General features: G+C 38.0%; 8 protein-coding genes across 10 annotated transcripts in view; 1 reads left to right on the top strand and 7 right to left on the bottom strand.

Moving 5' to 3' along the window:
• The window catches only part of LOC120111662 (probable peroxygenase 5), an 8,348-nt gene extending 8,139 nt beyond the window's left edge, over positions 1–209 (bottom strand). The window contains exon 1 of one of the 2 annotated variants that reach the window (XM_039129397.1): positions 12–209. In XM_039129397.1, coding sequence (XP_038985325.1) covers positions 12–69 — 58 coding nt within the window. In that variant the 5' untranslated portion in view covers positions 70–209. The other variant, XM_039129396.1, reaches the window with a different exon arrangement.
• Positions 210–8,772: 8,563 nt separating this feature from the next.
• Positions 8,773–16,609, bottom strand: LOC120111796 (probable peroxygenase 4). The gene is made up of 6 exons (XM_039129698.1): positions 16,515–16,609; positions 14,759–14,872; positions 14,543–14,628; positions 13,627–13,721; positions 9,143–9,268; positions 8,773–9,056 (listed from the first exon to the last, which is right to left on the bottom strand). The coding sequence occupies exons 1-6, from the start codon at positions 16,570–16,572 to the stop codon at positions 8,915–8,917; spliced, it is 621 nt and encodes a 206-aa protein (XP_038985626.1). The 5' UTR covers positions 16,573–16,609; the 3' UTR covers positions 8,773–8,914.
• A 1,724-nt stretch (positions 16,610–18,333) lies between these two features.
• Positions 18,334–38,456, bottom strand: LOC120111745. The gene is made up of 3 exons (XM_039129632.1): positions 37,920–38,456; positions 37,591–37,840; positions 18,334–18,747 (listed from the first exon to the last, which is right to left on the bottom strand). Exons 1-3 carry the CDS (start codon positions 38,417–38,419, stop codon positions 18,334–18,336), a joined length of 1,164 nt encoding a protein of 387 aa, XP_038985560.1. The 5' UTR covers positions 38,420–38,456.
• A 3,982-nt stretch (positions 38,457–42,438) lies between these two features.
• LOC103696190 (probable peroxygenase 4) lies at positions 42,439–44,623 on the bottom strand. The gene is made up of 6 exons (XM_008777725.3): positions 44,566–44,623; positions 43,847–43,960; positions 43,656–43,741; positions 43,128–43,222; positions 42,727–42,852; positions 42,439–42,597 (listed from the first exon to the last, which is right to left on the bottom strand). Exons 1-6 carry the CDS (start codon positions 44,621–44,623, stop codon positions 42,456–42,458), a joined length of 621 nt encoding a protein of 206 aa, XP_008775947.2. The 3' UTR covers positions 42,439–42,455.
• Positions 44,624–57,405: 12,782 nt separating this feature from the next.
• Positions 57,406–58,739, bottom strand: LOC103696189 (probable peroxygenase 5). The gene is made up of 4 exons (XM_039129631.1): positions 58,613–58,739; positions 58,421–58,506; positions 57,855–57,949; positions 57,406–57,577 (listed from the first exon to the last, which is right to left on the bottom strand). Exons 1-4 carry the CDS (start codon positions 58,737–58,739, stop codon positions 57,406–57,408), a joined length of 480 nt encoding a protein of 159 aa, XP_038985559.1.
• An 8,134-nt stretch (positions 58,740–66,873) lies between these two features.
• Positions 66,874–80,046, bottom strand: LOC103696186 (probable peroxygenase 5). Its single transcript, XM_008777724.4, is given in 7 exon segments — positions 66,874–67,240; positions 67,362–67,487; positions 75,790–75,884; positions 79,311–79,333; positions 79,336–79,395; positions 79,537–79,653; positions 79,748–80,046. Coding segments are annotated over 7 exon segments (717 nt in total). The 5' UTR covers positions 79,893–80,046; the 3' UTR covers positions 66,874–67,089.
• An 11,028-nt stretch (positions 80,047–91,074) lies between these two features.
• LOC103696185 (chromatin structure-remodeling complex protein SYD-like) lies at positions 91,075–128,681 on the top strand. 2 transcript variants are annotated; one of them, XR_005513111.1, is made up of 31 exons: positions 91,075–91,299; positions 96,347–96,465; positions 96,561–96,622; positions 101,038–102,496; positions 104,105–104,382; positions 104,513–104,577; positions 104,674–105,827; positions 110,293–110,390; positions 110,559–110,744; positions 110,930–111,110; positions 111,197–111,391; positions 111,462–111,505; positions 111,684–111,740; positions 111,882–111,978; positions 112,099–112,271; positions 112,354–112,567; positions 112,881–113,006; positions 113,088–113,177; positions 117,112–117,228; positions 117,330–117,410; positions 117,489–117,596; positions 119,248–119,417; positions 119,574–119,652; positions 119,747–119,821; positions 123,186–123,283; positions 123,368–123,475; positions 123,633–123,690; positions 123,811–124,020; positions 124,105–128,017; positions 128,118–128,203; positions 128,293–128,681. XR_005513111.1 is itself a non-coding variant. In XM_039129395.1 (30 exons), exons 2-29 carry the CDS (start codon positions 96,361–96,363, stop codon positions 128,014–128,016), a joined length of 9,600 nt encoding a protein of 3,199 aa, XP_038985323.1. In that variant the 5' UTR covers positions 91,075–91,299; positions 96,347–96,360; the 3' UTR covers position 128,017; positions 128,118–128,681. The 2 variants fall into 2 exon arrangements, 1 of the variants encoding a protein (XP_038985323.1); XM_039129395.1 differs by having other exon boundaries at positions 128,118–128,681.
• Positions 128,682–131,658: 2,977 nt separating this feature from the next.
• Positions 131,659–133,670, bottom strand: LOC103723355 (nudix hydrolase 17, mitochondrial-like). The gene is made up of 5 exons (XM_008814249.4): positions 133,409–133,670; positions 132,775–132,886; positions 132,463–132,546; positions 132,228–132,356; positions 131,659–132,104 (listed from the first exon to the last, which is right to left on the bottom strand). The coding sequence occupies exons 1-5, from the start codon at positions 133,480–133,482 to the stop codon at positions 131,991–131,993; spliced, it is 513 nt and encodes a 170-aa protein (XP_008812471.1). The 5' UTR covers positions 133,483–133,670; the 3' UTR covers positions 131,659–131,990.
• Between the last annotated feature and the right edge of the window lie 10,509 nt (positions 133,671–144,179).

Here is a 144,179-nt window from a genome sequence, read left to right as displayed (position 1 = left end):
TGGAAGTATACCTGGGAAGACGATAAGGAGGAGCAAGAGAAGGTAGGAGGCGCAGGATAATTTGGTCATCTTCACTAACGACAGCAAATAAGATCACCGCAAGTATCTTCTTTGCCGGATGGTTGAAGTAGCTTCCGCAGCTACATATTTATATATATACACAAAGATATGGGGAGAAAATGACATTTGTGGCTTCCCCTATTTGCAAAGACTTCGCGTCCTTAGTTACATCCCGTAAATGCTTTTCTAGTCAACATTTCCGGCGTCGCATGCAAACGAAACTAGAAATTAGCAACGATTTAGTAGAAACGCTTAGGGCTCATTTGGTTTGCCGAAAAATGAGAGAGAAAAGTGTGGTCAACAGTAAAATAATGAGATAGCCACTTGTTTAGTTAGAGTTTTTAATGGAGAGAGATGAAAAAGTTGTATTCCCATGAGAATACGATTCTCACATTAGGCGACTCTAGGTGCTTTTCCAATGAAATTCGAAGGTTGGGCCTATACCATCACCAAAATCATAAAATTATAGACTAAGTTAGACTTATATTTATAAATACCGACAAAAAAATCTAACAAACTTGTAATCATATAATTTTGTTGGTTCTACTGGCCAATCTATAAATTTGATAAAATTTTGAGCTTCATCGTCCAAATAGTTTTTATTTATTTATTTATTTATTTATTTTAGCATGAATATAAAAAACAAATATTTTTATTGATAATAAAAATAAATTAAAAAAATAAAAATACGATGGATTTTGTGCATGGTAGGAAATGAAAGCACAAAGTAGGATAATTGATGGAAAAAAACATATCATGTCGAAAATCTGTTAATGAATATTATTATTTACTTGGTTGTTTAAGAAATAGCTTTCTGTATGCAAAGTAAATGAAATAAGTTATGGATGTTAGCCGGTGGCGTAGAGATTTATCCGTAGACTTGCACAAAACATAGGCTATAGCTTTTCATCAAGTTATCAGCTGTTAAAATCTTATTTCAAATAGCTTGCCAGCAAAAAATCTTGATCTCTTCGGCAGCACAAGATTTGCAAATCCTTACAATCCTTAGAACAGCAATACCTCCAAAATTAAGAAACCGATAAATTGTTTGATGGTGTAATTGTTAGATTTCCAAACTAACATATCATAATTCTAAGTGAAATACATTGGATCCCCATACCCCTTAGCAAGCTGAATGTCCAGACTCCTTTGAAAATCAATCTTCCAAGAATTGGAGCAAATATTAAAAAAAAAAATCAATCTTCCAAGAACTGGAACTAATATTCCAGACTTGGGATGCAAAAGCTGAACTATCGGAGGCCAAAAGGTAGAGCTGTGGATAGTAATCTCCAAGGGTTAACTCATTAATCCATATATCTTCCCAAAAGCCGATTTGGTTGCAGCAACTCCGAATATAAAAGATATCAAAGTTGAATGCCAGGGAAATCTTCATTAAACCCTTCCAAAAAGAAGATAGCTTAGAGGTCGTGCAATGAGCTTTAGAGGTAACCTTCTTCTGAAATAGAGAAACCAATTGAGTTGTTGTCAATAAGCTTGTTCACTATTAACAATCTCCAAGGCAGTTTGCCCAATAAAGCCCAGTTAAACTGTTGAGAGTTCAATAAACCACTACTTGCTGCTTTGTTTTGCTAACTAGACAGAAGCCGCCACTAATAGAAGCCTGACCTCCACAAGAAAGCGCTTCTAATCCTATCAATTCTCTGAATGACCCATCTTGGAGCTAAGAAGAAGGAAAAGCAGTAAAGAGGGGGCAGTGAGTACAGAATCAAGAAGGGTAAGACATCTCCCAGAAGAGCAATATCTTCTCTTCCAACCAGATAATCTATCCCCCAATTTCTCATTAATAGTCAACCAACCACTCTACCTTTTTTTTTTGGTAGAGGAAGGGTGAAAGAGAGAGAAGCTCCTCACAGGGAGAGAGAAAGACCGTTCACCACAGAGGTCCCAGTTATCTCCCCCACCATTTTCGCCATGAACAACAAGCTCCATCCCCCTATCAATGCCAAAGCAAACCCAGATTGAACGACCCTTACCCACCCCGCCTTCCCATGCCCAAATCTGTACCCCGTTCCCACCCACATCATCAAACCACCGCGACCGACTAAAAAGAAGGTATCGACTGTAGTATCTCTGCATCCTCCACATCAAAAACGTCAGACTTCCAGCAATGGCCTAACGCGAAACCACATTCCAAAGAAGTGTCTTGCTATTACCCGTTTTAGCGCAAAAAAAAAAAAAAAAAGAAAAAGTGTCTCGGTACCGACGACTGAAGTGGAGGTCAATCCGTTCGATTGAAAAAGAGTAGGTATGACAAGCAAATCATACGACGAGATGCTCAGTACGGATGCCCCAGTCCCTCATATCCTGCACAAATAATGGCATAGAGAAAAGACCCTATCACATCTCACCATGCCTGCCCACCCCTTTCCAATCTCTTTAGAAGTGGCTCCTGCTTTCGCTACGGAAGCCTCGATCACCTCAAAACAGCTTGCCGAAGCCCCATCCATTGCGATAGGTGCTACAAAATTTGGCCACTCCCAACGTGGGTGCAAATCCATCCTCTCTAACATTTCGAAACCTTAAGGCAAATCCTAAAAAATGTACAACCACAATGGTTACTACCCATCACAGATCTCAAATCAAGCTCCTACTCCCAAGGTCTTCCTCTCCTTCATGATGCAGAAGCATGAGCCCAAGTCTGAAACGTACGTAGAGATTGAGTCCTCTCCTTGATTGAGCACTAAATTACATTGAGTACACAAAGTTCCAGCACCTAATTTTATTAAGTTTTAGTGTTCCAACGTCTAATTCAATTGAGTCCTTAGGCATTGAAAAAGTCCTAGTTTATTTAGAGTCTATGAGTCCTAATTTATTTGGAGTCTTTGTAATTAGTCCATATGTCATGTGAAAGAGTCCTAGCTGATTTGGACTCTTAGTCATGTGTCAATTATAGAGTCCAAGTTAAGATATGTTGGGCAATTGCCAATCAACTTACTATTATGGCACAAAAGATGGATGCAGTGGAGACAAAACTTCAGCATCGCCCTTAAGTTGGGCGAGGATCTCCGGAATGCAGCAACAAAAGCACTTCTTTTTATCGAGGTAATTCTCCTTTTATGAGATCTAAAACTTCTACAAATAGAAGTCCAAATATGGAGTGAGGAGTAGTAAGGACCAGCAAAAAAGAAAAGGGTCCTATCCCGCAAAGGGGAAGCCAATCTGATTGCAACAAGTACAGTAGCCGAGGGCACTTTGCTGATACTTATCCCACTAAAGATCAGTGATTTACATTGGTTTGTGAGGAAGAGGGGATCACCGCGACATCTAAAATTCTTCCTAAACCCACTGAGGTTGAAGAAGAAAAAAAAGACAACGAAGAAGAAGCTGACGCGGTGGAACTAGCAAGTTCAGATATGCCCGTTTGCATGGTTTGCTGGATTCTTTCGGATTGCAAGCAAGGCGAGAAAGCTGGATCTGAAATTTCAGAGGTGATCCCTTCTTCCCCACCATCACCTTTCCCAAGACCTTCTTCTCTATTGCTACCCCTTCCTTCTTTCGCTCTACCAAAAGTGGTCCATGTCTATGTCGAGCACAACAACAAGGCCATGAACTTCATCATCGACAACGAGAGCAGGATGAGCATTGTCTCCTACAAGTTGCTGAACAAGATGACACTGAAACCGGAGCCTCATCCCGAGCCATACCGACCACTTCAGATTGCTAAGTTCAAGCCCGAAAATTCAGCAATCCGAAGGGTTGTTGACTATGAGTCGAGAAGATCAGCCATGAAGATAAGGACATGTTCGCGTCGATTGCAAAAAAAGATGGTTCTGAAATTTCAGAAGTGTTGCCATCTGATTTCGAGGAGGATAATCTGATTTTTTGGAGAAGCCGAGAAAAGCACAGGCAATGGCTAGCTGATCCGCGTGCGGTGCCACGCCCAATGCCCGCACACAAGTCTGTAACCGAGCGCAGCAGCCGCAGCGGCCGTGCGCAATGCAACCTCCCAACATTTGCCCGAATTCGCATCCCGTGTGCACTGGACCCACATCCCGTGCGCACCAGACTTGTGTCCACCAGGATTAGGACTTCTCCGGCATGCATCAGCTCATGTCAGTGTGCCGCATCAGCAACAGTTCAACCAGTACTTCATCAGCCGAGTCCATCCGAACCAAGACTCTTCCGGCACACACCAGCCCGCACCCGAGTGTGCACTAGATGCCGGATCCCATCCGAGCCAGGATTCATCAAATCAACTCTAACTCGACAGAGTCGAGTTCTTCTCAGCAGTAGAAATTGATGCAAGAGCATGAGCCCAATCCTAGGGCATGCATGAAGATTGAATCTCCTCCTTAGGTGAGCACCAAATTACATTGGGTCCACAAAATTTCAGCACCTAATTACATTGAGTTTTAGTGTTCCAACGCCTAATTCAATTGAGTCCTCAGGCGTTGAAGAAATTCTAGTTTATTTGGAATCCATGAGTCCTAATTTATTTGGAGTCTTTATAATGAGTCCATGTGTCGTGTAAAAGAGTCCTAGCTGATTTGGACTCTTAGTCATATGTCAATTAAAGAGTCCAAGTTGATCAGGAGTCTTGAATTATGGAGTTTGAGTCCATTTGTTGGGGCATGTCAAATTTCATTTGAGTCCAAGTGTCCAACGCCCAAAAGTCACATTGAGTCCTCTTGATTGGGTGTGTAGACTCAATTAGAGTTGTGTCCCAACGCCATGAAACCACATTGAGTCCATGGCATTGAGGAGTTCTTGATTGATTAGGAGTTGTCTATTTAGTCCATGTAGCATTTGAAAAAGAGTCCTAGTTGATTTGAACTCTCTTCCATGTGCCATGAGGAGTCCTAGTTATTTAAGAGTCTTAGTTGGTTTAGTTGATTTCTTTAGTTGTCGTTAGTTTATTTCGTTAAATGATTGATTTAATTTAAAAATGTCCATGTTTAGTTAGAATTCTAAAATTTTGGTTGTAAAAGTTCGTATTTTTCCAACCTCTTACTCTATATAAAGGGGAGGTTGAAGAATAAAATTCAGAGATAGATTGATTTGAGTTTGGAAAAAAAAAATTGAGAGTGATTCTCTTTTTTTTTTTAGAGTGCGACGCTTTATCCTCTTTTCTTGGTGAGACGCCAAACTTTGGAAGAAGTTGGTGAAGGTGAGACTCCTAATTGAACCCAAGTGAACCCCAACTAGCCTTCATCTCATCATCTTCTTGCACCATCCGCAAAGAAAACCCTAGATACCCTAGCCACCATTGAAAAAAAAAGAGAGAAAGAAATCAGCTGCCATCATTCCTAAATTTCAGCAACCATCCCACCCCCATCTGCATCAATTGGTACCAGAGCATCCCTTTCTCATCTTCATCACATTTCAGCATACCTTTTCCTTTCAATTCACAGCCACCATCAAGAGAAAAAAATATTGCCATGCCCACCATCCCCATAGTCATCTTTTTCGTTCCCACACCCGTCCGCATGTGCCATCAAGTGGTATCAAAGCCCGTCCGCTGCGTTCGCTCTGCATCACTTCATGGACGAAATGGTTGGAATCTCTAGCTACTTGATCCAAGCCACTCATGTGAAGTCCTTTGGAAGACCAATTAAAACTAACGATGTTTCAATTATCCTTGCTCACAAAGCCCATAAGATCAGATCTTGCCCATAAGATCGGAGCCAGCTTTCTTCTCATGAATTTGTCGTCTCTTGTTCGAAAAACCAAACTATCCAAGGCATCATGGTGGAGGGTCACGTTAAGGGAGATGGTTTTAGCCTTGTCACCAACCATCGAAATCAGTTTCGGGATAGTGTACCTCATAATCTGAAGTTCAAAACCTTCGCAACACTCAAGAGCTTACCTATGATCCGTGGACGGCTAATACATTGGCTACAATTATCTCCAAATTTGGCTCACCCCATTGAGCCAATCAATCTTGCCTCAGATGGGACAATCTAACTAGGTTCAACATAGTCTTCTTTTGCAAAGAGATGGAGAACATTTCCGAAACTGTCTAGGTAACGATAGGGCCATACTCTTATTCGGTCTCTATCTTGATCAACTATGTTTCCTATCAGAAACCTAGGTTCGACAACATAAGGACAGACTCTAAATAGGCCGTATTGGGCTGAAGTCGGTAGCCCCAACCTTCTTTAGCTCGTGGCCTTTAAGGAGAAGAAAGAACAGAGAATCATGGTCCTCTGCTCCATCTTCCTTGGAGCGATGAGACCGTAGAGTCGTGGCCGACTCTAAAGGCAGTTGAACTCTTCGACTACACGGAAAGTTAGAATGGCCTCCGGTCATCTCGTAGAGCCTTTCCGCCTGCAATCCTCGTGGGTGGTGCAACCACCCTTAGGATTATCCATTCGGAAGTTATAAAGATGATGATGATGGTGATAATGCTATTGACCACTGATAGCCCTGAGCTTGACCTTTTTTTGGAGTTTTAGATATGATGTATACATTTATATTTTTGGAGTTTTTGGAGTTATCATGGACATTTAATTATGTGTGACATTATGTATACATTTTCATATACGATATAAGTTTTGTTATGTGAGTTTTGTTATATATGTTTTATTATTATAGAGGCTATACATAGTTATGTTATCATCGACATTTAATTTTGTATATATACAAGTATTGTACACTTTTTATTAATTTTAATATATATATATATATATACAACTTAGTGATGTTTTAAATCATCACAAAATTTGAGAAGAGTGATGCTTTAAAGCATCGTTACAATGCCATCATTTGCGATGGTAAGAAGTGTCGTCAGTTAGCGATGCCATCGTGGTTCAATGGAACTAAGAAGCATTGTTAGTTAGTGACATTTTTAAAAAGCATCATTAGTTTCAACAAAAAAAATGCGACATGGCCAGCAAGCATGGAAAATTTCTATTTCGATGCTTGTGTAGTTGATGTTTCTTCAACGTTTTCCATAGTGTTAGGGGCCTAGCTAACTACACTTATAAGCATCGACAATGTCCTTTAAAAGTGCCAGCTTTTATATGTTCTCTGGCCTAAACCCTTTTTCTCGACGTTTTGGATCGAACTAATCCATTGACACAAATCGTTCATGGGCGAAAATAGAGTTATTTGGGTCTTGGAGGATTGATGGGGCGAACTACTAGTTTTCGGATACGAGATATCCATCCTAGCCACTATGGACGTATTTGTCCAATTGACACGTCCGAAGGAATCAATGTTGGACTTTTTTGATCCTTAGCTATTCATGTGAAGATTGGTCATTGGGGATCTATAGAGAGTCCGTTTTATGAAATATCTCAGAGATCCAAGGAGGCACAGATGGTTTATTTATCATCAAATAGAGACGAATATTATATGGTAGCAGCAGGAAATTCTTTGGCCTTGAATTAGGATATTATTCAAGAAGAACAGGTTGTTCCAGCTCGATACCGTCAAGAATTCCTTACTATTTATCGCATGGGAACAGATTCATCTTAGAAGCATTTTTTCCTTCCAATATTTTTCTATTAGCAGCTCGACACGAAATCCCTATGCTTAGAAGACACGAAAGATCAATCTTTGGCGCCCAACTGCTCTCTTCGTTATAGAAAATATGATAAAGGAGAGCCGGTAGAACTCGAAAATACTGAAAGGCGAAGGGGGAAAGCGGAGAAGGAGAAGATGGGAGTATCGACATAAGGAGCAGGTGGAGAGGCATCGGTTTTTGGTACCGGCATGCAAAGGTTGGAATCCTTTTACTCCAGATTATGAACACCCGATGGATTTGTCAAGAACGAGCTGACAACTACAGGGGAAGCGGCTCGGGCTAGGAGATAGTTTACTTTTTAGTAAGCATAAAAACTTAAGTATCAAAAAGATTGTTTATGAAATTCTAAAAATCATTGAAATATCAAGTGAATGGAGGGCAATATTCTCATATGTATTTACATAAACAAATAGAGGTGATATAGAATTCTGCTAATTATGAGGAATTTAAATGTATGATCCACTTTATAATATTAAAGGAATGTATAATCAGACAAATATCAAGGAAAATGACAATAATATCAAAGAACCAATTTGGTTGTGTATCAAAAAGGTAAATAATGACTATTATTTTCTTATTTAAGCTATTGATAGAAATCGTCTTGAAATAGCAATACCTTTTATGTACTTGGAGATGGTTCATGACAAAATATTGAAAAAACACTTGGCCAGTTTTTATAAAGGATGGATGTATGCAACAATGTATTTAGGTTCATGATGATATATTCTGGTGCTAAAATTTATGTAAATGAAATAGAATTGAATTTATATGATTTTGTATAACTTAATCCATACCTTATTGTCTCAAACCAAAATTTTATCAAACAATCATAAAACATGATATCTTATGGCCTCAAGTCTGAACAAACATAAATAAAACATTAAAAATGGAATGTATAATATTAAAGTAGGAAAGATATAGTGAAAAATAGAAATTAGGAGAGATAGCGTAAAATGAATTTAAAAAGGAGCTGTAAAAGATACAAAATTAAAGGCCAAATGTCAAAAAATCAATTAAAATATTATGAGGATATAGAATAAAATCAATTACTAATATTTGTGATGAAAAATTTAGGAGAAGAAAGAAAGGACCTAGAAAATATGGATGGAAGATATGAGACAACAAGAAATGACTCTATCGATGCCAAATCTTCAGGCTTAATCCCATCCCAACTCGGTATAAGCCCATAGCAGACAAAGAGATAGATGACAGGTAGAGAGAAAGAGAGAGAGAATTTGAATTATGCAACTGTAAGCATTACAAACAATTTATTTGCATATGTATGCAATGTTCTAGAACAGCATCTCACGCAAGAAGTTCACTGACTTGAATAAAATTCGCTCTTCAACTCTCACATTTACGCTTTCATTTGAGAGCCTTTCGCTCTGCCTCCAATTTATAAAACAGGCTTCCATCATAGACAAGTCTTACAGTGTCCTTTTGAAGCATTCCATCTTTATCCTTAGCGAGAGAGAATAAAATTTCCCACTCTGTCCGACTAGCAACCCTGCAACAAATTTCAAAGTTAAATTAAATAAATTCTTAAGAAACAATTTTCCTATATGCTTAGCTTCCGCTATTGAAGAAACTCACCATCCTTGGGTGTTATTAGGTTGTTGATTCGCCTTAAGCATCTCTTTCAACTCGTCAGATGTCAATGCATTAGGATTAGTGTGTGCATGCTTCTGAAAAATCTCCACAAATTTTTCAGGGACAAACCTTAAAATTGTATACACTATGTCAAGTCAACAATCTAAGATAAAGAAATTAATTATCACTTTTCTAAAAGTTCTGGTAAAAGAGATAAAGAAACCTGACTTTTCTATTTGTGAAGGTGAGTCTTACAACAGAACATCATGCTATTAATTATATACCACAACCAATGTAGTATAAATAAAGAGTTAAAATAATCTAGAATGAAAATGATAAGAGATAATCCAATTAGCATGTTGTGCACTTGCTACTTAAGCTTTTATCAGCCATATGATAGTGATTCATTCCAACATAATATGAAAACAGAAACAGGGATCTTTGTGAGTTAAAATGACACTGGAGAAATTAATTTGATGGTTACTTGATGCTAAATTTTAGTAATGATGTGATGGAGGCTTGGAAGTAATAATCTAAAGAAGGGTGACCAAAGATCTTTTGAAGTAGTATAATCTTTACTAATATGCAAGAAATATCCTATAACTATTGTCCTAATAATTCTATGTTACTAATCTTAACAACACAAGAAAGCTATGAAAAGAACTCTACAAATAAAATGAATTTATATGGTCTACGCTATAGACAACATCATACTCAATTGGAAAAGACATGGGTGTCTACAATTATTTGTCTTCCTTATGCAAAAGAATCGTGTTGGCCATTAATATATATTCTCAGGAAGAGTGAGTAATTAATCAGGTTACATTATTTAAAACAACTAGTCCTAGCTGAATATAAAGAAACCACAAATGAGGCAGTGATGTATAACAAAAATCAACATATATAGAAAAAGTAAAACCAATCTAGCAAAATGCTAATATTATCATAATAGAGTTGACATAATTTGGATGAGATCTACATAGGTTAAACCATTTCACTACAGGAAAATAGTTACTTCCGACACTTAATTGCCGACACTAGGGAGAAGCGTCGGCAATTTGGCTGGCGCACCAAAATTTGCCGCCAGATTTAGACTACGCATTGTCAGCCAATTTTGTAGTCAACAATAATAGGGTGGATGCAAAGCAATGGGCAGAGAACAATATTCCACGCATCCTTCCAGCTAATCAGCCACAACTATACAAGAGCCAGTCACCACATGACTCCTTGTCCGAGACATTTTCTCAAAGATATGATTGAGAGATACTTAGACGATGCCACGATACTACTCGGTCGACTCTGTTAGGAGAACGATATATATGCTTCCAATATAGCTAGGAAGAGAGGGGCACGAAGGGTAAGCAAACAGCAAGTGGCACAAAAGGTAAGAAGACAACTGCCTAGCACACAAAAATAGAAAAATAAAAGGCACCTACAAGCTTAATGGAGACTGTCGAGGAGGAATCAGCTCACTCAGATTCAGAGACGAGAAACAGCAGTTCTGGTGGTCATGGATTTATTGGGCAAGGAGGGAGTGGAGTTTATGAGACCACCATTTATGAGACACAATCATAGGGTAGTCTTCGATTCACTGGAGAGTCTTAGTTTACAAATGTTATATAAGATAGAAACCACGGTACATAATCTGGTGGAGCCCATCAAGATCTGACTGCATATAGGAGACAGGCTCTTCGAGGTCATTTAGAAGGACATAATGTAGCTGCAAATAACCGCACATATGGAGTAGGATTCACAGATGCATCAGATTTTGAGTCGTATACTGGATCCTATTACCTACAGCCACAAACAGCCTATGACCCATACGGATGTAGATATAGATATAGTGCATCTGAGGCATCTCATGGTGGCTACTATTATATACAATTCGGAGCATCTTACGGATTGAATTTTTTGCCGATTTATTCGGATGGGTCTCTTCACAACTATTTTTTCAGCCAGAAGATACCTCTCAGAGCCAGAGTTTCAGTAAGAAACCAAGAGTGTGTCACGCCCCCGCCTACGCGAGGCACGTGAGGCACCCAGTGCCCACGTGGGGGCCACATGAGGAGGGACCGCAGGGCTCCCCTACCAGATATTGTCCGGTTCCGGGGCTTCACGCAAGCGTCCTTCACCCCTCCCCGGTTTTGTTTTCCACCCAAAACGCATCTGCAGGATTAGGAGACACCCGCCTCATATGCTCAGGCTCTGGAACGAGTCTTTCCGATGTGGGACTATTGGGCCTCACACCCTTCCCACCATCGGACAAGAGCCATTCCAGAGCCTGGGCATATGAGGCGGGTGTCTCCTAATCCTGCAGATGCGTTTTGGGTGGAAAACAAAATCGGGGAGGGGTGAAGGATGCTTGCGTGAAGCCCCGGAACCGGACAATATCTGGCAGGGGAGCCCCGCGGTCCCTCCTCATGTGGCCCCCATGTGGGCACTGGGTGCCTCACGTGCCTTGCGTAGGCGGGGGCGTGACAATGGTATCAGAGCGGACCCGGCCCATAACCTATGTGGACTAAGAAACACTGCAGCACGGATCTATTGGGGCTGACTACGGGCCAATCATGGTGTTGTGATTAGATTTGAATATATTTGAACCCTTAGCCTGACGAGGATGTCAGGGCTTGAACGGGGAGAGTATGTGAGGACCCGTGCGGGCGTGTGTTTAGTTCCATATCGGTTATTCGCTGGGTAGATCTTGGGTACTTATACAGGATCAAAGAACCCAAATAATAACTTCCGGCTAGCCATTTTGGGTGAGATCCTGGGTTGTTACAGAGTGCTTATAACCCAGAGCATGTTTTTTTTTGGGAAGAACATACAAGACTATAACGTTGCATGGCTAGAAGGATGGCCTGATGTGCCTCCTGACTATGCTTTTGATATGGATCTTTATGAGAGGCTCACGACTCGACGAAATTTTAGATATCGGTATATATGTTATATTTTAGATATATATAATTGATTGTATTATTTTATATTTTTCACTTCACTACTTGATTTGAGGATATTTCATGTTGCTTCTTATAGAATGCAATATCTCACTAATTATTTTATGATTTGTATCATTTTAAAACAATAAGATCCATTATTTAGGTTAAATTGAGATTATAGAAGCATCAAAAAATATCAAAAAAATATCAAATTAGACTTAAAATCAATGAAAAAGTTTTAAAAAAAACTTAAAAAACTTACAAAAAAAAATGGGCGTGCCAGTATGGAACCGGCATGCCCTACCGTACCATGTGTCGGTAAGATACCGAACCGGTACTATACCGAGCAGTCAGCTGACCGGTACAAATCTTGTTATCGGTTCGATGGACCTTGAATTTGAGTATAAGAATTCTCTATGTAGAAATGCCCTAAGGCCCTGTTTGGGGGAGCTGTTAGTAGTAGAGCTTTTGGAAGTAGAGCTGTTGAAAGTAGAGCGTTTATAAAAAGCTGTTTGCTGTTTGGTAACTACATTTCTAAAGTGCTGTGGCACTTAGACATGTGTTTGGTAAACAAACTGAGAAAGTACTTTTGTGTGACAAAATGACTATAAAGGACATTACCAGTAATAGAGCATAATAAAATATAATATGTATTAATATATAAATATATGATATAGTATAATATTAATGTAATGTAATATAATAATATTATAATATAGTACTATAACATTATGTATTATAGAATAATAATTTAATATAATATTAAATTATTTAACATAGCATATCAATGTATTATGATATAATATAATATAATATTATATTTATAGTATAATACAATAATACATATATAAAATATTATAATTATTAGTGTAAATTAATTTTTCATCATTCTAATGACCATTTATCTCTCTAACAAATAGAGAGAAAGGAAGAAGAAGATTGAGAGGGAAAGGGAGAAAGGAAGAGGCGGGATAAGGGTTTTGGGAAAAAAAAGTATGATTTAAATGGGGGTATTTTGGTCCAAAAAACAACTTTCCGAGAAAGCTGAAAACAGCATTTTCGGAAAGCTCAAAATTGGAGCTTCTCCCCCAAAACTGTTTTCAGCTTTCCGCAAAAGCTGAAACAGCTTTGCGAAAATTTTACCAAACACCATTTTTTATCTAAAAGTACTTTTGGAGGGCCAGAAAGTGCTTTTTGGCCCTCCAATAGCTCCCCCAAATAGGGCCTAAGAGTATTCCCTCTAGATAGCTCAAAATCCTTTTCTACAACAACTTTTCATAAGGTTTCACATAAAGCTATATACGTTTTTCTTTCTTGATTTTCTTTGGAGTTTAGTGAATATACATAGGCATATATCTTCATAGAAAATCACACATACAATATCCTCATTCCATAATCTACATATAATCGATGGCTTTCTTTGAATAGTAAACACCAATATTTTGGTAGATATGAGTATCCAAATTCAACAAAATGTTGTTTTCTTAAAAAAGAATTATACTCTTGTAACTAAAAGTATCGATAAAAATTGAACAATATATATCAACCTACCTTCCCTCAGTGTCGTAGGCACCAGTGTCGCTTCCGTGTTTGCCTTTCTGAATATTAGCTACAAGAATAGGGAGAAGGATTGCTGGAATTGTTCCCTACATATATGACGACGAGAAAAAGAAAAGAAATTTAAGTCATTTCGCCTAAGGGGTTTTGTGGAAGCAACCAACAAAAATGCATTTGGCTTCCTATTGAAAATATAAAATATTGAAATTTTGTGCAAGGCTGTGAAGTACAATTTTCCATAATCATTCATGTTGATCTAGGTCCCCATGTTGGGTACTTTTAATTTTTGAAAGTGAAATACTAGAGGGGCTAATCATGCTCAAAGAAATTCATGGACTGAAAGTTTCAACATTCTAGCTTTTATAATTTCCATTTATTTGTTAAACTTTATAAATTTTCAAAATAATTTCAATTATGAATATTAGTAAGGTCAATAATGGTCATTGTTACGGATAAACGTTGATACAATTAACTTTAATTCCTGGTATGCTTTGAGATCTGCCAATATTAAGAAAGGTAAATTTGCCTCATTATAAGTTATCTTTTAGACGATGAGCAAAAAATTTATACTTTTACTATAGATTAGACTAAGAAGCCTCAATTACTCGGCTATCGTTGTAGTGTAGTCTAGGGATCTTCACTCAGCACAACAATGTCATTCTAGGGACACTTTGAGTCTGTTATGAAATAAAAATTTTAAATGAGTTGATATTTGCTCTACTATGGATTGGTGTAGTTGGTAAAGTTATTGGGAATTGGTACTAGTATTGTAGGCTGAAAAGTCCATCTAAAATTTTGCTGGATTTATTATCTGGTGGAGTTAGTAGTCATAGACTGATCGCATACATCAACTGTCTAATTTTGCGGGAAGTGAAGACAGAGGGGGAGAGTGAGGAGAAAACGAGCATACATTATTGGTTTTGGGACTGAGGAAGCCATGAATTAGGACGGAGGATACGGAAGACAAGGCAACGCCGAACCCAATTGCACGAAATCCTGAAGAACAATAAGCAAATAAATTAATATTGGCAAGCCAAAAGAAAAAGAGGGCGTGAACCAAGAAAAACGGGAAGATGACAAAATATTACGAGGGTGAATGAAATGAAAACAAAGTAGACGAGAAGACCTTCGTAGGTCTCTTTTGGATAGATGACCCCATCTTTGTTCCTATCAAAGAACGATACGTGCTTCTGAAGTGGAGTCATGTCAGTTTCATTGTTCTCACCCTGCGTTTTAATCCCTTAGGGAAGGATTCACGGGATCATTTTGGTCACAAGGAAACGTAAAATAATATTAATAATTAAAAAAAAACTGATGACTGTAAGTTTAGGTAACATGCTTTCAAATATTAATATAAAGTTTTCTCTCAGCCATTTGTGCCAACTGTAAGCAAAAAAATTGCACTAGTTTTGTCGTCCAAAGACCACCATGAAAGAACTTATAAGAAATTGTAGTGGCACTATAAAAAATTTGCACTAGTCACCGTAATTATTCGAAAGACCCCAATAAAAAATTATAGTGGCATGAGCAGACCGTTTTCTTAGGAAAATGGGCAGGATAGAAAGCAACGTATAGAGACAAACAGACAATCAGTAGGCTCATTTGTCATGTGAACCAAACAGAAAGGAAAATCGGGCCCAAGATCACAAAAGAAAACCTAAGATTCCTTTTGTTTTCCATTGGGGGAGGGTTAAACTCCCTTACAAGGCTCTTTGCGCCGGATTTGTCTCCCCATGCGCACATCAACAAACAATGCACAACTTCCCACTTATGAGAGAGAGAGAGAGAGTGCCACCATGGTGGTAGCATAGTTGGAATAGGGCTTTGCTTCCATTGGCGCGGTCAAGGTTCAAAACGCGCGGGCGTCAATTAAATATGGGGGACCGAATGCCCCCGCTTGGTGGAAACGCTATCTGGTCCAGCTAGCACTGAAGTGGCGCTGGGATGACGTACTCATACGTAGGGTAACCATAGGTCGAGGAGGATATAAGCAAAAAATTCTATCTGCATTGAACATTTTCTGGTAGAAGGGGGCCAGTGGAAGCTGCTACGCGGATGAGGTTTCCTCTCCTCACTCCTATTTCTTAGCACCAAAAGAGAGAGAGAGAGAGAGAGAGAGATAGAGAGAGAGAGAGAGAGAGAGAGAGAGTCCATAGCTCAGCTGCCCCCGTCTGGACACGCTTGGTGGAAACGCTATCTGGTCCAGCTAGCACTGAAGTGGCGCTGGGATGACGTACTCATACGTAGGGTAACCATAGGTCGAGGAGGATATAAGCAAAAAATTCTATCTGCATTGAACATTTTCTGGTAGAAGGGGGCCTAGTGGAAGCTGCTACGCGGATGAGGTTTCCTCTCCTCACTCCTATTTCTTAGCACCAAAAGAGAGAGAGAGAGAGAGAGAGAGAGAGAGAGAGAGAGAGTCCATAAGAGAGAGAGAGAGAGTCCATAGCTCAGCTGTTATCACCAGCAAAGGCCATGACCATATCTGGATATCAACATGCTAGAAAAATGGAAACATATGGATCTGTGGCACGGGCTGGTATCACCAACAAGAGTTAGATGATGCACCCGCATCAACACACACCTCGCCGGAAAATGCCGGCACGGAGGGGGGTTTAATAATAAATGGAACAGAATCAAAGAACAATATTGCACCGATCAAACAATCGCTAACCGGATGCCATGGCCACCGTCGTCGAAGAAGAGAGAGAGCAGCAAAAGGACATAGCTGGCCCTTACAATCAACCAGAACAATCCGTTGATCTCTGGCCTTCTGTTAGAGTCTAAATGGATCTCTAAGTCTCAGAGAACCACAAAATTGGCAAGAAAAGGAATCGTAGCTACTGAACCCAGATAATTAATTAACGAGGTTCGAAGTATACCTGAGACGACGACAAGGAGAAGCAAGAGAAGGCAGGAGGCATAGGATAATACGGCCATCTTCAGTCACAACAACAAATAGAATCTTTGACGAGGGACTCCTTTCCTCGATGGATGAAGTAGTTTCCGGAGCCACATATTTATATCTGAAAGATGACGGAGAAAACGAAACGGGATTTATAATTTTCTGTATTTGCAAATATTTAATGTATGTAACGATATCCCGTAAAGGTTTTCTCATTGATCAATTCAGAATATTTCCAGCGCATGCATGCGAACAAAACTGGAAATTAGGCATAAATTTACACAACTGCGTGGAGTACAGATTCCATTTATCTTTATTTTCTTTTTTGCTTTTTTTTTTTGACAAAGGAAGGTAGAAACCAACATTTAACGAAAATAGAATTAAAAAGTGAAAATTGAAACGGTATAGATTCAATGCATCGTAGTAAATGGATTGAAACACATAAAGCAGGATAATTGACAGAAAAAGCACGTCAAAGAAGCACTACAACAATAATAAGCCTTTTTTTTTTTGTTAAAGGACAATAATATACAATAAAAAGTTTTGGCGACGCTTTTTATGCTCTTTATCGACGCTTATAAACGTCAGTAATTTACTTTCTGACACTTTTGAAACCGCCGCGAAAGTAATTGGAAAGCACACATTAATTAAACTTCATCCTTATCCTGAACAGTTGGAAAGCGCACATTAGTTAGCCTTCATCTTTATCCTGAACAGCTAAAGTTATTAGTTAGTTTGTTCTGCGGTTTTGCATTTCATCCTTATCCTGCAACTCATCCTTATCCCACAATTGATATATATATATATATATATATATATATATATATATATATATATATATATATATATATATATATATATATATATATATATATATATATATATAGCCTTGTAATCATATAGTGCAATATAGAAGAAAACATCTTTCTTTTCTTCCTCAAATATTTTGCTTGTTTGATATGGTATCAGAGCGCCACTCCTGTCTCTCCTGTTGCCCTTCTTCACCTTTGGAGGTTCCAGCGTGGAAGGAAGAAGAAAGCTTCCCTTCCCTGAGTGCCTATGTCCTTGCCCTCGGATGCGAGTGAGAGAGAAGATCTGCTGCTAGATCCGGTGGAGAGAAGCGACAACGTCCCTATCCCCGGACGCGAGCAAGAGAGAAGACTCGTCCGTGGCCGAGCGCTCCACTATTGCCGCATACCCGTCCGTGGCCGAGCGCTCCACTATTGCCGCATACCCGTCCGCAGCCGAGTGCTCCACCATCGCCGCGTGCTACTGCCATCATGATGGAAGCTCTCAAATGATGGATGGTGGATGATATGTTGATGGTGTGTTGGGTGGCTAAGATTCACCAAAGTATTGGATGAATGCCCACGGTAGAATGGCTGGTTGGAGCTTGATGGCGTGATGGATGGATGGGACTAATGGACCACCTCGAGGCAACACCAAAAATCAAAGGATGACGATAGAATTTGGAGATAGGACTAGCTCAAGCTAACACCTATTTCTATGGGTCGGTTTAGAGCTAATGCCCAGAATTTTTTTCATTCATTCAAAAGATCCTTTCAAATTATATGAGAGACGTATTTATAGGACCCCTTAAGGATCTCAGCCACCTTTTCAAATGAAAGACAATTCAAACTCACATTTCAAATTCAAAACAGCAACTTTAAAGTCTAAAGATCTTTCTTCTTTCAAGGAATGACCAAGTCAACCTCGAAGCCCATGCGCATGACTTTAAATTCAAATGGCTCATCCGCATGCCTTTTAATTTAAATTCAAATAACTAACTGCTCCTCCTAAGATTTAAGAAGCCATATGCCATGCTCCACGCCATGCTCCACCTCATGTGCCATGCCACCTTGCTGGTCCATCAAGCCTTGCACACCTCCTTTCAATTTAGGCTCATACCCAATTGCAATTGGTCCATGCAAGCCTCCTTCCAAACCATATACACAACCAATCACCACTTGTTTTGCTTTCCTAGCTTCGGCTCGCTTTGCTTTCCTTGCTACATTTCTCATGGCCTTCCTCATGTCTTCATCACGTCGCCACATGCTGCTGTCGTCGCCGCGTGCCACTACCGTCGCCAGCCGCAGAGAAGAGGAGACAAGCACTCCAATCCGAGTGCCCCCCTTGTTGCCAAGGTGATCTGTTCTGTGAAGGTGATCTCTATTTTGCTTCTCAATCATGAATTCTTCTATATCAGAAGCCTTATAGACAAATGTCAACAATCAAAACACCCAAAATGGCAGCACAGATGAATCAAGCAATCCATATTTTCTGCACCATGGAGAAAATCCAGGTCTCACTCTTATTCCCAACTTCTTACTTCTCACAATTATCACTCCTGGAGCAAAGCAATGTACGTTGCACTCTCAGCCAAAAATAAATTGGGTTTTATAGATGACACAATTGCAAAATCTGCAGCATGCACCAAGAACTAAAAATCCCATAAATTGAGATAATACTAGTGCTATAAACTTAACTAAAGAAGGTCCACGCGCCGAAAAACCAACTCGACGGAGCCCATAATCTCGATCTCCCCTTCGTCCTCGGCCGAAAGAGTCGTAACCACAGGTAGGAGAATCGACTTTGAGTTTCTTGAAAGAGAAGGATTTACAATAGGAGAAAAGTTGAAAGCCTTAGGTTGGGATTTCATTTGCTCATTAGATTTACCTATCTATATTGACCTAGTTAGAGAATTTTATAGTTCCTTGAAGACGGATACCAAGATAGGAACATTAATTAGCTCTGTTAGAGGGATTGAAATAATTGTGACCGAACAACTGTTTGCTCGAACTCCGAAGATGCCAAATGAAGGAATCACTGCTTCAATACATGCTGATAAAGGTGCAGCACTTAAGAGCAATTTTCGGTAAGGATGAAATAGGTCCTTTGGAAGCCATTACAGCAACCCATCTACCCGTAGAAATGAGGATCCTTCACAGCATCCTAGGGAGAATCTTGTTCCCCAAGACGGGACATTTTGAAAGGTTGACTGAGAGAGACATTATAGTAATGCACTCTGTGTTGGTAGGTTCTCAGCTAAACTTACCTAAAATGATGATGATTTATATGAGTGAGGCAGCCACAAAGACCAGACTGAGTCTACCCTATGGAATGGCTCTCACTTTATTGTTTCGAGTGTTTGAAATTGTTATCACTGAGAAGAAGCCACAGAAATTACTTCATCACGCTGATATATATTATGAAAAATCCTTGCATAGAATGGGGTTCAGGAAGGTGAATATAAAATGACAATGAAATGGATTTAGACAACTAGAAAAAGGAGAGCCTAGCTGAGCACGACCACAGACTGCACCCAACTCACCTTCATCGTCTGATATTTCCTATACCTCACCTTTAGAATCATCAAGACAGCCGGCGGCATCCTCTGTGAGATTGGACAATGATCAGATGAGGAGGATGATCAGGATGATTACAGATGAAGTGGATATGAGACTGACAGAAAGGATAGAACAGGATATCCAGAGGATTGAGGCCATAGCTCGCCTTCGGGAGGAACGACTCCAGCGCCTTGTGACGAATGTAGAAAGGATTGCCACTAGCCTGGAGCGACAACCAATAGGATCATCTTCCAGAGGTCGTCCTTCTAGAGCGATAGCCAGCAGACGTTCTCAACCCACTCAGCGCACACAGATTGCCTTCCATACTAGATATCTTAGGATTTTTCCCAGAGGTCCTCTTTCTAGGGCTAGTAGTTCTAAAAATATTACCTCAGATGACGAATATGACTACTTGTATGCCTACTGTTTTGATTGCTATCTCATGTATAAATTCGTTAGGATTTTCACTATCCTGTGATGAATATTTTGTACTCACTTATACATCACAGATGTAATCACCCTTTTGCAATGCAATGAAACTCCCTTTTTAGCAATTCAATTTGTGTATCTCTCTTATTCATATTTGACTTGAATGGAAACTACTTTCCTATCAATAATGCTTTTCTTTTTGCTGATGACAAAAAGGAGGAGAAGAATTAAATATAAGAATGCATAGATTGAGGGGGAGAAGTATTATGCAATACCTAAGTCAGAATTAAGCATTGGAATCACATGCATTTATTAAATCAAAGATTAAAATTATATGCTCTAATACAACATTGGATAATTATAACTTCAATGCATTTGATTGAATCTAGCTCTAATACTTTGGATGAATAATGAATTAAAGTATAAATTCAAACTAAAAGGCCTTTGATAGTAAAGAATAAAAAGACAAGACTACAAGTATGTGACTAAAAACAACTCATTAAGTAAAGTACAAGCAAAACAATTGCTTGCATATTATGAATGCTTATACAATTCCAAGTGAAAGGGGGAGCCTTAAATTTGAAGTTTATGAAGGAAACATTTCCCGAGTTGTCCGATAAAATCGAACGCCAGGCATGAAAAATCAGTTTTAAATTTTTTTATTTTATTTATAACAATTATAAAATATTAAGTTTAACTTTTATGTAAAATTACCTCAAGCCCGTAGCGGAAGTTGGTCGAGGTAATTTGAATCTAGATCTGGATCTAGATCCCTGAAGATAGCTCTGCAAGGCCTGGATCTGCAAGCCCTCTACTTCGCACGCACGTCAAGCTTCGCAAGAAGGTTGGATGATGTCTTTACTCGTGCAAAACAATATTTTGCAAAAGGACCCTTGGAAGAAAGGAAAACTAGAAAAAGGACCTTCCTATTTCTTTCTTTCTTCTCTTTCTTTCTTTCTTCGGTTTCTTTCTCCCGTTTGTTCACAGCACGCCTAGGCCGAAGAGACACCCGTCTCTTGATCCTGATCACAGAGGAATGGAAGGGAGGAGAGGACGCCGGACCTGGGCCGAACTCCAAACCACCAGAGAGAGAAGAACTCCTTCCTCACTCTTCTTCTTCTTCACAGAATCAACCTATCTCTCTGTCTCACGTTTTCTTCCCAAGAAAATTTTCTCTCTCTCTCCATTCGAGAGGAAACGGTGGCCTACAAATAGGCCAACGCTGAGAGGAGTTAAGAGGCGTAAATGGTCTAGCGTTATTGAATTCATTCATTATCAAATATGAATGAATTTGATAACGATTGTTTCAAAAACAACCGTGGAATAAAACAGTGATTAATGTCAATTATTGCTGGATTTCAAAAATCAAACTGGACTGAAATGTTGGCGGTTCAAAACCGCACATTCCGGTCCAGTCGGCCGTCTGGCCGGAGGCCGGTTGGCCGCGCAATCGACGGTCGGAAGGGTTGCGGACGCGTGAAACAGAGAAGCTCTGTTTCATGCGTCCCAGGTGAGTCGCGGCTCACAAAAAAGGTGCTAAGGGTCCATGTGAAGGGAGTGGTCCACGGGTCCATGGGATTTATTCACGGTCAGCAACCACTCTAAATGGGAAAAGTCAACTTGTGATACAAATGGGTTAGCCCATTTGATCATAAGTTAGTCAATTTGGTTCTAAACCAAATTTGCAGCCCATTTGAATGAATTTTTGACCCGAAAAAATTCCACATGAGTCTGACTCATAGGAGATTCAATTGGGTCTAGTTTCGGCTCGATCCAAGTCCGACTTAGATCAGAACAAATACGAAATTAAATCCCAATTAAATCATGATCGAGCCCAATTACACTAATTTAGACCCAATCAAATCCAATCTCAACAATTGAGTCCTGATCAAGTTCAATTATATTAATTAAAACTTGATTGACCCGAAATACAGACTTAATTAGTTGTTCATCCATGAAATTTAGCATGTACCTCATGTTCAGTACTAGCTGAACATAGACAGAGCCAAATTCCAAATGACCCATAATTTAATTCTTAATTAAATTGGGTCAAGACCTTCCTACTTAGCTTGACTAATGTGCGTGACTCCGATAGGTTCGAACACTAAGCCGGTAGTACATGGACTACTACATGCACTAATCGAGGTGACCATCTAGCAATGATACCCAACGTCCGGATAGGTCAAATATGCAAAGCAACATTCAAGAACCTAGACGTATGGTTGTTGCATAATTCATCCCTATGACCTTCGATGCTTAAGATGACCTCAGAGTGAACTGTCGAACTCTGGGTCCGGTCATTCATAGTGTATTTCAATTAATCAAATCAAGTGACTTATCACTTGGTTTACCCTGGCCAAGGTTTTACTGAATTGAAATACAGTGAGACATCAACTCCTAAAATCTGAAGCGGTCAATCCCATCTTGACTCATACACAGACTTCGCGAGTACTTGACTGCACCCAGCATCCTTCCGATCCCTGAATTAGAAATTCAGGTCATCCAGTGCCTAAGTACAGTGAGTTGCTTGCAAGTCACCGTGACAGTCTCAGGTCTAAGGGGTACTTATGCCCATACGTTTTACGAGCTAACTCCCGACAGTGGAGTGCTACGCAGGTGAGTCACTATTCAGTGACGATGTACTCCTACATCTCACCTGTATGCCATACAGTATCTCCACACTCCTTGGTTTAAGAGGACAACCAACTAAATGGCACACAATGACCTATACTTGACATAGCTATCGTCCAATTGACAGCTCGTCATTTGGTCGCGAACTGGTTTAAGGACTAAATGATAAAACCTCTTTTATCCACTAAATTAGTCCTAAGGACTTCATCACAATACACAGGAGTTCAATTTGAAGATGCAACACTTATGATGAATAGAAAATTGCCAGAATAAATTTTTATTCATTTTAATAAAACATATACATAATTCAATTTCTTACAACTAATAAATTGGCTTTGGGACACAATTCCCAACAACTCCCACTTGGACTAAAACCAATTTGTACAGTATCTTATACCCATCTTTGATTTGTGATAATCGAACTCCTTTACAGAAAGGGCTTTAGTGAATGGGTCAGCTAGGTTCTCCTTTCCATCGATCTTCTGAAGATTGACGTCACCTCGTTCCACGATCTCTCGTACAAGGTGGTAGCGACGCAGAATGTGCTTGGTCCTGTGGTGAGACTTTGGCTCCTTTGCTTGTGCAATGGCTCCAGTATTGTCACAATACAAAAGAACTGGACCGTTGATTGAGGGAGCAACACCAAGTTGATTTACAAACTTCTTGATTCAAACAGCTTCCTTTGCCGCATCTGATGCAGCAACATACTCTACTTCGCATACAGAATCGGCTACTAAATGTTGCTTGGAACTTTTCCAGCAGACTGCTCCTCCATTCAGGGTAAACACAAATCCAGACATACTCTTACTATCATCATGGTCTGACTGAAAACTAGAGTCTGTAAACCCCACAAGTTTTAAGTCAGATTCTCCATAGATTAACCATTAGTCCTTAGTATTTCTTAAATACTTAAGGATGGTTTTCACCACCTTCCAATGGTTCTCACCCGGATCAGACTGATACCTACTCGCTACTGCTAGTGAGTAAGCAACATCCGGTCTTGTACATGTCATGGCGTACATAATAGAACCTACTGCAGAAGCATATGGGATTCTACTCATACGCTCTCTCTCTTCGGAAGTTGTCGGACAATCTTTCTTAGAGAGAGAAATTCCTTGGCCTATCGGAAGATAGCCCCTCTTGGAATTCTCCATGTTGAACCGCTTCAACATAGTGTCGATGTACGTGGATTGGGACAATCCAAGCAACCTCTTAGATCTATCTCTATAGATCTTCATCCCTAGGATGTAGGATGCTTCTCCCAAATCCTTCATGGAGAACTGTGATGACAACCAGAGTTTCACATTCTGTAATGCAGGAATGTCATTTCCAATTAAGAGAATGTCATCCACATACAAGACAAGGAATGTGATCACTGAACCGTTAGTCCACTTGTAGACACAAGGTTCTTCTTCGTTCTTAACGAAGCCATACGTTTTGATAGTTTTATCGAAACATATGTTCCAACTTCGAGAAGCTTGCTTAAGTCCATAAATAGACTTTTGTAGCTTGCATACTTTGGACTCGTCTGTGGATGTGAAACCCTCAGGTTGTATCATATACACCTCTTCTCCCAACTCTCCATTTAGAAAAGCTGTTTTCACATCCATTTGCCAGATTTCATAATCCATATATGCTGCAATAGCAAGCATGATCCGAATAGATTTTAGCATTGCCACAAGGGAAAAAGTCTCGTCATAGTCGATGCCATAACGTTGACGATACCCCTTGGCAACCAGACGGGTTTTATAGGTCTCCACCTTTCCGTCTGCGCCTCTCTTTCTTTTGAAGATCCATTTGCACCCTATGGGTTTTATCCCTTCGGGTGGATCAACTAGTGTCCATACACTATTGATTTCCATGGATTCCATTTCGGATCTCATGGCGTTAAGCCATAACTCAGAGTCGGACCTCTGCATAGCATCCATATAGGTGATCGGATCCTCATTGTTCTCATCGAGCTCAATGGGATCTGCGTCTTGGACCAAGAAACCATAGTATCTATCCACTTGACGCAGTACTCTACCTGATCGCCTTAATGGTGCTTCTACATTGGGCTCCGGGTTTGATCTAATTGAATCCGGTTCTGTGGGTTCAGTAGATTGTGTTAAATCTTCCACCTGCTGAACTTCACTAAGTTCAACCTTAGAGGCAACAATTCCTTCACTAAGGAATTTCCTTTCCAAAAAGGTTGCCTTAAGTCCTACGAACACCTTTTGTTCATTAGGAAGGTAGAAGTAATAACCCCTAGTTTCCTTGGGGTACCCTACAAAATAACACTTATCGGACCTAGGACCAAGTTTGTCAGTTTGAGAACGTTTAACATAAGCCGGACATCCCCAAACCCTAAGGTATGAAAGTGTCGGCTTACGCCCAGTCCATATCTCATATGGAGCCTTCTCAACAGACTTACTTGGAACCTTATTTAGTATTATACACGCAGACTCTAAAGCATAACCCCAAAAAAATAGAGGCAGACTAGTAAACCCCATCATGGATCGAACCATGTCTAACAGAGTTCGATTCCTCCTTTCGGATACACCATTGTGCTGAGGTGTTCCTGGAGGGGTCCATTGTGAGAGAATTCCATTCTCCTCTAGATAAGTCAAGAAATCACCGAAAAGGTATTCTCCTCCTCGGTCTGACCGAAGGATCTTAATACTCTTTCCAGTCTGTTTTTCTACTTCATTACGAAAACGTTTGAACATTTCAAATGATTCCGACTTATGCTTCATCAGATAGACATACCCATACCTGGATAGGTCATCTGTGAAGGTTATGAAGTAGGCATAACCACCTTTGGCACTTACGTTCATAGGTCCACATACATCAGTATGTATGAGGCCAAGAACATCGTTGGCTCGTTCACCCTTTCCAAAAAAGGTGACTTGGTCATCTTACCCAGAAGACAGGATTCACAAGTTGGCAATGATTCACAATCATTGATTTCTAAAATGCCCTGTTGGGCTAACCTGTTTATCCTGTTTTTATTTATGTGACCTAGCCGGCAATGCCATAAATAGGCTTCATTGACATTATCTAACTTAGGGCGTTTATTAGAGGTGTACATTACATTCACAGGCAGTGATAGAGTATAAATGCCATATTTCAATTGTCCACGAAAAATTTTAATACCATTCAAAATGATATCACAAAAATTTTCTTTTATTGATAAGCAATAACCATTTTTGGCCAAAAGGCCTACAGAGATGACATTCATTAAAAATGTTGGACAATAATGACAATCATCTAATATGACTACTCTAGATTCAAAAACAAGCTCAATGACTCCTAAAGCTAGGACTGGAACTGATCTTCCATCTCCAACGTTCAGGAATCTTTCGCCACTCTTGAATCTTCTACTAACTTGAAGTCCCTGCAATGAATTGCAAATATTAATTGGACTTCCGGTATCCAATACCCAAGCAGTAGAATCATAAATAGAAAAATTACAAGGTGTTATCATATAATTACCTTGTGCAGCAACTGTTTGCTGTTTTTTCTTCTTAGGCCTGTTTGGATCAAGGGACGCTATGTAAGCCGGACAGTTCCGCTTCCAATGACCCATCTTCTTACAGAAGAAGCACTCTGCCTTGCTCTTATCGGCTTTACGCTTCTTAGTCTGGCTGGGCTTAGAGACCCCAGCACGAGCTTTTTGCACCTTCTTCTTCTTTCCTTTCTTAAAGGAAGAAAGTCCTGCAGAAGTCCCACCTACCACATTCACCGACTCCTTTTTGAGTTGGTGATCCTTCTCATAGGTCTGCAGTAAACCTAGCAAACCATGATAGGATACTTCAGGTTTAGTCATTCTATAATGACTAAGGAAGGTCAGATAGGACTTGGGAAGTGAGTTCAAAATAGCGTCCTTGCCCAATTGCTCGTGCAAAGGAAAGCCAAGTTTACTTAGGCGATTGATTTGTTCGACCATATACAATACATGATCGGTGACCGATGCCCCTTCCCTCATGCGGGCATTGAATATAGCGCAGGAGGTCTTATGTCGTTCAACATCATCAGGTGTGCCGAAAGACTCCTTCAACATTTGAAGGATTTCCACTGGCTGCGCTTCCTCGAATTTACGACTAAACTCGTCATTCATCGAGGCCCTCATGATGCAACGCACTGTAGTGCGATCATTGAGCCACTTCTGATAAGCGTCTCTGATTGCACGTGGTGCATTGGCTGCAGGTTCCTCAGGTGCAGAATCCGATATCACATACAGGATCCACTCATGCTCTAATACTATTTTCATCTTTCGATACCAGCTATCGAAGTTAGGTCCATTAAGCTTATCATTGTCTAATAGTGTTCGGAGGGACAATGAGTTAGCCATATCTGAAAAATAAAGGAAAAACCCAACTAATCAGTATATGATTTATTTAATCCTAAAGACTTGGACTTTAGTCAAAAGTTTTCTCCCACTATTTTAATCGAATTAATAGCCTCTACCTTTAATTCGAGGAATTACTTTAATTCCCTAGTGAGTACTAGAATCCGCATAGACTGCATACGAGCCCGAGGAAGGCTCGGCCAACCCATTTGCATCTAAGGGTAGGTCTATTACCAATTGTTTCTCTAACCAATTTCTAGTAATCAATTTTGCCCCAGGTGGTAATCAGTAGGCGGAGGCCTCCACTGAAGATCCTGGTTAGGTCCAACCATTAATGAACTAACTCGATGACACTACCTAATGTATGATCAGGCCCGAGGAAGGCTCGGCTAACGTAATCACAATTAGATAGCTCAAAAAGCTATCATATAACGAAGGATAATTCCAGTATTCAGAGGAACACCAGACGGAAGCGTCCTGCATGTTCAACTGTAATATTGGACCCATTATCATTCACCTTAACGGGAGGCTATGATCTAGTTATCTATATAACTTTATCATTTTAAGGACCTAATAATTTAGAGGATTTTAAATGATATGTAACACTGACCGATAATTCTAAATCCTCCCACTGACTTCACCAAATCATATAGAGGACTAGCTCTTATTGGTCTATTAGACACCTAAATCAGTCACACTGATTTTTCTTAATGGCATGGGTGAGTGCCAAGTCTCAAGGTACCTTAATCAAAACTTGATCGACCAAATTGGCCAGGTAAGAGAAATCATGGGAGGGTTACGCCATTAACCTCTTTCCTAGACACCAACTATGTTGGCCAGGTAAGAGGTAGCCCCAATTAAAAACCATGATCAAATGCCGACTTATCTTAGACACCAATTGGTTTATCAAGTTGATTTAGGTTATCCTTGGGAACTCGGGCTCGACCACTAAGCCACAATCAGATCCAATTGAAATGTTTGGATATGATAAACTACAACTATTGAGTTTGATCATTTTATAAACCTTGATTTAGTCTAGTTCAACTATTGATTAGATTAAATCATGTTTCTTAAGTTAGTCCATTTCAATTTGATTTCATGATTAGGTCTAACCTAGTCAACTAATCTGATTGTGCTAACCCATCCCCAAATCCCATGTTCAAATTTAAATTTTAATTCGAATTTCAAATTTTGAATTTTAAATCTTTATTTGAAATTCAAATTTTAAATTTTAAATTCAACATTTAATTCTTTATTAAATGCATTATGATCATGGATTCAAGGTGTCAATTTATTCCAAATATAAACAATTTATATTTAAATTTTGTGGCCATAATAAATTTAAAACTGAAATTTCATAAACATCAATTATGCATAATTTCACAAAAATAAACTATTTATTTTATGATACAAATTTATCTCAATTTTGTGCTAGGACAACCTTTTCACTATAAGGGGTTAACCTTATAGCAGGACAACCTTATAATTCAGCACAAGATTGATATTTTATCAATAAATCTAGATCTAATCTAAATTTAAAAATTAAATTATGCATAATTCTAGATATTATAGGCCAATTCCATCGGCCAACCAGGCTCTGATACCAGTTGAAGGAAACATTTCCCGAGTTGTCCGATAAAATCGAACGCCAGGCATGAAAAATCAGTTTTAAATTTTTTATTTTATTTATAATAATTATAAAATATTAAATTTAACTTTTATGTAAAATTACCTCAAGTCCGTAGCGGACGTTGGTCGAGGTAATTTGAATCTAGATCTGGATCTAGATCCCTGAAGGTAGCTCTGCAAGGCCTGGATCTGCAAGCCCTCTACTTCGCACGCACGTCAAGCTTCGCAAGAAGGTTGGATGATGTCTTTACTCGTGCAAAACAATATTTTGCAAAAGGACCCTTGGAAGAAAAGAAAACTAGAAAAAGGACCTTCCTATTTCTTTCTTTCTTCTCTTTCTTTCTTTCTTCGGTTTCTTTCTCCCGTTTGTTCACAGCACGCCTAGGCCGAAGAGACACCCGTCTCTTGATCCTGATCACGGAGGAATGGATGGGAGGAGAGGACGCCGGACCTGGGCCGAACTCCAAACCACCAGAGAGAGAGAGGAACTCCTTCCTCACTCTTCTTCTTCTTCACAGAATCAACCTATCTCTCTGTCTCACGTTTTCTTCCCAAAAAAAATTTCTCTCTCTCCATTCGAGAGGAAACGGCGGCCTACAAATAGGCCAACGCTGAGAGGAGTTAAGATGCGTAAATGGTCTAGCGTTATTGAATTCATTCATTATCAAATATGAATGAATTTGATAACGATTGTTTCAAAAACAACCATGGAATAAAACAGTGATTAATGTCAATTATTGCTGAATTTCAAAAATCAAACTGGACTGGAATGTTGGCGGTTCAAAACCGCACATTCCGGTCCAATCGGCCGTCTGGCCGGAGGCCGGTTGGCCGCGCAATCGACGGTCGGAAGGGTTGCGGACGCGTGAAACAGAGAAGCTCTGTTTCATGCGTCCCAGGTGAGTCGCGGCTCACAAAAAAGGTGCTAAGGGTCCATGTGAAGGGAGTGGTCCACGGGTCCATGGGATTTATTCACGGTCAGCAACCACTCTAAATGGGAAAAGTCAACTTGTGATACAAATGGGTTAGCCCATTTGATCATAAGTTAGTCAATTTGGTTCTAAACCAAATTTGCAGCCCATTTAAATGAATTTTTGACCCGAAAAAATTCCACATGAGTCTGACTCATAGGAGATTCAATTGGGTCTAGTTTCGGCTCGATCCAAGTCCGACTTAGATCAGAACAAATACGAAATTAAATTCCAATTAAATCATGATCGAGCCCAATTACACTAATTTAGACCCAATCAAATCCAATCTCAACAATTGAGTCCTGATCAAGTTCAATTATATTAATTAAAACTTGATTGACCCGAAATACAGACTTAATTAGTTGTTCATCCATGAAATTTAGCATGTACCTCATGTTCAGTACTAGCTGAACATAGACAGAGCCAAATTTCAAATGACCCATAATTTAATTCTTAATTAAATTGGATCAAGACCTTCCTACTTAGCTTGACTAATGTGCGTGACTCCGATAGGTTCGAGCACTAAGCCGGTAGTACATGGACTACTCCATGCACTAATCGAGGTGACCATCTAGCAATGATACCCAACGTCCGGATAGGTCAAATATGCAAAGCAACATTCAAGAACCTAGACGTATGGTTGTTGCATAATTCATCCCTATGACCTTCGATGCTCAAGATGACCTCAGAGTGAACTGTCGAACTCTGGGTCCGGTCATTCATAGTGTATTTCAATTAATCAAATCAAGTGACTTATCACTTGGTTTACCCTGGCCAAGATTTTACTGAATTGAAATACAGTGAGACATCAACTCCTAAAATCTGAAGCGGTCAATCCCAACTTGACTCATACACAGACTTCGTGAGTACTTGACTGCACCCAGCATCCTTCCGATCCCTGAATTAGAAATTCAGGTCATCCAGTGCCTAAGTACAGTGAATTGCTTGCAAGTCACCGTGACAGTCTCAGGTCTAAGGGGTACTTATGCCCATACGTTTTACGAGCTAACTCCCGACAGTGGAGTGCTACGCAGGTGAGTCACTATTTAGTGACGATGTACTCCTACATCTCACCTGTATGCCATACAGTGTCTCCACACTCCTTGGTTTAAGAGGACAACCAACTAAATGGCACACAACGACCTATACTTGACATAGCTATCGTCCAATTGACAGCTCGTCATTTGGTCGCGAACTGGTTTAAGGACTAAATGATAAAACCTCTTTTATCCACTAAATTAGTCCTAAGGACTTCATCACAATACACGGAGTTCAATTTGAAGATGCAACACTTGTGATGAATAGAAAATTGCCAGAATAAATTTTTATTTATTTTAATAAAACATATACATAATTCAATTTCTTACAACTAATAAATTGGCTTTGGGACACAATTCCCAATAGTTTATTGTTCATACCTTTCAACTTTTGGATAAACTAAATTATCAGATATTGAATTCATTTTAATTCTTTAGACTTAACTCTTAGTATGTGAAAATTAATTTGCATATACTCAGTGTTTTGTCATCATCAAAAAAGGAAAAGATTGTTGAGTGATTGTTGTTCCCTTATTTGATTTTGATGAGCCCAAAACTGTAACAACACAGGACCTCACCCAAAATGGCTAGCCGGAAGTTATTGTTTGGGTTTCTTGATCCTGTATAAGTACCCAATATCTACCCAGCGAATAACCGATGTGGGACTAAACACACGCCCGCACGGATCCTCACATACTCTCTCGTTCAAGTTCTGAAGTCCTCGTCAGGCTAAGGGTTCAAATCCATTCAAATCTAATCACAAACACCACGATCGGTCCATGGTCAGCCCTAATGGATCTGTGCTGCAATGTCTCCTAGTCCACATAAGTTAAGGGTCGGGTCCGCTCTGATACCATTTGTAACAACCCAGGACCTTACCCAAAATGGCTAGCCGGAAGTTCTTGTTTGGGTTCCTTGATCCTATATAAGTACCCAAGATCTATCCAGCGAATAACCGATGTGGGACTAAACACATACCCGCACGGGTCCTCACAAAAACACTTGAGTATATTTCATATTATACTAATAAATTCAAATGAGTGTTTCAACAAAATATTGTTGAATGTACTAGAATGACTTAAAAATTAGTTCAAGAAGTTTAAATTCAATATTTACTATGTTTAGAACCATTTCAATTTTCACCCTGCACTCGAGTCGACTCCGAAAATTCTCGAGTCGACTCTGGCATAAAGATTGCTAATTGGCACGCCCTCGAGCTAACTTTCAGTTTGGGCGAGTCGACTCCTGATGAATTGGCAGAAAGCAGGATTTCTGAATGCAGAGCGCGCGTCGACTCCGACTGAGACCGAGCCGACTCTAAGAGCAAAGCCAGAGAAGTATTTTCTAAGGTACAGTGCCCGAGTCGACTCCAGCTATGGGCGAGTCGACTCTTACGAAAAGATAAAAGATCAGTTTTTAAACCAACTGATATAGAGTCGTCTCCAACTAATATCGAGTCGACTCCAACTGTGGGCGAGTCGACTCCTGCGAAAAGACAGAAGTCTCATTGTTAAGCCAACTGATATCAAGTCAACTCCAGCTATGAATGAGTCGACTCCGACAAGAATGATAGAAGAATATTTTCTACGGCACTGAGATCGAGTCGACTCGAATGAAGGCCGAGTCAACTCCAAGGACCAAGTCAGAGATCAAGTCTTTAAAGCTTCTGATAACGAGAAATCAAGAAAGCTTTCGCAATTCTCATTAGATTACTTAAAAAGTACCAAAGTTTTATTAATACCAAATTCATCCCCCCCCCCCCCACACACACACACACACACCCACCCACCCTCTTGGGTTGTCTACTGGGCAACAGTTGTAGATAGGTTGTGACAGCTTTTGTGGGAGGACAATTCTTGCAGGTATTCTACCAATTCCATGCACATAATATATGGAAGGGCTTTTGTCATTTTGCTTTGTTGATTCAATGATTCTAATATATAATGTACTTGGTAGCTTCATCAAATAGCTTGATGGTATGTTTTCTAGCCTTTTTATTTATTGCAAGCTTGTCATGCAAATGCCATACTAGTGGAAATATAAATACAACTGGTTTGTTTAGACATATGTTGTCCAATTTGTGTATAAGTACTATGTCTTGTGAGAACTCAAATAACCTATGTGGATAGATCTTGGATATTTATACAGGATCAAGGAACTTAAATAATACCTTCTGGCTAGTTGGGTGAGATCCTGGATTGTTACAAATGGCATCAGAGCGGTCTCAGCCCATAACCTATGTGGACTAGAAGACACTGCAGCACGGATTCATTGGGGCTGACCACGAGCCGATTGTGATGTTTGTGATTAGAGTTGAATGGATTTGAACCCTTAGCCTGACGAAAATGTCAGGACTTAAATAAAAAAATTATGGGAGGACTCGTATGGGCGTATATTAATTCGCTGGATAAATCTTGGGTACTTATACAAGATCAAAAAATCCAAATAATACCTTCCGACTAGCCATTTTGGGTGAGATCCTGGGTTGTTACATGTCTAGTGAGAAAGCTTGTACACAACCACATAGCTGTACCGAGTGTCCATGTTCCCATATTTTGGTTAAATTTGGGAAAACATCAATCATAATAGCTTTAAATTGTTTTCAAAATAGGTTGCTTTTTCTAACTTTTTTTAGAATTGTAATAACAACGAAAAATCCCTCTCTTTCATAAAGTTGTCGAGAAATCAAAGCTAATCCGACTCGTGGTGATGTCAAGTCATAAGTTGGGTGAGATCCCCGCATCCATAATCAAAAAATATCCTTTATTTTGACTGGTTGTACAGTAACTATATCTTCCACCTTAGGAATTCTTTATTTATAAGATTCCAAACTGTCATAGTACAAGTTTGATACTGGTCTGACACTAACTAAACAAATTTGAAGTATCCTGTTAGCATAGATTCTAGGTAAATGATCTATAATGGCAACATATGTCATTCACAAAAATCATATCTCTTTAGATCATTCTGATAAAGAGCATGTCTTCATTATACAACTTCATGGTTTAAAGACCCCAATTTTTTTAGACAAACTCATGGTTTCAATTCTATATTCTTCTATCTCGCAGTTTTTGCATATCATTAGCTAATTTTTCAACTAACTTCATAAAACATTATTAAACTTCATTATGGACAAAAGTTGGATTTATCAACCCGTGTCCAATGTGGGCCTATCGGGCCTATTAGGTCGTGTCCAATGTGGGCCAAGCTTGGGCCCTACTGGGCCGTGTCCATTGCTTGCCAACTTTTGTCCCTATTGGGTTGTGTTCAATGTGGGCCTATTGGCCCATATCCAATGTCACTACAAAAGAAGGAATAACTTCCGGCGGTTTTTTTTGTCTCTACCGACGCTCATAAGCGTCGGCGAATTCCCAGCCCACGCTTCACAAAACGTGGGTCAGACGTCGGGCAGGTGGGCGTGGGTCGGGTTTAACCCGACGCGTCAAAAAAGCGTCGTCGGTCTATGCCGACGCTTTTAAGCGTCGTTCCTTTTATAAGACTCCGACGCTTAAAAGCGTCGGCGTGCCTCAATCGACGCTTCACACCGTAGTTTCCGTTGGGCTATGCCGACGCTTAAAATCGTCGGCCTAATCTGCTTTACCGACGCAATAAAGCGTCGTTAATGGCATTTCACATTCCGTGCCAGTTTGTATTTCCGACGCTAAATAGCGTCGGCAATGGCATTTTTAAAAAAAAAATTTGTAAATGCAATTTTTAATTCTCTGTATACATTAATTTCTAACAAAACACATACACTAAATCACATAGATAACAAAATACACAACACAGACAAGAACTTTTCATTCAAAATCTCAATATTATCACATTTGATTACATTGTACTTCAAAAACATTCTAAAAACATCCATCTCAAATTCCTAAGTACACAATCTACGATGTATCAAGAGTCGACGGCATCATCTCTACGAGTAGATGAAGTATCAGCAACCTACAAAAAAAAAATACTTTAGAAACTAAAAATACGAAAGTCATCACGCTAATACAAGAATACATTATAATTATATAAAATATTCAAATATATTTAGTTATGTACCGGAGGAGCAAATCTCTGCAAAAAAGATGAAATATGGTCAAGCTGATCCTGCAAAGATTGTATCTTCAACTCTTGGCTCTGCTTCAACTCCGCCATATCAGTCATATGACTCTGCCTCATCTCCTCTATCCTTATCTCATATGACTGCTTTATCTGTGCCATCTCTGTCTTCAAACTACAAACCTCTGCAGTGCTAGTACCTTGTCTGGCATCTTGGATATATCGGCTCACTGCAGACAGCTGAGTGGGGGTAACTCCGATACCGTAACCCCTCACGCGACCATAATGTTCTGGGCCCATCAATTCGGCATAGACCTGAGCCTCGACGCGACTGGCCGCGTCGGATGATGATGACTCCCCGACGCGCTCTGAAATAAGATTTGTAGCTCTTTCCTATATCTCTCTCAAAAAAACAAACAGTCACATTAATAATTTAAAAGAAGTAAAATTAATTAAAAAATTATGATAAAATAAAAAATGAATACATATAACTATATCTCTCGACTCGTCCCGGACAAAGCTGCCATCTCGGTGAGTGTGGGTCATCTTATAAAACTCTACCTCACTAGGCTCCCTTCCATGATCTACTATCTACACATACGGAAAGTATATGGGCAAACTATATATCATAATACGTGCTATATGCTAGTAGAGTTTCAAATAGTTTCAAAAGAACTTACGAATTCATTTCTACGTCTCGCATAACTCTTCGAGCCTGAAGTATGAGGAACTGCTTGAGATGCTCGTGCAGCTCTACCAATATTAGAATATGTCTGCCAAAATAAAAGCACACAGTATAATATAATTCAATGTATATATTTGCAATCTATATTAATAATAAAGATAATAGAAGATATTGAAACAATATACGTGACCTGTCCTCTTTCAGAAAATCAGTAATGAACAAGCTCCCTCCACTGCTGAGGGTATACATCAGGAGGAGTCACACGAGCAACCTCCTCCTCTGTCATACCCTCGCGCTTGAAGTCCGTCTTCAATTTTGCTTTATATTCTTTCCATTTGCGATTGAGGGACTTTAGCACCCAATCATGGCTCTCTGGAGGGAGTACAAACTTACCCTACAACAAGATTCAGAATGTTATAATAATATTAAACATCTAAAATAAAATTATGATACTAAGCAAATTAATATACAGGAGGTGTCGAATTAAAAAGAATAAAGTCAATTCATTACCTGTATTAGTCTAAGAAGCTCAACCTTATACGAAGGAAGCATGTCATTCCACTTCGTATAGTTGAGTGGACACAGCTGACCCTTGCGTGCAACCGATCCTAAAAAGCTTGATAGTAGACTTCCAGCTCTATTGATGGGCTGCCCCAATTCGTTGCATCGGATGATGATCTTCTCACCCGGAGAAAGCTTCCACACATCCTTTGCTTGAGTGGGTCCCCGTCTCGTCCTCACTGTCCCTTGTCCATCTATTCAAATTAAATAAAATGTCTTAAAAAGTTGAAGACAAATATGAACATAAAATATGAACTTTAAATCGAATTACCCTGGATCCGGAGCTCATCCTCCGGACAATCAGCAGGAGGCTCACGCTGAGATCCTGACTCCTGCTGCTGGTGATCACATGGCTGCTGGGACTACAGGGACTGCTCAGAAGTAGATCCCACCTGAGAATGCTGGAACTCCACATCTCTAAATCGTCTCCCTCGGGGCATATTGTTACCTGGTATGCACAAAAAAGAATCAATATTTGGTTAAATGATAAATTTATACTAAATAAAGGGCTAATAAAAGAGAAGATCAAATTTTACTCTAGAAGATCGCCAGAGATATCTTTCTTAGGACAATATGACACCAACCAACCATATCAAGCTGATCATCACAATCATTCTGATTTTTAAGGCATTTAGAACATGGATCATCATACAACTATATCATCTTCAAACTTCATATGCATATCAGTCTACATGTTCAAACTTCAAAGTATATGCATATCAGTCTACATGTTCAAACTTCAAAGTATATTCATATCAGTCTACATGTTCAAACTTCAAAGTTTTTCTTGACCTGAAGTCTTTGAAAGATGTAATACTAAATTCAATTTGAAAAAGTGGTGCAAAATTTGAAAAAGATGGAACACCATAATAATTTTTTCCGTCCGCCTCAACTATAACTCCACTATTTTGGGTTTTTCTAAATTTCTCACGCTTTTTAGTATGAAATTTAAAACCATTTATAATGAACCCAACATATCTGTTGACAATATTATTCGAACCTCGAGCAATGACTATTAACTCATCAGAACAATTCTTCTCCATCATCACTGGTACCTATAAAAAATTATGGAAGTAATGATTAATTTCTCTCTATAAAATTTAAAAAAAAAAGCTTAATATATTAGACATCTAACCTGTTTGGAAAGCCATTCTGGAAATAATTCAACCAACCATCGTTGCTCAATCCTTGGTGTAGGACGAATGTTATGGTTGAGACTTCGCTGAGCTATTAAAAATTCTCTGCACGATCAAGGTTATCTTTAATTAAATACCAATATTACATTCTCCTGACATGACAGTAAATTTAGATTTCAATTAACCGTACTAACCAGCGAGACTCGGATATTATATCACTATGAAGTAAGACATAGCGATGTGCCTCTGCCAACGATTTCTGGTCAAGAACAACACTTTCAACTTTTCCCAAAACTTTTCCGCCAGATGAGAATTTGTAAACATCTGCATTCTCTATGATATCACAATTCCTTTGAGGTCGATTGAAAACCGTTTCAACACCTTTAAGATATCTCGAACAAAATGTCAAACACTCCTCAGCAATATATCCTTCAGCAATCGAGCCCTCGGGATAGGCTCGATTGCGTACATAATCTTTTAAGCGCATAAGAAACCTTCAACAATAAATTTTTAAAATAAATATCAAAATCAAACTGATTATTAAATAATTATATTAGAGTTTAGAAAAATCACCTCTCAATAGGATACATCCATCGGTAGTGAACCGGGCCACCAAGTTTAACTTCCGCCGCTAAGTGAATGAGTAGATGAACCATAATAGTAAAAAACCCAGAAGGAAAGATCTTTCCCATATTGCATAGTGTAAGTGCAATATTAGACTCCAATTGATCAAGCTCCTTAGGATCAAGAACTTTGGAACATAATGCCTTAAAGAATGATGACAATTGGGAAACAATTGCAAAAACTTGTTTCGGTGTTGACGATCTTAAAGCCAATGGAAAGATATCTTGCATCAAAATATGACAATCGTGACTTTTAAGATTTGAAAGTTTTCGCTCTTTGAGATTTACGCATCGTGAAATATTCGATGAGTACCCATCAGGAACCTTCAAATTTTTCAGAACTGTTAGAAAAAGATCTTTCTCTTGAGTAGACATTGTATAACATGCAGGAGGTGTATAAAATTTATCATTGGCAAGCTCTGTCGGATGAAGCTCTTGTCTTATGCCCATATCTTTCAAATCAAGACGCGCTTTCAAGTTATCTTTGGTCTTCCCTTCGGACAACTGTGTATCTTCTCATATCCAAGGTCCAACTCTTTTATCAGTTTTTTGGCTTCATATGAAGATGATGGCAGAGTAACACCTTCCGGAAATGCATCCTTTAATAATTGAAGAAGCATGGTAAAAGACTTGCTGGACCACCTATTCAAATATTTCAAATGTAATAAATGCAGAAGAAAAGAAATCTTCGTAAAATTCTTACAACCCGGATATAGTTCTTGATCACAATCTTTCACCAAGTTATCATAATGAGCTGTGTCATCAGCATGTATAGATTCCTCAACATGCATGGATTGATCAATAACTGCACGCTCATCTTCTCCTACAGTTCTGATATTATATCCAAGAGCATCTCTAAGTAGGCCCCTTATATCATCTTCTTCTACAGAATTTTGTTCCGTGTCACTACATCCAAAATTGAAGGTGTCTTCTAGATCGGAGGGTTGGTTACATGAGGTATGAACTCTCCAGGAGTACCCATTCAGTATAACCCTTTAGAAAACCATTCCATACCAAATGTTCTCAACAATTTTTGGATCAAGAGCAGAACCGTTTACACATTTTTGACATGGACATAAAATCTTCCCGTTCATATTAGATTTCTCAAAGACAAACTTAATGAAATTCCGAACTCCATCCAAATATTCAGCACTAGATCTTAACTTATTTATCCAACTTTTGTCCATTCTATTAGAATACCGATTGAACTGCAGTTTTTAAAAAAAAGACAAACAAAATTAAGTAAAATGCAAAGTAATTAATGTAATTAATGTTCATGTGCTGCACCCTACCCATCGTGCGGATTTATTTCCCACAATGGGGTCCACTTGTAATTAAAGGTCCACATGTAATTAAGGCCCGAAACCAAATGCAACAGAAAAAGTATATTATGCAGCTGAATGGAATGAGAATGAGAAAGAGAAAGGTTACCACTCAGCAAGCTTAAAGTTTGCAGATAACAGTGTCGGTGAAAGGGGTGAAAGAGAGGGCTCTTCACCTACAATCCCTGTGGATGTACCAACACAAGCATGAACACATGAAATTTATTTAAGAATGTCAACAACAACCAGTTCGAGAAACATCAACTCACCTATTGTTTGATTTCTAATCCTTGCAAGTTGTTGATATGTTTAAATGTCCGAATATGTTGTCTGGAATGAAGATAATGCTTCTCAGAAGAGCATGTATTTTCGTATTTCATGATGCTCTAAAGTCTCATTATTTGAGATGCCAATGTTGTTGCTCTTAAAAAAAACTCATAGCTGGTATCCTAAACAGGGATAAGTGGGTCTGGTCTGTTTTTGGTTTCGTGACCTTGACAGACTCACTCAGTACATTTAACCTCAGAGACATCAACTGTGAGAAAATATGATGCCTAGTCTCATTTAACCGGAGAGCAGAACGTGTAAGAAATGATCAAAGTCATTTCTACTAAATCAAGAATCTCACCTAACTTTGACAATCCGTAGTTTTAATTGTTTAGAATAGTTTAGCAGGTTTGATGCAATGTATTACAGCCGATGATTACATGAATAACAGAACATTTAATCAAACAAAAATAAATAGAAAGATCCAAGATGTAATCAGAGAGAAGGGACACATGAAGTGCTATAGAACCTTAAATTGCAATAGAAACATGACAGACTAGTTTTAGAAAATACCTCGGGCGGAGGCGGGGCGGAGGTGGGCCTGGATCGATCGGGACTACCTCGAACAAATTAAAGAAGGAGAAAAACCCACGAACACCCGAACAACAGGAGGAGGAGGAGGAGAACAAGCGAGACGAAATGAGAGGAGGGAGGAGGAGAAAACTACCTCGAGCGGAGCGGCTTGGGGTCGGTCAGTCGACACCGGAGAGGAGGGAGGTAGAAGTCGGACGGTCCGCGCCGGAGAGGAGGAAGATGGGGGCTAAGGCAGCGCCGGAGAGGAGGAAGATAGGGGCTAAGGCAGCGCCGGAGACGAGGAAGACGAGGGCTATAGGGCAGCGCCGGAGAGGAGAATGGGGGGCTCGGGAGAAGCTAGGGCAAGTATGCGGGCTCGGGTTCGGCCGCTGGGTTTTAAGGGGGCGTCGGCGACGCTTATAAGCGTCGTATTAGCGTTTCAATTCACCACAGTTATAAACGTCGTCTTAGGTCAAAAGAACGACGCTTTAAAGCGTCGTTTGGTGTTTGGTCTACGACGATGCTTATAAGCGTCGTTCAAAGCTTCTACCTACCAAGACTCATAAAACGCGTCGGGAAAAGTTGGCGCGGGAGCAGATATTGCCGACGCTTTTCCCTAGCGTCGGCAGTTAAGCATCGTTCTTTTCCTCTTTTACTGTAGTGTGTGAGCCAAGTTTGGGCCCTATTGGGCTGTATACATTGCAGGCCGACTCGGGACCTATTGAGTCGTGTCCAATGTAGGCCAATACGAGACTATTGGGTTGTGTCCAATGTGGGCCAAGTTGGGGCCCTATTGGTTCGTGCTCATTATAGGCCGACTTTGGGCCCTGTTGGGCCGTGTCCAATATGTTTTTTATTTTGCCTAGCTCTAAAATTAACAAAGAAAATAATAATTTTAATGATATTTAAATAGGTGAACGAAGTAGGATTTAAGCGAGAAAATGTAAATAACTTAATACTTTAAAAGTGTATTTTCTAAAGTATTTGGTAAAATACTTATTAGTGGATTTAATTTTGATATATATTTTGTATTTAATTATGAAATCTGAAAAATATGACCGGATAAATTATGAAAAATATATTTTGTATACACGTATGTATTCTCAGTATGGCTATGATCTGACCCCGCCAATAGAAATTATTTGTTGGCCCTATCGACTTGTAATTTGTGAGAAATCAATTTCGACACCGTACCACCGATGATTAGAATAGTGGTTTTTGGACACCGTTGCTATCAATGGTTAACAATAGTGATTTTTGGCACTTTGTGTGACCCATGCCACTGGGTGGCATAGCCGTTAGCCTATTGATTTTGGAACTCTGGTATCAAAATTTTTAATAAAAATGCTTAGTAAATTTTTAAAAGAAAATATGTTATTTGTGATTTATTTTTCAGTCATGATTTATTTTCAAATATTAGAAATAGGATTGAAATAGCTATAATTTGTATTCACTTGGGGATAATTTGTGGTAAATATTGAAAAAAGAACACCTGACAAGCTTTAGAAAGAAAGGATGTATCCAAATAATACATCAAATATATTGAGGACATGTCTGCTATAGAGTAGTTGTTACTGTATGACAAATATATTCTCATCATAATAGACGTGAACCAAAGAACATAATGGCATATTTTGGAGTACAAACTTGGCTAAATGAAATAGAATTGTATTTAAAAGATGCTGTATAATCAATACATACTTTACTGACTGAATGGAAAGTTTTATAAAACAACCCTAAGGCATGCAATCCCGAATGGCCTCAGTCTTAAAAATAGAAACAAAATTTAAAATGGATAATAGTATAGCAGGAAGATAGAGTGAAAAATAGAAATTAGGAGAGTCAAAGATGAATTTTCAAAAGAGTCACAAATGCTAAACAAATTAAAGTTAAAATGAGAAAAAAAAATTAAAATGTTATTAACGCGTAGAATAAATCAATTAGCATCATCTATGTTGAAAAAATTAAGAAAGAAAATACTAAAACAATAAGAATGAGAGAATTAAGAAAATATATTAGAAAATCTGGAAATAACATCAAAAGTGCCCTACAGACCCTTGTTTCAATTGGGCTAGGCAAAGTTCAGGCTATATGCAACGACACTATCAACACATCTATAGGCTCAAGCCCATCCCAATCTAGCCTTATGCCGTAAGAGAGAGAGAGAGAGAGAGAGAGAGAGAGAATTTGAATTGCAAAATTGCAGGCATTCCCAATAATTTATTCGCATACATAATCAATGTTGTGAAGCAACATTTCTCACAATAAGTTCACTGCACAAATAAGGTAACACAATCCACTCTTCAACTATCACTATCATGCTTTCATTTGAGAGACTTGTTATCCGCCTCCAGTTTGTAAAACAAGCTTCCATCAAAGACAGATCTTACTGTATCCTTTTGAAGCAATCCATCTTTATCCTTGGCAACAAGGAGTAAAATCTCCCACTCTGTCCGGCTAGCAATCCTGCAATAATTTCAAAGCAAGAATAAGTATTAGAATTGCGAGAATGGCTTACATTTGCTTAAAATATGATAAAAATTTCAATCAACAAGTTTCCTATATGCATTGCTTCCACTAATCGAAGTAACCCACCATCCTTGCCGGTCATTAGGTTGTTGATTCGCCTTAAGCATCTCTTTCAACTCGTCAGATGTCAATGCATCAGGATTAGTGTGTGCATGCTTCTGAAAAATCTCCTCAAATTTTTCGGGAACAAACCTGAAAAGTGTAGATATTATATCAAGTCAAAGAACCTAAGAGAGAAAAATAATAATCGCTTCTCCAATAGCTGTATAAATAAAGAGTGAAAATAATTATCGATCTTGAAGTCTAGTACAAAAACTAGAATGAAACTGCTAGATGATCCAATCAACATGCTGTGCGGCTAAGGTTGATATTCTTAGTATAAACTAAAATTCTACATATATTTTAAGAAAGGAATGATATTCTTCTCACTAAAAGTACTGCAAAATTTGAAATATCTGTAAACCTACATTCCCTCAGTGTCGTAGGCACCAGAGTCACTTCCATGTTTGCCTTTTGCAATGATGGCTACGATAATAGGAAGTGTGATTGCCGGTAGGCTTCCCTGAATATATGACAACAGGAAAAGGAAAAGAAATAAGGCATTTCAACTAATGGTATATGTGAAAGCAACTGATAAAGATATAAAATATGGAAATTTATTTTCCCTAAAGCACTGATGTACATTTTTTCATAATTATTCATGTTGGTCAAGGTCCCTATGGTGAGTACCTCTAATTTTATTGGTTCATAGATAAGACAGATATAGAGAGAGAGAGACATTTAAGAGTAATTCTTTATTTGAAGATTCGATTTAGTATTTATTAAATTCACTGCCCGCTGGCACCACTGACCTGTGCTTACTAAACCGCCTTAGGTACGGTTTAAGATCCTGGGATTTATATCCAGAGAAGCCAGAATTTATGGACAGTGACCATATTCCTGAAATGCCTGACGCTATGGGAATGGAAGAGAGGGATAGGAGAAAATGACCATACATTGTTGGTTTTCGGACTGAGGAAGGCGTGGATTAAAGGGGCGCTCACGGCGGACAAGGCAACGCTGCACCCAATAGCGCGAAATCCTGGCAAACAGGAAGCAAAGAAATTAATAATGGCCGATTGAAAGAAAGGACGGCAAAATAGTATTGAGTGAATGAAATAAAAACATAAGAAAAGAGGGAAAAGACCTTCGTAGGTCTCTGTCGGGTAAATGACGCCATCTTTGTTCCTGTCGAAGAAGGACACATGCTTCTGAAGTGGAGTCATGTCAGTTCCATTGTTCTGACCCTGCCCTTTACTCCCTACAATCACCATGGCCAAAGTTACGAAAATAAAAAATAAATCACGAGACCATGTTGATCAAAAAATAATAGCGAACATACTTCTCAACAAATAAACTTCTCTCAGCAGTCACCGAAAAAATAGAGTTCTCTCAGCCTAATTTTCCAAACCATAAGAAAAATACTGGAAAAATGGAAGCATTGTGTGTGTGACACACGCAACTATCACCAACTAGTGTTAAATAATGGATGTTGATGTCTGCGTCGTCTACATCCATACGCACTTCACTGGACGTATGGACTTGATAAAACAGAATCAAAGAAAAACAATGCACCCATCTAACACTCGCTCACCCGAAAGGCAAGTGGAGGAGAGAATAAACCAAAAACGAGATCTCGTCAACTAGCCGCAAGCAGTGCTCCAAGAAGACTAGGAGGAAAGATCAGTACAAGCTACAAGAAGGAAAGGAAACACTGCTGGTTCTTCCAACTGCTAGAGTCTGGACGGATTTCTAAGACTCAAAGAGCCACAAAATCAGAGAGGAAAGATATCTCAACTGCGGAGCCCCAGTGAGATCATATAGGTTATTTGGTTGGACAGATGATAAAAATGGTTGGAAGCATACCTGGTGCAACGACAAGGAGGAGCAAGAGAATGTAGGAAGTATAGGATAACTTGGCCATCTTCGCGTACAACAACAAACAAAATCTCTTAAGAATGTCTGCCTGAAGGATGAAGTATAGCATCCGCCGCCACCTATTTATATCTACAAAATGATGGAAAAAATGGCATGGATTTATGATTTCCCTGCTTGCAAATATTTGGTGTAATTATTTAGAATCGGTAAAGATTTGCTTGTTGGTGAATTAGGCTGGAATTCTGTACATACATATTTACACAGTTGTCATGGATTGCAAATTCCATGTATCTTTATTCTTTCCTCCTTTTGCTGAAAGGAACATAAAAACTAACGTAAATAGCACATAATGCAATTTGAAGAATAAAGAGCAATCTAATTGCCAGGATTAAACTTTCAAGGCCAGCACATGATTTTTTTAACACAAGCTAGATTGAAAACCCCATTATTTCCTGAAGGAAGTTCTCCAAATAATTTTTATTGATTTGTCAAAAGGGCGACCCTTCATCCAATTTATTAGAAGCATATATACGACATGATCTCTCATTCAGGTATTTGGCCTAGTACAAAACCATACTAAATATAAAATTTCCTAATAAGAAAGCATTCTAGAATTGTTCATTATAAAATAATATCTTTAAAAATTGATATAGTCTTCAATTGGAATGTTTACAGGAAAATCCGGTTAAAATCTCAAAATCCTATTTTCTCGCATGCTTGCTCGAAAGATAGAAATAAAATAATATGTGATTATCAAAGTTTACGCATGCTCTTTCGCAACATATATATATATATAACCTGTTTGTCAAGGCCTGCGAATCCATTGGATACTATGAAACAAGGAATGGTCCAACTAGTCATAATACACTCCAAAAATTTTACAATCCATGATATTTTTTTATTCATATTTTTAAAAAATTCTGGGAAATGGCACTTTGTCCGGCATTTATAATAAAATGTGGAGTATTAATTTGTAGTTCTTCTTTATCATAAAATCAGCAAAATTATTTTAGTAGCATTTTTAAAAAAATCAGGAAATAACACTTTTCCCTCCATTTATGATAAATTATTGGGTATTACTTTGTAGCTCATTTTATCATGAAATAGGTGACATTATTTGAGCAGGTATTTTTAAAACACTTAGAAAATAATATCTTATCATGTAATTGCTAGTTCTAATTTTGTAGCTTGTCTTTATTTTTCATACTGGTAAGTCAGAGACTCTTTAAATACATGATAAGCTAACACATAATAAAAATGCCATCTAATAGTAGTGGGTTCAATTTGATCCCAGATAAGAATGTGTAAGATTGATTTGCCTAAGGGTCATGACCATTGATCTGACCATACTGTGTATTAAAATTATATTAAAACTATAAATTATTTGGGTAACATATAATACAAAGTATTTAAAAATAGACCACTAAATACTACTATTACTCTTTAATTCCGATAGAAATAAAATTATCCATATTTTAAAGAACTTGTAAGAGAAAATTATATACAACAATAGGACTATGTTAAAGTTATTGATATTTTGAAATACTTTAAACAAAATTATTTTGCAAATATTACAAAGAATGTATTGAAATTATTTATTTTTTATTTTCTATCAAAGAGAAAATGATTCAATTTTTTATGAAATATCACAACATATTTCAAATGAGTATGATTCATAATGCGAATAACCTTTTAATAACTATAATAAATCTAAATTTGACAAAGTGGATTGTTGTCATGATGGTTGGGTGGTATTTAGATAACAAATGGGTCACTGTTTGATTCCTTCTAGCAGTGGTATATAAGATGGTTTTTAGATTTTTTTAACACTAGATCCCTGCATTCTATATATGCAGGCAAATCCAGAGTTATAATGCTGAACACAGTATTAGCCAACACTTATCCTGCATTTTCAGAAACTGCAAGGATATAATGGGCCTCGTTTTTAATTTTTCCTATCATCTTTTGATTGTCGGGGATTTTATGATTCTTGTAGTGTAATATGCTGGCAAATCCGGAGTTATAATGCTCGACACAATATTAGCCAACACTTATTCCACATTTTTGGAAAATGCAAGGATGTAATGGGCCTTATTTTTTAATTTTTGCTATCATCTTTTGAATGTTGGGGATTTTATGATTCTTGTAATGTATTTGCTGGTTACATTTTGTATTGCTCACCGCATAAAGCAGGATAATTGACAGACAAAGCATATTTCAGATAAAGTTGAGTGCATCACATCGTCTATGTTCGTGCTGAATTGTCCGTTAATCTGATACTAGAAACCTACAATCTCCTTTCAAAAATTGGCTATATTGTATGATTGAGGAGTTGGCAATTAGCATCTATTATACTACATATATTGCCTTGTATATGAGGGCATCTCCAAAGTAAATTAAACCAATCAAGTCATATCAAGGATCTGCGCACTCTTAAGGCACAAATCATGTCCGACCAATCTTTGTATACTACTCTCAATTGGCTCAAACCATTAAAACATTTCCAAATTTATAGATATCCACTTGGTTTCTCTAATTTGGAAGTGACACCTAAGAATGCAAATGGATTAGTTGACTTGTGACATGACACCAAAGTCCAACCAGATTTGACCTAACCTAATCCATTTTTAAGGACTCGTGGTTGGATTGGGTTCAAAAATTGAACTAATCTAATTCTTTGGATTGGGTTTGGATCTTTTATTTTCAACCTAACCTGACCCATCCCGAGCCATATATATTTTAGGTTTAATTTGGAACAAGAAGAAAAGGGCTCAATCCAATCCAAACTCAATCCGGGCCAAACCAAAAACTGAAATCATGTAAACCTCCTTCCCCTTCAAACTAAATATTTTTTTCCAATTTTTTGAATGAACATTCATTTATACTAATTCCTCTTTTCATCTCAAGAGCTACATCTCCTCTCATCTATTTTCACTTAATTATATTTAAACATTTGCATGTCATTATTTGTTTTTATGAAGTCTTATTTACAATGCCCTCACATATATAATAAAAGTATAGTTTATTAAGTTAAGAATGATCAATTACTTAGAAGACATTAAATATTTTTAATGGAAATTCAAGTTTAAGTTAGATTATTTCAATTCATTTAATTTTTTTAGTACTTTTATATTTAATATCAACTATTATATTTTAGCTATAAAAGATTAGTTAGACGTCTCACCTAAACTGCAAGCTTGACCCAACTTGAATGATCCACTAAGTCAAAAAAAAATTCAATGGATTGAACTTGACCTCACTTGATTAGAGGTGGCCAGATCCTGATCACTAAAACATCAAAGTTTAGTGGTCTCCTATAGTGACCACCGCAAAAGAACTTTTAGTGGCCGCCATGATGTGGTCACGGAAGGATGCTTTTTATTTTTGCTAGTGACCACTACTAAAAAGTTGTTTTTTTAGTGGCGGCCAAGTAATGGTCACTAAAGATCGATATTTTAATGGTGGCCATATATCATTCACTAAAAAGTTAAATTTTCTGCAACAAACGCTAGCAGCCACTACTATAAAAACTTTTAGTGGTAGCCTCCGAGGGTCACAAGAAGAGCTACATATTGTGACAATCAATGATGGCCGCCACTAATATGTCTTTAGTGGCATTCATGCGGTCACTAAAAGTGATATATTTTGCGACAAAGTGGCCTCCACTAAAAGTACCCATAATAGGCAAGAGCTACAAAATTATATAATAATGCACTTGAAATAATAATATTTACCTCCACATTCAAAAGCCTTCAGATCTTCTCACTCCAATAGTGTTTCAATATAACAAAAATAAATAACTTAAAATGTTCATAAAACATCCATAGAAAAATATCCATACATCCTATAATCATTATTAATTTCAAATTTCAAATATTTTACATCAAGTTTAGAACAACACATACAGCTCGCAATATCCAAATGAATTAGAGACAACTTCGTAACTTCTAACTTTTGAAACCATAGCTCTCAACAATTTTACCGCTTGCCTAACTGTTTTTCTAATTCAAAAGTAAATTATATAACAAAAATAATATCATATAATGAGAAATAAAAGGTAAAAGATGATATGCATGACACACTACCGAAAAAGAATAGAAAAAATTAAAAGTTGTGAACTTTTAACTTCAGCCTATGGCCCCAAAGAACCAGAACAAGAAAAAGGCCATGCTCCATCTTCCTCAGAGGGAGCTATCGTGGAGTCATGGCCACTCCATGGGGAGTTAGAACGGTCGCCGGTTATCCCATGGTGTCATTGTCCACGATCCTCGCGAATGGTGCAACCACCCTTGGGCTTATCCGCTTGGAAGCCCCATAAAACCCATCCCCCTCATCTCTCTGAGAGCACCAAGCTCTCTTCTTCCTCTAATCCTCCATCTCCTACTTCTACTATGGCCATCGCCCATCTCAATTGAGTTCCGCCACCTTGGGTCCCTGGTTTTCTTTGATTTCCCTGCTTCCCCTGTTCCAAGATCCAATCGTGGAAAATGCTGTCATCGCCACCCCAAGCTCGCCGGACTAAGCTCTTCGACTGAGATCCCACCTCTCCGCTACTTGCCGGTGAGCCCTCCTTCCCATTGTTCTTCTATTTTTGATTAAATAGTGGGCCAATTTCTTCCTTTGTTCCGGACCCAAACCGAGATCATTCTCAGTTTCTCCTTCTCGCTAGTCGCTGCAGTGGCCGCCGGCCACCATTGTGGCAGGCTGGATGTCAACCAGACGACGGCCTCTGCTAGAGTTCAGGCCCTAATGGGCCATCTCAAATGTGGGCCAACTTCGGGCCTATTGGGTCGTGCCCATTATTGGCCAAGTTCGGGCCCTATTGAGTTGTGTCCATTGTGGGCCGAGTTTAGGCCCTGTTGGCATGTGTCCAACGTGGGCCAAGTTCAGGCCCTATTGGCATGTGTCCAATGTGGGCCAAGTTTGGGCCCTATTAGATCATGCCCTTTGTGGGCCGAGTTCAAGCCCTATTAGGCCTTACCCATTATGAGCAAAATTCATTACATATTCACCTTGGGCCTGTTCATCTATTATGAGGCCGTGTTGCAATAGTATTTTTGACTTTGTTTAGCTCTAAAATTAACAAAAAAATTAATTATTATAATGATGTTTAAACAGGTGAATCTGATCTGCCTACCTAAAGTAGAATTTAAAACGAAAAGAGGTAAGTAACCTAATGCTTCAAAGTGTATTTCCAAATTATTTAGGGTAAATTAATTATTAGTGGATTAGATTTTGGTACATGCTTTATACTTAATTAAAAAGGGTCAGGCATGTTAATGATCATTTTGAAATTATATTATATATTATCAAATTTAGAAAATTTAACTTAGCAAGTTATCTATTTTGTATGTATATATCCTTAGCAATGCTATGATCTGGCCCTGCCAATGGAAATTATTCATTGGCCCTGTCTGACTTATAATCTGTGATGAACTGATTTCGATGCTGCACCACTAGAGATTAGAATAGTGGTATTTGGATACTGTTGCCACCAGTGGTTAATTAATAATGGTTTTTGGAACTTTGTGTGATCCATACCACTAGGTTACATGCCCAGAGTCTATTGATGTTGGAATTTTAGGATCAGAGTTTTTAAAAAAATACTTAATAAAATTTCAAAAGAAAAATATGTTTATTTGTGATTTATTTTTTAGTTATTAGTTTGTATTTTAATTAAATATTTGGCATGCTTTGACCCCACTCAGTAATACCACGGGACTAGAGAGTGCATTAGATTTCAAATATTTTATTCAATTATTGGCATTTTAGTTAGATTAGCAAGAATATTGAACTTATGTTTACATATGTTCTTTGAAACTTTTGTAAGAACCATTTAAATAAATTAATGATTAAATAAATTTTAAAAATTTGTCATTGCTTTGATATGATCTGTTGCCTAGCAAGCCTGTACAGTCCGCCGTGGAGGCGTGCGGCACCTGCCATGCTTCAGGCTTGGGGCATGACAAATTTGGTGGTATCAGAGCCTAGGTTTTAGGATTCATCGAAAAGGTTGAGAGATGGGTAGGAACTAGACAAGGGAATAATGTTAATTGCTTTTAGCTAATAACTTTTTGTTATTTTGTTTGGATGATCTTATAACATTTGCCTATTTTCATTGAATCAGAATGCTGCCACATTATGCCCGTAGTCTGAATCATATAGTTGGGGGCACTCAAGGTAGAGTCCCTACTAACCAAGCGATCGAGGCATCACCAAAGCTCGGGGCCCGAGAATGTGGCCTTCAGAATTCACTAAGAAGGAGGGGTTGGGGCCTCCTCATGACCATGTCCACACAGATTTCCTCTAGGAGCAAACTCTAGAGATACTTCTAGGAGCATTCTCCAGAGATGAGAAGGTCGGCTCCTACACTGAAGGCTTGGTGTGCCAACCGATCGTTTCAGGTTGAAAATAGTCCAAGCAGTAGACCGGCCCCCGCGCCCATGCCAACCGACCACTTCAAGTTAAAAATAGCCCAAGCAGAAGACCAATCTCAGCACCAAAGACTTGGCATGCTAATCGATCTCTTTCGATCGAAAATGACCCAAGTAGGAGACCTAAACCACGCCGAAGGCTGATGTGCCACCCGAGCTCTTCAAGTCAAAAATGGCCCAAGCAGAAGACCGGCTGCTGTGCCGATGGCATGGCATGCCAACCGACCTCTTTATGTCGAAAACAATTAAAACAAAGACCAGCCGCTGCATTGAAGGCTTGGGCATGCCAATCGACTTCTTTAGGTCGAACGGCTCAAGCTGAAGACCGGTCGTCGCGCCAAATGGCTTCACATGTCTTTCGACCCCTAGATCGAAGAATAGCCCAAGCAGAAGACTTGGCTCCATGTCGAAGGCATGGCGTACCAACGAACCTCCCTAGGTCGAAAATGGTGAGAGCTGAAGATCAAGCCTACTCAGAGTTCCTCTCACATCTCAATCCAGAGATGCCTCTAGGACTATAGTCTGGAAGATGAAAGGAGACACTCAGAGCCAACCTAGAACCTCCTTCAGCCGAGCTCACTCAAAATTCCTTGGGAGCCGAACTCCAGGAAGATCGATTGAGGAGCCCAAGACAAGCTGAAGCCCCACTAGGGGAAGAGCTTGGTGCGACGACCCAAGCTCAAATCAAAAAGTGGTCGAAGATAAGTAAAGACTGAAGTCAGGTGCTTTGAGAATTTCTTAACTTTTATTATTATCTTTTAATGTAGACTTTGAGCTCAGCAGAGCCTGAACGAAAGGAACTATACAAAAGGTCAAAGCTTGGGGTGACAACCTCAACACAAGGAAAAGTGAATAGGAAGGATGAAAACTGAAGTAAGGTACTATGAAAAAAAATTTACTTTCATTACTTTTGAATCATTACACTGACCTCAATAGAGGCCGACCAAAAAGAAAGGACATCAAGCTTGGTGTACCCGAGTGAGAAGAAAAGGCACGCAGAAAATGATGAAGTCAAAGACTTCATCCTTCACACTTGTCCCCGTCGGTGCCTTCACAGCAGCCGACATCACGACCCTTGCCATTGATTGGGCTGCCACTTCTACCACCCCAGCCTTCACCGATGTAAATCGAACAAATCAACTCAAGGGCTTCTGTTGGCTCATGATGTATGTACCCACGAGAGACTTCTAAATCTCAATACCGATAAAGTACCTCAAGTCACCAAGATCTTTCATTCTGAACTGTTTTTGAAGGTGTGACTTAAGAGATGAAATTCCCTGCCTGCCTGACACTGTATGGTATAGGTACGGTATGCAGCCAACCTCCTTGGATTTTAGGTGATTAACTACTGAAGACCCAAACCTTTGTGATCCATATACGTCATAAGCAAAGCAAGCACCAGTACTAGAGTCAATTGTTCCAGATCGAGAACCAGCCCTAATAGAAATAGAGGCAAGGATGGCAAGAGTAAAGCAAGCAGTTAACCTAGCAGCAGATCCAGTCTTAGATCAAGACCCAGTAGTTGATCCATACCTGGAGTTTCCAGCTAATGGTCCCCCCAGATAGGCTGATTCTCCTTTAGATCTGCTTGGGATCTGATTAGGACTCATCACATATGCTAGTTTCAACAATTCTCATTCCTTACATTTCTTCTTGGCTGCTTGGCCTATAGTAGGTATCTGGTTCACTGCTTTAGGTATTACTACTATGGCTTTCAACCTAAATGGTCTCCATCATCATCGTCGAGGATGGAGAGGTCCATCCCCAGGAGAAGCCATTGGGTTTCAGCTCAGCATGCCTCAAAGCCCTTCCCGAAGGCATATGTCACATTTTCAAGTCCTCCTCTTGAAACTCCTCTGAGGCATGGTACTCCTCGACCGCCTCTGTGACCTTTCCTAGGCACAAAGGACCTACTCCTTGGCCCCAGTAGCCTGCTAATTGGCCTCATTGTCTCACTACTTGGGCTCGCTGCCGCGCCGCTCTACCTCATTGGCCCTTTGCTCAACCTGGTCTAGCCTCGTAGAAAGTTCCACTACCTTCTGATTGGCGGCTTTCTGCTTGGGCCTGCACGGCCAAGGCGCAGGCTTCCGCCAACCTGATCTCATGCTCGGCCAACTTCAGCCTCAAGCTCGTTATCATCCTCAAGCTCTTCACTAACTTCTACCTTATTGAATTCATACTTCCTATGATAATACAAATTAATATAACTCAAGACTATTATGAGAATATGCCAAAATGGGCTGAAGCCAGCAGGCCAAGCTAACTTCAGCCCAGGCCAAAAACCAGAATAGGGCGGAGTCCAGCTCCGTCTTCTTTGGAGCGGGGCTGCTGCGGAGTCGTGGCCACTCCATGGTAGCTGAACTCTCTAACCATGCAGGAGAGTTAGAACAGTCGCAAGCCGTTCCGTGGTGCTGCAGCCATGATCCTCACAGAAGGTGCAACCGCCCGCAAGCTTATCCTTTTTTGGAGGCTCTATAAAGACTCCCCTCAGTCCTCTGAGACAACCAAGCTCTCCACTCTTCCCTCTACTCCCTCCTTCTCCCCCTTCGGTGGCTACGCGCACCACCTCGACCAAGCTCCGCCACCCCGAGTCTTCTTTTTTTTGGATTTTTTTTTGTTTCTTGTGATTCCCCAATTCCAAGATCCTTGTTCTCTCTTTGTTGGAAGCTCCGCCGCCGGCGCCGGCGCTAACCGCCGGACTGAGCTCCTCGACTGAGAACCCTCTTTCCTAGCCACTTGCCGGTGAGTCACCCTTCCCTCTGATTTTCTATTTTTGGATAAATAGAGGCCAATTTTTTCCTTTATTCCGGCCCCAACGGAGACTATTCTCGATTTCTCCTTCTTGCCAGCCACCACAATGGATGCTAGCCGCCACTGCATTCGCTGGCCATCGACCGGACGACGGCCTCCGGCCACCCAAGCCCTGTCGCCGCTGAGCCTCTTTCCTCTTCCCTCTTCCTTCTTCCTTCCTTCTTGTTTTCGAGCGCGTCGGGTTGAAGAGCTCTTATTGGGCCATGTTGGGCCCATTCATTCGTGTTGGGTTGTGTTGGGCCTAATTCAATCATTTTGGGCCCTATTGGGCTGTGTCCATTTCGGACCAAACTTGGGCCCAATTCAGCTACATTGGGTCCTGTTGAGTCGTGCCCATTGCGGGCCAAACTTGGGCCCAATTTAACCAATTTGGGCCCCATTGGGTCATGCCCTTTGTGGCCCAAATTTGGGCCCTGCTGGACCATGCCTATTATGGGCCGAGATCGGGCCTTTTGGGTCGTGCCATTGTGGGCCGAGTTTGGGCCTATAGGGCCATGTTCAATGTGGGCCAAGCTTGGGCCCTATTGGGCCGTATCCATTGCATGCTGATTTTGGGCCCTATTGAGGCGTGTCCAATGTGGGCCAAGCTTAGGCCCTATTGGGCCGTGTCCATTGCAGGCCGACTTCGGTCCCTATTGGGTCGTGTTCAGTATGGGCCAATGTGGGCCTATTGGGCCATATCCAATGTGGGCTAAGCTTGACCCTCTTGGGCCATATACATTGCAGATCGACATCGGGACCTATTGGATCGTGTCCAATGTAAGCCAATGCGGGACTATTGGGTCGTGTCCAATGTGGGCCAAGTTTGGTCCCTATTGGTTCGTGGCTCATTATAGGCCAACTTTGGGCCCTGTTGGGCTATGTCCAATAGTATTTTTGTTTTGCTTAGCTCTGAAATTAACAAAGAAATAATAATTTTAATGATATTCAAATTGGTAAACCTGCCTACCTGAAGTAGGATTTAAATGAGAAGAGGCTAATCACACCATTTTAATATCTTACATGTTTAGTGATTTTCCCCACTCAGGCTTACTCGAACCTAAACCCTAAGATTCCTAAACCTTAAGCTCTGATACCAAATATGTCACGCCCCAAACCCATTACTCGGGTCGACCACGTGACATGGCCACATAATCCCTAAAGGTAAAATTCCTAGAGATCATGTAAGGCCTAATAAGGTACAATATTCCCAAAAATACCAAAATCAAAGATTAATGTAATTCAATCAAATCCAACTAAAATGTATTGATTTATTACATAATTTCAAATGTCCATAAATAAAAGATAAGCTACTTCTAACTATCTAGTAGTCTGACTCCAGATCGATCTCACTTCTTGTCCCACCCGACAGATTCTACATATCCAGTACCTCTGAAAAAGAAAGTAAGTATAGTATGAGCTTTTCCAGCCCAGTAAGAATCCCAACAGCCACACACAGTAATAATAATAAAATAATTAAAGCATCAAATAAATGTCATTTCATCATTTCAAAGGCTTAAACAAAACAACAAGCATATATATAACCATTTCATATACATAATTCATTTTTCACATTATGTGATCCATTCACGTATTACTCTGATTCCCAAGTTTTAAAAATTTATCACTTCTGGCTTTGGACTAATCAAGATCATGTTCCCAGTCCAAGACTGCACAAATCTCACGCATAAGCTCGTGGCAGCTATCCCACGCGTAAGCCCGTGGAGGCTATCCTACGCATAAGCTCGTAGAGGCTATCCCACGCATCAGCTCGTGGCAGCTATCCTACGCATAAGCTCGTAGAGGCTATCTCATGACAAAGTTGGTCCAACCCATTTTACATGTCTAGTTTTACATGTTTAATCACCTTTCCATCACATCACATATTTTCATAAATTCTCAAGAAATATGTTATTTCTTCTCAAATGAATTTATTTCAATATTTTCATAATAAACAAAATGCACGCCTCATAGGTATTGTATCAGCTCATAAAATAATAACAACATAATTATAAAATAAATCCAATGATAAATCAAATATATGCATAGAGGTGCTCAGATGCAGCGATTCTTACAGAAATTTGTAGACTGGCTCAAATACGGATTCGAATCGCAACCTATGAGCTGGGATGTTGAATCCCCTGATCAAAACCTCCTGGCACCGCTGACTCTTCCCCTACAACATCAATTATAAATTACAACTAAATCATTTATTATTTAAATATTCTAAACTATAATTCACATCTACTATGGGGTCCATCACCAAGTCTCCAAACATCTCAATTCCTTCGGATCTAGGGACAATCGGGGTGGCCCGACTCCCACCCTTGTACCACCAGCCTATGTCGTCACTAGCCGTGGCCGCAGCCACGCCGCGACGATGATCGGTCCCGGTGAAGAGACCAAAAGAAGGGGTAGACGAGAGAGAAGGGGAGAAGACCCTTCTCTCTTCACGGATGGGAATATGTCTCCCATCCTCCACCTCTTAGTCCAAGGCAGCAGCCATGGTGGCTGCGCCTTTACCTTCCCCAACACGACACACCTCGGCCACCACTGGCCGAACCATCGCTGACCGCCACTTTTGCAGTCGCCAGCGATAGTGGCCGACCAAGAGAAAGGGAGAAGAAGAGATCTCCTCTTTTCTTCTTCCTCCCAAGAACCAGCAAAGGGGTCCCCCCCTCCTCCATCATCAGCCGAAGACCACTCTTCCCCTCCTCCAATCATCCATCAAAACCATCATAACAGTGGCTCGGCCCCCACCCGACAACAACCCCAATGGCCTCCCCCCCCCCCCCCCCCCCCCCGTCGTCGCCGCCGGTGGCCAACCGACGCGAGAGGGAGAGAAGAAGGTGGAACCACGAGGGAAGCCCTCGGTCCACCAATCCCCATCCCCAACAAACACTAGAAATCCATCACCAATCTCTACACAAACCCGATCCACTCCATCTGCCATGAATCCCGGCCAACCCGGCGGCCGGCGGCGGCGAAATCCGGAAGAGAGGAGCCGAAACAGAGGTACCCTATTTCGGATCCTTCTCCAACGATCTCACCGGCCAAATCCCCACCAACAAGGCCCTAATCCTAGCAAATGAAGTACAAGGAAAGGAGCCACGCTTACCTCGGTCCGACGGGATGTTCCGGCGATCCTTCCGGCGAGAAATTGGAGGAGGAACCGTCAGCAACTCGGATAAAACCGACGGATCCCAAGCTTTTGTGGGGGGCTTTCACCGAAGAGATAAGACTCCCTCCACGGCCGGTCGGTTCTCGAAACCGCTCCCTCCCTGGCGCTCGTCTCCTCCGGCGATCGACTCACGCCGCCGCCCCCCCTCCCCTTTTTGTGTTTCTTCTCCCACGATCGTGCCTAGGGCACGATCGTAAATGGTGGATGGGCCCGATCTTTTCGGGCCGGCCCGTCCACCCCTTTTTTTTTCTTTTCTTTTCTTTTCTTTTCTTTTCTTTTCTTTTTTCCTGGGTTCTTACACTTGGCAACAAGGAGTAAAATCTCCCACTCTGTCCGGCTAGCAACCCTACAATAATTTCAAAGCAAGAATAAGTATTAGAATTGCGAGAATGGCTTACATTTGCTTAAAATATGATAATTTTTTTAATCAACAAGTTTCCTATATGCATAGCTTCCACTAATCGAAGTAACCCACTGGTCATTAGGTTGTTGATTCGCCTTAAGCATCTCTTTCAACTCATCAGATGTCAATGCATTAGGATTAGTGTGCATGTGCATGCTTCTAAAAATCTCCTCAAATTTTTCGGGAACAAACCTAAAAAGTGTAGATATTATGTCAAGTTAAACAACCTGAGAGAGAAAAATAATAATCGCTTCTCCAATAGCTGTATAAATAAAGAGTGAAAATAATTATTGATCTTGAAGTCTAGTACAAAAACTAGAATGAAACTGCTAACAGATAATCCAATCAACATGCTGTGCAGCTAGGGTTGATATTCTTAGTATAACTAAAGTTCTACATATATTTTAAGAAAGGAATGATATTCTTCTCACTAAAAGTACTGCAAAATTTCAAATATCTGTAAACCTACATTCCCGTAGTGTCGTAGGCACCAGTGTCACTTTCATGTTTGCCTTTTGCAATGTTGGCTACGATAATAGGGAGTGTGATTGCCGGTAGGCTTCCCTGCATATATGACAACAGGAAAAGGAAAAGAAATAAGGCATTTCACCTAATGGTGTATGTGAAAGCAACTGATAAAGATATAAAATATGGAAATTTATTTTCCCTAAAGCACTGATGTACATTTTTCCATAATTATTCATGTTGGTCAAGGTCCCTATGGTGAGTACCTCTAATTTTATTGGTTCATAGGTAAGACAGATATATATAGAGAGAGAGAGAGATTTAAGAGTAATTCTTTATTTCAAGATTCGATTTAGTATACAGATACCAGATGGTTCCATTATTAAATTCACTGCCCGTTGGCACCAGTGACCTGTGCTTACTAGTCCACCTTAGGTACGGTTTAAGACCGGGATTTATATCCAGAGAAGTCAGCATTTATGGACAGTGGCCATATTCCTGAAATGCCAGACACTATGGGAATGGAACAGGAGGGGGTTGGGTGTGGGAGTTAGGAGAAAATGACCATACATTGTTGGTTTTCGGACTGAGGAAGGCGTGGATTAAAGGGGCGCTCATGGCGGACAAGGGAATGCTGCACCCAATAGCGCGAAATCCTGGCGAACAAGAAGCAAAGAAATTAATATTGGTCGGATTGAATGAAAGGTTAGCAAAATACTATTGAGTGAATGAAAAAAAAACATAAGAGAAGAGGGAAAAGACCTTCGTATGTCTCCGTCGGGTAGATGACGCCATCTTTGTTCCTGTCGAAGAAGGACACATGCTTCTGAAGTGGAGTCATGTCAGTTCCATTGTTCTGACCCTGCCCTTTACTCCCTACAATCACCATGGCCAAAGTTCCCACAAAAAAAAAAAAAAATCACGAGACCATGTTGATCCAAAAATAATAGCGAACATACTTCTCAATAAATAAACTTTTCTCAGCTGTCACCGAAAAAATAGAGTTCTCTCAGCCTAATTTTCCAAACCATAACAAAGATACTGGAAAAATGGAAGCATTGTGTGTGTGACACACGCAACTATCACCAACTAGAGTTAAATAATGGATGTTGATGTCTGCGTCGTCTACATCCAAACGCACTTCATCGGAAACCCTTCGTCACTGGACGTAAAAACTTGATAAAAGAGAATCAAAGAAAAACAATGCACCCATCTAACACTCTCTCGCCCGAAAGACAAGTGGAGGAGAGAATAAACCTAAAACGGGATCTCGTCAACTAGCCGCAAGCAGTGCGCCAAGAAGACTAGGAAGAAAGATCGGTACAAGCTACATGAAGGAAAGGAAACACTGGTTCTTCCAACTGCTAGAGTCTGGACGGATTTCTAAGACTCAAAGAGCCACAAAATCAGAGAGGAAAGATATCTCAACTGCTGAGCTCCTGTGAGATCATATAGGTTATTTGGTTGGACAGATGATAAAAATGGTTGGAAGCATACCTGGTGCAACGACAAGGAGGAGCAAAGAATGTAGGAAGTATAGGATAACTTGGCCATCTTCGCGTACAACAATAAACAAAATCTCTTAAAAATGTCTGCCTGAAGGATGAAGTAGCATCCGCCGCCACCTATTTATATCTACAAAATGATGGAAAAAGTGGCATGGATTTATGATTTCCCTGCTTGCAAATATTTGGTGTAATTATTTAGAATCGATAAAGATTTGCTTGTTGGTGAATTAGGCTGGAATTCTGTACATACATATTTACACAGTTGTCATGGATTACAAATTCCATATATCTTTATTCTTTCCTCCTTTTGCTGAAAGGAACATAAAAACTAACGTAAATAGCACATAATGCAATTTGAAGAATAAAGAGCAATCTAATTGCCAGGACTAAACTTTCAAGACCAGCACATGTGTAACAACCTAGGACCTTACCTAAATAATACCTTCTGGATAGCCATTTTGGGTGAGGTTGATAATCTGGAGGTAACTATATAATTTTTACTAGTGGGTTCTTCTATTGTTGACAATTCTTAGGAGAATCTTAGACAACTTAAATTTAGTGTTAACGGATCGATAGTTTTTTGGTTGGTTTTAGACATGAAATGTTTTAACATTGATCTCCTACTCCTAGCTTTGATATTGTTAATCTATCTATTTGAAATTAAAGGGTTTGAGGTTTTCCTAGGATAAATGTTGATCATTAAACTATGGACAAAGTTAAGAGAAGAAAGAGAACTATAGATTATAAAAAGCATTTGATGCTTGCCTTCTTTCAAATTAGATCAAAAGAATAGTTGCAAATGGGAAGAATTAAGTTTTGAGATGCCATGATATTGTATGTCAAAATCTTGAGTGGTCATTCTAAGAAGGAGATTGTTTAGATATTTGAGGATGATATATTGGTTGGGTACTTTCTTAATTTCGAGGACGAAATTATTTTAAGGAGAAAAAATGTAGTAATCCAACCTGGCCTAGCCGGTGTGTTTGTAGGCTGGCCCTAATGGGCCAGGCCCATGAATTGACCCGTGCTTGGCACGTGGTCGAATGGGGAAGAAGACCCCAATCGGGGTCTTCTTCCTCCTCCGCTTCCGGCGGAAGGGAGGTCTCTCTGAGGGCAGTCCGAGAGCTTACCTATATAATTTTCTTCCCTTCCTCTAATTTCCTCCACCCAAGCCGCCGAGAATCGCCGAGATTAATTCAAGCCTTCTTCTTCGATCTTTAATTTTTCCTCCTGGATTTCTTGTCGAAAACGGTGCCAGAATGTCGCCGAACTGAGGTGAGCGTCACTTGTCTTCCTCCTCTTCTTCTTCTATGTTTATACATTGTCCTTTCTTGGGTTTGAGCCGGCTGGTCACCGGGATTCATCCAAAAATAGAACACCTATTTTAGCTTCTACTTCCGAACCTGCCGCTGCCAGCCACCGAGCTTGGCCGAGCTTTACCACCTCTCGAGAGCTCTGAGTTCAAAGGGTTGTTGGTCAAAGATATAGGCCATGATTAGGCCGAGTTTGATTGGTTGTTTGAAGCACTTCTTTCGCTTTCCTTTCCTTCTTCTCGTCGGCCGACCACCATCGCCGGTGGCACTGTCACCTAACCGACCTGATTGGAGACATGAGGTCGTTCTCTAGTAGTGCTTGATTTTGACTTCGCTTGACTTCTGAAATAATGGTGAAGAAATTTATGATGTTTTAAATATATTAAAACAGGTGCATCTAACCTGTCTAACTGAAATAGAATTTTTTAAAGCGAGAAAAGGTGAGTAACCTAATGCTTCAAGGTGTGTTTTCTAAATTTTTGGTAAAATAATAATTAGTTTATTAAATTAGATTATGATATATATTTTATACTTAGTTAAACAGGTCGAGCATATTATTGTTTTGATAGTAATTATTACATTATGTGTTATGTTATGAAATTTAGAAAATATGATTGGGCAATTTATGAAATCTATTTTTATATATATGTATTCTCAGTATAGCTATAATCTGGCCCCGCCAATGGGATTATTCATTGGTCCTATCGACTTGTAATCTATGCGAAACTAATTTTGACACCGCACCACTGATGATTAGAATAGTAATGTTTAGACACCGTACCACTGGTGATTAATAATAGTAGTGTTTGGCACTTTGTGCGATCCATGCCACTAAGTTACGTGGCCATAGCTTGTTGTTAAGTTTCTGGTATTAGTTTATAAAAATAATAGTATATTTTTAAAAAAAGATATGTGTATTATTCGAGAATTTATCTATTTTCAGTCAATATCTTATTTTTTAAGTTATACTTTGGCATGCTTAGACCTCACTGTAGGGTATTATGTTGATTACTGGGCTAGTGTAGCTCATTATTATATTTTTTTATTTTTTAGATCTGAATGCATAATTTCTCAGGACTTGGTGAGTGTGCTAGTTCTTTCGAAAATACTTTCAGTCATTAGAGTTTTAGTAAGTCCAATTAGAATATTTTATTTGAGTTATGTTAGTAGTTAGCACATGTTGACTTATGTCACTTTGGAACTATTATAAGAACCATTTGGAGAAGTTCTTAATTAAATAATTTTTTAGAAATTATTATTGCTTTGATATAATCTATAGCCTCGCATGCTTATATGATCCACTATACAGGTATGCGGCATCTGTTACGCTCTGAGTTCAAAGCATGATAGCTTGGCATGACAAAATTTCTAGCAGCTTGATGCTAGATGGACTAAAAAGGGATGAAGCCTAGGCCGACCCTTTTACTCTCATGAGTCATGTTTAATCGGCAAGGGTGTCTATAAGCTAGTTAGGCCAATGATCGAATCCGCTATAAGATTAAAAATCTCAAGTGTAAGTTAAACAAAGGCCAAACAAGTGTGCTGAACTTGAAATTAAATGAACGACTCAAGTTTGTTGAGGTAATGTTCTGAACCAGGTTGGATTCAAGCATGTCTTATTTCAGGCTGGTCAAGTCAGACTCAATGATCCAAGAGGATCACTATATTCAATTTGGACTACTTTGGACCACTTTGGCCACTACAAGTAGGGCTAGACAAGGTCCAAGAGCGAGATCCACTATATTGGAAAGCTGAGTCACAAGCCAAACTTTCGAAGACCATAACCTGATCATACGATGTCCGATTGAAATGATCTTCTTTTTTTTAATTGAGTAGTTTTTTAAGATCTACGATGTGATGCCACATCCTGTCCTTAGTGTTCAAGCCTAAATGCTGAAATTCCATCATTTGGGGCTTGAAATAGGCTGATGAAACCGAACGTTTTCTTTTTATAAGAATTTGATTGTACGCATCTCTCAATCTGAGAAGAATCAGCTAAAGCGATAAAATATAAAGTTGATGTAGAAGTCACGATCTACTTTTTGAAAGAATTTTAACTTTTTCGAGTTTATTTCTACTAATTATGCCTATTTTAGAAAGGTGGGTCTTGTTGGAACTAGGAAAAGAATCTAACCCAAATTATGCAAGGACGGGTATCACAATTGTAAATAAAAGTTATGAGCCTTGGTTTGAGAATCCTCAAAGAAAGAAAAGGCACTATAAGAAACTACCATTCAACATTTGTTGTGAGGGGACTTGAGCTATACTTTCATAATTTAGGGGACGTAAAGTTTGTCATTATTTAGTGAACACTTTGTGATGGCTATCACTCAAAAAATATCATTTAGCGATTGCATTTTCATGACTGCCACTGAGAGTGTTACTTTTTACCACTAATTGTTGCTGCCACTAAAGTTTTCTTTTGGCCAACATTAAAGTTTCCATTTAGTGGTTACCTTCTTATGGACGCCACTAAATGTCTGACTTGTATGAGGGCCTAATTGGGTCACCACAAAAGAGGGCCATTTAGTGATTGCCATTCCTTGGCTACCAATAACAATCTATCATTTAGTGTCCACCACTTTATAGTTGCCACTAAAAACATAACCTTTTATAGGGGTCGGTAATTGCGGCCACTAAAGAGAATCATTAGTGGCGACTATATAGCGGCTATTTCTAAATATTTATGCTTTCGTGAGAGCCCCTTGTGGTGCTACTAAATATCAGAATTTAGTGATAACTTTCTTTGTGGGCACCACAAAAGTGATCCATTTAGTGTCCACATACTACAGCTACCACTAAAACTCCAACTTTTTGCATGGCCCATAGGTGATCGCCCCAAAACATGATATGTAGTGCCTAGTAGTGATTGGCCTCCACTAAATAAGGTATTTTATGCGGTAGTCATTTATAGCTGCCGCTAAATATCTTCATTTAGTGACCAATCTTTTCTGGCCGCCACTAAAAGCTTCTCGTGTATGAATTTTCCTCGTCAATTAGGGAATGTGATAACTTATCAATTAGGGAGGTGAAATCGTCAATTAGCTGGCCTAGCACCGAAGATGACTGATAGTTCAAACCATAGGTCCTAAAGGTGTATTGCTACATTCTACCAAGCAATTGGGGCCAAAACCAGATCTGCCCGGTTTTCTGGTTATATCACACTAATTTGGGTTGGCTCGACTAGGTTGCTGGTCGGACTCAGGCCAGGGCTAGCTTGGTGTTCAAGCTCGAGCCTGGATTTTGTGGACTTTTCACCCTAAGCCTGACCTAAAGCTCGACAAAACCCAGCCCAGTTGGCTTAATTCTATCCCTATTGAGAATTCGGAGCATCATATATAATCAAAACTAGGTCTTGTCCTAATGGGGTCAAATCTCCATTGATTGGCTCCCTATCTATCGCTCACCACCTCTTTTTTTTGGTTACAAGGAAGGAAGATACTAAACACGAAGGAAGGACACACCCCAAGCATTTGCTCTCATCAATTGGGCAAGACTCGAGGGGAATCCTTCGTTGGTCTGTGGTCGCAGCATTCGCAAGTTGATCCACCCAGTTGGCTTGTCGATGGACATGGCAGCAGGTGAACTTGGCTATCCTGGAGCTTGGCCTCCTGATATTTCTAAGTGTTGGATGGTGAGATGGGTCCTGACCACTGATCCATGTTATATTAAGGAATCACCCTCTAGGATGATTTCATCAAACTGCACAAAGATTATGGCAGCTATCAGGCCATGCCAAGCTATCATCAGCTCTATGATCGGAACAAAGCTAGTGTAAAGGGGAATCAACGCTGCATGAAGCACTTTGCCTTCATGGTTCCAGATAACATATCTAGCACTTGGACCCTCTGAATGAACAGAACTATCAAAGCTTATCTTAACATAACATAGCTGTAGGGTCTTCCAGGCAATGAGCAAGTTTTTAGAAGGAGACGCAAATATAGAATGTGGGAGTTAGTAGACCAATTGACAAAAAAAAAAAAGAAAACAGGATTTATTTTGTTTGTAATGTTTGCTTTTTGGTGTTTTGTATTGAGTGTATCATATGGGATCATATGGCCCTTAGCTTCCTTATTATAACTAGTAGTTATAAATGTTACGGTTTTTTTGATAAAAAGAAAAGGAGGAGTGTTTTGTGTAGCCATTCAGTGTCAAAAAGCTTCTACCATGTCAATGTGTTTTGGTTTTTAATATTTGTGTAGCCAAATAATTTAAGCAATTTTAATCTCCAACATCTGGTATCAGAGCTCGGCAGTTTTTAGGTATGGCTCCAAATATGTCTCATGTACCATGTACGGTTTTCAAATTTGATAGAAAAAATAACTTTGGGCATTGTACGGTTTTCATATTGTACATCTTAGATCCCTGCGATTTATTCACAATATCTAAGGAGAAGATCAAATACGCTGTCTCTGAATTGCATAGTGAGAAAGCACCTGGCCTGATGGTTTTGCAAGTAGGCTTTTTAGAGCTTAATAAAATTTGCTTTGATCACCATTTGCGAGGAGCTCTTCCAAGGCAGAGATGAGCTCAACAGAATCAACTATTCTATCATGGTCTTCATGCCTAAAAAAGAAGTAGCTCATCATCCTAAGGACTCCAGAATAGCATGTTCATATTTACAACTAAATCTGACTTTTTTCTAATATCAAAAACTAGGAAAGCTGAATTGAATTAAATTTGCAAATGGTTCGGCTCCACTTGTAATCCAAACCAAGCTATAATTGGTCTGATCGACTTTTTGGATTTGTAGGTTGGATTTTGGTCTTAAATATGAATATTTGGAAAACCTGGTCAGGTCTAGGTTATCTATTTTCCTACCTAACTCAGGCCAACCTGATACTCGAACTAAGTAAGTCTAAAATAGGTCAAAATGTTAGGTGATCATATCAGGGGCAAACGCAACTCAATGTAGCAACCCATAATATTAAAATTTCTGCCACCTCCGTTAGAAACTTTAGGTTCATAGGTTCAGTGTGGTGAAGACAAGAGGTTCGATGGTTGAATCACATTGTTACATGCAACATTAGTGATAGCATTACGTACCAATACTCTTTTCAGTTCTCTCCCCTTGTATATAACTAATTTGCTTCTTTAAATATAGAACAAAGAGTATACTTTCTTTTCCAGTACTCTCGTTGGACCAGAACATAGACCCAACCTGATCGAGACGCAAAGAAGTATTGGCTTTGGCCTGGATCATGCTTGACCAACCTGACCTAAATGATGCAATAATATAAATTATTTTCCATGGACAGCTAGTCTAGCAGTTGCACTTGGGTTTACAATTATGATCCGAATGTACACAGAGTCTGATCCAGGTCATGCTAGAGCGGGCCAGAATTCATTGTAGGCATAAATCCAGTCTGCCGAATGAGAAATACTGTGATCCTTTTACAGGGAGAGAAAAGCTAAAGGAAAAAAAAATGACACAATACAAGTTGGAGAGTTCTCATTGCAACCTGCATGAGGACTTAGATACCCTGAACAGCTGAGCTCTTTAATCCAAATCTGGAAGTTTGTCATCATCTCAACACAATTTCATCATTACATCTCTCTGTAAACTGCTCTTGCTCTTTCATGCCCAGCCTTAGAAGCTATTACTTTTGCAATCATGAAGTAACGCGCTTTTTTATTTTCTTTTCTGGTTGCTGCCATTGCTAAAGCTGAATTATTGCCTTGTTTTGGTCCACTTAGGGAGAGAAAACCTTCTCCCCTGAGTAAAAAAAGAGAAGGAAAGAAAAAGGAGCAGCAACCATGAGAAAAACTTGGGACCTATTCCCTCAGAGAAAGCTATTGACACTCCCCCAGCAAAAACCATCAGAGAAATATGAAGAGAGACAACTCTCTAATCCTGCGACGAGAAACAGCTCGCTGATCCTGCAAGTTTTTAGAGCTTGTGCCACTTTGGCTCTTGTTGGATGGTAATATCCGGAAGGCAATTTAAGCACTATTAGTGGTCAAGCAGCTGCATGGATGCATCCAACAGGCCATCCACCTATCCATGACACAGTTCTTTTTCCTCGGAGGAAAGGAAAAATAATAATAATAATAAGGATTCCACCATTCCACAATCACACCATGCTGGAACTAGAGTTTAGATCTTAATGGTTGTTCGAATTCCAACAGGATGAAAACGATCTTCAGTGAATTGTATCAGATCCTTTGTTCCCTTTCCCATCGTCGATAAATTCTCTCTTCCTAAACTGAAATAGAAAAACCCTCAATATTCCATTAATTTATTTTTGAAATTTGAATTGTTAATTTACAAGTATTACCAATAATATACAAGTACTACTAATAATATACAAGTTCACAATGCTACTAGGTAATCAATATTTTGAAATATAATTCACACAATATGTTTAATGAAGCAATCAATGTCAGACAATCCATTCTCCAGGCTATGTATCCATCATCATGCTTTCTTTTGAGAAGACTCTCTCTTCTTCTCCATTGTAAGAAATAGGCTGCCATCATAGACAGCTCTTACGGTCTCCTTGTGAAGCAATCCATCTTTGTCCTTACAGAGAGTGAACAAGATCTTCCATTCCGTCCAGCTAGCAAACCTGCAAACAAGTCCCAAAATGAATATGCTTATTGGACCAGTGAGAATGACTTAAATATACTTGTATTTGGCTAACAGTCGTAAGTATTGAATTTCTTAGACTCATGGCTTCCAAACCCTACCGTCCCTTGTAGTCATTAGGAACTCGATTTGCTTGAAGCATCTCATCCAACTCTTTCGATGTCAGTGTATTAGGATTAGTGTGAGCATGCCTCTTAAATATCTCCTCAAATTTTGCAGGAACAAACCTGAAATTTAAATAAATTAAGTCAAATCAACAATCTAAAATAAAAGCAAAAAAAATTGTAAATACTCATTTCTTCTACATATTTGATAAAAGGAAATTAAAAAAACCCATTATTAATTAAATGGGCAGGTGACTCCTGTAACAGTTCATCATGCTTTTTTCCCCAAAAGAAGTGGGGGTGGTGGGGGAGCTGGCTCTCTCTCACACAGTTCATCCGGGGAGCCAGAAAACATGTGAGTGCAGCGAAGGAAAGAGATTTTTTACCAAACTTGACAAACAAGCTATATATATAACACCCCACTAGATAAAAAGCATGTACTATGCCAAACAGACTAATCAGAACCCAGTTGGCTCCCCTTTCCTCAAGGGAGATTTTTGAGTTCGACTCAGGATAGCAGCATGCCTACCGTTATTTTCTCAAAAGAAAAAAAAAGTATGCATCATCAAACTCTTGTTTCCCAAGTTCTTAGTCGACCATTTGGTCGTTACCAACACAACCAATAGGAAAACACCTACAAGATAATTTAAACAAAAAGAAAGGAAGAATTATATTTTTATATTGCTTTGTACAACATTAATCTTGGTGACGATCTAAACAATGATGGCCAGTATTCTTCTTTTATCCCAACTTCTTAGTTGACCATTTGGTGGTTACCAACACAACCAATAAGAGCACCTACAAGATAATTTAAACAAAAAGAAAGGAAGAATTAGATTTGTATATTACTTTGTACAACATTAATCTTGGTGATGATCTAAACAATGTTGGCCAGTATTCTTCTTTTATAGTGGACACTTCATTAAGCAGGTTAGAACGTTAAATCTTTTCAGCAGTTATAATTTACTAATTCCTATAATTGTTGGATGATACAAGAACCTTCTGCAGCTATTTCCTAGACTAGAATGATAGGTGCACATGGCCTTAAGACAATCGGAATAATTGGTAAGGAGACAAATTTGGTGGTACAGGAAAAACACAATATTAAGTGGAGATGGATTTCGCCAATTTTAAGCTACTTGTACTGATTTTTTCAACTCTGGGTTACATTCGTTGATGGTTTGTTTTCTATTTGGTAGACTCTTGTCCACAAAAGGTGAAAGATACTATCATGGTCGGCTGCTATGGTAAGGTTATTGGATGCAAATAATATGATTAGGACAAATCTGCCTCATTCATCTCCTTCTAAGCCTTGAATTAAATCCCTGAATCTGATCTTTGTCTGCTGCTCTGTTGCCCATTTTCTAAGATGATATGGCTTCATGTCGCCAGTAAGTTGAAAGTTTGCAATTCTGTTGGTTCCCTTACCTCCTTGTGGCGCCGGGAGAAGAAACAGAATTAGAAGAACCCTAGGATTGGATGGAATCGTTGAGCATGCTTATTATGGCCATATGATGGTGATTTTAATGGGAAATTTTCCAAGCTTTGCTGCTGTTTTCACTGATTATGTTACCAAAGAAGTCAATTTTTTGATGGAATATTGAACACCAGATGCTCGTAGAAAGTTTGAATGCCAGATTGCTTTTTATGGTTACTTTTGTTGTGTGCTCTTTCATCTAATTGATTCTCTGAAATGAAATGAGGGTGTTTCTCATCTTTCCTCTACACAAATAAATGCATGAACATGCGTGCACACGCACATGCACAGACTTGCATGTGTTTGGTGTAATCTTTCGCTTCACAGACTCTTTAAAATGATTTCTAAGATCAGAGAAGTGTTCATATAACAGCAAATATTTGTAAGTTCAAGCCAAAAAAAAAATGGCAATAGGTATCTGGATTGTAGGCTAAACCAAACCCCATAATAGGTATCTGGATTCTAGGCTAAACCAAACCCCATAATTCATACTCATTTTGGGGCCTATTTAAAGGATTGGGCTGAAAATTCTATGGGATTCATAGGTTGAGCTAGTACAACCAACAAAATCATAGGATTACGGGCTAGGCTAGGCCTATATTCATAAATATGTAGGAGTAGCTTTGGAGTGGGTCAGCTTGAATTCCAACAGATTTTTTTTTTCTCCGCGGGCACACTTCAAAGCTACTCCTAGGTATTTATGAATATAGGCCTAGCCAAGCATGTAATCCTATTGTTTTACTGGTTGTACTGGCTCAACCCATGAATCCTATAGGATTTTCAACCCAATAATCAAAATAGGCCCTTAGTGTTAAAGTTCCGAATGAAGACATGGATTGTTCTCTTCCCTATAATCTTTTACTTTATATATTATTTTTAACTTGAGGTGAAAAGGGTTTTTTTCAAATAAAACAAATCAACAAAGCAAATTTTAACTTCCCGCATCAGGCACTTCACATTGACATATGAGCCATTTTTTGTCCATCTTTTAAGCTTGGAATCTACCATTTTGGACGCATGGGAAATTTCTCATTACACCTATTATTGAAGATCAAAGTTTGTTATATAGGTTTTGGGCACCATAGTGGTAGCTTGCCGATACAGTATGGGTCAACAAGGTATACCCCCCGTATCGGCACACAGTACACTACTAGAGGTGAGCCTATGGACTACTGAACCAAGCCGAATCGGCCGGTTTAGCCCAAACCAAACCGACCTGGTCTCCAATCGGGTCGGTTCGACGTTAGAAAACGGTTCCGGCCACCTAGGGTCAGAAATGGCCAAAATTGGCTAGAACAAGACGGAACCAGTTTCATCCGTTTCGACTCGGTCCGGACCATTCCGGTCGCCAACCGGTACGGATCTCAGTACTGGTTTGGCAAACCTTGGGTGGGACAACATCTATACTATATATTGATAAAATATTGTAGTGAGGCCCTGTACCACAGTAGTACCTTACCGATACATTATGGAATGTCTAGTACCAGGCAGTACGTCTTGTTATTGCTAACTTGGTAGGGATTGCCTCATACATTAAAATCACAAGGTCTCAACTCTATTATGTTTAAAGACATGATGGAAGATGTATTCAAGTAGGTAAATGTTAACTATGAAGCCTTGTTAGATTGAGAATGGGAGTTAAATTCCTTCCAAGAACCCACTCATCACTCTCTCTTATGGGAACAAGCAATTCAATCTAAATCACCTATGTCAAACAATTCAAATAGGTTCCTAACCGCATATTTATAACTATTGACTATTGAATTAATCTAAAATATATCAGCGCAAAGATGGTTATTGTTAATCATAAATATAGAGGGTTTCACAATACAATCCTGACTTGTCAAGTCTATGGTAGCAAAGAATGATATCATATCCCAACTATCCATAGTGTAAGATTGTAAGAACCCTTATGGGCGTGTGTTTAGTCTCACATGAGCTATATACTGGATAGATCTTGGATAATTATACAGAGTCAAAGAACTCAAATAATGCCTCTCAGCTAGCTTTTCTAGATAAGGTCTAGATTGTTACAAATGGTATCAGAGTGAATCCAGCCTATAGCCCATGTGGACTAAAAGGCAGACACTATAGAACAGGCCCATTTTGGCAAACCACGGGCTAATTATGATGTTTATGATAATATGTTTGATACTTATAATTGGATTTGAATAAATTTGGATCTTTAGCCTGACGAGGATGCCAGAGCTTAAACAAGGAGAGTATGTGAGAACGCGTGTGGGCGTGTGTTTAGTCCAGTATAGGCTATCTATTGGGTTGATCTTAAATACTTATATATGGTCAAGGAACTCAAATAATACCTTCCGACTAGCTTTTTAGGTAAAGTCCTGAATTGTTACAAAGACTCATGAGGAGATGATAGCACAACTTTATTTTGACTGCAGAAAGCTTATAGAAATATAGGGACATCTTAATGTATGGGGACGACTTCAAAGTTTTGTTCCAGGAGTACATGGATGTAGTAGTTTGTTTAGTTGTTCCAACAAAGATCAGTCTTTGGTTGTGATGAAATGCTCAATAGGCTATGTAGCAAGGATGATCAAGGACCCAAACAATGTAGTTTTTAACCAAGAAGGATGCAGACCAAACAACTCTGCATCAAAAACTATAGCCATGGCAAATGAATTCCATAAAGAATATGTATAGCAAGGCACTAAATGATGTCCCAAGAGATCCAAATCCCAAGTGTAGCTACAGGATGCATTGCATCATGCACCATATCAACAAAAGGTGTTGATCGATATTGTTTCATATATTGCCTGATACACACCTAGTACTACCTATTTTGGCCTCTAAAATTATTTTTTGCTTTTTCCTTTTGTTTCATTGTTTAAATGCTGCCTTTTGCAAAAAATATAGTGAGTGTATTAGTTTAAGTGCATCCGCCATCTTATTTGATGTGTATTGAAGTTTCTTATTGTTAGTTTATTACATAATACAACTTGCTATTAGAAGTACAATGAAAAATATATGTATATATAAGCATTGACAACTGAAATACAATTAGGATTTTGGAAATCACTGAGTTGATGAATAATACTTGTAAGGTCCTACCACATGGCCCAGCCCATCAGCCTGACTTATTGGCCTAGCTTGGAGCTGGAAAAGCTTGCTCTAAAAAGAGACTCTTGCTCGAGTCAAAGGAGACCGACTCCGGCTCCTTCCCAACTTTGCCGGAGATTAGGAAACCCTGACCTTCGACTTATTTAATTTATTATTTGAATTATCTAGTAAAGATATTCATTACATATTGGGCTGTTGAGCTCATTATTTGGTCACTCTTTCTTTATAGATCCAAAGAACTAGTTGCTAAAAGGGTAATTCTATGGAAGTATGAGTAGATACGAGAACGGAATATTCGGCATAGCCTGAAATTAGAATTGTTTCCTTAGTATAAATATTGAAAATATTTTTATAGAATTCTTTCTTTGATTTAACATCTGAGAACAGCTGATATTGGACTCTTGTGAACAAAATTTTTGAATTTTCTTGTAAGTTTTGGTCCCGTTAATTATTAAATTTGGGATTTTGGTTGCCTAGATTTTATTCCACTGCCTTATTTATTCTATTATGATATCATGATGGATGCCTTGCTTGCCTGTTTGGTGATACCTATGCATATGCAGTGGTTTCCATGTCTCTGATTCATAATTTCTGGTTTGGGCATGATAATACTAAAGATTATCAAGATTTAAGATAAAATACTCTAATACTAGTATTGTGTTGATAAGTGAACAAAAATAATCATGTTTCAACATAAGAATGTTGGCCCTTGCGTCAATTACATATCAAGATGTGCATTAATAATCAAAACATAATAAGCCATCTTTTACATAGAAGAATATATATGTGCATGTGCGATACTAGAATATGACTTTTCTATTGAAGATTTAGGTGTTATTTTGTCATTTTAGTTTAACGGCTTTGTGTACTATGATATGCAACTTTTATTATTAAACTTTAGAGTTTTAGAAATATTTGGATCAATTAAAATTTATAAGCCATTAAGATTTGAGTAATACGTTAATATTTAAAACATGAAACTTTACAGAATCCCAAAAATTTGGAATTTGAACTAAACCCAAGTAATCAACTTTTTATTCTTAAAGAATTTAATTTTTGAGTGGTTTATTGAACTCAAATAGGGGGTTGTTCTTTATTAGTGTCGTATATTCTAGGTAAATGGAAACCATTTACTTAAATGGTATATACGTAAAAGCTCAATACTTGGTCTATCTGTTAGTAGTCTACCTCTTCGAGTTTTGTTCCCACCTTCAAATGGTAGAAAAAATAAAAGAACATGTTCTAAAAACATCCTAAGCAGTACTAGGTGGTATTGCCCAATTCAGTGCAAGTTAAGGCCAATTCAGGCCCAACCTTCCCTAATAAAAGCAGCCTAGACCTAGTTCAGCTATTTTGAGGGCATACTTGCTCGTACAATACCAATTCAAGACTAGTCTAGTACAAATCGGCCACCATAGGATTTGTATACATAAGACTAGTATGCTGACCACAAAAAACATATACGGGCAACACTTAAGGCCATGGGCAACCAGCTCAAGGTTGGTTTAAATTAGCCACTAATGCCTTAAGTAGTAATCCAAGTAATGTGTTTTGCTATATGTTGTTTTCAAAGATGACCACAAAAAACATATACGGGCAACAGCTAGTTGGGTTACTGTAGTAACCCAAGACCTTACTCATAAAGGCTAGATTGAAAGTATTGTTTGTGCTCTTTGGCCCTGTATAAGTACACAAGATCTACCCAATGATACAGTAACCCAAGAGCTTACTTATAAAGGCTAGATTGACAGTATTCTTTGTGCTCTTTGGCCCTGTATAAGTACACAAGATCTACCCAATGCATATGACGATGTGAAACTAAATACATGCCTGCATAGATCGTGTAAGCCAAACTAAAGGTCCAAATTCATTCATCCAGTGACAAGTACCACAAATCCTATCGCAAATGCCATCATCAGCATGTGGTCAACCTAAATGGGCCCATGTTATAGTGTCCCCTACTCCACATGTGCCATGGGCTAGGTCCACTCTAATCCCATGTGACATAACCCAGGACCTCATCTAAAAAGGCTAGGCGAAAAATATTGTTTGAGTTTCTTTGCTTTATATAAATACTCAGGATCTACAAAGTACATAGCTAATATGGGATAACCACAAACTTGCATGGGGCATCAAAGTTGCAAAATTAGATCCAAGTTTTGCGTATCGGTGCAACACTAGCACTATGTCAGTACGGTATGGTACAGGATCTTTTTAGTGTATCGAATGTCGGCATGCCACTGGTATCGAATGCCGGTATGGTATGGTATGCCTCGTAGTGGTACGGCGAGCCATGTTTGGATCCTAATATGGAGAACTAGTTGCCATTAGAGAGGCAATTAAAGAAGCATTGCAATTTTTAGATAAAACGGTTTGGGTAGTGATGGATGCACATTGCTTGATAATTTAACACTTATGATCTCAATTTCATGGGATGGTTGTACCTATATCCCAAGACAAGCCAACATAAGTAGATTGGCTTGCTAATTGAGTCACATTTACAAGTTATGGGACTTCATGCAAAGGACCTATTTTGCATCTAATAGGGAGTACAAATTCATAAAGCTCGAATAATTTGCTGGATAAGACTTTAAACTCGAAAATGAAAAAAGATGGGGCTACTTTGAGTAGAATATTGCTGAGAGAACAGGTATGAGAGAGTTTTTGGTTCTTAAAAGAACTGTTCAATGATGAGTTTCAAAGTCTTGAACAAAGGCTGACATTTTGGCATCAGTAATTCCAAGATCTGACTTCTTCTCATATTATTTGGTTGCTGCTATATGTCAAAAAGAGGCCTCTCATCAATCATTATGGACAGTAAAGATAGTTCTATGTAATTTTTGTTGGGAATCTTATAAGGTAACCTAGGAATTATGAAGGAAGAGGAACTGAGAAAAAGAGATTGGCAAGGAGGCTAAGGAAAGAACACCAAAATCGAAGATCTTCAAAAGGTCTTCACTAATGGTAGTCACTTTATTTCTCTTCTAATTTCCACCAAAAGAAGGCATATCAATGTTGAATGTGCAGTTTACTTTCTTTAAGAGGTTACAGATTGTAAGGAAGCTTAAACTTCCAGGTGAACCAAATAAAAGTCTTGCTCATATATAAATATCGTAATTGTCAACGCTTGTACATGTACTGTAAATTCTATTTATGTTTTGATTTCACTTTTGTTGCCCTATCTTTTGCAATTGTAATGGATGTCTAACCGCAATGTTTGACCATATTTTTCAAGAAATCCCCCAAACTAGGCGGTTCAGAGGGGAACTAGTGGGAACAGCTCGGTACGCATTGGTTCAAACCCCCCCCCCCCCAACCCCCCCTTCTTCTATTTCAATAATAAAATAGGGCCTGCTGAATTGGGGTGAACCAGAAGTTTCAAACCCACCCCCCTTCTATTTCAATAATAGAGTATGGTCTGCTGAATCGGGGTGAATCGTCTGATTCACCCCATACAGAACTGGTACCATACCAAACCAGTAACCGACAGGTACCAGTACCAGTTTGGCTAACCTTGGTTTATAGATTCCAAAATCTTTGTTTCCAAACAATTTTCTGTAAAGGTTCCGATGAAGCTATACATTTATTATTATTACTTTGGTTTTGTCTCAAGCTAGTGAGTTAGTTCAGAATATAACAATCTATGCAAAGAGAAATCAGTTGTATGAATTTTTCATTTTATGTTTAGTACATGTATTGATTATCTTTCAATTAAAAAACACCATTATTTTGGAATGAGTGTGTTTATGAAATATCAAATACAAAATGTTAATGTTAATATAATTCTAAAAGATGTTCAAGCAATTTTTTTGAACAATCTTGCCATGTAGTAATTATAGAAAGAGATGATGTATATGATGCTACCTCCCGTCGCTATCATAGACACCCGAGTCACTCCCATGTTTGCCTTTCTCGATGTTTGTTATGTAAATAGGGAGAAGGAGTGAAGGTATTTTTCCCTATACGATGTCAACAAAAAGGTATATTCAGAGTATTAAAAGAAACTGGATATGCTGCAAAGTAAGCTTTACAAATTCCCAATAGATTATACATGTCAATTGAGGTCCATAAGGCAAGCAACTATTAATTTGAAAAGGAGTTAAGAAGTAACTATTTGTGTTTGAAAGATAACAATTAGTCCAAGAAATGAACTGAAATGAAATGAAAAACAACTAATATCATGTGCAAGGATCATCTTCACAGACTCCATGAGTTTCCACATATTGATTATGACTTTATAAGAACCTTACTTACATGTTCCCACATGTCATCAACACAGAACAGGGGTAAATATGTTTATACTATATGTGTCCATCATATGGATTCATATCAACCCAAAGCAATGCATAAGCATGTGGACCATTATATTCAAATAAGTGCCAGCAGAACATTATACCCAAGGTTCGTCGTCTCGATACCAGACCCTGTACTAGTTCCACACTAGCACAATATTGGTACGGTATGGTATGGGGTGTTTTCGGCAACCGAGTGTCAATACGCCTCTCATACCATATATCGATACCGAACTGGTATGGTAAGATATACCCCGTACCACTCTATTCAGGCAGGTACGGCATGCAAACCATGGTTATACCTAACTTTTCCATTTTAAACTTATGCTTGACCGTATAAAGAACCTTATTTATATGGGTGATAGTATGCAATTTTTCTTAATCTTTTTGTTATCCATTCCTATAGTAGGTAAGTGTCACAAATGTATCACAGAAGTATCTAAGCCATTAAAAAAATTTGAAAAATAGTTACCTAAAATAAAATTTCGAAACCAACAAATACGAATATATGATACATATCCAAGATAAGCACATCATATGAAATTTCAACTATCCGCGCTTCCTAGCTCAATATCAATTATTTTAGTTGTCTATCACCAAAAATCATTAAGAATTTTATGCATCATCATCATCAGACTGAATATATTAATAATGTTAAAATGTTTCCCAAAAAAAGGCAATACATAGCTTTGAAAAATATAGAGTTTAATGAAGATCCTCTAATGGAAAGACATGAAAAAAAAAAGAAACTTTTGTTAAATCAAGAGGTAATTTTTCATGAAGCTGTTTTCCTTATGCCACAAGAATGTCGTGCGGGAAAAATTGCTGAATAAAGGAGAATTTCCTCCTGATCAAAAAACAAAGTAGGAGCCTTTATTCATCAAGGAAATACTGTAGTTAGTTTGTCCACGAAAACAGCATTTGGGATTTTGGTGTAGGAAACTGTTCTGAAAAGAAATGCATTTTCAATCATAAACTATTTGGATCTTTCTTGAGCTAACTCAATGTGCAACAAATGAATGGGAAGCCACAAGTCGTATGTTGACTGAAGATATAGAAATATCTCTATAATGGAAATTGAATTTCTGACCAATTTGGTGATTTGCAGTATAACCCATATAGGCTTTAATTTCTTTTCTTTTTCTTCTTTTTTGGCTAAGAATCAAGGCTTTATATATTAGTTCTAAATTAAGCCATCGGGATGAAAGATAGAATTTAAAGTATATCCTAGAAAGAGTCCTCTTGGATGTAAGTAGTTGATGTAATAATTTCCTATGGTTTTACCGTCATATATGATGGCAACAATACATAAATGTTAGCAATTTAATGATGAACTTTGTACAATTTGTATTTAAAAAAAATATGTCTTCTTGTTTATCCCATTTATGGACTTACTTTGAAATCAATTCCTTTATGACATAATAATATGATCCTAGGGCTAAAAATAAGACATAAACATCTTTTTCAAATGTCAAATTGACATTCTAGCCGTAATGCACTCATGCAACCATTTGTTATAAGGATCCATAAGATTTTGTTAAAATGAATCCTGGACAAGATATCGTTGAATGCAGATGGAAACAAAAGGTAGCGAACTACTTATGAAAAAAGAAGGGATAGTGATGGAAGAATATTGGTCATCCCAACCTCAAGTTATCCCGACCTTCTTGACCTCAGACTTAACCAAAGTCATTGACCTCGGTATTGGCCGATGTGCTATACTAGTCGGTCTTGCCCAGGAATAACACCAAAGGCCATTGAATGGGTTATGATCATGGTTTTGGAAACGGTTACAGCAGTAAAGACACGATCAATGCGATGATCGCTACTTGAGGATCGTGGATAGCCGTTCCCATGCGGTTAATGCATGATTAGCCATTGTCGTGCAGTTATGACGCTACCCGATAAATCAGAAAATGGATACCACACTCAACCTATATAGAGAGATGACAAAGGAACCCTTAGATAAGCAATACTACGCTCCTCTATATTCAGTCTCTCTCTTTTTCACTGTTGCTCTAGATCTCTGACTTAAGCATCGAAGGATCCCCCACCGAAAATCTTCAAGCAAGTGGACTTTTTTGCAGATCAATTCCACCTTCCCCCTCGGTTCCAGCTGGCCTCAGCGTACCTCGGTCCTAGCCGACATCGGTGTACCTCGGTTCCAACCAATCTCAGCACAGAGACTGATCTCAACCCAGATTCTAGTAGCAACAAGTAGTTTGTAATTTTTTTTCTTTTCTTCCTCCTACATTTTTTCCTTTACATTAACCAGAACACTCCATAAGCTTTATTAGTTGCATCATTTTATCCACTTCACATATCTTCTTAGGCTATTCTTGAAGCTTTTGTTCCCTTCCTCCTCTTTCTTTTTTAATGTAACCAATCTTAGTTAGGTATAGCTTTTTCAACTGTAGTAGATAAGTGCTACTAAACTGATTTTCAATAAAAATCTCAACTTCTATTTGCCAACTTAGCCTTTCAATTTGACTAATAAACTTCCAGGTTAAGTAACATTTTTGTTTTTATTTTTTTGAGAGAGGAGGATGGAGAATAGTGTTGGGAATAGGTAGTTAAATTGAAATTAAAAAAAAAAAAAAAATCATATATACCCTTGTAAAAAAATCCAGAACGTACAGGGCGAGTTTTGGGGCCAAGCTATGTAACATGAAGCTTTTCTCAGACTACCAAATTATAATGTGAAATCCATATGGACCCATATAGTATAATTCTTAATTATAAACTCACTGTTTAACTTGAATTTTGTGGACCCACATTCCGTAATACCTCTGAAATGTTAAAACCCAAGCCTTTTGATTCGTACTTACACTCTGATCATTCTGTAGTCACATAAATCCCAAAAAAAAAAAAAACAGACTTGCCTTGATCCAAACTAAAAAAATTCCACCTTAACTGGAGCTAATCCAATATTTAGATATAGATTTTATGTAAAATTGGAATTGTATTCAAGTGAAAGTTCATAGAATGGACACCAAATACTTGAAAAATCCAACGAGCAGGATTCCCACATAACACCATTACAAGAAAGAGTATAGAGAAGAAAGGAGAAGAACAGGAAAAACGAGAACGTACAGGGCGAGTTTTGGGGCCGAGAAGCCGTTAATTAGGACGGCGCTCAACGTGGACAAAGCAACACCGCACCCAATCGCACGAAACCCTAACAAAACAAAAAATAAATAAAATCCGCATGGCAGTTCGACACATACTTCAGTCAGTTTAGTGAAGAATGAAAAATTAATAATAATAAACAACAAAAGAACGTGAATATGAAATGAGACACGGGAGAGAAAGAGGAGACCTTGGAAGGTCTCCCAGGGAAAGATGATTCCATCTTTGTTCCGGTCAAAGAAGGCGACATGCTTCTGCAGCGGAGTCAGGTCACCGCTGTTTATCTCCTCCTCCTCCCGTTCACTCCCTGTACATGACATTCCCAAATTAATAGGAGAAATGTGGTCACAAAAGAAGCCATGAGATCTATTTGGTTGGAAAAATTCATGGAGAAGTAGTACCATCAGAAGGTAACGATGAGGACGCCATTGTAGAGAGAGAGAGAGAGAGAGAACAAGGGAAAGCAATGTGGCCTTGTCCCAGAGTTCTCTCGATCTTTATAAGAAGAGAGAGGGAGGAGAATGGAGAGAAGTAGGGTAGGCCCATGTCATGTCATGAGAGAATAGCCATTGCTTTGCTTCCGTGGGGTGGTTTGCTTTCCCTTTCCACAAGCCCCATCGAGTCATTGAGTGGAAGCGATCGCCCGAGCAACTGAAATTAGCTCCGCACGGCAATCCCCTTGAGGAGCCGTGAAGGCAACAAAGACCGCTCGCAGAACAGCTATTTGAATATTTCTACAGAAGTAAATTAAAATTTCTGTAGGATTCGAACCTATTAGCCCACCTAATTTATGTTTTCTAAGAATATATCCAAACTTAGCCCAGGTACTAATCTTTAAGCTGTAGAAAGAAAAAAAATCCATAAAATCATGCTTAAATAGGCTATTCAATTCACGAATTCTACAAAATTGTCAACCTAATCATAATAACAATATCGAAATAGACCCTAATTTTTTTATACAAATTAAATTATTAAATATATAGTACCAATCATATCAGCCATTATAAGTGGACGAATATAAGAAGGAATCAAGTTGAGTAAAGAGTAGTCTTCATTGGCTCCTCCTTCTGTGGATTTGTCTACTGGTTGATTGCCCTCTCTGAACGTATGAGTTGCATGGAAAAGAAATAGCGGTTGCTTGGAGTACACTATGTCCATGAAAAATGGATGGCTTGGGATCATACTTGCATTACTATGATATACATTAATCCAACCTCTGACTGTTGCTACCAAATCTCTTCGCTTGTCACCCAGGAAAATGATGACTTCCAGGATGGTGAAGTGCACTAATTTGGACGCCAAGTAATTAGAGGGGATTACTTGATTCTCAAAGTTATGGAAAACAGTTGAAAAGATAATTAGTTTTGGGCTCTAAAGAAATTGTTGAACTACCTGTTTTATGTGACACTCGAGGATTGGAGTGCTATACAAGGGCAGATAGATGTTAAGCAGGATGGCAACATTATTCAATCAATTACAACATAAAATTGGTGACCTAGATGGTTATAGAATGGATGATCTTCAGCATTTTCATAGAAAATTCAGAATATGATTTGGTGAATTATCAACTGCTACGTCCAAAACTAGTAAACTAAAAGGCAATAGAGCAGATGGCCTTCGGCATAACGATATGAATCCAAACCAATGTGTAAAATTCGATTTAGCATGAGCCCGAGAGATGAACCATGATGGTATCTACTTAATGGCCTTCTTGTAAACTTGGAACTTTTGAGGGCTAGTCCCGTTTTTCTAACATTATTATTCCAAGGCCATTAGCATGTTCAATAGACAAGAACCATGTAGATATGAACCCCATGTCAATAGAGAGCTCCCTGAAAGAGAAGATCATGGAGATACCTACAACACAATTATGTCAAAAGGCGAAACTGGCTAAGGCTCCATTTGGCAGAGCTTTTGGTAGGCCAGAAAGCATTTTCTAACCCTCCAAAATAACTTTTAGATGGTATATATAAAAAAAAACCGGAAAGTTATTTTAGCTTTACAGAAAGCTAAAAAAGTCTACTTGTAAGAAGCTCCAAAATAGAACTTTTTCGAAAAGTACTTTTAGCATGCATTGGAAAGTTGTTTTAGCTTTATGTAATTTTTTTTTAACCAAAATACTCATGATAAAATTATATAATTATAGGAAGTGTCTCTTTATATCATAATGCATGAAGAAAGAAATCGTGCAGAGAAAAGGAGAAAGGCGCTTTTACGAGCCCCAATACATATTAGGAATCCTAATCGGCTTTAGTTTTCTTCCTTACCACATGATCAAGGTATTATTTCTTTCCTCCAGTTATTTATTATTCATCTGAGGATTTTGATTTTTTTTGGCTTCGTTCTTCATTTTATCCCAAAGAGACCAATGGTATTAACAATGATCCGTAATGGAGATAGACAAAGCCCTCTCATCATTCCCTCTCTTCCATCACCCAATAGATCTCCCATTCTCTCCTTCCAAATGCCTCTCATCAACTTCTTTTTTTCTCCTCTTTCTCATCATCCTCCATCACCCACTCTCTTCCTGTTTATCCCTCTCTCTCTCTCTCTTGTGCCGAAATGCCGACCTCGACCTCACGGTTCACCGTACACCGTGACATCGCAATCCACCCCCTCTCTCCCTCTCTATCCCTCTATTTATCTCTCTTGTGCACCGACCTTGATCTCGCAGTCCACTGTAGAGCGTGATATGTGATCCACTTTTCAACGGAGACCGTGATATTGTGGTCCACCGTAGACTGTGATGCTGTGAAATCTATGCACTAATCATTATGATTTTTTTATGATAAAATACATTACTTATTAAGCTATTACTTGTTAAGTGATTTCTCCTAATTATTTTCTCCTAATTGTAGTTCTTGCTTGGTTTTTTTGAATTTTTCTATGATCAAAGATATAAACTCCATTAGAAAACCTTTGGATATCAGTAACTTTAGAGTGATGGAGGTAAAGAAGTTATCTATTGTTTTTTGAATAAGCTTCTTTCTTAGTTTAGAAGCTATGTCTATGATCATGTCTTGCTTTAGAGTATTATAAAACTATTTCTGCTCATTCGATGTGATTTAGGATTTCTATAATATTCTTTTTCTAGGTGATGAAGACCTTGCCTATCCATTCAATATTCTAGTTCCAACACTAATCATTATGTCTACAAAGTCATTGCTCAATATGTTTACATTCTTATGAAGTTTTATTTTTCAGTAGTTCATATATATAATATTAATTTAATTGACAACTTTAGAATTCTGTAGTAATTTGTTACTTAGTGGTCCCTATGAAATCTATGCAATAAGTTTACTTATTGATTAATTTAATTGACATCCTTAGAATTCTATAGTAAATTGTTATTCAGTAGTCACTATGAAATCTATGCAATAAGTTTACCTGTTAATTATATTTTTGAATACACAAGTAATTTTGTTTATGTACAAGAAATGGATATATTTGTAAGTTATATATGTACATATTTTATATGTATATAAATTGTACATATTTAGATATGTTTTACAAGGTGTCTTATGATTATGGATGAAATCATGATTTATGATTGACAAAATGTCTCATGTGTTTGTTGTTGCATTGTATAAAAAACAAATGCATAAGAAGAGCCAAAATACTGGTCTATCAACCCAAGATGAGAAGAATGAGAAGACTATTTGGAATGACAAATTGATGGAAAGTGAAGGACCAATGGTGGTCATCTTAGTTGACATGATCGTAAGAATGTATAAATATGGCTTTGCTCATTTTTTTTGAAAAATTTGCGTTAAATTTGCTAATAATAAAGTTTTGCAATAAGTTTCTTTGTATTTACAAAAAAAAAAAATGTCTATCCACCACCTCTGCATCAAAATATTATATGAATTCACAAATTCAAGAAATTATTGACTATAAAAATAAGTTGTCGTGAAATACTTTGGTTGCTATTCGATCTATAGAAAAGTTGTACATTGTTGCTTAAATATGTACATTTATCGATGAGTAGATTAGAAACACAAATTGCTCTGATTGTACTCTTGGAACAGGAGGGAGAGGTTGTTTTTGATCCCCATCAGGAATCAAAGGTTAATAAAAAAGAAATTAAAGATTTATTTGTACTAGATTCGAACAAATTTCAGGTACAATAGAAAATTGTAAAATATCTAATGTAGGTTGATATAATTTTTTTTTATGATATGGCTCAGCATTATACTTTTTATGGATGGATTAAAAAAATATTAATTTCTAGGGGGTAAATTTACATGTAGAACTGTTCTAAAGATGATTGACAGTTATTATGGTTAGTGGTATAAACCATGATATAACTGTAGAGATGTTGTAAAAATTTATGGGGATAGTTTTTAATGTAACCACTGTGGCAAAAAGGATCAACCTTTGGTACCATAATAAAATTATGTTACTACTACCTTTTCTTTTAAATTTTTTAAAAGAAAATGCATTCACATTTCAACATTAAAATAGTACTTTTTTTATTAACTGCTGTAAAGGTGTAAGTTGAATGCAGATATTGAGGATAAAACTGATGTTGCGAATTTCATAATATTCGGCAAATTGGCTCAACAATTGATTTGCGTACCAATGATTAACCTCGCTACTAACAGAAGATCAGATAGATTCATTGTTCCTCCTATCATTGAAAAAATACTCAATCTCACCTATATATTTCAAATTATATTTGGATTGTAGAATTTTAGTACCAATGTGGTTAATTTGAAAGTAACAAATATTTTTTTTCTAGAAAGAAGAATTACAAGCACCTGATCCACAACAGACTCTTAATGTTGGCCCTTCTTCCTCTTGGTTTCCGGAAGAGGCTGTTATTTCCACTCCCGAAAAATGTATCCGTGCCGAACTTTTTGAAGATGGAACTCCCGAAAAAAAATACATTGCATGAGTAATATATCTTTCATACTAATCAACTTTTTCTTTGTAGTAATCATAGATAGTTAATGTAAATTCAATTTTTTTTGTAGCTTCTTGAACTATCATTTTTTCCCTTTTTTAAAAAATACAGGAACCTGTCCGAGCTCCCTTCCAAAAAAAGAATACATACAAGGTGATCCAATATACATGGTATTATATCGTAAACATGGTTTCGTCTTAGTTCCTAAACATGTTCTTCTATTTTATCACTTGCTCATTCGACAAAACATGGAGAAATAATGAATGGGTACCGAAAACTGCATAATACTCATATATAACTTGAGGTATAACTTACCGAATAATATGTAATCTTTATTTCATTAACTAACTCAACTTACAATGTCTCACAATTCTAACATTAATCCAAGTTAAAATAAAAATTTAATAAACTCTAATCTAAGATAAGTTGTGCCATAGTTCTTCTAGTCACTCTCCTATATTGAAAATCTCGATGGCTAGTTCTCTGAATCGGACAAAAAATAAGAAATTATATAATGAACTAAACAACCTAATAAGCAATGATCATATAGCTAAATAAATCAGACAATATAATAATTTGTAGAAAATAAGCATATATGTGAATCAAATCTTTCTTAAAATATTAAATTTCATTCATGAATTCAAATTCTTTCACATACTAAATTCATCTTATCGATCCTGAGCTATGACCACATGTTTTCTATGGCAGGATCATAACACTGACTAAATTTTTTGCGGTGAGCTATGTATCATCTTAAAACAAAGTCCTTTAGGGCCGCTGGTCTACTAGCGGTATGTCACTAATCATTTTGGATAAGATCTTCATGACAAATCATGTATCAATGTATTAGCCCCTATTGGCAGGGTCCTCAACATAGCCAGGTCATAATTCAAATAGTTATAGGTTCCATATTCTAGTTTCAAAATCCTAAGGTATCAAATTAATCAATTAAATCCATAATAAAATCATATATTGCCATAATATTTTAAAATAATATATTTTATAATAATATACTATCCATCAAATTCATGCATCATGAATAATACCATTCAAAGTTATAAATATAAAATAATTTAATGATTGCTAATAAATTTAGAAAAAATAATATATTACTTATCTTGCAAATACAATCCAACTAACGGATCTAATTAATTTTTTTTAAAAAAATTTAGAGCCTGATATCCAAAAATTATATTTTTAAAAAACTCTCATCATAATATATAAAAATTTAAATTCTAACACCATTACAAGACTGACCAAGTATGAGTGCCCGGCACCCCAATTGGTTCGATCAAAGAATAATCATCGAATCATGCTCGATCTAGGACACAAATAGTTCAATAAAGATTGGGGTAATCAAATCTAACAGTATTTGGCAAGGGCTAAGATAGAACTGACATGGCCCACAACGACCCTACATCAGGATCTTTCACTGGAGTCAATTCAAAATCACTGTAAAAAGTCCCTATTGGATCCGACTATCTTAGAAAAAGTAGAGAGAGAAAGTTTTGGTAGAGAGAGAAAGTTTGGTAGAGAGCAAAAATTCAATAGAGAGAAAGTCCAGTATAGAGGAAAGAGAGAGGGAACAATCTTTTCTCTCTAACCAAAAAAGAGAAAGGAAAAGGATGGTTGCAGGTGATGCCCGAGATTAGGGACCCATGGCTAGCGGATGGTGGCAACCGGCAGCGAGGCAAAACCTTCCTAAAATAGGGGTTCGCCCCCCTTAACCTATGGAATAGAGGCATTCTAATGGCAGGGACTCCAGCCATGGCTTTCAACCACTACGAGGAATGAGAAGAAGGTCCCGGCGACAAGCGTCGACGACAGAGGTAGCCAAAATCGGAAGTAAATAGGGCCAATTTTCAAAAATAGGAAAAGTAGAGCATCCCCTTTTTGCCCAAAATTCGGCGATCACCGGCCAACATTGAGGCTCCAAAGAATTTGAAAGAAAGAGAGAGTGGGTGGTTCGAGGGGGACCGAGTTCTTACCTGGTTCTGAGCAACATTTGGACTCGGCGGTGGTTCGTCGGCAACCGAGCTTTGGAGGGAAAACCGAAGAGGTCTCCGACGAAGAGCTCTGATTGGGGCGAGTTTCTTGGCAAGGTAGAAGAGAGGATCGGGAGGAGCTCTAAATAGAGCTCGGTCACAATCGGAATCCGACCCAGAGTCAGATTTCGTCCCACCATCTCGGAGAGGAAGAAGACTCCCATCGAGAGTCCTCTTCTCTCCAGGCACGTGCCAATTTTTTTTGTTGGGCCAAAGTGACTGAGCCAGTCAAGTGAAACGGACCCAATTTGCTGGCTTTTACATTCTCCCCTCCTAAAAGAAATTTCATCCATGAAATTTTTCTCACTTATACTTTTAAAAATTTAGAGATACATAGTTCTAATCTCATCCTCAAGTTTCCAATAATTCTACTTATCAATACAACTTTATTATTATTTCTTATAATAAGAATACGGCCCAATACCTCCGGACTTGATTTTTCAAGCTTGTCTCTTATAAACGAAGAACAACGTATTTAATAAGAATATCAAGTTTGTTTGTCAAAATATCAACTACTCTTGATTAACCGATCTATCACAAGATTAGATTTTAAACAATTCTAATCCATCCTTAGTAGAATATTCATCAAAGTCGATTGATAACCTCACTTTCTTTCAGTCAGATTGAGGGTCAATATTAATTGAAGAAGTTCAGGGTTCATATTTGGGAGAAAAGAAGTCTATACCAAAATATTCTAGATCCAAGATTAAAATCGATGATCCATTAATTCCAATTTCAAGATGTTAAGAATTTTTCTCTAAGCACATGCGTGACACATGCCAATTTTTTTTTCTATTTTTTGGTGGGGCCAAAGTGACCAGGCCAGTCAAGTAGACAGGGCCAGTTTCGTGGGTTTTATAGCTTTGTTACTAGTTACACATGAACAAGCAATCTCAAACACTAAAAGCTAGAGATCTTACATGTGGAGGTGCTAGCTCCATGATGACTATAAGTCAAATTAAAAAGATGAAATAATGCACCAATGGATGAAAAAATAAACATAAAGAAACTTGCATTATAGTCCTAATTAATCTAGACATATTCTCTAACATGAGTTTGCATACTTCTTAATAAAGAGAATTATGAGTAGTTGTTGCTAATTTTTTTCTCTAACTATGAGCAGTCATTGTTAATTAGAAGGCATGGCAGTGGCTATAGTGGAATATGAGTAGTATTCAAGTTAGTGGATTAACACTTGACTTTTGTTTCAGTATTGAATGCATGCCTTGAGTCCTATTTTTGGAGGATAAACAACTAAAATAATGTTCAAGTCAAATATAGTGGAATGCAAAGTTGTTTGTAGTGAATGCATGCCATAATAACTACAATGGAATGTACATTGTGGCTTTTTGTTCAACTCCATATAGTTTAGCATGTAACAACATAGTGGCTTTTTGACTTTAGCGGCCACAATGTCTTTTTAAACAAGATTAAACCATCAACTTGCCATGGAAGGATATAGAAGAAAGAATCGTATGCACAACAACCGTAAATCTAGGGTTTCCGAGTATAATGAAGTGCAAACAAATATTATAGCACATAATGCAAACTACATTAAGTGTTTTCAAGAAAAAGATTCAAGAAAAAAAAGCATTACTGATCGAATATGGTGCAGCTTTACTACTCGATGGAGTTTTTTTGGCCTCTATGGATGCTTGCTTTGGTGGTGCGCAAGATTGGAGGGATGGCCGGACTCGAGCAGAGAGTCGGTGGTCGTCGAAGAATCACTGAGAGATGGAGGGCAGGAGCAAGGGTTTTAAAGAGAATGGTCGGAAGTGAGTTGGGGGGGGGGGGGGGGGGTGTTACTCGAAAGACGGTTCGAATAGGCACCAAAAGAAAGATGGTATTTTGATCATTTGAAATGGCAAGCTAATGCTCTTCGCTGGTCATGGAGTCAAAAAACTAGTTTAGAATAGTTTTGAAACTTGAAGGGTCCATTTGGAACTATTTAAAGTCTATAGGGTACATGTAGAATAAGCCCTAAGTTGAGAGAGTGTTCCCATATTTTTTTCTTTTTTTTTGATAGAATGAAAAGAGCATGCCATTCTAGTATGAATACATCCTACAAAATCAGAAGAAAAAAAATCTCACAAAATTGAGAAGGAATAGATGCATAATTACTTGACAAAGTATCACTGGAATGCTTCACTACATAGGATGCTACCCAAATCATTATATTGTTTGCCTCAAGATAGATGTGAGTGGCTTGGAATACAATATAACTCCTAGATATCCTCCACAAATCGAGCAGCAAAAGGGGCCTATCTACTAGTGGGCCTATCTTGAAATCCACCCAATAATGGCCATCGGTCGCCCTCAAGGCGAATGTGGTCAGCTCTTAGGACAACTATTGCATAACTAATAACTTTTCATGCTGCTCTCAATTCTACTTTAGAGACTAAGATGTCATAGTTTTGTCTGCCGTTAGCACCAATAAACCTAGATTTAGGACCTCTAATAACAAACCTTGCATTTTCTTTGCCGCCTCTATCAACCATATCGCCGTCGAAGTTCACCTGAGGAAGTTAGGAGGTGGGGGCTCCTAAGTGAAGAAGATCATCTAGGGCGCAACTAACGCCGACGAGTCCTAGAGGGTGAATAACCTTAACTGCTTAAATGCTTTCTCCACAATGAATCTCGACGACTAGATGCTTCTCTTAACGATTGTGACATTCCTAACAATATAGGTATGATAAACAATATAAGCAGTTCGGGTGCCTTAAGAATTAGAAAAAAGCTCTTCCCCTGCAACTCTTCAAAAAAGCAAGAAAGGTTCCGGTGACGTAGACCCAAGGTCTCTCACTGGAATGCCATCCCTTTTTTTTTAATATCAACTCAACTACTTTATTGTTAAAAAGAAAAAAAAGCATAGAAAAACGTGATATTTTTTTCTTCTTTATTTGGTTGAGATGTGTGCAATTTTTTGAAACATGGGATCTATTTTGGTTTCACGCATGATTACTTCTATTTAGAAGGAGACTATAAGTCTATAAAAAATTTATAAAAAAATAAAAATAATTAAATAGATTTTGAAAAATAGAAGAAGATAGTTTGTGTAGAAGTATAGGGATGCAAAGAAATTTCCGTGTGGTTGGGCCAAGTTGTGCATTGGGAAAGAGAAAAGAGAAAATCATTAAGTGGGACATTTTAGCTTATGTTTCTTTCCCTTAGGTTGAAAGAATGCATCTTCATAGTTGGTGAGGTTATAAAAAGAAAAACAGACCATTGCATATTAGTAGATGAGTAGATAGTAGATAATTTATGGACAATCATTTATATAGGTATATCACTATATTATTTTGATAATTCATGAATCATACTTTTGTTTGTGTAAGCAAGACATTGTATTTTAAGTTTGAATGTAGTTTGATTCTACCACAGAGCACTTGCTCGGATGATATCACCTCTTGCCACTTGTGAAAGAGATAAAATTTGATTTATGTTGGGAACGACTCCTAAAGATGTGGTAGGTATAGGATAGAAAAATGTAGGGATTAACCCCTCCAAATCTTAAAAGAAGAAAAAGAAAATTATTTTGGGTTTTGCTTGATTCTAGCTTTATTAGAGTCCATTTTAATATAAAATTCTTTAAGATAGCCTCTTGTAACTCATTTAAAAATTAGTCAATCAAGCTAGATTAAATAGAAAATGAGAACCAAGATCAATCTGATTCGGGTTTGATAAAGCCCGTCTCGATTACTCACCCTTCTAGAGTATGAAAATTTGAACATACTCCCCACTCATAGTCACGAACAATCTGGCTAAAAGTAATGATTTGGAATCTGGAAAACTTGTTAAATTTATCATAAGTTCATAAATATTTGGAAGAACTTAGAATATAAATACCATAATTGGAAAAAATATGGGCTCTCTGAAAAATGTAAATTTGTTAAGTATAAGGGAGAAAAGAATAAGAAATAATAATAAAAAACTTTGCTGCGCATGGTATTTGAGAATAGTTACATTTTTCCGGATTGATTTGGATTTGGAGAATATAGTTCAAAGAATGATTTGGCCCATAGAACAACCAAGAGGGGAGATCATTGTGCCCAAGCTCGTAGCCTCCCATCCAACGAAGCAATGGGCCGGGCAGTTCAGCCCAATATTACCATTTTTTTTTTATTTTTTCACATAAGTATCATTCTAAATATCAAATTTTCCATAAATATTTTTTTAAAATTGATATTTATATATATAACATTGCCAAATCTTTATTTTGCTATTCTATTTTTTTTTAATTCTTATTTTTGCATATATATACCCATGCCATTTAACACCGTTAAAAAATTAACAATTTTAAATTAAAAAACTAAAATATTTTTAATTAGTAGATGTGCAAAGAAAAATATGCAATCAATGAAGGAAAAAAAATAATTTCAAAATTATATTTTGTTTTTAGTTAAAATAAATATAGTTTTTATTAAAAGGACCGATAAATTAGAGGTATTTGTAAAAAAAGATTAAAAAATAAATATAAATTTAAGAAAGTATTTATACAAGTGTGAATTTTAGAAGTTATTTATGAAAAAAAATTTATTGCGCTCCGCCATCTACTTCATTCAGCACCAGGCAATGCTTGAGAGCGCCATCGAGCCCACAAGCTATCCTACTACGTGGCATCAAATGACTGGTCCTACGCAAGGCGTAGAGTTGAATCATGGGTAGCCACGTTATAATCAGATGCCCGAGGAACATGTTGTGTGACGTACTGGGGCTCCGTAGAACTTTCCTTTGGTACCCCAGGCGACCTCTCCAATGCCTAAAACTCGGCCGTTTCCCATTTTTCAACTGCCCCCAAAGAAAGCCTTCAGAAAACGAAGACAAAAGGGGAAAGCTCTCTTCAAGGTCGCTCATGGCGGAGTAAGGGTTTCTCCTATGACATCGCCAACCCTTTTTTTGCCATCGTCTCGTCCCCGATCGTTAAACCCCCCACCTTCTTCGATAAATCTTGTAGGGAATCTCGCTTATGCTTCCGATTCGACTGAGCGAATCCAAGTCTGAGGTACCCTATGTTCCGTGGTTTATTTTTTTTCTCCATTACTTTGTGGTTTTTTTTGGTGAAATTTGCTATTTCGTTTCTTGGGGAAGAAAGGGCGGATTTTGATGTTATCTATAATCCAACTCATTAGGGCTTGCAATCGACGAATTGTCTACTTCTTCCAGTACAAGAATCGATATCTAATGGCTCCATATTAGGTCTTGAGCGGATATTAGGTATAATTAGCCGGTAGAAAAAAACGGATTACTTTGCTGGATTGTTATATAAGAAAATGTGTAAAACTTAACTTCTTCTCTGTTTTTCTTTGATGCAGTAATAATTGTGGTGTAAAATCCTTCAATCATAAATGATGACGGCCTCAACTGTGTTGCGTTAGTTGCTAGTAGTGTACTTGGACTCGCGCTCTTCGCATTTATTTTGTAACAGTTTAGGGGCTTTATTCTTGCTTTTCAGTGTTGCATGACGAGATAGTTGATATCCACTCATAATGAGGTTTATGTGACCTTTCTTGACTGTTCTGTCGATACCTAAATATAATGAACAAGTCTGGATCGATGTACACTTGACTAGCCAATGGTACTTTGAACTTCGTTCACTATGTATTCCTTTATTGAATGGTAATAGACGAACAAAAATGAATGAAAATATGAAATTTAGATACGATAAAGAAAACATGATTGCAATGTTTTTGCCTAAAAAATTAGGAATCAAGTGGGAAGAGGGTATTTGATCACAAACAAGAGAGGGGAAAAAAAGAGAAAATGAACCCAAGCCTTGGGATCTGCATTGTGAAAATGATCCCCATTAATACTCACTCCATTGTTTTATTTCTTTTTGCCCCTAGTATAAATGATCAATGATGACCTGGTTTCAGAAAATATAACCATTGTTGTGGCTTATATCCTCATCCAATTTCTTTTAGATAACATCATCCTGCTATCTACTTTTTCAAGAAATTGCCTATGTTCATGAACAGCTAGGCAAATGAACTAGAAGAATTCAAATCATAGTGTAGAACTCACTGAATTGGACTCATTAACAATGCTGAGTTGTGCTTTATGCCATTTCAAAGTACAGAAGTAATAATTTTATTCCATCATGATAGTAGATGAACTAATTGACATTTATGTATTGATATTTTTGTGGTAAAAGGCCAAAGACAGATTTAAGATTATATAATCCTAGATCAAAGCATAGAATTTGTTGGATTAGACTCATGAATAATCCAAACTAGTGTTTTATGCCATTAAAGTATACAATTAGTCATTTTATTCCACGCAAGAGTGGATAAAATATTGTGCTGAGAATTTAAACTTAAATTCTCAATATGGATGGCTTAATTATTGTGGTGAAAGGCAAACCAGAGCATATATTAAACTTGTATTTTTGAAGAATGTTCGGGTACCTTTCAAACTTAAAATATGCATTATAATATCAGTTTCGATGTATAAATCAAGATGCTCCCCAAAGAAATAGATCATCATCAAAGCATATCAAGTTTGGGGATAATGAGCTAGATTCACGATTAAATTATAAAGCAAGAAGTCAGGAATGTGTAAAGTTGAGAAAATTTAGTGAATACCATCAATCAAGAGTAGAGTTACAAAGTGTTTTCAAATGGTTTTTATATGTGCATTATAGATACCATATGATCTAGTGAGGATTGAAGGGTTCTGCTTAAAGGCTATAGAAGAGGCAGGATGATTCAAAGGACTTGGATAGAAGTATTAAGAATGGTCACCGATACATACTTAAACCTGTAATAAGAGTTGATGTACAAGGATCGACTTAGTTAACTGTAATCTAGCACTACATATGGTGCAGTGCATGTGACAGATTTAAGAGGTTGGAGTATCTAATTGGTTTCCCATCAAGATTATTTAAAATAATTTCCTTTTTAACTTGAAGTAGATAGATATATATATTATATCTATAGGTATTTATATATACCTAGAAATATCTATTATGCCTACATATTTGTATATATGTATGTATGTCCACACATATTTGGATATATTACATCTGCATACATACACATACATACACACCCACTTTTTCTTAATGTCTATTGTTTCTCTCAAACACTTTGTGAAAAATCTGAAAAGCAGCCCCTAGAGGACTTAGAGGAGTGTGCTCCAAAAGAAGAGAAATACTGAAAGAGGTTAGTGCATCATGTTCGCACATGCAGATGCCAAGCCATGCTGGGGTGTTTTAATTTCAGTTCTAGAAATATGGTAGAATAGGTGTCAAACATGAGTTCATTTTGATAATTTCATGATGTTCTCAATGCCCATCAAACACATTACTTTTATTGCCTTTGGCTGTGTTATGCTTAAGGCTGGAATAAGGCTTGGAATAGGCCTTATTCTGTCAAACCCATTTTAAATTAGAATATCAACTAATTTGGATAAATGTGCTTAAGGGAGGGTTGAAACTTATTCTTGAGGTGGTTAGGCCCTATTATATTTCTGCCTTTACACGGACAATAATATCCTTAGCCCTATATGTATTCTAGCCAGGAGTAAGGAATGTCTGCCATTTTCTTGTTCTCAACCCAACACAGCCTTTAAGATATGGGAGCTCTGATCTTTTGAGTGGCTTTGCACAAAATGGGGATCCACAATAACACAGCGACTTCCTTCATGGTGTTCACCAGGATGTTATGTATGGTAATAGATGTTAGTACTTATACAAGCTAGTTAGCATTTAAGTTGCATGCAAGGATGATGCAATATTTAAGTGTTCTAGTTCGTAAGATGTTCTTAGTTCACAACAAATCCATTACTCTATGTAGACTATAAGAGATTACATTTAGTATATACGAGTCGCAAAAGTGAGAGTGGTTCTGCATGATGTTGGGGGTTCATCGTGACTCTGTGACATCCCTACATGGCTTCACCTAGAAGTTTCAAGTTATAAATGGATATATAAATGTTCTCTCCTTTGTGAATGTTACTTTTAGAAAAACTTCTTCCTGCCATTTAATCGTTATCATCAAATTTAAATATTGCAGTCAACTGTGTTAATCAAACCATCACCACAAGAGTTTGAATCCCACATATCTCACTCTGCTTCTATTAGACCTTCATGTTCTTGCTTTAACTTCTAAACTTAAACAACATTAATCCTCCATATATGTAATAAAGTGTAGAACTATGCTTAAGATTAGGGCCAGTTAACCTATTGCCCCACATAATGAAATGAGAACTGATATTTCTCCCTGTCAAAGCATGTCCAAAATATTCGATCAATTTATGCTTCGATGCAGCATTTGGATAGTCACCTGCACTGATTCATAGAGATTCTAGCATTTGACTTTTGGAATCAAGAGGTAAAGTTAACATCATTAAAATATCATCCAATTCATCAGAGTTTATGTCATTAGATTTCACCTCATCCGCTTCCCAGTCATCATAACCATAAACACCAAAAATGATCCACATTGCCATTTCTCTCCTTTGAGTCATTGATGAAAAACTTCTTACATATGCTCACATACCTCATCATTTGTATTCTCATTATTATCATGTCCTGGAATCATTGACTGCCTTGCTTCCCATAAAAAAAATGTGCCACTTAAAAGACACCCAGAAATCCAAATCCACTCTAACAACCACCACCCTTACCTCCAAATTTCTATCCTAAGGTAAATACACCCACTACTTGTTTTTGAATTATATATCTGGCTGGCCTCATTCACCTGACACCTGTGACCAACCTCTTTGATATCAAGGTTTCTAGCTTCCTAATTATTATCCATTTTTAATCATATATACTTTTTTCTACATTCCTTTCTGCTGTTGCTTTTGTTGTTTGATCTATCTTGAGGAGTACCTTTAGGAAAAAAAAAATAGATGTTCCCTTGAAAGACTTCCATACTTAAGGTCACAAGCTATTTAGTGCTCATGCTAGAGCTTCCATTTACCTACTCATACCTGCTTCTAGATGCTGTTGATGTCCCCTTATGAAGCATCCTTTTCGTTAATAGTGTTCAGTCAAGACGAACTACTGGTTCCTTAAAGTTGCATGGCTTGTTTTGTTTTATCAGTAATACTTATAGTCTCCCATTTGAGGTTATTGTTGACCATGAATAAAACTTATTTTTACATCTTGCACTTTCCAAATCTTATTGTCATTTTAGATATAATACTTTGCCATATAGTTGTTTTGAAATTGCATCTGAAAGTCCTAAGATCAAGTTTGGAAAGTGGATGTTGTTTTTGTGGATAAGCAGGCTTTGTACCAGGTAGGTGTAATTTTGGTAGGTTCAGTCTGGACAGGGTTTTATTTCTGATGGGATAAATGCTGTTATCCCAAATAATGATTGCAGTTTGTTTCTTGTGCTGTTTGGATGCTGTCTGAGGATAAGAAAAGAAAAAGTTATTTCTGATGTAATGGACAAATTTATGCTTGCAATTTCCTTTGTCTTTGGGCCATTTGATGACAAATAACAATGATAGATTATTTTAACATTACATTAAGTGTATTAAAGTAATAAACTAATTTAACATAATCATTAGCGTATGATACATAAATATTATTCAGGTATTAGAGTTCATAATACAAGCTAAGTTCAGGCTGGAAGACATAGTATAAAAGTTAGTCAGGTCACTTTGCCGAAGTTATGTACAGATCAGGGTTAGATGTCATTTATGGGAACCAGTACAAATGTTCTCTTCATATTTGAGAACCATTGATCCTTCATATTTTCTGTGGTGCATTGATGTGTGTGTAAGCTTCAGTTTTGATAAAAATCGAACGTTCTTTTGGAATAATGTCACTACGCCAATTTTTTTAGTCCTAGTAGAAGTTCAGGTATTGAGAGTTAATCTTTCATGTGCTGCATTTTAATCTTTCCTATACTTCGAAATATAAGTTAATGTAGTAAATATAAGTTAATGCATGGCTAGTTGTAATATCGAGTTTGATGCAGATAGTGTGATTGATGGATATTAATTTTCTTTTATTAAGTTAATTAAAATTGTTACTGTAGAGTTAGCAGTGGCTGTGTATCTGATTTTAGCTGTGCTACTTTTTCTGTTCATGTCAGTTTTTCTTCATGAGATGGCCTCTTCCCAGCATGTTGAAGTGGAGGCAGCCAAACTTTTGCATAAACTTATTCAAGAGTCAAAGGATGAGCCTGCAAAATTAGCAACGAAGCTCTATGTTGTATGTATCAATTTTCATATCAAGCAAGAAATCTCAGCAGCTTCAACTAAAACCTAATTTTGTAACCTGATGCCTATCTTTCTGAACTTGCCCAGATATGCCAGCATATGAAATTAAGCGGAAAGGAGCAGTCATTGCCATATCAAGTTATATCAAGGTGAAGCACTTGTTATGTTGTTCAAAGATCCAACCGAGTCTTGGTTTTCATATAGAGGTGTTCTTGTCACTTTATTCTTTTCACCAAATATGATTCCAAATACACCAAAATTCTCTCAAAAGTCTTGAAGAAGCCGAAACTTCAGACTATCACACAGGACCATATGTAACTATTGTACAAAAGGAGCATGTGTCTGCAAAATCTTTCAAATAACACTGGGGAAGATTGAAGATAGGAACTGATTTTAATTTGTGAATGAACTCCTCTTTATTTGCTTCCACTTTCTGCTAGACATGCCTGCGGGAAGCCATAATTGTTTCAAAATGCCTTCAAACACAAGCACCAATTTTTGAGCAACAATGAATGCTCTAAATGACTTAAAATGAGGCTTGCCCTTGCAGTAGTGATGGGCTTGAGGGTGACCTGCCATCAAATTCCTTTTGCTAAAACTTTGCACCGACCTTCTATTCAACTTGTCTTGCATATTAACAGGTTTTATGATTTACCAAGAACCTTTTCAATGTCCATTCCTTCCAATTACTACAGAAGTCCCAATATTCTAATTGAATGGTTTCATGGTTTGTTATTTTACATTAACCATGCTCTCAAATTTCTATCAAAATTCGTAATTGAAGCTGAAATATTTGTAGTTTTACTTAGAGCAAATCTGAAAAATTGAGCTAATTTTGGAACTTCAGATAAAACTGACATTTGAGATCAAATTGACTGTATAGCTGAGCTGTCAATGCAAATTATTGTCATTTCTTCATTTCTTTCAACCAGAAAGGCATTTTCTCTTGTTTTTGTGCATTTGAAAAGATTTAGAAGTGTTGCCACAATTGGTTCCAAAGGGATAATGGGAAGAAAAGGTTTTGATGAGGATTTGCCTATTACAGAAATCAAGTATCATGGTATTTGGATAGTCTCATATTAGATTGCCAGCAAATACAAAAATGATATATTCTGCTCTAATATACTTTGTTAACATTCTAAAGTTGGGACGAATAATTTTTGATTGCCTAGTATAATGATGTATAATTTAATTTAAGACTTGTTCTTTATTGTTTCTGTTTTAACTGATTTAGTTTTTATATTTTTAATTTTTATGACGCTCAACCAAAATGGTTCGAATCAAACTGAAACTACTTAAATTGCTGAAATTGGGGAAACTGAGTCTCATTTAGCTCATAGCCAGAAAAATCTCATTTAGCTTGGCCAAAATTGAAACTGAAGTTGAGATTTTGAACCTTGATTTAAACTTTTGATAAAATACTGCAATTTACGTTTGCCATTTTTTTTATGTTACTGATTTAAATGGTTTACTTCTTTTTCAGCACTCCATCATTAATCTTATTTACATCCCCACCCCCAACCCCCCCCCCCCCCCCCCACCCACCCCCGAAAAAAAAAAAAAAGATTGAGTAATCTGTCACGGTAAGTCTGTTTAGCAATAAATAAATTTACTATTTATTTCTTTTCTAAAAAATGATCAATTTACTAATTATGAAGAGTCTTCGTTTGACGAACCGGCCGGTTCGGCCTGTAACCGGTACGCCGAAGCAGTGGAAACTAGTACAGGACGCTTCTGTGCCGGAGACGAAGAAGACGAAGAGGAGAGAGAGCGCGGGAAAGAGAGGGAGGAAGGAGATTTGTGGCCGCCATCGGAGAGCTGTGGAGGGGCGGCGGAGCCCGCAGAAGGAGGGAGGGGAGCCCGCGGAAGGGGGGAGGGGAGCCCGTGGGGGCGCGGTGGAGGACGTGGCCGCAGCTTTTTAATTTGGAGATTTTAAGTGAAGTCGGCAATTTCGTTGCCGACTTCACTTAAAAATATCCAAATTTTTTAATTCGGGGATTTTTAAGTGAAGTCCGCACCCGATTTGCTGACTTCACTTACAATTTCCAAATTAAAAAGCTGCGGCCGCGTCCCCTGTTTTGAAAGCCGCAGCCTCGGCCTCCGCCGCGCCCCTGCGGGTTCTGTCGCCCCCCTGGGCCTCTGCGGCTCTCCGATGGCGGCCACAGGTTTCTTCCCTCCTTCTCTTCCCCACGCTCTCTCTCGTTCTCTTCTTCTTCCCCGGCTCCGGCGGGGAAGAGTTGGCCGGTTCGTACAAGCGAGTTCCGGTAGGCGACCGGTACGCCTACCGATACCGGTACGGCGAACCTTGTGAAAGACAAAGCTTCTCACTAGTGGCAGTATAATCCCTTTGGAACTTTAGGATTCTACATCAGAGACGAATCTCAACACTAAGAACTCTTAGAAAACTAGAGGTATCAAATGAGTTTGCTGTTTGCGAGTCAATGTGAGTTTCGACAAAATTTGGCTAGAGTTTGGCTTGCTCAACTAACAAATTAATTGGGCTAGGTTTAGCTTGCTGGAGCTTAGCTCCATTTATCTCAAAATATGAATGTATGAATAACTTTTATATATTATTTAATTATTATTTGCTATATAGAATTCTTATTAAGAAGGCGAGCCTTGGCGCAACGGGTTGCTTCTTTGTGACTTGGTGGTCACGGGATTGAAGCATGGAAATAGCTTATCTGCAAGCAGGGGTAAGGCTGCGTATATTTGACCCTTTCTAGACCCTACAATGGCGGAACCCTTGTGCATTGGGCCAACTTTTTTTTATATAAATTTTTAAATATTTATTTATAAATAACATAGAATATGCATAATAAAATATGGTTCAGCTAATCATAATCATAAGCATAATCATCTTGTCTTTTTCAATCTTTATGGATTCTTGTTTCTCGAGTATGCCCACCCTTGGTTTTGTTCTAGGCTTCTCAATATTCTTTCTCACAACCTCCATTCATGCTATTTTATGTCTTCTCCTCCTTTTCTTACCATTTTCAACACAAAACAAAGTGCTTCTCTTTATCGGAGCCTCCTTAAATCTTCGTTGTATGTGTCCATATCTTCCCAATCAATTTCCATCGTTTTATCCTTAATTTGTGCAACTCCTACAGCTCCTTTACTATATTAATTTCTTATTTTATGATTTCTAGTTTTTACCACACATCCATCTTAGCATATTTTAACTATTAACATTAAAATATAATAGATATTACTAGATTAAATTATATAAATGAATTTCTCAAAAGACCTTAAGCGCTTACTAGATCTTCTAGATAGATTGTTTGTTACCATCTCGAGTTTGGCTTGAAATCAATGTGCTGGCTTGAGCAAGTCAAGATTGAGCTAGGTCTAGCTCACTAGTGTTTGGCTCATCTACACCCTTAAGAATCCAGGGGGCACTTGTTGCTTTTCCTAGACTTAAGAGGCATTGGCATCAATACCACGGCAAACCTATTCAAAGGAAAACTTCTTGGAGAAATGTGCCCTTCCCATTGCTAGATGAAGACGAAGGCTTCTAAATGAATAATTAATGGAGACAAGATGACCTATCAAATTTTTTGAATGCAAACAATAATCTAGGAATTTGGCATGAACATAAGCTCCTCTTGGTACTTCATCATAATCATTGTAGACCTACAATTATTCAGTATGCTTACCATTACAAGGACGGGAGAGCTTGCCTCCCCCTTAAGCTTTATGCATGTTTAGCTTGCAATAGTGGCGTCTCAGAAATATCCTTGAAAAGCAGTTTGCAACTTGGATGCATTTGCAACAAATCTGTTTGATGGATTGGTGAGATTGTTTCTCATGCCTTGAGACATATTTAAATCCTAATGTGTGACTGTCATTGTCAATCAAAGGTGCATTAATGTTTAATCATCCTTAAACCATATGATTCAATATAGCATAAATAAAGGTGTATAACAAGCCATACATCTTAAATAAAATCCAGTTACAAAATTTGAACATGGCCTATTATACATATTACTGTACCTTCAAAATTACAAGAACTGCTATGTTTTTCGATGTTCTTTCAAAATTGCTAGATCCAAAAGCAACTTAAAAAGCACCAAATCCTCTTTCTCTGAAAAGACCCACTGTGTCCCTCACTAACCACTTTGGAAATATTATTAAATGGATGAAGTGAGCTAAACAGCTGGTCAAAGAAGTTTTTCATTGAGAACATACAACCTTATCAAGTGAAAGTTCACTGTGAAAGGTAATCATTACCCATTAATGCATGTAAGATGTAATATGCATTATATTGCTAGATGTGACTACATGTGACTGTTACGTGAACCTAAATGCTCACTTGCTGCATGGCATGTGATAATTGCTGGAAACTTTTATAGAAAACATGGGGATTGCATACGCATTAGCAGTTCATAATTGTACAACAATCTAACGAACAAGATTATTTCCCCCTCTCATGTGCTATCAATGCCAGTTTGGTTTTCAGACTGCACCATGTTATTCTGATAGCACAGCATATAAGTTTTCTAAACTGTAAGCTGAAAATCATAATTTGCATTTACATGATTACCTGAAATTTGTTAATCAGGGCAATGGAAACTGTTATCGGGCAGCACGGTCTTGATATTGATGCTTTGAGGTCTTCTCGATTTTCATTTGCTGGTGGGACTTATATGGGGGATCCAGGAGAGATGAGATCAAAAGACAGTCAGACAATTGAGAATCAGTTACCTACCGGTGGAATTGATATGCCTCATAAAAATATGCCCCCTAGCACATGGCAAGTTGCATCAAGTAGTCAAATGAAGGAAGAAGCTTATGCTGGTTCTTTCCAGGCTTATGGTATGCAGAAAGATTCTTTAGCAGCTCCGGGGGCAGCAGATATGACTAGGCATGAGGTACTTGTTTCAAACAGGCCAGCTTTGGGAATAAGTAGGATGGACAGTATGGGACCTGTTCCTCATCAAGGGTCTGTCTCTCAGAAAAGCAGCAAGTCATCTGAGCATGAAAGTCCAGCTAGCATACCAATGGAGGACATCGGATCTGCAAACTCCCAGGAAAGGCATGACACTTCAAAACCAGATCAAGTGAACAAGAAAGAAGTTAAAAAATCTGGTACCAAGAGAAAAAGGGCCGACTCAAAAGCGGATACTGATGTGCATTCTGATAACCCTCTGCAGATAGATGTTCTCGCTACAGGACATAACTCAAGAAAGGGGAAGCAGATAAATAAAGGTGGCATGCAGGGTCCGTTTGCCATTGAAGGTGGTGATAATGAACAAGGAAATCCTGTTCAATATATTGGTCAATTGGAACACTTTCCATCATTATCTAGTGGTGCTGGGTCATTATACAAAGCCAAACTAGAAAATTCTCAGGCTTTCTCAGAGAGGACTATGGACAAAACTAAGAGCTCAAGTTCATTTCCTGTTACTCATGCTTCCAGACTTTCTGAAGAAGTATCTTCTGCACATAGTGTTTTTGGGCTGCAGAAAGGAGGTCTACAGCCACCTAGGACCAATACTCTTGGTTCCGCTTATGTCTGGAACCAGTATAAGTTCCCACTGTCATCAGAAAACTCTCAAGGTTCTGGTCCTGTTTTTATGGAAACTTCTCCTGGAGTCAATAATGAAGCTATTTATACTGGAAATGGACCAAAAATCAATTCAAATGAGGCAACAAATGATGGCTCAAAGCTTGTAAACTTGCCTGCAAATCATGCACATGGTATTGGAAGACTAAATGTAGGAACATCTGGTGCTTTCAACTCTTTTGCTATGGCAAAGATGGGTTTTCCTGCTCCAGCACATTATTCGGGTGCTACGTTTGATGGTCATGAGTTTGCTTCAAAAATGCACCTACAAAGAAGTTTTGAGGTCTCAGGTTCTCAGTTGTCAGAAAAGGGCAAGGATGTGATTGCTGTCAATACTAGCATTGAATTCCCCTCAGGTGTTTCTGCTAAAGCTACAGCTGATTCGGAGATCAGGAAGTCTGGTATCATGAGAGATGGAGCATCCCGATTTTCCCAGAAGTTTTTGGAAGCCCAGGTTGGTTCATCATCTCATGGTACAAAAGCAAATTCATACAGTACCCCTTAGGCATGTCTCCTTTTTTATTTTGGTTAAGTGCCATTCTTTATTCTGACTCCAAAAATTTACCTTCTATACACATTAACTGCAGTGAGTGAACAAACCAAAAATTAACACATAGAGACAGCTATGCTAGATAACATGCATCCATCATCCTTTTTTCTTAATATTTTCTTTTAGAAATAGTTGAGTGAGGTCCAACTCACTTTCATGAAGTTTGTCCTAAGAGATGTTACATCCACATATCCATTGCAGCCCTAAATGATGACCCAATGAAACCGTGTTTTTATTTTTTATATTATTTAAGGGTGCTTGAATATTATATCTAGTCCTACAATGCTAAGTAAATTACCTTCTACTTTTTGTTGTCATTTGTTATTATTAATAATAATTTATATGTGAAACAAGAAGTGATATGTGAGGAGCATCATTCATGTGGAATAATGCTTCAAATTGGGGGGTTATGTTTGACATTCAATATGTCTTAGTCTTTGTTCAGACTAGTTCGAGAACGTGTATGTAATGTAGCACTATCATAAGAAAAGAAAAAAAGACCTATGTTTGGTCATTCAACTTCTCTTTTTCCTCTTCTTTCTTCTTCTGTTCTCTCACTTCTTTCCCTTTTTCTCTTCCAAATAAAAAATCTTATAACCTTCTTCTTAGGATAATTATCAGTTTGATATCAGAGCCAATCCTTCCTGGGGTGATCAGTTGCATCACTCCATGGCTGAAATGTAGATATCTGCAATCCAAGAGTTCTTAGGAGTGAGCTATTAATGAAAGTTTAGACTGCCTAGTGATCATGTTATGATTTATCTGTACTCATTTAGTTTAGCTAGTGTATTCCTCAAAGAGAAGAACTATCACCTCCAAGGAATCCTTTTTCACCCAAGTTGGTTACTCAATAAGGGGCTGGTTCAGACGGATGATTGGAGTTGAAAGATGTGATATCTGAAAGCACATTTGTAGTAAATCTAGCTAACAATGATCCAATTGTGACATGTTAAACAACTGAGGAACCAACTTACGTAAAGATCTTTAAATTGATTATGCTATTGTTGAAAAATTATTGCATTTTATGGTCTTCCATAGCCAGATGATTCTCCAGATTATTCTCAGGGAACCAAGTGAATCAAGAATTGTTTAATTATTTGCAGTTCAATTTATTACTGAATTATATTCAACTTATTCAGTGTATATTGATGGTCTACAATCAATAATGACATTTATTTTTGGTACTAGTGGTGCTCTCATCATTGTTTATTGTCTTGTCTCCTATGCCTGTTTTTAAGAATAAATATAAGAATATAGCCATAGATTGTCCTACTTTTGCCTTGGTAATTCATGATTCTTGTATCTTAGTGTTTATCTGTATATAGCTGATCTAAAGGTTACAGGTTGTGCTTTAATAGTGATTTACCTTTTTTCCCCTAACCATGACATAACAATTAGTTTATGCTGTTGTGCAGCCCATTTTAGGCAAGTTTACATTCATGTGCATATTTTACTCAACTTATGCAAGTTTTGTGCTTTCTGCTTTTCCTGATGATTAATTTGATTGTTCAGGGAGGTGGAATTCAAGAACGACAGAACGAGGATATTGTTCCAGTGAAAGCTGAGACAGTTCATCAAAGTAGTCAGCATTTCTTTGCTAAACCAAAGTCAGATACCAAATTATATGGTGGACCAACTAATCATGCAGATATAAATACTCTAAGAAGTGCAGCTCCTAAAGATGTTGGAGTGGGTCTTACATCTCAGGCCTCTTCTTCTTCGAACATGCCTTTTAAGGAACAGCAATTGAAACAGCTTAGAGCTCAGTGCCTTGTATTTCTTGCATTCAGGCATGATAAGATACTTTTTATTGATTTTGCGTGCCTTTATATAGTATCAGCAAGCCAATAAAAGAGGTGTTATGTATTGATCATCCAAACAATCTGATGTTTGATCTGAACTACTCTCTGTTGCATGCAGAAATAATTATGTGCCTAGGAAGCTCCATCTTGAAATTGCACTTGGGCGAAGCTACTCCAAAGAAGGTGAGAATATTTTAATATCAGCATGCATTTTTATGATATCAAAGTTTGTATCATTCTCTTGCATATGCTTATCTCTCCCTTTGTTTACTTGTTTAGGTGTCAGTGCAGATGGAACTCACAAAGGCTTGAGTGACTGCAGGGCAGCAGATGCATCTACGAAGGAGGCTGGTAACAGTCTCGAGAGCTCTATTATGTTCTGTAGGGCAAATGATATTGCCAAAATACCACCAAGTACTTTATCTACTGGAAGTATAGTGGAAACAGACTCATCATCCAAGGATACAGAAAACACAAAGAAGAAGAGCAAGAAATGCCCAAATTCATACAGTTCCATGATGGCAGAAGAAAATAGGCGACCTCCAGTTTTTAAACAAAAAACAGATTCAGAAATACGGTCTCAGGAAACTGCAGAATCACGTGCAGTATCTGTCATGCCACAAGAGTCGGACTCTCTGATACATGCTGGAAAAGGTGCCTCAGACAATCATTGTGATAGGAGTGGTCCAGAGAATGCTAAGCAGCAAGCTGCCTGGACAAACCAGGTTACATCTGTTTTTGGTGTCAATAAGCTGCCTCCCAAGCCTGAGGGGGCTATTGCAACAAGAACCAGTATTTATGATGTCCCTTCTAAAGATTCACTGGCAATGCCGTTGATTCATCGTAATCAGTCTCAAATCATCGGTGGCAGTGATGGTTCAGGCAAGTTACTTAAGCCAGATTCTCCAATGCCAGAGTCTAACTCACTGGCAGATAAATACCAGTCTTTGGTACCAGTAAAAGAGCAGAATCTGCAGATTATAGGAAACAAAGTTGAAAACTTCAAGCACATGGTGAACCCTTCAAAGGATGCAAACATGTTTTTCACTCATGTTAATTCTGCAGAAAAGCTTTTTGCAGCTTCTGAGTCGATAATATCTAATTGTCCACCTAATATTTATGCCGGAAGTAGTGAGCTGAACGAAAATAGGGTTTCTGTTATCCAAAAACATTGTGGTTCTGATGGATTCAAGACTTTGACCATCAATGATACAGTAAAACATGGAAATTTGGTGACAATGCTGGATAAATTTGCTGATCAAGAAGAGGGCAACAAATCATCATCTGATGAGATGCCTCCTCCTCCAAAGTACACTACCTTAGAAAAGTGGATGATGGATCAGCAGAAAAGGAAACTTGTTGAAGAGCAAAAAAGGGTGTTAAAGCAGAGGAAGGCTGAGGAAAGAATTGCGGCATGCTTTGACAAGTTAAAGGTAATACTTCTACATGCTGGTATCATTCTCTGGGCATATTTCAGTGAATCAGTTCTTTTGAAATAATAACATGTTACAGTGGAGTTTTAAGTACTTGGTCTTTGTTAACTTGGCTACTAGAGTACTGCAGTCTTAAAAACAATGACTTAGCTCAGAAAAATTATTAAATTCAAATGGAAAATTTCTTCTGTGCTGAGAGGAAGAAATCAGTTGCAAAGCTGGAAGCTACATAACTACATAGTGTATATACCATCTCATGATGGGCAGGAATATTTGAAAGCAGATCCCACGCTTACAAGAAAACATTCACAAATTTTGTGGATTTCAGTCATATTCCTATAAAAATTAAAAGATGCAAGTCGATGTAGAAGAAAGAAGACTTGCTATCTCATTTCTAACAGAACTTTCATCTACTGTGTGGCAACTAATCCTTGTTTGTCCATGAGTTAACTCCATTTCATTCTGACTGGCCATCCAGAGACCCATATTTCTTCCTCCATTTATGAACACTACCATTGCAAAGATCCAAGTCTCTTCAAATATGGTTGATTCCCAAATTTCATCATCCTATAAAATGTGACCTTTGTTTAAAATTTGAGGTTCCTTGCATCAAGTGACCCATTCTTTTGAAACCTTCTTCTTGTATGGGGTTGTCCCAAATTCTAGAGTCAACCAAGATGGGAAAAAGTCCAGCTAAAAGCTGTTAGTTATGCCACACATGTTCCTCTTTAATTATTCTTTTGCTTAATGTGATTATTATTTGGAATGACCCTTTCTTTTTTATCAATAATCTAACATATCTTGTATTTAAGTACACAAGCTACTCATCCTCACAATATCTATTTTAAAAGTTTGATGAAAAGAACAACAACGTATAGTTGATAGTGAAGAAGCATATTAGGATGACATAATGCTTTTGATCTGACTCCCAGTTGAAGAACTTTCTGTATTCTGAAATTGTAATAACAAAGACAATATTGATATTGTAAACTGAATCAGATTTTGTTTTTGTTATTTTATATAATCTGGAATGTAGTTTCTGGTGGATGCTTTCAATCCAAATATGAATATTTTAATGAAACATTACGTCTTATTGAAGTGGAATATGGTCCTTGTTGTTACTAAGTCATTTTGGATTTAAAGGTGATTGTTTATTGGGATTTTTATGTCCAACAGTCTTAGGCTTTGAGCCCATTATCCTTTTCTGAGTAATAATAGTTGGTTAGCTTATACTTGCTTGAAGTTATAATGCTCTGTAAATGTTGTACTGCATGTGTTTTGGTGGCTAAAAGCATCATTTACAGTGCCATTTGGATGGGGGTAATATGAACTTGGAACATGCTTTAAAGTATTGGAACATTCCATGTTGTGTAAAATATGAAGATTTCTACAGCACCAATTTGATATCATATATGTAAACAAGATGTTAGAGGGTGATCCTTGGTGCAACGGTAAGTTTGCTCCATTGTGACTTGGAAGTCCTGGTGTCAAAACACGGAAACAGCTTCTTCGCATGCAAGGGTGAGGCTGCATACACCTAACCCTCTCTAGACCTCTCAATGGTGGGAGCTTTATGCACTAGGCTGCCTTTTTTTTATATTGAAAAAGATATTACATATTTTGTCTTGATTTTGTTTATTTCACATTTCTGTTATGGATTTTCTCTAAAAATTTTAAAGCTGAACCCATTTCTTTAGTGCTTTTTTTTTTGCTTTTATAGTTAGGCTTTAGGAGGAACCTAGATCAGAGTGATCAAAACTTAATTTGTAGCTTGAAGCAAATGATGCTGCAGTACTGGCGTAATCTTATCGAGCAAACCAACCACACCAAGGATATTTTTTTCTTAATTGATCATTAAACTCTCAGTGAGTGTTAGAATGATCAATATTGAACTTCCAAAGACCGCTGAAATGTTTATGCTCCCTTTTAGATTGCCTGGTTCCATTTGCACTTCTTCATCTATTGGTCTAGGACTTGGCATAAGTTTTAAGGATGTGAGTCGAGAAACCTCTAACTAGATTTTTGAGTCCTATGTATTTCTTCAATGAATAAAAGAACCGACAGTAACCATTACTCTGACAGGACAATTGTTCTAGAGGATGTTTTTGTAAGAGTCCATTTATCTCCTACAAAGACTATGCTGTTACTGAAATAATCTATAGTTTTTTTCTCTTGTTTCTTCTTTCTATTAGTTTTTCTTATATAAGATCATAGAATGTCATGTACACATGATTTGGGAAAGTTGTTCTCCTCCAAAATTTTATCTTTTGCAAGGTTGCCTTGTCAGAATGGAATTCTTAACAATGTCAATCCTTCTAAAGCAAGTGGAATGGTTACATCGAATTAGCACAGTTTACAGGAGCTATTTGGGATGTTGCTTAAAACTTTCCTTTTGTTTGCTGCCTATGGCTACTTTTGGAATCACATTTTATTGGTTATTGTAAGAAGCATGCCCATTGAAGCTTTCTAAGGACAGTATTTTCATACTCTTGACCTGAATCAAATGCTAAACAAGATATATTTTTAGCTCAAATACAAGCCGGTAAAATTGGTTGACATTAAAATCATCTAAGTTTTTGATGACATTTACGAGTCTTCACAGATAAAAATTTGCAAGATTCAATACCAGTTCTCAGATTTGTCGGTCATCTGGCAATAGAAGTCATTTCTTAGAAGTCATAAGTCTGGAATGTGCTTATGGGGGGAGCCTGATAATTTTGATATGTAACCGCTTCCAAATTGGATAATTGGGAATTCCATATGATAGGCCTATGAGTATGGATAAAGCTTGGTTTAGTCAGTCTTCCTATTAGAGAGAGAGGAGGTGAAAAAAAAAAGTTTTGTAATGTATCCTCTGAACCAATTTCTGTATATTGATCGATAAATACAATATGGATGACACTTGGTTTCGTCGATCTTCATTATTAGAGAGAGTGGTAGTTTTATGGTTTTTCCCCCTAAAGTTGTCAATGGATATTCTTTTTTCTGGCCTCCTTGATTCAACCTGTTTTTTTCTGTTGATAGAGAAATACAAAAGAAGTCTATGTTTTATGCTGTAAGTACATGCACATACATCTGTACTGCCATATGTACATTTAACTGACACAAACGCCTGAGATGAGGTTGAGCCAGCAGTTTGGTAGTTGCCTAAAGAGCTGTTTCTTACCCTTCCTTTTGCATGTGCCGCATAGATGCATGCGTGCATAAACACATGGAAATATGCAAAAATGGAGGGTAAGTGCTTGTTTTCTGTTTCTTATCTTCTAAATCATTTTCTAATATATTTAAAAATAAGAAATGGCACTTTTTGGGCATAAAAACAACACATATTACTTTTATGAATGTATCATACATGAAATCCTCTGCATTATGAATGTCTGTGATGCTTTGCTGATTATGATTACTTATGCATGTTATCACTATTATGACAACTTAAATTGCAGACTGAGATAGAAAATGGCCTATGCATTTTCAGAAATTGCATCGATTTAGTGTATACATTGCTATATATAATAGTGTACCTTTTATTAGACTATAATGTAGATTGCGAATGACTCTAGTTACCCTTACAGAGATATTGGCGATTATGTGCTTATTAGCAAAGCAATCTTATGCATTTTATCATGTAGTATGAATACACAATATTTAATCTTTCAATGCAGTCCACCATTTATTCCCTTCATATCCTGTACAACTCAAAAGTTCCTGTATTTAACTTTTATAAATTCATCTCCAAAGAACGTGTCATTTTTTCCACCATTAAGATAGTGCAGAATTTTTTCTGGACATCTCAGGGTTTATTCTCATTGCTTATTTTATATCCTTATCTACATCCACTAGCCTACATCAGCATATCACTTGAATGTGTTTTAATATTAAATTAATTTATGTGCTACAATATTGACATGGATTTTTAAAAAAGATTATGTTATAACTGAATTAAATCATAATTTTTGGACATATGATGCAGTGTGCCTTATGGTTACTGATTTGGTATTCAGTAAAAGGAGTAGATATTAGATATTTCTAATTTTGTTCATATTTTCTTGATTTTGTCGTCTCTTCTTAATATCACTTTCGTTCATTGTCTTTGTTACCTTTGTTTTTTTTCTGTAAGCTTCTTACTCATTTCAGTTAATATTGTCTTTACCCTGCCTATTGAAGAAGTGGAAAGGAAATGTAAACCTTTGCTAGAAAATTTGCTGCCAGGGTAAATTGTTAAATTGTATCATGAATCCTTTTGTTCTTCCTGATTAGTAAGCACTAATATACTATACTGTCATCATGGTAGTGCCCCCCGGATTATATATTTTTCTATTATTTAAATCCATCTGGCAAGTTTTCATAAAATATGATGTATGTTCAATTTATGATTTTCTAGATGCAGATCTATTATGTGATGTACATTAGTTCTTTTGCTTTTCTTTGTATTGTAAAATGTCCTAATGCAGTTTCTATTAATCAGGAATGTGTGAGTTCATCAGAAGATATCTCTGCCAAGACAAAAAGTGTGATTGAATTGAAAAAGCTTCAACTTCGAAAGCTTCAACGTCGTTTACGCAGGTGCCTAAACACTTTGTTTGATACTTATTTTCAGTAAATTTTCTGTAATAGCTTGGCAAGGCACGAACATGACATCTTATCATTTTAACTGCCTCGACCTTTTCTTTGGTGTATATGTTCTGTTATTCAAATTATCTTTCTTGACACCTTTATTTTTTCGGTGGGCAGTGATTTTCTGAATGATTTTTTCAAACCCATTACGTCTGATGTGGAGCGTTTGAAATCATTCAAGAAACATAGACATGGAAGGAGAATGAAACAACTTGAAAAATTTGAACAGAAAATGAAGGAAGAGAGGCAAAAGCGAATTCGTGAAAGACAGAATGAATTCTTTCGTGAAATAGAAATCCACAAGTGGGTATTATTATGCAATTATCTTGCAACATTCCAACATTCTTTTCCTTTTAATGAAAGAGCCTTAAATATCTATGGAAATCTAGTTGTAAATTTTTTTTGGAGTTTGTATTAGACTTTTTGTTGTTGATTCAACTGTTCATATAGCATGTTAGCATTATTGATGTCAGACCTAGCCATTGCAGGGAGAAACTAGAGGACTATTTCAAGGTCAAGAGAGAGCGCTCTAAGGGTTTCAATAGATATGTGAAAGAGTTTCATAAAAGGAAGGAACGAATACATCGAGAGAAGATTGACAGAATCCAGCGTGAGAAGATTAATCTACTAAAGAACAACGACGTGGAGGGATATTTGAGAATGGTTCAGGTTGCTGCCAACATTTCTATTTCTAGTTACTTTTCTGCATTTTAACTCTATCTTCTTTTTGTATCAATCCATTTGTTTCTGTGTAGGATGCAAAATCAGATCGTGTCAAACAACTCCTTAAAGAGACAGAAAAGTATCTTCAGAAGCTGGGTTCAAAGTTACAGGACGCTAAGGCGAGGGCAAGACGGTTTGATATGGAAATGGATGAGAGCCGAGCAGTTAACTTTGTTGAGAGGAATGAGGATGCAGATGACAACGAATACGAATGTGACCAGGCTCAGGTAAGTTATTTTTATGTACTTATATAGGATGGTTTCTATTTTTATCTGACTTTGTCTATCTGTGCTGCAGCATTATCTGGAAAGCAATGAAAAATACTATAAGTTGGCTCATGGGTACTCTCAACATCTGACTTAAATTTTCTAGATCTCAGTTATTTAGTGGTTACATATTTATCATTGCTGGCTGATGTTTTTTTTATATTTTTTAAAAGAATTGTAAAATTTTAGTCATATTCTCTAACCTGTCTATTTTCAGCTATTATTATAATACAATGACTATTATGTTTTTCAGTATAAAAGAGATCATCAATGAGCAGCCAGCTTCTCTCCAGGGTGGAAAATTGCGGGAGTAAGTAATGATTAGATTCCAGTTTTGTTATCATTTACTTTGAGTTGCTTTCTATATAATTTTTTTATCTTTGATTATGAGTCATAGGTGTAACATTCTACTAAAACTTCAACTAATATGATTTTTGCTACTTGGTTATAGGTATCAGATGAATGGTTTGCGTTGGTTGGTCTCCTTGTACAATAACCACTTGAATGGGATTCTAGCAGATGAAATGGGACTTGGAAAAACTGTTCAAGTATGGTAGTATGGTTCAATGCGATATTGTGCCTCTTCATTTGATGCCTTCTGTGGATTTCATTTATCATCTCTATGTCCTGTCTGCGCAAGAAGAAACTGACAAGCATCTTACTAACAGGTCATTGCTCTGATATGTTATCTTATGGAAACAAAAAATGATAGGGGTCCATTTCTAGTTGTAGTACCATCATCTGTACTCCCTGGATGGGGATCTGAAATGAGCTTCTGGGCACCTGGTATAAACAAGATCACATATGCTGGTCCTCCGGAAGAGAGGCGTAGGCTATTCAAGTAATGGCACGTTGTTGTGAAGAATATTGTTTTGCCATTTTTTTATGTGAAAAAGAACTTTGACGATCTCTTTCTTCTGCAGAGAAATGATCATACATCAGAAATTCAACGTTCTTCTGACGACTTATGAATTTCTGATGAACAAACATGATAGACCGAAGTTAAGCAAAATTCATTGGCATTATATAATAATTGATGAAGGTCATCGCATTAAGAATGCGTCCTGTAAGCTCAATGCAGACCTGAAGCATTACCGGAGCTCTCACCGCTTGCTCTTGACTGGAACGCCTCTACAGGTTGTCTTGCACCCATCTTCGGATTTGTCTCCTTAATTGTTATGCGATTTGCTTTTATATTTTTCACTTTGAATTTTACCTTCGAAAGACTAGTTGTTTCATCAATGTTTGTTTCTTTTTATTTGTTGCATTGAGGATCCTATTTGCTAAGTCCTTAAGTTTTAACTGATGTTATCTTTGTCTAAATGTTAATGTTCTGTGCTGAGATTCTTTTTCCCCTCGTTAGCAAAACAATTTGATGAACACTCAACTTTTGTTTAAATTCTGATAGTAAATTTCCTTTTGCTGATAACACCTGGCAATTTTTATGTAGAACAATCTTGAGGAGCTGTGGGCACTGCTTAATTTCTTGTTACCTAATATTTTCAACTCATCAGAGGATTTCTCTCAATGGTTCAATAAACCATTTGAGGGTAGCGGTGATAACAATCCTGATGAAGTGAGTTTTTCTTTTTATAATTAAAATTTATGATGGTTTTTTCATTTTTGATTAACTTAAAATGCTGTCCTACATATGCAGGCTTTACTTTCTGAGGAGGAGAATCTTTTGATTATAAACCGTCTTCACCAAGTTCTTCGACCTTTTGTACTTCGAAGGCTGAAACATAAGGTCTTCAATTGCTTTATCTATATTTATGTCAAGTTTTACTTTTTTTCTATTTTAAGTTGACTGTGAACTTGAGAAGCTCGATGTCAGAATCTTCTGCGGGGACTTGCTGCTTTCAATTGACTCATTGCTTCAAGATATATATATATATATATATATATATATATATATATATATATATATATATATATATATATATATATATATATTAGGGTAACTAATTGTGATAGCCCAAAGGTTTCAGATCTCATCATTTGTCTTTGTAGTCTGTACCATTCACTTATTGATATGGTATGAGATGCAGGATTCTCTCTGTATGCACCCAGGGTTCTTGAACTGAATGATACCCCTGTGTCAATACAAGTCGATATAATTCTTAGCATCACGCATAAGTCGGGTTGGTTCAGGTTAGAGACTAACTTGGAACCAACCCAATCCTCATTGGTTGTTTATTTTTGAAACCAGAACCGAACCGATCAATGTTGGAACCTGACCCAACCCAATCAAGATTGGGTTGGTTTGGGCCGATTATTAGGTTATGCTAATTTTTTTTTTAAAAAGCAAGTAAATTATTGATTTTATTCAAGAACAATATAATGCCTCTAGCCTCAACAAATATGAAAATGAAGCTATCATAGAAGATGTTCAGTAAAAGAACCAAAATAAAATCCAACAACAGCAATACTTTATCCAAAAATTAGAAAATATAAAGTTAGAAGCTATGTCTGTTGCAAATTATAGACTAACAAATGAGGGCAAATTCTATGTCCAATTTAACCACAAATTAGTACATGCAAAACAAGTGAATAGAGAATTGAAAGAAATAGATAGGGGAAAGAGAATTATAGATGATACTAATATTATTCAAATGTTTAAAACAAGCATAAGGAAATATTTAATCAGACCTATCCATCCAAAAAACAAACAAAAGTTAAATCTAATGATAATCAAGGAAGATATCTAGTGTCACAAGCTCAAATCCAACAAATAATGTGTACGCGAATGAATGGATTGGGTTGGTTGGGTTTGGGTTACTCAAACCCTTACACCAAACCCGACCTAATCCAATTGGGTTTCGAAAAATTGGAATGGGTACCAAGCCAATCCCATCTAAACCCAAACCAATCTTGAACAAAACCCATGTGCGCCCCTAACAATGCTTGGTATGGGGTAATATAATAGAATAGGGCACTGTTGAGAATTTTAACCTTGGATAGCCCAACAAACAAGTGATTCATATTGTGGCCGTAGGAATTGACAATAGGAAAAGTATCAAAAAGAAAACCATGAGGGCTGCACGAACATTACACAACTAATCTAAATGTATGAAACTATGAATATTAAAAGAATCATGATACTTTTTCAGAAGACAAGCTTTGATTTTTCTGTTGCATTTTCTTATTTTTTTAATGTTGATCTGGACAAAACTCCTGCTAAACATCCAATGTGCTCCATCAGTTTTATTCTTGCATCATGTCTTTGCTACTTTGACTAAGGCTGGTCAAGAGTTATTAAATATGTCCTTAGGATAAAGGGCCAAAATATCTGATGCATTGAACATCTAAGCCTGCGATATTGTTTCTGGAAGTGGACTTTACGAAATCTACACCTATGATATGTTTTTGGAGGTGGGACTCAAGTGTTGAACATTCAATGTGGAACAAACCATCATTCAGTACGATAATCACATGGGTTGCAAACTTATTATCAGATTAGCCAAGATAAGAATTAGACAGCGTGGCAGTCAATTTTGATGCCATAGCCTTATATGTATACATTTTAGGTGCTATAACGTGCCAATCCTTATATTCAACATTCAAATGCATTCTGTATGAACACGCTAGCTTAAAAAATCAAAGATAACTGTTTGTTAACTATATTCTTTTTTTCCCTTTTACAGTTTATACCAACAGGTAAAGATTTGTTACTTTGTTACAGGAATCTTGTAAATTGGGTGAACCCATGCTATAAGAACTCTGTGTTTCTTGTTGTGTATCTTTTCTTCCTTATACTTACATCACTACTTATGGCTGCTGTGACTGCAATTTAAATTCTTAGGCTCTTCTTGATTTATGACCCATTATGATCTAAATATTCTTTATCTGAACTTCTGGAGGTTTGTATCAAGTCATTGCCTTTTGATGGATGTGAATTTCGTCATATTGTTTCTTGCTAACCTACTTGACTTGCTTCATTGATGGAATGACTCAAGAATCTTTTCCCTTGCTCAACTTTAATAGTCAAACTAGCATCGGGTTAGCTGAGTTGGGATTAATATGTTTGAGCTGTAACTGTTGTCAAAGGAGAAGAATGTCTTGTATTCCATTTGATCAGCATATAAAACTAGTAGTAGGGATTGATTTTATGTATTTTGATACACATATCAGGCTATTTGTTCCTTATGCACCACCATCACCCTAACGCGAGACACACACATGACAACACCTGGGTAAATTAAATATAAAGCGAATAGTGCAAATCCTCTTTCTGCTCTCTCCATTAAGCGATTTTCCTACAAATGGTCTTCAGTAGCAATTCATCTGTTCTCCCTAACTGCTATTAGGCATTTCCTAGTTTTTGCACAATTTTGTAAAGATAAGTAGCACAAGCTCTTACCTTTGGATTTTAAGATGCACTTTTATAAATATATAGCTCATAGTCTCATACTTTGGAGGGGGCAATATGTAAGCATCCCTTAACAACTCACACATAAGTAGGAGGAGGAAATCCAAGAAATGAAGACAAATCAATATAACTCCTCTTGCTCACCCCTCTCTATCCTTCTTGAAAATTGCCCTCAAGAGCATCCCTCTCTTAACCTCTCTCTTCACTTTGAAAAATTTTCCTCTATGTCCATTTCCACCACTTGTGCCCATACCTCCATTTTATGCTATTCTCCTCCCTACTCTCCGTCTCTCTCTCTGTCTGTCTGTGTGTATCTCTCTCTCTCTCTCTCATCACAACCTGTCACCTTCAACTGCCCTTCCACCTGGGGACCCCCCTTTGTTCTGCAATTTTTAGAGCTAGAAGCCCCATATTGTTTCGTACTTTCGTCCATTATATTGTACATTGTGTCAAATGTGCAAAAACTTGTATGCAATTACATTACTTGCATGCTTAAGAACTTTGGATTCCTCTCAAATTTATAAATATAAATAACCAGATGCACCTGTAAATTGTAATGATAGTATCTTACCCTAAGCTTGTCCTAATACGCTCTACAATATAATCGTAACATCATTATCAACATGTTTATTGTGGAGCATTTGGAAATACTGTTTTGGTTGCCAAAAGCATTCCATGAATTGAAGTAAAATCCGCAACTTCATACAGCCAACCATGTAGTTAGTGATCTGTTAGAACTGCTGTTTTTGCAAAAGGGATGGTTTCTTTTGCTAGATGATTCTACTAGTGTGGAACCAAGAAAATTGCTGATTTTTGTGGTGCTTAAAGCATATTGATTCACTTCAATTGTGTCTTTGAGCTTGTGTCTAAGTGGACAACTTATGACTTGCAGTCTGTTTAATACAAGGACAGAAATTTAATTTTTAAATCCTTCCATTTTTTTGTATGCTTAGTTTCAAGGATTTAACACCAGTGGGATGTTGGAACATGACGGGATGGGACATGCACCATCTCCGGTGTTGGGATGCAGCCCGTTCTGTTAGAAAAAATTGAGATGGCCCCATATAACGGGATATGAATCCTTGCTTTGTTGTACTTTATTGTCTATGGTATTGATGTGCTGATTCCAAGCTTCAAATTTATATCTCCAACTATTAATTATTTGAATGATTTGCATAGACTTGTGACTGTTATTTTCTGATTTTCAGCTTGTCTGTACAGGTAACATTTCCAAAAAGTTTTGATAATGTAAATACATATTGATTTTTTGTGCGAATTTCTTCTATTTTGGACATTGCCCTTTGCTTGATAGGTTGAGAATCAGTTGCCTGAGAAAATTGAAAGACTTATAAGATGTGAAGCTTCTGCTTATCAAAAACTTTTAATGAAAAGAGTGGAGGAGAATCTTGGTGTAATTGGAAATTCAAAGGTGCCTTCATCTGACCCGTCCCCCACTCCTCTTTTTCTTTTCCTCAATACGCCATCCTAGTGTTTTTCCCATTACTGAAATTTTGTATGATGTTCAATCAGGGTCGTTCTGTGCATAATACTGTGATGGAATTGCGCAATATATGCAATCACCCATATCTCAGCCAACTTCATGCTGAAGAGGCAAGTTTGAGTAATTAAATCTGTAGTCTATTTGCTTGACTTATTTCCCTTTTGAATTTAGTTTTTCCTTGTTTGCAGGTTGATACTTTGTTACCTAAACATTATTTGCCCACTTTTGTGAGACTTTGCGGAAAGCTTGAGATGTTGGACCGTTTGCTACCCAAACTCAAGGCAAATGATCATCGGGTATGGAAGTTGTCTATAACAATGATAACTGTTTAAATGTGGCATTTTCGTTTTTCCTTTTTGTTCATTTATATGCTTCTCTGAATATTAAATATAATAAATGCTATAATCGTAGTAGTATGCAATAGGTAGATAAATAGGTTTCTACCATGTTAGGTTTCTTGTATGTATTAATCAGAACAATGATATCAATGTACCTATTTATCTACCTATTTCTTACTACATAAGATTCTTATGCTCATGTTAGGTTTCTTGTATGTATTAATCTGTTCATTTTGGCTATCAGTTTGGCTTTCTTTTGATTTGAGTTTTGTCTGGTTTAGTTAACTTCCTGATTGAAAAAGAAAATCTTATACATCTTTAATTAGAGGTTCCATGGTAGCCAACTCCTCATTCTTCATTCTGGCTTTTTTTTTTTCATTTTTTTGGGGGAGAAGGGGGAGGGTTTCATTTGCTATATTTCTTGGATCTTGGAGACTGTTGTTTCAGTTTTATTTTTTTCTTTCTCACCAATCAGCTAATAACTCTTAGTGAGTTTTGATGGATCAGAGGATTTTCCCCCCACAGATTGAAGTTGCTGTACTGATTTTTGATTTATTAGCAGTTTGATCCATGGTCTATTTGTTTTTTTAATTATATTTCTTGTTTGAGAGATCTTATTTTGATTCACTCTTATGAACTACAACGTTTAATTCCTTTGGATATTTGGATTTCAGGTATCCAGGATTCAATACCTTCAATAAGTTCCATTCACAGTGTTTATTGATGGCATTGTTCCCCACGTTTTGCTCAAGGACTTGACATGCTTATGCTTCTCTGAATCACTCCTGGCCATCTGTTGCCTCTTTTGAGATCTATAAATGTGATTCAGCCTTTTGCATTGCCAAAATATTCCCATGACATCGATGCTGCATTCACTTAGTTTGTCATCTCATCTATCTTTCGGCTTAGTCAGAACCTCTCATTGCTTTTCAGATTCGAATTTGAACTGTTTACCAGATGATTGTCACCAAGGTTCGCTGTACCGGTCGGTACCAGTCGGTACCGAGCGTACCGTACCCGTACCGATGGGTACCGGTATCGGTACGCCAATGTCGGTACGGTCGGTATCGAGCGTACGGTACCGTACCGACACTCGGTACGCCTATACTAGTGCGGCACCGGTACGGGGTTCGGTACCGGTACGGCGAACCTTGATTGTCACTATGTTTCATTACGTAAACTGGTGAATATCCTGTTAGATTGCCTTTCTAATCTATGTTTCTTTCTTTCTTTTGTTCAGTATTTCTTTCCCCTTTTTCCCCTCTTGGGAGAACAGTCTATGTTTCAATGTTGTTGATGCCACCAATTCAGATGGTCAGTTGGCTGCCCAGATTACCTTGTTGAGCTGCCCAGATTCTATGTTTCAATGATTCACCACTTTTTATGCTAGTATCGCATGTCGATCTGTTTAGTCATTGTTGTATCATAAACCCTTGTGTTAATGTCTGCGAAATATATGAACTTTATGGGTCCCTCGGTAGCACTACTGTGGTCATGCTTTTAAACTAGAGCAACCACAAATTCTCTATTAATTTTAATGCAACTGTTGTTATCTTGAAAGAATATGGTTGTACTACATTCCATATAATTTAGACTGGCATTGCTGCAGGTTCTATTTTTCTCCACGATGACCAGATTGCTTGATGTTATGGAGGAATATCTGACTTGGAAACGTTATAAGTACCTTCGTCTGGATGGACACACTTCCGGACAGGATCGTGGAGCTCTCATTGACGCATTCAATCGTCCTGACTCAGAGTTTTTTATATTTCTCCTAAGGTTCTTATCATCTGCATTTTATAATGGATAGGGACTCTGCCAGCTTTCATTCTCTTTTTGTTCTTTAGGGATTAGTTGTGAAAATTATTGTCTAATTTCTTCAGCTGTTAGACAAAAAAACAGAAATTTTGATATTAACATGTCTACTTCTGGTAGTATTCGAGCTGGAGGAGTAGGAGTAAATCTTCAAGCAGCTGACACTGTCATCATATTTGACACTGATTGGAATCCGCAGGTAATAATTCCTTATCCTGTCTAACAAATTTCTGTATGCATCTTGACCTTTTTCTTTCATCGTGATGTCTGCTTTCTGCTTGGTGTTGCTTTAGGTTGACCTGCAAGCACAGGCAAGGGCCCATAGGATTGGCCAAAAGAAGGATGTACTTGTTCTACGGTTAGAGACGGTTAGTATTAACCCTTTGATAAAGCTTATCAAACAATTGTGTTCACTCCTCTTCTACTCATCCTTTAGCTCTTTTGTGCTAAATAATTATGTTACCAAAAAGAAATGAATGCCAGTTGATAGTCGTAAAAGTTTTCCTATTTACTTGGTAGCTTACAAGAACCCAGTCTTGTTGGTATTGTTTGTGAGTGGCTTATGATGGTTTAAATTAACTTTCTACTAGGGTCGACACCTGATCAACAAATCTACTTGTTACAAATAACATCATGTTGTTGCATCGAAACAAATAAATGTTGATTAATCTAGCTCACATTGAACTTGGTAAAATAAATGGTTGAATAATTGAAAAATTAGAATATTGAGGAATATACATTTAATGCTATGATTATGCATTGAATTGCCCATTGTAGATCCATAATCAAAAAAGTTTTTTTGATTGTTCCCAGAAGAAATGAACCAAACCATAGAACTATGCTAATTGTCGTATGAGGTCTAGTAGTTGATAGATGAAGAGGCACATAATAGATTGATATGAACATCATGAGCTTTCCTGTAATAAAAGCGGTTGCTGCTAATACCTCCTTGGTTCCTTTTTCCATAACTCGAGCTCAGAGATGGAAGAGAGTCGAGGGCCTTATGGAATGTGGTCAAAAATCTTTGAGTCCGACCACAATGGCTGAATTTATTATCTTCATGCATTATGATAGTAGATTACCAGTACAAAATATTTCAAAATCATCACAAACCTCCCTTTTACTTTTTATTCTAATTTCAATTTTCGATTATCATGTGGTGATTTATTAACTTTCCATATATAGAAATAGATAGACAATAAATGACCTCTTATGAAACAAAAGTACCAAGATTTAGATTGAGACTAAGCTCCATCGCAAGGATCACTTAGATGGACATCATTTGAGTATGAAATCATGAGTTTAAGGAGCTTAGTATAGGGTCCGAGAGCTGCTTTTTTTATATAGAGATCTATCGATAGAATGAAAGTTTTTTGTTAACTTTAGAAAGTTAAGACTTCTGCCAAGATTGAATAGCATGGGGTAGGACCCAAGGTCTGCCAAGCTGGTACCAGTGGGGGTACTGGCCAATGATTGATTCGGCATGGTATGAGTATGTACTATGCCATTCCAAGGGTGCCGACACAGGGTGAGCCGGAGAGGGAGGGGGAGGGAGAAAATGAGAGAGAAAGAGAGAGAGAGAGAAGGGGGGGGGAGGGAGAAAAGGAGAGAGGAATAGAGGGAGAGGGAGGGAGGGAGGGAGGGATGAAGGGACGGGGGAGGGGAAGGGTGAGGAAAACCCTATCCCCAACCCGACCCCCAGGGAGAGCTAGGGAAGAAGAGGGAGAGGGAGGGAGGAGCTTACAAAAGGATGGAAGTGGGGACCTTCACGAGCAGCTCGGGGTGGCGGGGGGGGGGGGGTGCTCATGTGCGGGGGATGTTGCAGAATCGAGGAGGGGAGAGCCGAATTGAGTTGCGAGGGAGGGGAGCATGGAACTGAATTGCAATTTTTTTTTTATGGGGGGGGGGGGGGGCGCGGGGGTGGCGGTTGAACTGTTTTAAAAGGCGGAACCGTGCCAGTCCTCGGCTGATCCAGTTCGACACTCCCGAATTGGAATGGATCGACACTCCCCGAATCGGAATGGGTCGGCAGACCTTGATGGGGCCTTTTGGTTATGCCTTGTGTTTGAAGAAAGTTTCTGTACATTGATCAAGAAAGGAAGGGGCACTTGATAGAAAGCATTGAGTCTAGAGAACTGCTCCTTTAATACCTTGTTGGAAGCTCTTCACTCAGACATGGAAAAATGTGTACGAGGGAGTACTCGGGTCATTCATCCAATACATTATTATTTGAGCTAGAGCTTGATGATTTATCATGGCATGCCCATAAGAGATGGTTAAAGGATAAATGAGCTTTGATTTGTCTACATGTAGTGAGGGTTTTGTTAGGATTATTATTGGTGGTTGAATGTAATGGAGATAGTGACTGCATTAGATTGGATCTAAGCATCTATTGGGTTCGTCCAGGTTCAGGCCAATTGTTCAACATCAAGGCAATGTGTGCTTGCTTGTTCCAGGCGTGTGACTTCTGGCCTAATGTCTGCATTCTTAGTCCCGAGCCTTGACCTAGCCCAACCGACGCAATGTTGCCTAAACTTCCTATCCCTGCAGCAGTGTCATTGAGAGGAGATCTAGTCTATAAAGGGTGGAAGCAAGAGAGGATTCAGTTTCTAGGGAGAGGGTAAAAGAGGAGATGGCAGTAATTGGGGATCAGGCTATGATTGGGTGGGACAGGGACAGGAGCATCCTTGACCCAGACCTAACCTGGTAACATTTTGGGTCATGATTTTGGACCTTGGCCTGACTCATTGGCTAACCAGATCATGTTGGGCTGGGCACATGGGAAAAAATTTAGAACGAACAGCCCGTTCATGCCTGGCAAGGGTCAAGCATGTCCCAGAGCCAACCTAACATGTTTCGATCTGGGTTGGAATGGATCTGCAATTTGGGTCAAGCAATTATCAATTCTTTTACAGCTAATAATATAATATTTCAAAATCAAATACAAAATAACCAAAAGTTTCTAAATAAAATTAGAGGGATGCCAACCAAACATGAATTTTCATTCAAATAAAACTTCTAATATGATCCATGAAAATAAACATTCTTAATGTACAAGTGCATGAACTAGAACTTTAAAAAATAAATAATTGATAAACTTGAGTATTTTCACAAGAAAACATCTATAGAAACCAGCAATGAATGTCTGGACATAACTAAATGAGAGGAGGTTAGAGGAGTTGGGGTTGCTGGGGTTAAAGGAGAGGGAGGGGGGTTCGGTGAGGTGCTTGCATGGTAGGGTACTATATGTGTGCCACAACAGTGCCAGTCTAGCACTGCACAGGCATGTGTATCTTTAATCTTTGCTATTATTGACATGCAGCCATCTTATACCTCCTGCTTACCATTTCTTGGTTGCATTGTTTCTTATATAAACAATACACTGATTCTTTTTCTCCCCTCTCTATTCATATTCATAAGTTATTCTTTACACACGCTGAATTATTGAGCATTTTGTTTTGAGGGAAAGGGAGGCAATACTTGAATTTTTGAGCCTTACATTTGTCCTAGATAAATATTGTCTTCAGTCCCTGCATATAGGTTCCAGAACATCACAGCTTTTTGCACATATTATAAAATATGCTTGGTGATATTAGTGGCCCACTAGTTGCTCTGGCTCAAATTCTCTTTGATTTCACTTACTTTATTTTTAATTCTCAAGGATTCAATTGTGATTCCAGTATGCTGATCTTCGTATTTCCTGACATATTTCTTATTTTTAATGTGATACAGGTCCGCACTGTAGAAGAACAAGTTAGAGCTGCGGCTGAGCACAAACTGGGTGTTGCTAATCAGAGTATAACGGCAGGCTTTTTTGACAATAACACAAGGTATTTGTGTTAAAAATCTAAGACTTTAAAAGTCTCAGCGAACAGTTTTTAATATTCTGTTACTTTTGATTTGATGAATTACAGTGCTGAAGATCGAAGGGAATATTTGGAATCCCTCCTTAGGGAGTGCAAGAAAGAAGAGGCAGCTCCTGTGTTAGATGATGACGCTCTCAATGATCTCCTAGCCCGCAGGTATCATTTTTTTATATATATCACATACTACTCTATTACCCTTTTGAGATGAGGTAATCTATTCTGGCTACTGAATTTGTAGGTAAATGAGCCTTTATTCTGTTCTGTTACAGTTTAGCGTGAATAACATTTTATCTTATTATGTTCTCCTTTGCAGTGAATCTGAGATTGATGTTTTTGAATCTGTTGACAAACAAAGGCGTGAAGATGAGATGGTCTGTCATTCCTTGCCAATGCATGTGCTTTTAGTTTCTGTTTGCTAATAATGCACTTTAAGATCTAATGAACACAGGCTTTTATGCTAACTGATGGGGTTTCTTTTCAAATGCCTGCAGGCAGCATGGCAGAGATTGGTTCAGGGGAGTTCAGCCGAAGGGTTGGAGCCATTAGCCATGCCTTCTCGTCTTGTTACAGATGAGGACCTGAAACCTTTTTTTGAAGCTATGATGATATATGAATCCTCAAACGTCAATGTAAAAAGACAAGGCGAGTATATTGGGGGCCTTGACACACATCAATATGGAAGGGGTAAACGGGCTCGTGAGGTTGGTGTCACATTCAACACAACTCAGAACAAGTTGTATATTTTTATGTATTTCCAATAATTGTTTTTTAATTTTTTCCCCTAGGTCCGTTCTTATGAAGATCAGTGGACAGAAGAAGAATTTGAAAAACTTTGTCAGGTTGATTCGCCTGAGTCATCCCAACCTGCAGAAGTACCAAAAGAACCATGCCCCATAAATGATTCAGGTGGCCTGAAGGTGAGTGCCCGAGAGGTGCAGTCATCTTCATCAAAAAATCTGTCAGCTACGTCCAAAGAGTCATTGCATCCACGTAAGGAGCCACCACCTCCAGCAAAAAGGGGAAGGGGTAGACCAAAGAGAGGGGCAACAAGTGTCGCACCATCTCCAGCTGCTCCACCATCAAATATTATCAGCAAACAGGAAACAGGACCTCAGAGAGAAAACCTTTCTGCTTCCTCGACAGTTGGTGGTGTAGGTCCTGTTTCTATAGAAGAAACTACTGGGAGTGCACAGCATGAGATTGGTGTAGCTGCTACAGCTTTTCTGCCATCACCTGGCCCTCAAATGGCAGTTCAAGCTAAGCGCCGGAAGACTCAGACTGGAGAAACACCTCGAGGACGAGGCAGAAAACAGAAGTCCGTGTCTTCTACTGCTGGAGCTCAAGCTAATATGGTTACCGGACCTCCAAAGGGTACTGAAGCAGCAAATAATACATCTGCAATTTCTGCATTTGCCCAGGAGAGTCCAAGTGTTGATAAAAGTTCAGGAATTACAAATGCACCTCCTGTGTGTCACCAGGTTAACCCTATTTCAGGATTGCCAAACATTGTTGACGTGGCCTCTGGCAAAGCCTCCAGTTCACTGCAAACACCTGAGAAATTTAAGAATATCTTACCTGCTGAGGACATAAGACAATCAGGAAGGGGAATTCCTGCTCATGATATTAAAGCAGCTCCTATTGGAACAAAATTGACTGCAAGTGCAGATAGTATGAGCTTTATGCAGTCAAAGATGCATGATAATGTGAAAGGTGTTATGGTGCAAGCTGGTCCAGGGCAAATGTTTGTGCCATCTGCATCTGTGATGCCTGTGTTTGTACAAAATTTGAAAGACAGAAGAAATCATGTGGGGACAGATGAGGCATCTACTGAGGTGCAGAAACCAGCTGAAATGCAAGATGAATATTCTCTTCTAGGTACCCAGAAAACAATACCGGGTTCTGATGTTAAGTCAACTGAGAAGCAGGGTCCAACTGAGAAAAAAGATGATTCTTCTCTTGCAAGCATGCAGAAAACAATGACTAGTGTTGATATTAAATCTAGTGAGAAAAATAAGCAAGTTGAAAAACAAGATTATAGTTCTATTCGAAGTGTCCAGAAAATGACGACGAATCCTGATGTTAAATCCTGTGAAAAGCAGAAATTAGTTGAAAAATTGCATGATGCTTCACTTCAAAACATCCCTATAATAGAACCTCATTGTGATGCCCTTAAGAATAGCCCTATGAGTGGTGCAAGTGGTGACAAAGCCACCTCAAGTGTTGAACTACCGTGCCTGACACCTGTTGAAGTAATCAAACACCAGGAAAATGTAAACCTTGACATAGCACCAGGTACATTATCCGAGAGCATGAAGCATGGAACAGTACTCGTTGCAGTCCCTTTAGCTCAAATGCAATGTTCTTCAGTCCCTAATGTGATCCAAAATGGACCTGGGAGCAAAGCTTCAGTTACAAGGAAAAAAGCCACTTCTCGTGAACCAAGAAGTAGAAGCAATTCTTCAACAGCAGCATGTGAACGCCGTGCTCGACTTGCAGGGTTGAAGCAGTTAGAAGGGTCAAGGAAGACAGATAGTAAGGGAAAATCTGTGAAGGTAAACACTTTGAGAGAGAAACAGGAGACTGATAACACTAAAGTAAGCCCTGCTACATTTGGCACGGTTTCTGGGTTGGAAGAGAAATTGCCAAAGATTCAGGTCCCTGTTAAACTTTCTTTGCAGATGGAAATTTCATCTGAAAAGTCAGAGTTATCCAAACAATATAACAGGCAGTCTGATATATGTACAATTAATGAAAATGCTGCCAGTTTGATGGGTACAACTCGTGCACCTGCCAAATCAGAAATCAAATTGGTCCAAGATAATGTGCATGGTCCTGATGAGGATATTATGAAATCATCAACCCCTGGTGTAAATGAAATTTTACCAAACATTACTGGATCACGTTCAACAAACACAAAAGCAGTGGATGCTACAGGTAAAGCTTCTTTGACACTGTCAGAGGTACCTGAATTGTCTGCAGGAGGTGAGATCAGTACCTTATTACATGATCCTGGGAAATCAAAATTAAATAACAATGCAGATTTAAAACATGAGTCGTGCAAGAGTAAAACCGCTGTAGACACCAGGGAGCCTATGCTTCCGTCTTCAGAACCAGAGGCTCTTGCAATTGGCAGTTCAGTTAATGAACTAGTAAACTTACCCAGTGAGACTGCCACACAGCAGCCGTTTGCAAGAGATGCGTCTCAATCATGCCAAGGACATAGTGGAGCTGAGGTTCTTAAATCGGATGGTAAAGAAACTTCTCTGTTGGAAAGTGCACATGTAAGCTCCACAGAAATATTCCCTGTGCATCCAAGTAGCTCTGTCATCCCACCTGGAGCTGAACTTTCTGAGGAGAAGGTTGTGGAGGCTGGTGATGCTCCATCTGGCTTCAGCTCTGGGAAGCCTGGTGCAGCTCTATCTAACCTCAGTTCCGAAGTTGAAGCCAACGAGGAGGAAAAAATTGTGGTGGTTTTTGAAGCTCCTCATGTCTGTACTCAAGTTGTGCAAGTCACCGCAGATGCAAGGCAGAGTGACAATGAAAATTCCCTTTCACAGAGTTGTACAGAGGTGGACTGTTCTGTACCTCCTAGTTCTGAAGTTGTAAGTACTCGTCCTGAGGAGGCAGTTATTGTTGACGAGGAAAAAATATCGCTGGATGAATCTTGTTCACAAAGTCCGAAGACACGGACTGGTCAAGTACCTTCATTTTCTGTGATAGAAGATGTAGTTAGGGGTGAAGAATCATCTTCAGTAGTGGCTGAAACAGACACTGGAAGCAAGTCAACATGTACACCGAAAGAAATCTTAACAGGGTCTACTGCAGGTGATGTTTGCCCTGCAAGCATTTGCACTACTGCTGCATTCAATGATAACATTAGCCATAGTGAGTCAATAATGAAGGACCATACTTTCTCGGCTTCTATTGCAAGTAATGTTGCAAGCAAGGATGAGCAAACATCTGAAGCTAGGATTACTGCAGAATTTCCAGTTGGTAAGCAAACTGAATGTGATCCTCCTGCAAGGATTCCAATTGGTAAGCAAACTGAATGTGATCCTCCTGCAGAAATGAATCCAGATAACTCTGTTAACAAATATAGATTTACGATGGAAGCTGTTGCTGTGGCTGAAATTAACAATCATCCTATATTGAATTGTCATACATCGGCTACCACTTTACCAGAGACCAACATATGCAGGGCAACTGAATGCGCACTGGATGAGCAAGAAAACAAATGTGGTTTTAATGAAGTGACCGATACAGCGTCTCTTGCTGCATCTCAAGAATCTGAGCATCCTCAGAATGCTAATGACCTTGCAGAATGCACTGCAGTCCAATTGTCAATTATTCCTTTGTCAGGACGGACCGACCAACTGGATCAGCAAGTGGACTTGCCTGCCAATATCAGTCACACAGATAATTCTTGTGAAACTAAAATTACTAAAGAGACAGTAGATGGTTGTGCTGTGTTAAATGGTGGCAACTCTTCAAATTTGCGTAGTCAAAAATCGAAGAGAGATGGCGAGCCTACTAACAAGAGTTCTAGTGATGATCTGACTCCTGATGGTCCGGGTAAAGAGACCTCTGGTCAGTTATATGTGGATCCTGACAGTAAAGATAGTGGTCCTGCAGAAATGAATTGTTCCGAAGACCATACTCTTCCATGTGTGACCTCTGCAGAAATGCATGACGGATGAAGTGAGTAGGACCGTGTCTTTCTGATATTATAATCTGATTTTTCATCTTTTCAAATTATATTATTGCTTGATCTGTTCATCATCTTATGCTTTGGTAACAGGATTAGAAGCCATACATGGACAGTGCAGCAGAGTTTAAAGCAGAATACGAGAAGTGGAGAAATTAAATGATGAAAATGTGGAAGAAGTATGCAGAATCATTCTCCTCTTTCATCGTTCCCATCTCTCTTGCTAGAGTAACCATATTTCTACTTATTTCCTCTTTTGTTCTGCAAGGGAAAGAAATAAAAGGATGGCTCCGAAAAGGAAGAAGAGCGAGGAGCAGAGAATTTTTTTGCTGGAATGGTCAGCAAGAACAGTTTCTTTGTTTTCTACCTGTAAATTTTGATGGATTTCGTTGCGTGGATATAAGGGCCTTGCCGCTCTGAAATACTTGTTTGCCTTTATAGCAATGCTCTGCATCACAGATTCGACTTGTTCTGGTGTTTGGCTTTGGCCTATGTTGATGTACGGTTCTGACCTTTGGTTATTATTCTATCTGTGCTGTTGTGTTTATTGTGCACCGAATCTTGTTCAATTTTTAAGTTGATCAGCTTATGTTTGTCTTTGTTAAAACATTTGGTGCACAGAATGGAATTCTTTGGCTGGTCCACCAGCTTTGCCTACTCTATTCTGAATCTGTGATACTCCCCAGCTACCACTAATTCGCAATTTGTGGTTTACTTGTTTGTGTATGTGGAAAAGGCAAGAATAAAAATGAGAGAATTATATAAAAATTCTATGAGGATTCTCAGAGTGGAGAAAGTTGCCATGGGCATCACGCTCGTGTCTTCGCTATAGAAAATTGATGGTGCCTATTTCCTCGCCACGTGCCCATCCCACAAATCAATCGACAATTGCATCGGGCTCCGCACGGATCTCAAAGCACCCTAAACTCCATCCGCCTGACCACTGTACGATCCAATGGGGGCAGGTGAAAATGCTCCAGGGAAGATGAACCATAAATTTAGCATCTTCATTGAAATTTTAATATATTTTTTTTCAACAAAGAAAGTCGTGCATGAAAGAGAGTGATGCCTTCATTTTCCTCCCGTTGATGCGCACTTGGCATGAGGTTGGCCATTTGATAGCTGAGTCAGCATGTTGCTGACTAGTGTCTTCCAGGAGAGGTTTATATTATTCACTGTATATGAAATTGACGCACAACCATTAGGTGATGTTTGTTTCTGAATCCAACCAAAGAAAATAAATGAAGATGGGGTACATGTAGTCGATTGATCGCTTGTATCGGCCCAACAAGCGCAAGGTGCAATCGGCAAAGAGAAACACACCAAGAATAAATAAAGAGAAAAGAGATGTGACAACTTGCCTGCGTAGACTCAGAGAGCAGAGAGAGAGAGAGAGAGAGAGAGCTCGTTTAGAGTACAAGAGCAGCCGTATGGTGAAGAAGATCCATCCACCTCTCTAAAAGAAAGGCTTTCAAATCTCACAACCCAAGTCTCTCTCTTCTAGCATGCAATGGCACACCTAGAGAGATCAAGGCTTTATATAATCTAAGAATAAACTTCTATGTATTTAGAGTACATCCAAGCCTTTAATTCTTGATGCTAAATATGTGATCACCCATATGTCACTGCTTTGATATGCATATGTGATCACTCAATATCTTTGCTCCATGTGGCACTCCCTTTATGAGTTAGTATAGAACTATGACAATTTCTTCTATCTAGTCTTTGCCATGTTCTCGTTACAGTTGACTCCTATTCGAGAGACGAGAGCCCACTTATGACCCGGGTCCTACTTGATCTTATCTTCGATGTGGGTCTACATAACTAATAAAGATTGTATTGCAAGATGAGCCTGGTTCTAATACCATTTGTCACGGACTCACGTTCAAAAAGCTTAAACTGATGGGAGGATGACTGGCGTATACTAATAAATCTATATAGTACCTTTTTTATTAGTTAATGGGGATTATGACATGTCACTAGTTTTGATGCCCCATGCGACTAAGGAATTCTAAGAATGCTGGACCCACCTAATAGGACAATGCCAAGGCCAAGTCGAAATCCTAGATGAACATTGTCTCCTTGTTTCCACACCGAACGAAAAATAGGGTTCAAATTATTTACCGTCCTATCATCAACAACAAAAAAACCATACATACTCTAATATACTCCCCCTAGGATCATTGTGTCCTTCACCTTGATGTGTGCTTTCTCTTATTACATGCCTCCTCCCTCAGGCAAATCAGATTTGCTGTCAACCACCATAACTAATCGAGTACCATGTGTCTCCATCTTGAACCAAACCCAAGATTCTAACAGCTCCATTGCACATTCGGATTTTCACCGTACACATGACTAATCTTGCATGCAGAGTTCTCAGCCAATTCAACAGTGCTAGGGTTGAAATTGGATCAGATATGAATTAGATATTAGTATTTCATATCGGTGTTTATTTTATTTGATAAATACAGAAACAAATATTAGTTGAATACAAAAATTTATATTCATATTTATTTTAAATAATCATGGATACAGATCACATACTGAAAGCATAAACATAAATATGGATATAGTTTAGATAATCTAATTTTATACCATAGAATGAAAAATATTGCTAAGTGGATAATAAATCAAATTAATAGAATATTAATATGATCATTTATTTTCCTTACAAGTTCATAAGTGCTATATAAAATTAAATAGAGTTTTAATATAGATTGGGTAGTTGTCTATCCATATTCATATTCATTTTGTTTTTCATGGATATAGATACGGATATGGATATTAGTTAGATGATCAAATTTATATCAATATCCAAATGGCTTCGGATACAAAAATGGATCCGAATAGATATTATCCAATCTACTTTCATCCCTAACTAGTACCCTTCATCACCTTAAAATAACTAAACCAGTCTTGCATTTATAATCCACATGTCATGAGAAGTATCTAGACTACAAGTACATCTTCGTCGAGATCACATCCTATGCTTCATCAGCTACTCTGGGACCTTCCTTCTTGCAAAAGTAACCCTGCACCTTCCTTATTGAGAATCTCCACTTCATCAACTTCCTTAGATCTTTCCCTTCGTCTTGATACATCGTTAGCAACCAAACCTTCACTTGTGTCCTCAGATTAAAATTCTTCGTCATCTCGTGAGAGAAAAGTGTAGCCATAAAATCCTTTACTAGGATGGTGGAAAACTTAAGAAGAATTAGTAGGGTCTATCAGTTAGAAGATTGCATCAAGTTCAGATTGATAAGCAGGCATAAAGAAAGGTATCGAAAATAATATTGCTAAAATAAATGCAAATATAACCCTTCATTTTTATACATTTTGGTTATGAGATATTCCTCCAAGGCATTCCTTTGATTGCATCAGACCATTACTCGCTTCGGTTGGTTGCTCTTTGCATGATATTAACCTGGATTCAATTTCTTTCAGCGAAAACCAATCCTTCAAAAGAGCTCGTACATTTTTACCCTCAAAAAAGAAAACTTGCACCAAATGCTTACACAAAGAACTCTGTACTTGCTTGTGGATGAACATAGTACAATGACAAGTTGCATACTTGCACGAGATTAACAGGCATGGTAGCATAACAAAGACTTTCAGACAACATCACACTTTCAGGTACGCAAAAAAGTAAGTTAAAAGATGCTTTAGTTGACTGGTTAACATGAGAGTGACAGATTATCATACAGACTGCAATGGTTTGCAGCACTAAGAGAGATGTTCCCTCAGGTACTTGTCATAGGAAAAAATTTAAATCTCGTAAGAGGTAAAAGAATATTTGATTAGGGCCATTAGGCTATGCTTTCAAATTCTATATTGATCCAAGATGTGATTGCATGGCCTTCCAGAGGTTGTCAAGAATTCCTGAGTAATGCAAAAATCTCAGCGACGAGCAGCTCGTATGTACACAGCCAGGTAGAAGCTGTTGAGAGTGTGATCATGAAAGGTATCCTACGCCATAGCGGTCTCTTGCCTACTCAAATTCGAGAGACGTGTCACTAATCTATCTAATGCTTCTTTCATCCATGGATGCTGGCATCCCTCCCTTGCTTCTGCTATCGTCACCTATACAACCAAATGATCGAATGTAATCAGAAAATTGTTCAGTTGTTTCATGTTATGCGCAATCAGTCAAGCCTTCATGGATGTCGAAGAATATTTTTCATTTAGCATTCTGTGTATACTTACCCATCTTCGTTTTCGGACATCCATCTCAGGCCAATGAACCAATTCCTCTGTTACATTCAAAGGGAACATGATTCCCTCATAAAATGCATCATGGCTTCTGCTCTTATACATCCATTTGCCAAGGCTACCCTGCGATAACATTAAAAATTTATTAGGAGTGCTTCCACAGATGGAAACTTGCATGAAGATGGTATAGAAGATTTAAACTAACAGGTAACAAAGTTCATGTGCAGACCTCAATATTTCCTTGTACACCAGCTTCCTCCAAAGCCTCTCGAGAAACTGCTTCTTTTATGGTTTCATCAAGCTCCCAACCTCCCTGTAAAAAAAAAACATAACACAGGAACTTCAGGTAAGACAATGTTAAAAACAGTATCACATTCCTAAATTATGTCTTCCTCCATATGATTTATGAAATTGGGTGTGTTTTGAAACCATAGGAGGTCAACTTCTACAAGATACTACCAAATTCCTTTGCATTAATTTCTAAATTATTCCTGATGCTGTGGGAATCATGCAGAAGTGTATGATTTGTCTTCATGCATACCTTTGGGAACATCATTCCATGCCCTTTCTGAGAGCTAATAACGAGAACCTCCATTGCTTGATCAACGCCATCCTTGCATGGCTCGTCAATCTTGAACTTGTATGGAATGCAGCTGCTTGATCAGAAAAGTAGAAAACAAGATAAGATTATTAACTCAAATATAAATCACAAAAGGGAAAACAAATAGGAATAAATTTTTGCAACAATGAATTGGAAAAAGGTGGAGAGTTGATGTCAACTGGAAAGCCAAGTTGATATTCGTCAACTGGAAGGTTCTATAATCAGGATAAGATATTCTCAGTAAAACACCATCATGATAAGGGTTGTTCCTTATGATTAATGTCAGCTCCAATCACCATTTGAAATTAAATCAAAACACCCCCTCGATGCCCATTTTTTTTTTCGCAAAAATAGTTAATCACCAAAAACACAAAAAACCTCCACAATCACCTCCATTCTCACAGCAAAAATCATTAATCAGAATATCCTTTTCCCATAGAATTCACGAAAGGGAAAAAAATGATAACTTTCTGCGGCAAATGGCAGTATCACTTTCCTTGAATTCCCCAAATGACTTCAAAGAAGCCCAATCAAAAGATTAATAGAAGGAAGGAAGGATGCAATGGGAACGAACCCGACAACAAGACGGCCACCGGCGCTGGTGTACCGCTGCAGCTGCCTCCCCTGCCGAGACACCAACGAAACCATCCTTCCTCCAAAGAACTCGAATAAACAAATCTCCCAAAATATCCCTCCCTCCAACCAAATACCGAATTCGAAACCCACAAAACAGAGACAGACAGGTAATCTTTTATCCTAAAAACAAGCAAGATATCGAAAGGGATGGAGAGGTGGAGCTGAGAACAGCGAGAACGGCCCTCTATTAATAGAAGGGAGAGAGGGGGAGAGCCGAAGAAGTGGCTTACCCGTTTCCGACGTGAAGCCGACCGGCCGTCGTGCGACCGTCGCTGGCTCCTTCGCTTCGGCTTCTCTCGCGAGCCGCACGCGAGATGTTGGTCCGGCGGTCCCACGTGCCGCCAAATATTCTAATTTATGTATACTAAGGGCCGATCATTTATTAGCCACGTGTGAGCGCATGTGGTGCTGTGGAGATGGAATCTATCGAGTGGATTTTGACCTGCTACTCGTTTGCGATATATATATAAATATGGGATGGGATTTGACACGGTTTGATTGACATTACAAAGTACTCGGTGGTTTTGTTGGTTTGCTTGAGAGGGGTTTCCTTTTCAACTGGAAAAGCTTGGTATCTACAGGATGAACTTCTCCAGCTAACCCAGATTCGATCTCATTTTTTGTGTGTAGAGCAAACCGTGTCGAGGTGCAGGTTTGAATAGCACTGTGTATAGTGGTTGTCAACTTGTGTTCTGGTAAAAATGCTGGAATCTATCATCAGTGACCACGATCTAGATACTATAAGATGTTTTTAAAATTTATTCTCAATAATGGTATACGGATAGAAACCTTTTGTTCTCTGTAGGGTGTGTAGGGTTCTGTTGCGGGGATGGCGCTTTGGCCGGAGCCTCGTGCAGCAGCATAGCCCACATTAACCTAGCAGAGAAAGAGGACTGCGTTCCTTCTGAGGTATTGTCCGCTTTGGGTACGGGCCATTCCTGCTCCCCCGCCTCCATAGGGTACGGGCCATTCTTGGTCCCCCGCCCCTCACAGTTTTATACTTCAAAGGACGTCTCGAGAGGAAAGGGCTTTGCCACCCAATTAAGGCACAGAACCTTTCCGCTACTAGCCGATATGGGATTAAATTCGGTAGCCCCCCATAACATAGCCCCACTAGCAGGAAGGTTCAGTGCGCCTCCCAGTTCTGATGGCGTTTTGGCCGGAGCCTCGCGCAACAGCATAGTCCATATTAAGCTAGTAGAGAAAGAGAACTGCGTTTCTCTCGAGGTATTGTCCGCTTTGGGTCGAGGCGCTTTTTGAAGGGCAAAACCATGAGAAGCGGGGGACCAGAAATGGCCCCCACAACAATATCTTTTTAAAACGTGGCTGTCACTTGCTTAGAAGGTCCTAATATAATTTTGGACCTATTTATTAGATATAAGTATTCTGCCTCTTGTGATGCATTGCACATGTCGTACTGCCAAAGGATGCCCTAACGTGCATCCATCGCCACACCGTGCTTGGCCTTTATATTTTCTGACAATAATGAATGATATCAAGTATCTCTTCAATAGCACAACCTTTCTTCCTTTTTTTAACAAGGTCAACTTATACGGATGGAGAAACTTTTCAGCGTTCAACTATAGGTTGGTAACAGTCCCTATTGACATCATATTATTAGAGTTACTGTTGCTGCCTTTTTTGTCTCGTTTCGAATGAGCCGGAAAACTTATAACCCTGAAAAAGCTTGATTAATTAAGGTAGAAGGTAGCCCGCCAAGCTTGGCCGGGCGAGATCTAAATATATGAGCGGATGTGCCACCAGTGTTAATCTAACCAAAAAGCTGTGGATTGAATGGAGGATAGAGATTAGTATAGATCCATGTCTTGACCTTCTAGGCTTTCACCACCATCTTACTACCATTTGAAAGAGACGAGTATAGATCAGGATGAGCATTGGGTTGCAGTGGAAGGATGCAGTGTTGGAATACGGTAGAAATATAGCGCTGGGCTATGATAGAAAGCTAAGAGATGCCTACTCCTAAGATAAATGAATCAGATAAAAGATAAAGATAAAAATAATTTGGTTAGATTGATCATCGAAGCATCTTGTTTCTATAGTACAATTTTAATATTTATACTAGTACATAGTAACTGCTCACTTTTGATGGTTGTAATCACGTCTATTTTCATGCTTGATAATTAGATGGCATAGGTATATAAGCAAAAACAAGGATAAAAAAAGGATAGAATAGCTAAACAAGTGTTTTACGAAGGTATACATGCCAATATCAATTTTGGAAGGATATGCATGCAAAATTTGATATTTAGAAGGGTATTGATGCAAAAAAACCTTTTATTTATGCCGTACACTAGGAACCATGTTTATAAAATATGAATGATTGATACATGCATGATTAGCTTTATGACTTATTTTAATATATTGTACTATGAAATACTTTATTTTGTAATATTTGTTATTTTCTTCAAATGAAGTATTGACGTGTAAAAAAACTTATGCTTGATCTGGTAACATTATGAAATGTTTACTTACTGAATTGTGTTGCTCATAAATTTCTATTTTTACTTTTCTTCAGCTAGATGAATAGGATCAGTGGAAAAGAAGAATGGCCCAGGTTTAGAGTTCGTGCTAGCAAGCTTGGTGATCTATATAGCAGAATTTTAGTTCTTCAGTTGATGATAAATTTGTAGCTTAGTAATTTTTAAAATTCTTAGAATTATGGAACTGGTATTTATATTTGTATTTACAAGCTCTGAATCAATAATAGTTGCATTTAATAAATAAAAAAATTGGATTCCTATTTATTCTATTTTTTTTAGTTAAATTTAGAAGCTAAATGTAATATTAGCTTTGTGTTATCGTGGACTGTACGCCTTGGTAGTACAACCATATCATGCTTCGGATCTGGAGCGTGACAAACTAGTTTCATTTTCTATAGAATGCTGACATATTTTTTTCTTCCTTTCATTACCATCGAAAGATGAACATGTAAAAGCACAATTTTTGAAAGAGGCGGTCTTGCTTTGTCATAATCTAATTGTTTTATCTCTCTATATTTTTCGTAAATTGTGCTGCGGGTAGGAACCCTCACTTCCTTAGGGAGTTGAGGATTGTTTAATCTCAATGATTGTGTATCTTGGAATATTAAAGGAGCTGCGGCTGCCAGCAAACGTAGTATGTTCAGGAATTTCATTATGTCCTCAAATTGTGATATCATTATGCTTTAGGAGGTGAAAATTTTTTCGCCGTCACAAACATTCCTCAAAGCGTTAGGTGGCAACAAGATTGATGAGTAGGCCCATCTTGCTTCTATTGGTTCTTCAGGTGGCATTTTGATGGGATGGACTTCTGATTTTCTTTTTCTCAAAACCTCCTTTCAAAATTGTTTTTCTCTAATTGTGACCCTATTTGCTCATGCCCTGAAGCAAGATCTACTTATCATTGCTGTCTATGGGCCAAATGACAGATGCTTCAGAGACCAATTTTTTCAAAGTCTCACTAATATCAGAAGCATGCACCCAGGACCTTGGCTAATTGGAGGAGATTTTAATGTGACTAAGTTACTGGAAGATAGGAAAGAAAAATTGTAGTATGTCAAAGACAATCTTGCCTACATGGATTTTATTTCTTCCCTTAGCCTTATGGACTTGGACCTGAAGGGCCATGATTTTACTTAGAGCAATGGATGGGAACATCCTTCTCTAGCAAGATTAGATAGATTCCTTCTCTCTACTAAATGGGAGGATTTATTCCTAGCTTCTTTCTAAAAAGCTCTGTTAAGCTCTTCCTCCGACCATGTACCAATTGTGCTAGACTGTCAGGTCAGATTTCAAAGGCCCAAAATTTTTAGATTAGAAGCTTTGCGGAACAATGAACCAGATTTTCATAATATTGTAATCAATAATTGGAGAAAGATCAAAGGTTCCTCTAACATGGCAGCTTAGTGGGTTCAAAACCTAAAACGAGTTCGAAATGCTCTCAAGAAATGGCCATCAAGTGAAAGAAATTCTAATAGAGAACTGAAAGAACCCTTACTTCATGAGGTGAATCTCCTTGATAAGAAGGAAGAAGGCGTGGATCTCTCACCGGAGGAGTTTAATAAAAGAAAATTTCTAAAACAATCATTAGACGAGATATACAAAAAAGAGGAAGTATATTGCGGACAAAGGGCCAAGATAACATGGCTCAAAGAAGAGGACAAAAATACTAACTTTTTTCATAAGGTTGCTTCAGGGAGAAAGAGGAGGAATATTATTACTTCGATCATTAAGGATGGCATTGAATACCAAACTCAAGATGGCATTTCCAGTAAACTTCATGATTTCTTTAAGAACATGTTTGGTGTACACTCTTTGCCCAAAATTAAAATTAATTAGCCCTGTTTATATGGAGAATCCATTGTTGATCTGAGCAATTTGACGGAGGCCTTTACTATTGATGAAGTTAAGAAAGCCATCTTCTCGTTTGGAAGCCTAAAAACCTTCGGCCCTGATTGATTTTCTTTTGCATTTTTCAAAAATTTTGGGATGCCATTATAGATGATATAATGGCTCTTATGGAGGACTTCCACAAAGGTGCGCTCGATCTCTCTAGGTTGAATTTTGCTTACATATCCCTTATTCCTAAAAAGGAGGGTGCTCTCTCATCGTGAGACTTGAGACCTATTAGCCTTCTCAATAGCCTATACAAAATCATCTCTAAAGTGCTCTCTATGGGCTTGCAAAGTATCTTTATTTACTAATTGACGATTCTCAATCTGCTTTCATCAAAGGGAGGTCTGTAATTGAAAGCTTTTTTAGTGCACATGAAATGATTGCATATTGCAAAAGATTGGGCCTCAAAGAAATTCTTTATAAGCTCGATTTTGAAAAGGCATTTGATAGTTTGAACTAGAATTTTTTGGTAGAATCTCTTCAAGCAAGAGGTTTTCTAAGACCTCTACCCATTGGATTCATTGCTTGCTATCTTCAGTTGCAATGGCTCTCCTTATGAACGGTAAACCAGGAAATTGGATCAAATGTCGCAAAGGTCTTTGACAAGGTGACCTCTTATCTCCTTCCCTGTTTATCTTGGTTATTGATATTTTGGCGAGCCTTCTTAAATAGGGAGGATCTATATAGCTAGTTGAAAAAAATGAAGAAATTGATGTCTTTCACAATATTAAGAGCCTTCAATTTGCTGACGATACTCTGCTCTTTTGTGCCGCAAAAAAAGAAGATATTGTTGTAGCGAAAGCCATTCTCCTAATCTTTGAAGGGGCTTCAGGGTTGAGAATAAATTTTCATAAAAGCTCTACTATTGGCCTTAATATGCATGATGAGGAATTCGATGTGATGGCTGCATTGATGAATTGGAAGAAAGATACCCTATCTTTTACTTACTTGGGCCTGCCACTATTTGACAAGAGACTTACAAGACAATGTTGGTTTCACTGTTAGAGAAGATCAATAGAAGATTGGCTACTTGGAAAGAGAGATTTCTCTCATTGGGGGGTAAGTTGACCCTTATTAATAGCGTGATGTCAGCTCTCCCTTCTTACTATATGTCATTGTTTAGATTGCTAAAATGGATCCTTAACAGGATTGATCAGATGTGTCATGCAATCCTTTGGAAAGGAGTGGACAAAGTTAATTAGTGGCTTCCATTGCTTGGTAAATTGGGATTTGGTGTGTAGGTCCAATGAACAAGGAGGGCTGGGGATAAAAAATATTGAGCAATTGAACCTAGCATTTCTTGCAAAATAGGTTTGGAAGTTCTTGCAAGGTAGTGACTCCCCTTGGTGGAATCTTATTCAAAGAGCTTATTATTGGAGGAAGAAATTTGGGATGAGGATTAGAAAAAGCCTCAGAAGCCTATCCCCTATTTAGAAAGACATCAGTAAACAACTTGAAGCCTTTTGAAACTGTCTATCGTTTAAATTGGAAAATAGCACGAACATCTGCTTTTGGGAGGATAGCTGGGTGGGGCCCTTAAAGCTCTCCTCTTTGTTTGCTAAGCCCTATGCTAATGCAGTAAGGCAAGATTGCACAATTGCCTCGCAGTGATCATGGAGAATACTCTCTTAGAAAGTTAAAATAAAAGGACCCCTTACAAGACAACATATGGATCAACTATATACCCTCAAAGAAGCTCTCTCTCTTAAGTCCGTCTTGAATTGGCAATGTCCTCCTGTGGAAACTCTCATAAAGAGGTTATTTTACAGTGAACTCTTTCTACAAATTTTTTAATAATGGTGGTCTTCGTTGTCCTTTTTATAAAAGCCTGTGGAAGGCGGCTTTTCCATAAAAAGTGAGAAGTTTTATATGGCTTACGCTCAGAAATCGACTGCATACAGGAGAGATTCTTGCTAAGAAAGGATGGCAGGCTAGTGACGGATGTGTGCTGTGTGGAAGGAGAACCGAAACGATCTTCCATCTACTAATTAGGTGTCCATTTGTCTGTAATTTGTGGACAACAATTAAAGTGCAGCTAAATTTGAGAGAATGACCTTCCACCATTAGTAATCTATAGATCAAATAGAGAAACAAAAAATTTCAACAATCAATGAGAAAAGCTGTGGATCAGTTGATTACTGCAATCCGTTGGAAAATATGGAAGGAGCGAAATGCTTGAAATTTCTTAAAGAAAGCAAGTTCTATCTATTATATTTTGCAGAAAAACTTATCAACCTTCTTCAGCTGGAAGTATTTGTGTTCAAAGAAGTTGTTTGACGCTCATCTCAAATTTGAAAATTACCTTGCACCATTAGCACCGCACTTTGAGAGATATTGATCTATCTTTTTAGAAAAAAACTAACGCACATCAGAATACAGAGATTATATAGTTGCACATTGAAGATACAAAGATCCTTCAAATTACTTATGAGATTATTCAGCTTGTTGAATAGTTTAACAGGTCAATTTATAGACCACTATCTTTTGTAAGAGATTATTATTATTATTTTATTTTTTCTTGTAAAGTTTTTATAAATAGTTTATGTAAACTCTACTTTTTTAAAAAAAAAGAAAAAAGCCGGCTTTGCCTACCTCTTTATCAAAAAAAAAAAAAAATCTAATTCTTATTCTTTTTTAGAAAGCATGACTTAGTTAGATTATTGTTTTATTATGTTAAGCAACCTAGTTAGACAATTGTCAAGTGCGAAAAAAAGACGTACGCCCAGCGCAAAAAACGTGCTCGTGGAGACGCTTAATCACAGACCCACGACAACCAAAAAAAAAGGAAAAATCAACGGGTCCTGCGTATAGTCTATGAGTGGTTGTCAATTTCATGCTTGTATGTGCCTCAACATGATTGCCAGGTACATCCACTAGCCCACTCCATCAAATTTTCCATGAAATAGTAAAAGCTTTATATACTTAGAGTTATGTAGGTATAATACTCTACATACACGTACGTAAATATTAAATCATGATAATGGACTTTTGTTTGCCAAAAAAATATTTGGCATCTTACCTCCCTTAACATTTCAGTATTTCATCGTAGCAGCTAATTGTAAAAATGTATTTAATAATACTATACTATATCATATATTTTAAGTACACAATGTAATATTATATTAATCACTGAAAGCAATCATGAGTGGATAGCATCTGCCACACATGTCATATAGTAGAACTGTAATAGTTGGAGAAAAAAAGTTACGAGACCCAATCTTATGGACTCCATAGTGAATGTATATATAAAAAAAACATTATTGGCATGCCACATGGCATAGGGGGATTGGCACATATACTGTAACTGAAACTTAAACTAATGCTGATTTTATGAATGACATTTTATTTCTCATGTCCCATAGCACGCCCATGGTTTTCTAGATATAAATAAGCTAGGCGCCAGCTTCTGGTACTACTCTTATACATGATTTCCCTCCTACAAGAAAGAAAAGGAGAACTTTATAATAAAAAAAAATCTATTTAATTATCGACTTTGCAGTAAATTTTTTTCCTTTTTGTAAACTGATGCAAATTTAGGGTTCATAATTTCTTAATTTCTATCCTACTTAAATTGAAACACAGAACAACCCCAAAATATGTGTTTATGTGCAAGAAGAACAAATCTAATTTTTCCAGCAAAATCGATAACTAAAAATGTTTGTGTGCAAAATCCACTGAATTAGAAAGTGCCTGATAACTGTTAGGATGCCAAAATTCAAAACCATGCATTTCACGTATCCATCATATTCAAAGACACGTTTAAACAACAGATAAACCAGTCAATGAGTTGTCCAGAAAGCGCCCCCAGGAGCATCCATTTGTGCGCGGAAGCCAGTCAGCGGCGGCTCGGTGTTCGGGTGAAAGAATGACCCTCCAAAGGAGGGGCCAAAGGAGTCAGCGGACGAGAATTAGCTCGCTATTATATTGCTGGCAAAACCGAGTGAGGTGAGGTCTTAGCTTACCAACGAGGCGTGGCGGCCCTTTTCTCAGTTCTCATGTCAGAGGTGACGAAAGCAAGAACAAAGAAAGTCAATGAGAAGAGGGAGAAGAATTTAAAGTCAAAATGGTAAGGTGAAAGCGTACAATTTGGCTGAAGCTATCAGCAGCGAAAATTGCTTTCTGGAAGACTATGGCAAAGTGAAATATGAGAGATTCAATAGGAACATGCTTGCACATCAAATAAGTGGTTATAACTAGGTCACTGTTATTGCCAAAAAGTCAAACCCATTGGTGTCGATAACCATAAGCCAGTCTAGTGAAATACTCTTTTATAAAATGTGCCCGAAATCTTGGCACATAGATTGAAACCAGTCTGTTTCTTCCCTGTTATTTGATGCTTAAAGTACTTTTGTTCATGACAGTAATATTATTGACAGTATTATAATGGCCTAGAAAATTATGCACTCACTAGAGAAAGTGTCTGTCAGGAAAGAGTTGATGGTATTGGAGGTTGATATGGAGGACATATTATAGATGGGAGTATTTGTTCATGTACTCACTTTAGGTTTCACGATGGATTCATTACTTGGACAAAGGGTTGCATCACTGCTCCTAGGTTTGCTGTCTTGGTTAATGGAGCTCCCTCCAGGTGGTTTCGGTTAAACAAGGGACATGGACAGGGATACCTATTGCCACCTTTCCTTTTTATTCTATGCTCTGAAATGCTATCCAAGACTCTTAACCCGGCAACAGAAAGAGGTATGCTAAGAGGCTATAAACCTTACAGGGAATGGCTTAGGCTTCATTTGGCAGAGTTGTTGACAGTAGAACTTTCAGAAGTAGAGTTTTTTAAAGAAGAGTTTTCTAAAGTAGAGCTTTTATAAAAAAGCTATTTACTGTTTGGTAGCTACATTTTTAAAGTATTGTGAAACTTTAATATATTTTTGGTAAACAAAATAAAAAAATACTTTTGATATGACGAAATGACCATAAAGAATATTGCATAGTAGTATACAAGGGAGCATAATAAAATATAACATGTATTAATACATAAATATATGATATAGTATAATATTACTGTAATATAATATAATATTATTATAATATAGTAATATATATTGTATATTATAACATAATAATATAACATAATTTGATATTATATAATATAACGTATCAATGTATTATAATAAAATATAACATAATATTATATTTATAGTATAATACAATAGTAAAGATATAAAATATTATAATTATTATCATTAGATTACATACATATATAACTTATTTACATATCCATTTCTTATACATAAATAAAATTACTTATTCAAAAATATAATCAATAGGCAAACTTATTGTATAGATTCCATAGTGACCACTAAAAGTAATAATTTACTACAAAATTCTAAAGATGTCAATTAAATTAATATTATATACATGAACTATCAACTTTACTAAAAAAATAAAAAAAATAAAAGTTTCATAAGAACCTACACAATAAATTTATAGACATAATGATCAGTGTTGGAACTAGAATATTGAATGGACACACAAGGTCTTCATCATCCAAAAAAAAATTATAAAAATAGTTTCATAATATTCTAAAGCAAGATATGATTTTGCAAAGAAATAGCTTCTAAACTAATGGTAGAGACATAGTAAGACATAGTTTTCTTATATAGAAGCTTAGAAACTATAAAAGAATTCCTCTGATATATCTAAAGGCATCGAGGTCCATGATTAAAATTGCGGTATACCGACCATACTGTTACAAAGAAATATTCTTTCTCTGTAATACAATTGATCTCGCGGTGTACCGTGGACCGCGAGATCAATTGAGAGATAAATAGAGAGCGAGAGAGAGTGGGTGGACCGTGATGCCATAGTCCATGCTGAGAGATGGATTGTGATGCCACGGTCCATGCTGAGAGGTCGGCATTTAGACAAATGGAAAGATGGATAGAGAGGGAGAGAGTGGGTGATGGAGGACGTGGAGAAAGAGAAAAAAAAGAAGATGAAGAAAGAGCTTTGGAAGGAGAGAATAAGAGATCGATGGAAGAGAGGGATAATGACAAGACTCCATCATGGATTGTTTCGAAAAAAATAGAGAAAAGCTAAAATTTTTTTTCCTCAAACAAAAATCAAAAAGATGGATAAATAAATGGAGAAAAAGGAATACCTTGATCACTCAGAAAAAAACCTAGAAAAGAAGAAGAGTCACTAAGACGAGCTAGGTAAGCAGTAAGAAGGAGAGTTTAGAAAAGGCGAGGCAATTAAAAGGCTCTCTATCTCTAGGAAGATTATGTCCAGGATCTACTAATCTAAGCCTTGCTCCTTCTGGTTGGCCTGTATTAGCCTGTGCTTTATTACAAGGGGTCT

Source organism: Phoenix dactylifera, chromosome 8, assembly GCF_009389715.1.
Source record: "Phoenix dactylifera cultivar Barhee BC4 chromosome 8, palm_55x_up_171113_PBpolish2nd_filt_p, whole genome shotgun sequence".
Taxonomy (NCBI): domain Eukaryota; kingdom Viridiplantae; phylum Streptophyta; class Magnoliopsida; order Arecales; family Arecaceae; genus Phoenix; species Phoenix dactylifera.
This window is presented reverse-complemented; position numbering and strand designations above follow the sequence as displayed.

Bases quoted from the DNA above. Each gene is read 5' to 3' on its own strand.
- LOC120111796 (XM_039129698.1), bottom strand. From the start codon at position 16,572: ATGGCCGTATTATCCTATGCCTCCTGCCTTCTCTTGCTTCTCCTTGTC. The intron at 14,873-16,514 runs GTATACTTCGAA...TCCTTCCCTAAG, and splicing joins TCTCCTTGTCGTCGTCTCAG to GGATTAAAACGCAGGGTGAG. The intron at 9,057-9,142 runs GTGAGTTTCTTC...AATTTGTTGCAG, and splicing joins CCTAATAACACCCAAGGATG to GGTTGCTAGTCGGACAGAGT.
- LOC120111745 (XM_039129632.1), bottom strand. From the start codon at position 38,419: ATGGGCATAAGACAAGAGCTTCATCCGACAGAGCTTGCCAATGATAAA. The intron at 37,841-37,919 runs GTGATTTTTCTA...TTATTGTTGAAG, and splicing joins TGGATGTATCCTATTGAGAG to GTTTCTTATGCGCTTAAAAG. The intron at 18,748-37,590 runs GCACATCGCTAT...TTTGTCTATAAG, and splicing joins ACCAGAAATCGTTGGCAGAG to GCTTCTGATATAGAAGAATT.
- LOC103696190 (XM_008777725.3), bottom strand. From the start codon at position 44,623: ATGGCCAAGTTATCCTATACTTCCTACATTCTCTTGCTCCTCCTTGTC. The intron at 43,223-43,655 runs GTATGGTCATTT...TCATATATTCAG, and splicing joins TCAGTCCGAAAACCAACAAT to GGAAGCCTACCGGCAATCAC. The intron at 42,853-43,127 runs GTAGGTTTACAG...TACACTTTTCAG, and splicing joins GCCTACGACACTGAGGGAAT to GTTTGTTCCCGAAAAATTTG.
- LOC103696189 (XM_039129631.1), bottom strand. From the start codon at position 58,739: ATGGTGATTGTAGGGAGTAAAGGGCAGGGTCAGAACAATGGAACTGAC. The intron at 58,507-58,612 runs GTCTTTTCCCTC...CTTGTTCGCCAG, and splicing joins CCCGACGGAGACATACGAAG to GATTTCGCGCTATTGGGTGC. The intron at 57,950-58,420 runs GTATGGTCATTT...TCATATATGCAG, and splicing joins TCAGTCCGAAAACCAACAAT to GGAAGCCTACCGGCAATCAC.
- LOC103696185 (XM_039129395.1), top strand. From the start codon at position 96,361: ATGGCCTCTTCCCAGCATGTTGAAGTGGAGGCAGCCAAACTTTTGCAT. The intron at 117,229-117,329 runs GTGCCTTCATCT...ATGTTCAATCAG, and splicing joins GTGTAATTGGAAATTCAAAG to GGTCGTTCTGTGCATAATAC. The intron at 119,418-119,573 runs GTTCTTATCATC...TACTTCTGGTAG, and splicing joins TTTTTTATATTTCTCCTAAG to TATTCGAGCTGGAGGAGTAG.
- LOC103723355 (XM_008814249.4), bottom strand. From the start codon at position 133,482: ATGGTTTCGTTGGTGTCTCGGCAGGGGAGGCAGCTGCAGCGGTACACC. The intron at 132,357-132,462 runs GTCTGCACATGA...ATGTTATCGCAG, and splicing joins GTGTACAAGGAAATATTGAG to GGTAGCCTTGGCAAATGGAT. The intron at 132,105-132,227 runs GTAAGTATACAC...TTGGTTGTATAG, and splicing joins ATGTCCGAAAACGAAGATGG to GTGACGATAGCAGAAGCAAG.